Source organism: Pongo abelii, chromosome 20 (assembly GCF_028885655.2).
Source record: "Pongo abelii isolate AG06213 chromosome 20, NHGRI_mPonAbe1-v2.0_pri, whole genome shotgun sequence".
NCBI classification, from domain to species: domain Eukaryota; kingdom Metazoa; phylum Chordata; class Mammalia; order Primates; family Hominidae; genus Pongo; species Pongo abelii.
This window is the reverse complement of record NC_072005.2, coordinates 3,697,367-3,837,665: the sequence shown is the minus strand read 5'-3', so window position 1 is coordinate 3,837,665 and position 140,299 is coordinate 3,697,367. Positions and strand designations below refer to the sequence as shown.

General features: G+C 52.7%; 3 protein-coding genes and 1 pseudogene across 10 annotated transcripts in view; 1 reads left to right on the top strand and 3 right to left on the bottom strand.

The window, feature by feature from the left end:
• NMRK2 (nicotinamide riboside kinase 2) overlaps positions 1-4,156 on the bottom strand; it is a 10,035-nt gene extending 5,879 nt beyond the window's left edge. For 2 of the 4 annotated variants that reach the window (XM_054539356.2, XM_054539355.2), the window contains exon 1: positions 3,908-4,156. In XM_054539356.2, the coding sequence (XP_054395331.1) occupies positions 3,908-3,933 (26 nt within the window). In that variant the 5' untranslated portion in view covers positions 3,934-4,156. The remainder of the gene's footprint in view (positions 1-3,907) is intronic. The other 2 variants (XM_024237377.3, XM_054539357.2) reach the window with 2 other exon arrangements.
• A 5,978-nt stretch (positions 4,157-10,134) lies between these two features.
• ATCAY (ATCAY kinesin light chain interacting caytaxin) lies at positions 10,135-58,902 on the bottom strand. 2 transcript variants are annotated; one of them, NM_001131570.1, is given in 13 exon segments: positions 10,135-11,859; positions 15,911-15,943; positions 17,834-17,905; positions 18,964-18,999; positions 22,896-22,994; positions 27,778-27,864; positions 29,041-29,172; positions 30,588-30,690; positions 31,039-31,224; positions 33,279-33,500; positions 37,268-37,326; positions 53,748-53,865; positions 58,537-58,902. In NM_001131570.1, coding segments are annotated over 12 exon segments (1,116 nt in total). In that variant the 5' UTR covers positions 53,825-53,865; positions 58,537-58,902; the 3' UTR covers positions 10,135-11,849.
• An 8,860-nt stretch (positions 58,903-67,762) lies between these two features.
• Positions 67,763-68,478, bottom strand: LOC100438446 (ferritin light chain-like; annotated as a pseudogene).
• A 1,511-nt stretch (positions 68,479-69,989) lies between these two features.
• On the top strand, positions 69,990-139,151 carry ZFR2 (zinc finger RNA binding protein 2). 4 transcript variants are annotated; one of them, XM_054539351.2, is made up of 19 exons: positions 69,992-70,074; positions 108,107-108,317; positions 109,292-109,406; positions 111,182-111,400; positions 111,504-111,757; positions 115,590-115,772; positions 117,835-118,012; positions 119,816-119,973; positions 121,116-121,235; positions 121,838-121,977; positions 123,430-123,538; positions 124,493-124,683; positions 126,980-127,151; positions 129,535-129,673; positions 132,135-132,232; positions 132,657-132,752; positions 134,516-134,627; positions 135,941-136,038; positions 137,086-139,151. In XM_054539351.2, exons 1-19 carry the CDS (start codon positions 70,022-70,024, stop codon positions 137,260-137,262), a joined length of 2,823 nt encoding a protein of 940 aa, XP_054395326.2. In that variant the 5' UTR covers positions 69,992-70,021; the 3' UTR covers positions 137,263-139,151. The 4 variants fall into 4 exon arrangements, with proteins under 4 accessions (XP_054395328.1, XP_054395326.2, XP_054395324.2 ...); XM_054539349.2 differs by lacking the exon at positions 137,086-139,151 and having other exon boundaries at positions 126,983-127,151; positions 134,516-137,047; XM_054539347.2 differs by lacking the exon at positions 137,086-139,151 and having other exon boundaries at positions 134,516-137,047.
• The last annotated feature ends 1,148 nt before the right edge of the window (positions 139,152-140,299 follow it).

The window sequence follows — 140,299 nt, the reverse complement described above, 5'->3', positions numbered from 1 at the left end:
TGGGACTACAGGCGCACGCCACCACGCCTGGTTATTTTTTGTATTTTTAGTAGAGACAGGGTTTCTTTCTTTCTTTTTTTTTTTTTTTTTTCTGAGACAGAGTTTCACTCTGTTGCCCAGGCTGGAGTACAATGGCGTGATCTTGGCTCACTGCAATCTCTGCCTCCCAGGTTCAAGCAATTCTTTTGCCTCAGCCTCCCAAGTAGCTGGGATTACAGGCGTGCGCCACCACACCCAGCTAATTTTTGTGTTTTTAGTAGAGACGGGGTTTTGCCATGTCGGCCAGGCTGGTCTCGAACTCCTAACCTCAGGTGATCCGCCTGCCTTGGCCTCCCAAAGTGCTGGGATTACAGGTGTGAGTCACTGCACCCAGCAAGATGGGGTTTCACTGTGTCGGCCAGGCTGGTCTCCAACTCCTGACCTCAGGAGAGCCACCATCCTCAGCCTCCCAAAGTGCTAGTATTACAGGCGTAAGCCACTGCGCCCGGCTTTTTTTTTTTTTTTTTTTGAGAGAGAGTCTCGCTCTGTCACCCAGGCTGGAGTGCAGTGGCGCGATCTCGGCTCACTGCAAGCTCCACCTCCTGGGTTCACGCCATTCTCCTGCCTCAGCCTCCCAAGTAGCTGGGACTACAGGGGCCCGCCACCACGTCCGGCTAATTTTTTTGTATTTTTAGTAGAGACGGGGTTTCACCCTGTTAGCCAGGATGGTCTTGATCTCCTGACCTCGTGATCCATTGCTTTGGCCTCCCAAAGTGCTGGGATTACAGGCTTGAGCCACCGTGCCCGGCCTTTTTTGTATTTTCAGTAGAGACGAGGTTTCACCGTGTTAGCCAGGATGGTCTCGATCTCCCGACCTTGTGATCCGCCTGTCTTGGCCTCCCAAAGTGCTGGGATTATAGGCGTAAGCCACTGCGCCCGGCCCTTTTTTTTTTTTTTTTTTTTTTAAAGAGACAGAGTTTCACTCTGTTGCCCAGGCTGGAGGGCAGTGGCACCATCATAGCTCACTGCAGCCTCGAACTCCTGGGCTCAGGCGATCCTCCCACCTCGGCCTCCCAAAGTGCTGGGATTATAGGTGTGAGCCACCGCACCCAGTCCTAGGATTAGACTTGAATATAAAACACAAAACTGTAAAACTGTAGTGAAGACAGGACATTTGCATTCACGGAGGCTTTCTGGGCAAAGAAAAGAGGCAGAAAGCACAAACACACAAAAGCTAATAACGTACACAGATATAGCGTGCACCCAGAATATTCTATGTCCTCGTCTGATGTGTGGGCTTATGTCATCCTTACTAAAATTCAGGAGGTGGGACCATTCACCTATCTTTTTTTTTTTTTTTTTGAGAAAGAGTTTCGCTCTTCTCGCCCAGGCTGGAGTGCAATGATGAGATCTCGGCTCACTGCAACTTCCGCCTCCTGGGTTCAAGAGATTCTCCTGCCTCAGCCTCCCAAGTAGCCGGGATTGCAGGCATGCACCACCACACCCAGCTAATTTTTGTGTTTTTAGTAGAGACAGGGTTTTGCCATGTCGGCCAGGCTGGTCTCGAACTCCTAACCTCAGGTGATCCGCCTGCCTTGGCCTTCCAAAGTGCTGGGATTACAGGTGTGAGCCTGGCCCACCTATCTTTACAGATAAGGAAACTGATTTAGTCTCAGCAGGACTTAAAAAAAAAATAAAACAGCACCGGCCACGCACGGTGGCTCATGCCTGTAATCCCAGCACTTTGGGAGGCCGAGGTGGGTGGATTGCTTGAGCTCAGGACTAGCCTGGGCAACATAGTAAGACCCCATCTTAACAAAAAATTAAAAACTAGCCAGGTGTGGTGGTGCATGCCTGTAGTCCTAGCTACTTGGGAGGCTGAGATGGGAGGATCGCCTGAGCCTGGGAGTTCGAGGCTGCAGTGAGCTGTGATCACCCCACTGCAGCCCAGTCTGGGTGAGAGGGAAAACCTGCCTTTAAATAAATAAATAGATAATATAAACAATTTTATCTGGTCGCGGTGGGTCATGCCTGTAATCTCAGCACTGTGGGAGGCAGAGGCAAGCAGATCACCTGAGGTCAAGAGTTTGTTATCAGACTGGCCAACCTGGTGAAACCCTGTCTCTAATAAAAATACAAAAATTAGCCGGGTGTGGTGCTGGGTTCCTGTAATCCAAGCTACTGGGGAGGCTGAGGCAAAATAATTGCTTGAACTCAGGAGTCAGAGGTTCCAGTGAGCTGAGATTGTGCCACTCCACTCCAGCCTTGGTGACAGAACGAGATTTTGTCTCAAAAAAAAAAAAAAAAAAAAAAAAAAAGACTGATGGAAAAAGACGACCCCTATATCATATCCAGAAGAGGCAGGTTAGAAAAATGCCTAATGTTGGTCAGGTGTGGTGGCTCCCATCTGTAATTCCAGCACTTCGAGAGGCTGAGGCAGGAGGATTACTTGATCCTGGGAGTTTCACACCAGCCTGGGCAACATATGAGACTCCCATCTGTATTATAAAATTTAAAACCCAATTTTTAAAATGTAAGCCCCCAGGTATTAATAATTTTTTAAATAAAAATTAATAAAAAGAAAGTGCCTGGCATGAATCCAAGTTATTTTGTGCCCTGGGTAGGCTGTGACATTTGCAGCACTGAGTGCAAAATGAAAATTCGAAGCTTCTTATTCGAAAAATATTAGGGGCCGGGCATGGTGGCTCACGCCTGTAATCCCAGCACTTTGGGAGGCCGAGACGGTTGGATCACTTGAGGTCGGGAGTTCGAGACCAGCCTGACCAACATGGTGAAACCCCCATCTCTACTAAAAACACTAAAGTTTAGACAGGCATGTGGTGCACGCCTGTAATCCCAGCTACTTGGGAGGCTGAGGCAGGAGAATTGCTTGAACCCGGGAGGTGGAGGTTGCAGTGAGCCAAGATCATGCCACTGCACTCCAGCCCAGGCGACAGAGCAAGACTCCATCTCAAACAACAATGGCAACAACACCGCCCCCCACAAAAAAAAAAAACCCCAAAAAACAAAAAATACGAAATTAAAGAGGGAGGCCGGCTAGCATTAGACCAAGCTCCCGTCCCTTCTGAGGTGGGGGTGTGAGCCCCACAAAGCCAGACCTGCTAGTCTGTCCCTTCTGAGGCAGGGGTGTGAGCACCACAAAGCCAGCCCTGCTGGTTACAGAGAGTTTGAATCTCCTCTAGCCTGAGGTCACCTGAGAGAGGCTCCAAAGGCACAGTCATGTGGAGTGACATTTTGGGGACCCCGCCCCACCTGCCCATGTGTCAGTCCCCGATTTAGCCAGGACAGCCACGAGGCAGGAAGAGGGTTCACTGGAGCTTTAGTTAATTTTCTATCTCTACCGATTTTTTTTTTGAGACGCAGTCTCACTCTGTCGCCCAGGCTGGAGTGAAGTGGCATTATCTTGGCTCACTGCAACCTCCATCTCCCGAATTCAAGCGATTCTCCCACCTCAGCCTACCCAGTAGCTGGGATTACAGGCATGCACCACCGTGCCCGGCTAATTTTTGTATTTTTAGTAGAGACGGGGTTTCACCATGTTGGCCAGGCTGGTCTCAAATTCCTGACCTCAGGTGATCCACCCTCCTCGGCCTCCCAAAGTGCCAGGATTCCAGGCCTGAGCCACCGTGTCTGGTCTATTTTTTTTTTATGCTGAGTATAATTGGAAGGTGGCGGGAATCATTTCCATTTAAAAAATGAAATACTGGGCTCAGTGTCCAGCCCTCCTCCCCACTGGGGACACCGAGACCCCCAGGGCAGAAAATCATCCCTGCACTCAGACCTCGGGTGGCGTGTCGGCGACCTCAGGCGCCGGGCATCCCTCCTCCATTCATTCCCGGGCCTCCCCCTCTGCGCGCACAGGGGGCTTTGCCCCGCAGGGCCGCCCACCAGGTCCCCTGGCGCTCACCCTCCGATGCCCACGATGAGCTTCATGCCGGCGCGGAGGGGCGGCGGGGACGACTTCCAAGGCAGCCCGGTTAGGGCGCGACCACGCAGTGCGCTCCGAAGCGCGTCCCGGTTTCATTGAGAAAACCTGGCGCCTTTATAGATCTCGGCAGCCTGGAGGCCGCCCCGGGGGAGGCGGCCCGTGGGGGTGGGGCGGAGGCGCCGGCACCTGTTCCCGCCGCCGAATGGAAATAGCTCTAGGCTGCCTTTTGCCTAAATTAGTCACGAGCTGGCCGGGCAGGGGGCTGCCTCTTCCCTCCTCCCACCTCCCCGCCGTCTCTCCACTCCCTCCTCCCCTCTCCTCCCCTTCTTACCCCCTCCTCCCTCCACTCCACCCCCACCCCCTTCCCTCCTCCTGGCCAGAGAGTTCAGATCAGCAGCCCCACACTTTTCTCTCCCTAAAAATATCCCACTCTCTGTGTCCTGTGGCCTGACCCTGACATTAAGACTGGTTCTCGTGGCGTCAAGGAAGCGAACTCACCCACCCCCGCCCGCACAGCAGCCCTAGAGGCCGGGGCCCTGCGCGGAGCTTCCTTTTCCAACGAGGTCAAAGCCTAGGTGGGCTTAAGATCCTTAGCAGTGAATCACAAGATAGCCTTGCCCTGGTGACCAGGGGCCCAGCCACAAGATCTCAGCGTGACACCAGGGACCATTCATCCAGTGCCTGCCTTGTGGCTGCAGTCATTTGACTGGGGGCAGGTGGGGCGGGGAGGGGGTGATGGGGAGGAATGACACTCTGCTGCTCCTCTCTTCTACTGGTAAAGGGAAAAACTATTCTCTTATTAAGTGTTTTATTTATTTATTTTTTTAATTATAAGATAAATTTTATTTTATAATTAAAATAATAATTATAAAATAAATTATTTTATAATTTATAATTATAATGGGGCCGGGTGCAGTGGCTCACGCCTGTAATCCCAGCACTTTGGGAGGTCGAAGCGGGCGGATCACGAGGTCAGGAGTTCGAGACCAGCCTGGCCAGCATGGTGAAACCCTGTCTCTACTAAAAATACAAAAAAAATTAGCCGGGCATGGTAGCACACGCCTGTAGTCCCAGCTACTTGGGAGGCTGAGGCAGGAGAATTGTTTGAACCTGGCAGGTAGAGGTTGCAGTGAGCTGAGATTGCGCCACTGCACTCCAGCCTGGGCGACAGAGTGAGACTCCGTCTCAAAAAAATAAAATAAAATAAAAAATAAAAAAATAAATTTGAGATAGAGTTTTGCCCTGTCACCTAGGCTGGAGTGCAGTGGTACCATCTCGGCTCACTGTAACCTCTGCCTTCCAGGTTCAAGCAATTCTCCTGCCTCAACCTCCCCAATAGCTGGGATTATAGGCGAGCACCACCACTCCCAGATAATTTTTGTATTTTTAGTAGAGACGGGGTTTCACCATGTTGGCCAGGCTGGTCTTGAACTCCTGACCTCAGGTGATCTGCCTGCCTCAGGCCTCCCAAAGTGCTGGGATTACAGGCGTGAGCCACCACGCCCGGCCTACATTTTTAAATTTTTTGAGACAGGGTCTCGCTCTGTGGCCCAGGCTGGAGTGTGGTGATGTGATCACAGCCCTCTGAAGCCTCAGCCTCTCAGACTGGAGCGACCTTTCTGCTTCAGCCTCCCGAGCAGCTGAGACTACAGGTTCGCACCACCACACCTAACTTTTTAATTTTTTATAGAGATGGGGTCTTGCTATGTTGCCCAGGTTGGTCTTGAACTCCTGGCCTCAAGTGATGATTCCTCCGCCTCGGCCTCCCAAAGTACTGGGATTACAGGCATGTGACGCCTGTCCCAGCCAGAAAATAATTTTTCTGATGCTTCTAAAAACAGTAAGGCTGACTTTGTTGAGGGGGATGGAGGGACTACTACCATGGGGTTTTGTAGTATGAGAGGGAGATTGGATTCAATCTTCTCCCTTTCCACCAATACAAGGAAAAGTGGGGAATTATAGCCCAGGAGCAGGGGGGTGATGAGAGGATGGGAAGTGACTAGGAAGGTGGGGTGATAGGACGGCCAAGTTTTATGTCTGTATGCAGTAAGAGATCAACACATCAAAGAGAGAGAAGTTTTGAGAGATGAGGTCTTGTTACAATGCCTAGGCCGGTCTCGAACTCCTGGCCTCGAGTGATCCTCCTCGGCTTCCCAAAGTGCTGGGATTACAGGCTTAAGCCACCAGGCCCAACCAATGATGTACTTTATGAGTCCTGTTAACAGAATTGTCACTCTGGACTTCAAGAGCTTTTGCAAAATGGACTGGAAATCTTGTAGTATTCATGAGGAAAGCTCAGATAAGCAGTCAGCCACAGCATCTGTGACAGTGTGGCGGGGAGGCTGTACCTGTGGCCAGAGCTCCTCCAGGTGCTCAAACAGGCACCCAGGAAAGCCCGGCTTCTGGGCTTCACCTCTGGCCCAATTTCGGTGGTAAGAATTTCCTGGCAGCCTCTTGGTGGGGCACGTGGCCCGGGGCCTCAGGTGACAGTGACATGCCCAGATAAAGGCCCTGGCAGGGTGCCTCTGGGAGGCCTCCCTCTGCCAGCCCACCCCGGTGGGAAGGAGAGGGAGAAGCCACAGGGGCTACAAATGCCTGCCAGTCCCCAAGCAGTTCCAGGTCCCAGGGTATTGATTAGCGACCTCACTGCCACATGGTGCAGTGATCCCGTTTACATGAAATGCCCAGGACACGTCAATTCACAGGGACAGGAAGGGGAGGCGTGGGTGCCAGGGGCTGGGGGAGGTGGGTGGGGATGACTAAGGCTGCTGGGGATGGGTTTACTTTTGGGGTAATGGAATGTTCTGGAATTTGATAGAGGTGGTATTTGCAAAACATTGTGAAGGTACTGAGTACTGCAGAATGTACTCTTAAAAATGGTTAATTTTATGTTAAGTGACTGTCATCTTGATTTACTAAAAAAGTGTCTGTTTGGCCGGGCGCAGTGGCTCACGCCTGTAATCCCAGCACTTTGGGGAGCCAAAGCAGGAGAACCACTTGAGGTCAGGAGTTCGAGACCAGCCTGGCCAACATGGCAAAACCCCATCTCTACTTAACACAAAAATTAACCGGGCGTGGTGGTGTGCACCTGTAATCCCAGCTACTCGGGAGGCTGAGGCAGGAGAATTGCTCGAACCTGGGAGGCAGAGGTTGCAGTGAGTTGAGATTGTGCCACTGCACTCCAGTAATAATGATAATAAAGAGAAAGTGACCAAATGATGAAGCCTTTAATTTAGTCCTGGGTTTTTCTGAAACACTGGTGGCAGCTGATCCAGCCCTTGGGCCCCTCTCTGGCCGCCCCAGCTCTGCCTGCCCCAGACCTTGGTCCCCACAGGTCACTCTGCCTGCCCCAGACCTTGGTCCCCACAGGTCACTCTGCCGGGGACACCCCTCCTCCTGCTGGCTTGGCTGACAGCTGCTTGTGTATTGGTTCTCTGATCAGAAAGGTCCCTTCCTCCTGGTCCCCAGGAACGCTTCAGGTCCCTGGGTTGAGCCCACCCCTTGGGCTGGGAGTGGTGTGAGGGACTGGACCCCCTGTGCCCCGAAATGAATGAAAGAGTGAGTGAGGTTTTCTTTACTGTTTTTTTTTTTTTTTTTTTGAGACGGAATCTTGCTCTGTCACCCAGGCTGGAGTGCAGTGGCGCGATCTTGGCTCACTGCAAGCTCCGCCTCCTGGGTTCACGCCATCCTCCTGCCTCAGCCTCCTGAGTAGCTGGGATTACAGGCGCCCGCCACCACGCTGGGCTAATTTTTGTGTTTTTAGTAGAGATGGGGTTTCACTGTGTTAGCCAGGATGGTCTCAATCTCCTGACCTCGTGATCCACCCGCCTTGGCCTCCCAAAGTGCTGGGATTACAGGCGTGAGCCACCACGCCCAGCCTTCTTTTCTTTTTTTTTTTTGGTGGGGGGTTTGGAGTCTCTTTTGCTCAGGCTGGAGTGAAGTGGCGCGATCTCGGCTCATTGCAACCTCTGCCCCACCGGGTTCAAGTGATTCTCCTGGCTCAGCCTCCCGAGTAGCTGGGATTACAGGCGTGCACCACCATGCCTGGCTAATTTTAGTATTTTTAGTAGAGACGGGGTTTCGCCACATTGGCCAGGCTGGCCTCAAACTCCTGACCTCAAGTGATTCACCTGCCTCGGCCTTCCAAAGTGTTGGGATTACACGTGTGAGCCACCGTGACTGGCCGTGAATGAGGTTTTCAAGAAACCTCTCAGGGTAATCAGAGACTCTGTGCAGTGGGATAAAGGAGGGGGCTGTCACCTCCAAACTGGGAGTGGCTCCCCAGGATCCCAGCACCAGCTCCACCCTCTTTATCCCCTCCATCCACCCACGAAGACCCCACCTTTTCCCCTAAAGGGCACCTGCTGGCATAAACACCACTGGAGTGCAGTGGCATGACTTTGGGACCTGCTGGTGACAGAGACATCAAGGTGGGTATGACATGGCCACTGCACAGTCTCCCCAGTGGGTGGACGGAGAGAACTGGCAGGCGTGATCTTGGCTCACTGCAGCCTCCGCCTCCCGGGTTCAAGTGATTCTCCCGCCTCAGCCTTCCGAGTAGCTTGGACTACAGGCGCACACCACCACGCCCGGCTAATTTTTGTATTTTTAGTAGAGAAAGTGTTTCACCATGTTGGCCAGGCTGGTCTGGAACTCCTGACCTCAGGTGATCCTCCCACCTCCGCCTCCCAAAGTGCTGGGATGACAGGCGTGAGACACTGGGCCCTGCCTGTTACTAGTATTGAAAAGGAACAAACCTCCCTTCTCAGTGATAGTTTCTTTATTCCACATAAAAGTCCCCCCAAAGCTCATGGAGACGATGTCTTAACATCATGACCGTCATAACCATAATGATGATTTCTGTTCTGAAGAACCGCAAAACTCATCGTTGGAAGGACGGGCGTGCTGACCAGGACTTTGGGGGAGGGTTTATGACGCATCCCATGTGTCACCAGAGGGAAACCCAACATCCTTTTACGAGGAGGGGTCGGGGTCCATTGCATTTTGGCCAAAACCACACCCCCCACCCTGATACAAATCCATCTCAAAGCCTATCTGTGGACGGTGCAGGTCGCGGCCCAGCTGGGAACGGTGGCCCCGGCTGTTTGACCTCGGCATGCCTGCCGACAGGTGGCCTCACCGGGGGCCTCTTTTGCTCTGGAGGGTCTGCTGGGGCTGAGTCGGGGTCTTCAGTTTCGCCTGCCTGTTGTCTGTGACTGCTGGTGATCCAAAGGGGCGTGGGTGGGCCACGGCATAACGGGCGGACCCCCTGGAGTTTCTGGTGGGGGCAGAATGTTTAGCCGGCAGGCACCTTCTGGGTCAGGTAGGGCCCCACTTGTCACTTGGTTGCTGCTGTAGACACTCAATTATTAGGTGTCCGATTGGGTGGAATGAGTTCTTTCCTGTCCCCGTCTCCTGTCTGTGACTTGGAAGCGGCCCCAGTCTTCCATGAAGGTTAAGGCCCAGGAGTTCTTGTCACTGTTGGGTTAGAACGATTCATGCTGGAGCCACGTGCCTTTGGTCATCTCGGACAAATCATGGCAGCTGGGCCTGGCTGGCATCTATCTGCTGGAGCCTCTCTCCTCTGGGCAGTCTGATAATCAGGCTTCTGTCATTTTTTTTTTTTTTTTTTGAGTCGGCGTCTTGCTCTGTCTCCCAGGCTGGAGTGCAGCGGCGCGATCTCGGCTCACTGCAATCTCTGCCTCCTGTGTTCCCGGCCTCCCCAGGGCAATGCTGAGACCCAGAGGTGTCGAGTCACAGCCGGTGGCTCCACGGGAACCTGCAGGCATAAGCCCGCTCAGAAACCCCGCCTTCCTCGTGGCAGGAGCTGCTGGCTTTTGGGGATGGGACTCGCGCAGGACCCTGTCCCCACAGGGCAAATCTTTCTGTATCACTGCCCCTCAGCATTAAATACCACCAGTTCCCTGCCATCATTGTTGGAATAACCCCAAATGCAATTCTTTGCTGTCTCAGGTCAAGATGCACTGGACGCTTTCACTGAGGCTCAGTTAATTGTGGGTCTGGTTGGCCCAGTCTGGATAGCACTTGCTGAGAGGCCAACCACAGAGCTAGGAAGAAGGGCCTGGAGAATGTGCCCGCCCTACTCGCCGTCTGCTCAGACTGATAGACACGAAGACATTTAGGATTAGAGGGAACCTCGTGAGCAACTCTCTGCCAACATTGTCCATTCTTTTCTTTTCTTTTTATTTTGAGATGGAGTTTTGCTCTTGTTGCCCAGGCTGGAGTGCAGTGGCGTGATCTTGGATCACTGCAACCTCTGCCTCCTGGGTTCAAGCAATTCTCCTGCCTCAGCGTCCCGAGTAGCTGAGATTACAGGCGTGCGCCACCATGCCCGGCTAATTTTTGTATTTTTATTAGAGACGGGGTTTCGCCATGTTCACCAGGCTGGTCTTGAACTCCTGACCTCAGGTGATCCATCCACCTCAGCCTCCCAGAGTGCCGGGATTACAGGCATGAGCCACTGTGCTCTGACTATTTTTTATTTTTTTTGAGACAGAGTCTTGCTCTGTCGCCCAGGCTGGAGTGCAGTGGCACCATCTTGGCTCACTGCAACCTCTGTCTCTCAGGTTTAAGTGATTCTCATGCCTCAGCCTCCCAAGTAGCTGGGATTACAGGCACCTGCCACCACGCCTGGCTAATTTTTGTATTTTTAGTAGAGATGAGGTTTCACCATGTTGGCCAGGCTGTTCTCAAACTCCTCACCTCAGGTGATCCGCCTGCCTCGGCCTCCCAAAGTCTGGGATTATAGGCGGGAGCCATCGTGCCTGGCCCAGTCTTTTCTTAAATGCTTCCAGAGACAGGGAGCTCAGTCCTTCTACAGTCCGTCTGACCAGTGACCGGCATTTGGACCGCATTAGAAAAGTCTGTCTTCTTTTTCCTAGGGAAATTTGCCTCCTGAACAAGAACCCGCTGGTCCAAGCTTTGAATGCAGGTGGCTGTGCCCAGCGCACTGGATTTATCTTCCCGAGTGACTTCTGAAACACTCAAACGCCCGATACCCTGTATCTTCCTTTTGCTAGGTCTGCCTCTTTCAGAGCCAGCTTCTGAGCCTCTGCTGTTCCAACCCAGAACAGCGTTGGCGTGTCCCAGCCTGACGCCGGGTTGGGGGAGCAGGGAGGTCCACATATCTCATTCCTTGGTGGGAGGTATTGACTGGGTTTGTCCAGTGGCTTGGCAACTGAGTGAAAGGGGCTTGAGAATGTTCTAGATTACTGGGGTGTCATTTTGCAATCGGAGGACAAGGATGGTTGGCAGCGGCTCTTCTTGTGCAATGGGCTCTGATCCTCTCAAAGGAGCTGGGTGTCATTACAAGCGAGAAGGGGGCGGGTCAAATGAAAAACCATGGGTGTGAATTTTGGACGTAAGGTCGGAGGCCAGGAGCTACCCCAGGACGTGGCCCTCATAGGGAGGTTGAGCTTCTAGGTCTGGGGCCGCGTTCTGGGGGGAAAGGCACAGGAAAGGACGCAGACCCAGCCGGGGTGGCGGTGGGCGTCTGTGGCTCCAACCTGGAGCGGGTGACAAGCAAGAGAAGGGTCTTGAATCTTGTATCCAGCTCTGACCACAGGGGCTGCGAGCAGGAGCGGAGGCCACCGACGCCACGCGGGCCACCCCCTGCACTTCTTGCCTTCCTCGGCTGAGAGTTCGTGAGTGTGGAAGGGTGAGGGGCTCAGAGCTGGGCCCTTTTCTGGAACGCACAAATACTGCATCATTAAAAAAAAATACAATGTTTTCAAGCAGCTGAAAAGGATGCTGGGTTTCAGAGATGAACGGAGGGGCTGGCACCCTTGGAAGATTGGGACTCAGGATGAGGCAGGATGAGATCTGGGGCCAGTGGGCGTCTGATAGAGGTTTTCTGGCATCTGGAATCTTCTTCCATGTCCTTTGTTATGCTCACGTCGCCTCAGGACATGCTAGGGAGGGAAAGACACAGGCCGAGTTATTGCTGTTAATGTTAAAAGTGCAAAATGCTGGCCGGGCGCGGTGGCTCACGCCTGTAATCCCAGCACTTTGGGAGGCCGAGGCGGGCGGATGACAAGGTCAAGAGATCGAGACCATCCTGGCCAACATGGTGAAACCCCGTCTCTATTAAAAGTATAAAAATTAGCCGGGCGTGGTGGTGGGCGCCTGTAGTCCCAGCTACTTGGGAGGCTGAGGCAGGAGAATCTCTTGAACCTGAGAAGCGGAGGTTGCAGTGAGCCGAGATCACGCCATTGCACTCCAGCCTGGGTGACACAGCGAGACTCCGTCTCAAAAAAAAAAAATAAATAAAAGTGCAAAACGCGCTTCTACATGTATGTAATCCAAAAGAATGATCCCAATCAGCGTGGGTGAGCTCCCAGCAGCAAAAGTGGCACATGCTCTTCAGGGCCCTGCTCCCGCCACCCACTTTCTAAGTGTGGCTCTGAGGGCCTCCTTCCTGGTGCCTCAGCAGAACAGGCCCTGGAGACTGGCACCCTCAATCAGCCTGGAGGGAGGCTTCAACCCACCCACCCACTAACCAACCATACAACCACCCACACATCTATCCATCCACCCATCCATCCCTCCCTCCATCCATCCATCCACACACTCACCCATCCATTCATCCCTCTGCCCACCCATCCAGCCACTCACTCATCCATCCATCCACCCATCCACCCACCCACACATCCATCCATTCATTCATCCATCCCTCCACTCATCCATCTATTCAACCATCCATCCATCCATCTACCCACCTATCCATTGATCCATCTGCCCACCCATCCATCCACCCACTCATCCATCTGTCCATCCATCCATCCATCCATCCATCCACCCACCCACTCATCCATCCATCCATCCATCCATCCATCCAACCAACCATCCAACCACCCATACATCTATCCATCCACCCATCCATCCACCCATCCATCCATCTATCCATCCATCCATCCATCCATCCATCCATCCATCCATCCATCCATCCATTTATCCACCCACCCACCCACCCATCCGTTCATCCATCTGCCCACCCATCCAGTCACTCACTCATCCACCCACCCACCCACTCACCCATCCATCTACCCATCCATCCATCCACCCACCCGTTCATCTACCCAACCATTCATCCAACCAACCATTCACCTACCCATTTACCCATCCATATGCCTACCCATCCATCTATCCATCAGTCCATCTTTCCATCCCTCCACCCATCCATTCATCCACCCATCCATCCAGTCAACCTCCACCCATCCATCCATCCATTTATCCATCCATCCATCCACCTATCATCCATCTATCCTCCCATCCCTCCACTCATTCATTCATCTATCCATCCACCCATCATTCAACCATCCTTCCATCCATCCACTCATCCATCCATCCATCCATTTATCCACCTATCCATTCATCCATTCATCTATTGCTTCTTACAATTCCTTCTTTTGTGTTTTTAATCTTTTAAAACATGCTAATTATATCTTCTCCACCTAAGGATCTCCAGGCAGGATCTAATTCTGCTGTTTGTTGTCTCTGCTGTCTTTTGCTCATGGTGGATGATTTCGTTGTGTTTCCTGTCTGTATATGTGAACTCATCTCCAGAGAGCTTGGGTTGAGGTGGTCTTTTCAGAAATACATTGAGAACTTGCTTTTACTCAGTGCCCCTGAAGCAGCACTGGTCTAAGGCTATTTTTAATGTTTATTCCATAGCTTGGAGCTTCCTGGGTCACACGGATAGTAAGGCATGTGGCCAGGCCATCTTATAGATTTGTATAAAACTGTGTGGTCAGCTGGGCACGGTGGCTCACGCCTGTAATCCCAGCACTTTGGGAGGCCGAAGCGGGTGGATCACGAGGTCAGGAGATCGAGACCATCCCGGCTAACATGGTGAAACCCTGTCTCTACTAAAAAATACAAAAAATTAGCTGGGTGTGGTGGTGGACGCCTGTAGTCCCAGCTACTTGGGAGGCTGAGGCAAGAGACTGGAGTGACCCTGGGAGGCGGAGCTTGCAGTGAGCCAAGATCACGCCACTGCACTCCAGCCTGGGCGACAGAGCGAGACTCCGTCTCAAAAACAACAACAACAACAACAAAACAAAACAAAACAAAAAAACTGTGGTCAATTCAAGGATAAATCCCACACATTCTAAAGAAAAGTTTGGTCCTTCCCTGGCTCCTCGGAGTAACTTCTAAACTCTTGGAACATCCTGGCTGGAGTGTCTATGTGGGTCATGCCAGATAGTCTATGCTAACTGATATGGTTGGGCTGTGTTCCCACCCAAATCTCATCTTGAATTGTAGTTCCCATAACCCCACTTGTCGTGGGAGGTACTCAGTGGGAGGTAACTGAACCATGGGGGTGGCTACCTCCATGCTGTTCTCGTGGTAGTGAGTTCTCATGAGATCTGATGGTTTTATAAGGGGCTTTCCCCCCTTTGCTCAGCACTTCTCGCTCCTGCTGCCCGGTGAAGAGGTGGCTTCCACCAGGATTGTAACTTTCCTGGGGCCTCCCCAGCCACGCAGAACTGTGAGTCAATTAAACCTCTTTTCTTTGTAATTTACCCAGTCTCGGGTATTTCTTCATAGCAGCATGAGAATGGACTAATAACACTCACAACGTGACTTAGGGTTGGAACTTGGGCCACGTGGCATCAGCTTGATCTGTGCAGGGGCTGGAGGCTAAGAACAGTCATGCAGACAGTCAGCCAGGTGTATGTAGTTGACTCTCAATGAACACCCTGGCCACAAAGGCTTGGGTCAGCTTCTCTAATTGGCAGCACTTTGTGTGTTTTGCCACACATCCCTAGTGGGAGAAATAAAGGCTGTCCACACAACCCCACTGGAAGAGGACACTTGCAGGCTTCCACCCGATCTCTCCTGGATCCTGCCCTATGCACCTCTTCCTTTTGTTGAGTTTTTTTTTTTTTTTTTTTTTAAACAGAGTCTTGCTCTGTTGCCCAGGCTGGAATGCAATGGTGCAATCTTCTCAGCTCACTGCAACCTCTGCCTCCCAGGTTCAAGCAATTCTTTTGCCTCAGCCTCCTGAGTAGCTGGGAATACAGGTGTGTGCCACCACACCCAGCTAATTTTATATTTTTAGTAGAGATGGGGTTTCACCATGTTGGCCAGGCTGGTCTTGAACTCATGATTTCAAGTGGTCCACCTGCCTCAGCCTCCCAAAGTGCTGGGATTACAGGCATGAGCCACCACACCCAGCTTTTTGCTGATTTTTAACTGTACCCTTCTATTGTAATAAACCATGCCACTGTGATAAACCATAACTGTGAGTATGACAGCTTTGCTGAGCTCTGTGAGTCCTTCTGGCAAACCATTGCACCTGAGGATACTCTTGGACATCAACACACAGGGAGGCTTTTCTTTTCTTTCCTTTTTTTTTTCTTTTTTTGAGACAAAGTCTAGCCCTATTGCCCAGGCTGTGGAGTGCAGTGGTACAATCTTGGCTCACCTGGCTAATTTTTGTATTTTTTTTAGGGACGGGGTCGGCTAATTTTTGTATTTTTTTTAGGGACGGGGTCTTGCCATGTTGCCCAGGCTGGTCTTGAACTCCTGACCTCAAATGATCCGCCTGCCTTGGCCTCCCAAAGTGCTGGGATTACAGGCGTGAGACACTGTGCCCGGCCACAGGGAGGCTTTTCTTGGCATCTAGAACCAAGTGGAGAATCGGAGGCAGAGCGTGGACAGTCTACCCTTTTGAGGCATCATATCCTGGGCTTCAGGGAGCTTGGCTCTGTGTGGGTTTTTCCCTGAGGGCCGGACGGCCTGACTGGTTAAGGGAACCACTACCTCCCTGCCTTCCCGGTGCCGTATCCCCCACTCCCAATAAGTCATGGGGCAGTTTTCCTAGGATTAGGGTCCCTGCCTGCTTTATATTTGCTGGCAGCTGATTCGATTTTCTGTCCCTCTAGAGAACCCTGACTAATACAGGTCCATGTAGGATATTTTGAAAACAGCACGAAGACCACTCTGCATCACACCCACCTTATTTCCTGATCTTCTGAGACCAGAGCAGACCTGTGGAGGAGAGACGGAGACTGGGCGTTATTTGCTTATTTTTGGGAACCTGGGCATTTTCCTTTTTTTTTCTTTATTTTATTTTTATTTATTTATTAGTATTATTTTTAAGATACAGGGTCTTGGCTGGGTGCAGTGGCTCATGCCTGTAATCCCAGCACTTTGGGAGGCTGAGGTGGGTGGATCACTTGAGGTCAGGAGTTCGAGTCCAGCCTGGCCAACATGGTAAAACCCTGTCTCTACTAAAAATATAAAAATTAGCCAGGTGTGGTGGTGGGTGCCTGTAATCCCAGCTACTCGGGAGGCTGAGGCAGGAGAATCTCTTGAACCCGGGAGGCGGAGGTTGCAGTGAGCCGAGATCGCACCATTGCACTCCAGCCCCTGGGCAACAAGAGTGAAAAATCTGTCTTAAAAAAAAAAAAAAGATACAGGGTCTTGTTATGTTGCCCAGGCTGGAGGGCAGTGGTGCAATTACGGCTCACTGCAGCTTCCAGCTCCAGGTTCAAGTGATCCTCCCACCTCAGCCTCCCAAGTAGCTGGGACTACAAGGTATACACCATCATGCCTGGCTAATTTTGAAACTTTTTGTAGATATGGAGTCTCAATATGTTGCCCAAGCTGGTCTCGAACTCCTGGCCTCAAATGGTCCTCCTGCTTTGGCCTCCCAAAGTGCTGGGATTATAGGCATGAGCCACAGTGCCCATTCTTGGGCATTTTCTACCTGTTCATGGAGGCTGTAAGCCCTATGAGGACCGACACTGCTGCATCTGGTACAAAACAGATGTCAGTATGCATCTGCTGCGTAACAAATGAGCCCAAACAGGCAGTTTTGAGGAAATTGGCCAAGGCCCTTCAGTAACACAAAATGAAGCCAATGATGTTGCTCAGGGTCTGCTGGATTTGGGGAGTCTGAATCTACCTGCTGGGACCTGGACAAAGGTCACCTTTCATCATTATGATAACATTGAGATTGCGATAATATGAGAACATCATGATAACTTTTTTTTTTTTTTTTTGAGACAGGGTCTTGCTCTGTTGCCCAGGCTGGAGTGCAGTCATAGCTTGCTGTAGCCTTGACCTCCTGGGCTCCAGCCATCTGCCTGCCTCACCCTTCTGAGTAGCTGGACTAGAGGTGTACATCACCACACCTGGATGATATTTATTTATTTATTTATTTTTGAGACGGAATCTCATTCTGTCGGCAGGCTGGAGTGCAGTGGTGTGATCTCGGCTCACTGCAACCTCTGCCTCCCGGGTTCAAGTGATTCTCCTGCCTCAGCCTCCCAAGCAGCTGGGACTACAGGCACGAGCCACCACGCCCAGCTAATTTTTATATTTTTAGAAGACATGGTGTTTCACCACATTGGCCAGGCTGGTCTCGATCTCTTGGCCTTGTGATCCGCCCAACTCGGCCTCCCAAAGTACTGGGATTACAGGCGTGAGCCACCACGCCAGGCTGATAATTTTTATTTTTATTTTTATTTTATTTATTTATTTATTTTTTTGAGATGGAGTCTCACTTTGTCGCCGAGTACTATCTCGGCTCACTGCAACTTCTGCCTCCTGGGTTCAAGCGAATCTCCTGCCTTAGCCTCCCAAGTAGCTGGGATTACAGATGTGCGCCACCATGTCCGGCTAATTTTTGTATTTTTAGTAGAGATGAGGTTTCACCATGCTGGCCAGGCTGGTCTCGAACTCCTGACCTCATGTGATCTGCCCACCTCGGCCTCCCAAAGTGCTGGGATTACAGGTGTGAGCCACCACGGCCGGCCACTTAGTTCCATTTTCTGTCCCTGAACAAGGACCCATCTTCCGCTCTAGCCTCCCCCAAGGGACTAGGCAGCCTCCCGTGACTGTCAGCTCTCTGCCCATGGTCCCCTGCACATCTACCTGTTTTCCACTGGTGCCACCTCTGGCTTCTCTTCAGACCTGGGCAGCACAAACTCTGGCTGGGGCCTCGTGCTGTGGACAGAGAGAACGAGGTGACAAGGGTGACTAGCCCGGCCAGGCCAAGGGGCGGGCTCTTGGCTAGTACTGGCCTCTCTGGTTTTCCTGTCCCTGGGACCTGTTTTCCAAACCAGTGAGACGTTCCCTCCCTTTGCTATTTGAGAAAACTTCTGGGACCAAGACTCTGTCTTATTTGCCTCTGTTTCCCTCAAAGCTGGCATTGGACCTGGCATGATAAAGGCTGTTTTTTTTGTTTTGTTTTGTTTTTTGAGACAGGGTCTTGCTCTGTTGCCCAGGCTGGAGTGCAATGGTACAATCATGGCTCACTGCAGCCTCAACTTCCTGGGCTCAAGCAGTCGTCCCGATTCAGTCTCCCCGCAAGTAGCTGAACTACAGGCGCATGCCACCACACCTGGCTAATTTTTTTTTTTTTTTTTTTTTTTTGAGACAGAGTCTTGCTCTGTCACCCACACTGGAGTGCAGTGGCATGATCTCGGCTCACTGCAACCTCCGCCTCCCAGGTTCAAGTGATTCTCCTGGCTCAGCCTCCCAAGTAGCTGGGATTACAGTCATGCGCCACCATGCCTGGCTAATTTTTGTATTTTTGGTAGAGACGGAGTTACGCCATGTTGCCCAGGCTGTTCTCCAACTCCTGACCTCACACAATCCTCCTGCCTCAGCCTCCCAAAGTGCTGGGATTACAGTCTCCCAAAGTGCTGGGATTACAGCCTCCCAAAGTGCTGGGTGAGCCACCGCGCCCATCTTGATTTTTATGCTTTATGGAGCGTGAAGTCTGCGCTCAACCTTTTTTGCCAAGGGTGTCTCATCTTGCACAATAACCTCCAAGGTGGATGTTAGCTTTTTATTTGCTTAATGTTACCTTGCTCCAATGCAGGAGCCAGTATTTGAACCCAGGTCTGAGTTTAAACTCCTTGCCAGAAGGGCAGCGTCTTGCGCCCTGCACAGCACAATGGTCCCTGCTGCCCAGAAGTCACCGGGTTGCCCTAACTGAGAGTTCAGCTCAGCCCCCCGCTGCCCCGACCCAGCCCCAGCAGAGACCACTCTGCACACACCTCTCCCTCCTGGCCTTCAGCCTTTCCTCTTCGTATCTGAAAGAAAGAAAAAGATGTCAGACACGACCTTCCCTTCCCCTGAGATATACTTTTTGGGGAAATCCCTTTCCTTTTCAAGCAGAGAAACAAGCTCTCTTTTCTTCTTCTTCTTCTTTTTTTTTTTTTTTTTGAGATGGAGTCTTACACTGTCGCCCAAGCTGGAGTGCAGTGGTGCGATCTTGGCTCACTGCAACCTCCACTTCCCCAGTTCGAGTGATTCTGCTGCCTCAGCCTCTGGAGTAGCTGGGACTTACAGGCGCCTGCTACCACCCCCAGCTAATTTTTTGTATTTTTAGTAGAGACGGGGTTTCACTATGTTGGCCTGCCTGGTCTCAAACTCCTGACCTCATGATCCACCCACCTCGGCCTCCCAAAGTGCTGGGATTACAGGCATGAGCCACCACACCTGGCCCATAGATGCATTTTTTGATTATAAATGTTTATGTGTTGGCTGAGCACGGTGGCTCACGCCTATAATCCCAGAACTTTGGGAGGCCAAGGCAGGCAGATCACCTGAGCTCAGGAGATTGAGACCATCCTGGCCAACATGGTGAAACCCTATCTCTACTAAAAATACAAAAATTAGCTGGGCATGGTGGCAGGTGCCTGTAATCCCAGCTATTCGGGAGGCTGAGGCACAAGAATCGCTTGAACCTAGAAGCTGGAGGATATGGTGAGCCGAGATTGTGCCATTGCATTCCAGCCTAGGCAACAGAGTGAGACTCTGAAAAAAAAAAAAAAAAAAAAAAACCCCAACAAAACAACCAAAAAAAACAGGCCGGGTGCGGTGGCTCACGCCTGTAATCCCAGCACTTTGGGAGGCTGAGGTGGGCGGATTACCTGAGGTCGGGAGTTTGAGATCAGCCAGGCTAACATGGTGAAATCCCATCTCTACTAAAAATACAAAAAAATTATCTGGGCATGGTGGCGGGCGCCTGTAATCCCAGCTACTCGGGAGGCTGAGGCAGGAGAATTGCTTGAACCCAGGAGGCGGAGCGTGCAGTGAGCCAAGATAGTGCCACTGCACTCCAGCCTGGGTGACAAAGTGAGACTCCATCTCAAAAAAGCAAAACAAAACAAAACAGTATGGTGGTTCCTCAAAAAAACAGAATTATCAGCAATTTCACTTGTGGGTATATACTCATTGGAATTGAAAGTAAGATCTTACAGAGATATTTGTACATCTACGGTCATAGGTGAGTAGCATATAAATAACATGACTATTCACAACAGCCAAAAGGTAGAAACAACCCAATTGTCCATTGATGGACAAATGGATCAACAAAATGTGGTCCACTCACACAATGGAATATTACTCAGCCGTGAAAAGGAAGGACATTCTGACACAGGCTACAACGTGGATGCACCTTGAGGACGTCACGCTCAGTGAGAGAAATCAGACACAAAAGGACAAATCCTGTGTGGATCCATTCCTAGGAGGTCCCTAGAGTCGTCAGACTCCCAGAGACAGAAAGTAGGATGGAGGCTGCCAGGGGTTGGGGAGTGGAATGGGGAGTGAGTGTTTCATGGAGACAGAGTTTCAGTTTGGGAAGATGAGAAAGTTCTGGAGAGGGCCGGGTGCGGTGGCTCATGCCTGTAATCCCAGCCCTTTGCGAGGCCAAGCCGGGCAGATCAACTGAGGTCAGGAGTTCAAGACCAGCCTGGCCAACATGGCAAAACCCTGTCTCTACTAAAAATACAAAAATTGGCCAGGTGTGGTGGCTCACGCCTGTAATCCCAGCACTTTGGGAGGCTGAGGCGGGCGGATCACCTGAGGTCGGGAGTTCGAGACCAGCCTGGCCAACGTGGAGAAACCCTGTCTCTACTAAAACTACAAAATTAGCCAGGCGTGGTGGCTCATGCGTATAATCCCAGCTACTAGTGAGGCTGAGGCAGGAGAATCGCTTGAACCTGGGAGGCGGAGGTTGTGGTGAGCTGAGATCGCGCTATTGCACTCCAGCCTGGGCAACAAGAGTGAAACTCCGTCCCCCCCAAAAAAAAATTAGCTGGGCATGGTGGCGGGTGCCTTAATCCCAGCTACTGGGGAGGCTGAGGCAGGAGAATCACTTGAACCCAGGAGGTGAAGGTTGCAGTGACCCGAGATTGTGCCGCTGCACTCCAGCCTGGAGCCTGGGCAACAGAGCAAGACTCCATCTCAAAAAAAAAAAAAAAAAAAAGTCTGGAGAGGATGGTGGTGATGTCTGCACAAATATGCGAATGCGCTTTTAGAAATGGCTAAGATAGGCCGGGCACAGTGGCTCACGCCTGTAATCCAGCACTTTGGGAGGCCGAGGCCAGTAGATCATCTGAGGTCAGGGGTTTGAGACCAGCCTGACGAACATGGAGAAACCCTGTCTCTACTAAAAATACAAAAAAAAAAAAAAAAAAAAAAAAAAAAATTAGCCGGGCATGGTGGCTCATGCCTGTAATCCCAGCTACTTGGGAGGCTGAGGCAGGAGAATCGCTTGAACCCAGGAGGCGGAGGTTGTGGTGAGCCAAGATGGCGCCATTGCACTCCAGCCTGGGCAACGAGAGTGAAACTCCTTCTCAAAATAAATAAATAAATAAATAAATAAAATAAAATAAAAAAAGGAATGGCTAAGATGGCAAGTTCTATGTTACGTGTATTTCACCACAATAAAAAAATGTATGTTTAAGGAGATTTTTGCAGCATGAACCTAGGGGAGGCATTGATGATGTGACATTCAGTGAAAAAACAACAGGACTAGATGGTGCCCATCCCTTCCCCAAGCTCCGGGTGGTCCCTGAGGGGCTCCAGGAAATAAAATGGGTGGGTTCTAGTTCCTCCCTTCCAAGTCTGCGTTTCCACTCATTGCTGGCTCCTGGCAGCCAGGGGGAGGCGGTGGGGGGCTGTTGGGGGTGACAGGGTTTGACTGTATCTCCACCCAAATCTTTTTTTTTTTGAGACGGAGTTTCACTCTTGTTGCCCAGGCTGGAGTGCAGTGGTGCGATCTCGGCTCACCACAACCTCTGCCTCCTGGGTTCACGAGATTCTCCTGCCTCTGCCCCCTCAGTATCTGGGATTACAGGCATGCGCCACCACACCTGGCTAATTTTTGTATTTTTAGGAGAGACAGGGTTTCACCATCTTGGCCAGGCTAGTCTCGAACTCCTGACCTCAGGTGATCTGGGTGTCTCAGCCTCTCAAAATGCTGAGATTACAGTTCTGGGATTATAGGCGTGAGCCACCTTGCCTGGTCTCTTCACCCAAATCTCATCTTGAATTGTAGCTCCCATAATTCCCTCGTGTTGTGGGAGTGACCTGGTGGGAGGTCACTGAATCATGGGGGCAGGTCTTTCTTGTGCTATTCTCGCGACAGTGAGTAAGTCTCACGAGATCTGATGGTTTTATAAAGGAGAATTTCCCTGCACAAATTTCCTTCTCTTGTCTGCCGCCCCCGGGAGGTGTGCGTTTTGCCTTCCACAATGATTGGGAGGTGTCCCCACCCACATGGAATTGTGAGTCCGTTAGCCTCTTTTTTTTTTTTTTTTTTGAGACGGAGTCTCTCTCTGTCACCCAGGCTGGAGTGTGGTGGCGCGATCTCGGCTCACTGCAAGCTCCGCCTCCCGGGTTCACGCCGTTCTCCTGCCTCAGCCTCCTGAGTAGCTGGGACTACAGGCGCCGCCACCACGCCCAGCTAATTTTTTGTATTTTTAGTAGAGACGGGGTTTCACCGTGTTAGCCAGGATGGTCTCCATCCCCTGACCTCGTGATCCGCCCGCCTCGGCCTCCCAAAGTGCTGGGATTACAGGCGTGAGCCACCGCGCCCGGCCCCTTAAACCTCTTTTGTAAATTGCCGTGTCTCAGGTATGTCTTTATCAGCAGCACGAAAACAGACTAATACGGCGGGGTGGACTGTGGGGCCACTCACTGCAGGACGCAGTCTGGGATCTGGACGTGTTCCATAGGGATGAGTTGCTCCAGGTCTTCCAAGCTGTGCACATACTGGATCTTGTTGATGAACTTGACGCTGGCAGGGGGAGAAGGAGGGAGAGGTCTGAAATGCAACCCGTGGGGTGGGGGTTACCTAGGTCCAGACAGAGCCATGGCGACAGGGATGCCCACAGGACCCCACTCCAGGATGCCCCAGTGCAGACGACGACACCTCCCTCCCGCCCGATGACAGCCTTAATTCTCCTGCACCCCATGCATGGAGTGGAGACCCCGGGTCTGCGCCGAGGCCCTTGCAAGCAGGGCCATGCACCTGACATGGGTCCCTGCAATGAGGATCTTGTTGGAAGAAGTCAGGAGGCGGGGAGATTGTCTCAGGCTCTACAGGCTGTTTTCCCATCATCTCTAAAAGTTGCTCGTCTGTGTTAATTTTTCCCAAGAATGTTTCTCTCCATGTCACCGCACAGGATGGCACAGCCAACACTCAGTTGGGCACAAGAAGGGGGCACACAGGGCTGCCGATTGATTGTCTGTTATTGTTATTATTATTGTTTTTTGAGACAGAGTCTCCCTCTGTCGCCCAGGCTGGAGTGCAGTGGTGCGATCTCGGCTCACTGCAAGCTCCGCCTCCCTGGTTAAAGCGATTTTCCCTGCCTCAGCCTCCCGAGTAGCTGGGACTGCAGGCATGCACTACCACTCTCGGCTAATTTTGTATTTTTAGTGGAGATGGGGTTTCATCATGTTGGCCAGGCTGGTCTCCAACTCCTGACCTCACGTGATCTGCCTGCCTCTACCTCCCAAAGTGCTGGGATTACAGTCATGAGCCACCCCGCCTGGCGCGATTCTCTGTTCCTTAGGAATGAATGTTTAGGGATGAATGGTTCTTTCCTGTCCAACCCTGAATTCTGGCCATCTGGTACCATGTGGTGTTACATCACCAGCACATCGTGGTATTTTTTTTAGAGACAGAGTCTCACTCTGTCACCCAGGCTGGAGTGCAGTGGTGTAATCATGGCTCACTGCAGCCTCGACCTCCTGGGCTCAAGTGATCCTCCTCCCTCAGCCTCTGAGTAGCTGGGATCACAGGTGTGCGCCACCAGGCCTGGCTAATTAAAAAAAAATTTTTTTTTTGTAGAGATGGAGGTCTCACTATGTTCCCCAGACTGTTGTTCTTCAACTCCTGGCCTCAAGCAATCCTCCTGCCTCAGCCTCTCAAAGTGCTGGGATTAGAAGTGTGAGCCACCATGCCCGGTGTTTCATGTATATTTTTAGAGGTTAAACATTCGGCTTGAGCTTTCTGGCATCCAATGTCAAGAGACACTTATGATGAATGATATAGTTTAGTGTATCCATCAGGGGAAAAAAAAATAGTTGCTTAGCAGAGGGTCAGTGGTAACTGACTAGGAAACTGTAGAGATATTTTCCCCCGGCTAGTCATGAAGTGGCCACTGTGTATGGAATGAGTAACATCTCCAGCCGCTTTTGTGCAGTCTGAATTCATTTTCATCATTTAAAGAAACCAATTATATATATATATATACACACACACATATATATTTATATATATTCACATATATATTTTTATATATTCACATATATATTCATATATATTCACATATATATTTTTATATATATTCATATATGTATTTATATATATTCATATATATATTTATATATATTCATATATATTTATATGTATTCATATATATATTTATATATATTCATATATATTTATATGTATTCATATATATTTATATATATTCATATATATATATTTATATATATATTTTTTGAGACAGAGTTTCGCTCTGTCGCCCAGGCTGGAGTGCAGTGGCGTGATCTCGGCTCACTGCAACCTCCGCCGCCCGGGTTCAAGCGATTCTCCCTGCTTCAGCCTCCCAAGTAGCTGGGATTACAGGTACCCACCACCACGCCTAGTTAATTTTTGTATTTTTAGTAGAGACGGGGTTTCGCCATGTTGGCCAGGCTGGTCTTGAACTCCTTTTAAGACTGGAAGGTCTTAAAAATTGTGTACAGAGCACAACATCTGTGGCTCCGGAGGCTGGTCTGTAAATACAGCCGTGTGTCACATAATGACAACGTGGTGATACCCCCACACCCATCATTGGAAACCCATATGTGTGTCTCAGCCGGGACAATGTCCTATTCTATGTGTGAACTGAGATTCTGTCCCAAGGCTCTCAAGAGGGAGAATCTCAGTCACATGCTGAATATTTATTTATTTATTTATTTATTTATTTTTGAGACAGAGTCTCATCCTGTCGCCCAGGCTGGAGGGCAATGGTGCAGTCTCAGCTCACTACAGCCTCCGCCTGCAGGGTTCAAGCGATTCTCCTGCTTCAGCCTCCCGAGTAGTTGGGATTACAGGTGTGCGCCACCATGCCTGGCTGATTTTTGTATTTTTAGTAGAGACGGGGTTTCACCATATTGGCCAGGCTGGTCTCGAACTCCTGACCTCAGGTGATCCGCCCACCTCTGCCTCCCAAAGTGCTGGGATTACAGGCGTGAGCCACCGTGCCCGGCCACATGCCAAAAGTTTAGATCATCGTGGCACAAATAGAAATTTCCTTTTCATTTATATAATCATGAAACCTCAGGGTTGTGTAGGAGCCCACAATCAGCCTCCAGTCTCCTTGGCTTTTAAATGGGGAAAGCTTATAGCTCCTTCCCCCTTTGTAGAGTCAAAAATTACATCTTCAACATTCTCCATGGGAAAACAAACCAAAACTGATAGAATTTTATTCTTTTATTGTATTATTTATTTATTTATTTTGGAGATAGAGTCTTGCTCTGTTACCCAGGCTGGAGTGCAATGGCACGATCTCGGCTTACTGCAACTTCCATCTCCCAGGCTCAAGCAATTCTTGTGCCTCAGCCTCCCGGGTAGCTAGGACTACAGGTGCGCACCACCACGCCCGGTTAATTTTTGTTATTTTTAGTAGAGATGGGGTTTTGCCGTTTTGGCCAGGCTGGTTTTGAATTCCTGACCTCAAATGATCCACCTGCCTCGGCCTCCCAAAGTGCTGGGATTACAGGCCTGAGTCACCACACCCGGCTGTATTTAAAAAAAATTTTTTTTTCACTTTAGGAGGCCAAGGTGGGCGGATCACGAGGTCAGGAGATTGAGACCATCCTGGCTAACACGATGAAACCCCGTCTCTAATAAAAATACAAAAAGTTAGCTGGGCATGGTGGCAGGCGCCTGTAGTCCCAGCTGCTCGGGAGGCTGAGGCAGGAGAATGGCGTGAACCTGGGAGGCGGAGCTTGCAGTGAGCCGAGATCGCGCCACTGCACTCCAGCCTGGGTGACAGAGTAAGACTCCGTCTCAAAAAAAAAAAAAAATTTTTTTTTTGTAGAGACAAGGTCTTGCTATGTCACCCAGGCTGGTCTCGAACTTCCGGGCTCAAGCGATCCTCTCATCTCCACCTTCCAAAGTGTTGGGATTACAGGCGTGAGCCATGGCGCCCGGTGAAGAGTGACAGAATTATTGGGTTCGTGCAAGAGTGATTGCAGTTTTTGTAATGAAAAGATGGCAAGAACCGCAATTATTTTTGCACCATCCTAATATCTACATTAAAGGCAAAGGTAATCTATGTTACTGAATTCTGGAATATAGAGGAGCAAATGCAATTCTCTTAGACTGAAATGCGTGTTTACCATTTTGCCTGGTTGATTCATTATTAGCTAAAATGATCCATAATTAGTGTATTCCTCATCTCATTTCGCTAATATGTAAATAAGCCCCTTCAGGGTACTTAGCAGTCCTTGAAAACAGCATGTTTAAAGAGTCTTCCTTGAAAATCGTGCCTGCTGTGAATGTGTCCTGTTGTTCAAGGGAAAGTGAAGCCCTCATCTCTTTTCACTCATCCCAGATTTGTAACTGGGAATGTGAACATTAGGAATCTTTATTCAATTCAGTGTTTTGCATTAGATTAAATTAAATTTGCATGACATTTTATTGGATTTGAATAGGGCATTTAACATGCCTAATTTTATTTCACTTTATCTGTTTTACTCTATGCTTAACATAGTAACTATATATGATATACATTATAGAATATATGTAGTTTTAAATTTTAAATTTGTTATTAATCATATTATTTATGTGTATATATATATATATTTTATTTTTAGAGACAGGGTTTTGATCTGTCTCCCAAGCTGGAGTGCAGCAGAGTGATCGTAGCTCACTGCAGCCTCTAACTCCTGGGCTCAAGTGATCCTCCTGCCTCAGCCTCCTGAGTAGCTGGGACTACAGGCATGTGATGCCATGCATGGCTGATTTTGTTTTGAGACAGGGTCTCACTGTGTCACCCAGGCTGGAGTACAGTGGCTCGATCACGGCTCATTGCAGCCTTGACCTCCTGGGCTCAAGCCATTCTCCCACGTGAGCCTCCCAAGTAGCTGAAACTACAGGTGTGCACCACCACGTCCTGCTAATTTTTGTATTTTTTGTAGAGATGGGGGTTTTGCTATGTTGCTCAGGCTGGCCTCAAACGATCCTCCCACCTCAGCCTTCTGAGTAGCTGGGATTACAGGTGTGAGCCACTGTGCCTGGCTGTGTGCAATTTAAAACTGTTTAAAGCAATATTATGTATTCATCATAGAGAAGCTGGAACATGCACATCAAACACACACATGGATGCACACACACACGGATGCACACACGCACACACGTGCACACACAGATGCACACACAAATGCATGCACACGCACACACACACACACACACACACACACACACACACACACACACACACACACACACACACACACACACACACACACACACACACACACACTCGGGCCACCAGACTCGAGTTGCAGCCTCCCCGTCTCACCTGATGAAAGGGCGAGAGATGGCCAGCACAGTCCGAATGAACCACGAGGGGTGGACGATAATCAAGGACTTCAGGTTTTTCCGCAACCTGTGTGGGGCCGCAAAGGAAGCAAGATGGGCTCCTGGTGCGAGCCCTGGGGAGGGAGGAGCTGAGTGGGACGGGAGAGCCACAAGCAAGCATTCGTCACTCTGCTCATTCCACCTGTGGTCTCCAGGTACCTGTCAAATCCCTGCCCCCATCCAAGACATGGGGGTTCCATAGCAGGATAAAGACACACCCTTTGAGTCCGTGAGACCCTCAGGTGGATGAGGTAGGTAGAGACCCCATGGTGCAGAGCAGGTGAACCAGGTTGGTAGTTATTTGAGCAGCCAAGATTGTATTTTCACCACCTAATGCCCTAGGAGGGACCAGCCTGTCCTTGGAGCCTCCTTCCACTAAACTGGGTGCAAGGATGGATTGGCTGGCTCAATTTTAATGTCACTCTGAGGCTATTTACAATAACTCAGGGGTGGAAGCAACCCATGTCCATCAAGAGATGAATGGAATGGACAAACCAAATGTGGTATGTCCATACGGTGGAATATTATGCAGCCATGAAAAGGAATGAGGCTCCGACACAGGCTACAGTGTGGATGCACCCTGAGGACATCACACTCAGTGAGGAAAGCCAGACACAAAAGGACAAATCCTGTGTGATTCCTAGAGTCCCTAGAGTCATCAGATTCACAAAGACAGAAAGGATGGGGGGTGCCGGAGCCTGGGGAGAAGGAATAGGGAGTGAGTGTTTCATGGGGACAGAGTCTTGCTCTGTTGCCCAGGCTGGAGTACAGTGGCATGATCTCAGCTCACTGCAACCTCCACCTCCTGGGTTCAAGCGATTCTCCTGCCTCAGCTTCCCAAGTAGCTGGGACTACAGGCATGTGCCACCATGCCCAGCTAATTTTTGAATTTTTTTTAGGAGAGATGGGGTTTCACTATATGTTGGCCGGGCTGGTCTTGAACTCCTGACCTCAGGTGATCCACCCACCCTGGCCTCCCAAAGTGCTGGGATTAGAGGTGTGAGCCCCCTTGCCCGGCCTAAAAGTTTTTCTGTAGAGACAGGGTCTTGTTGTGTTGCCCAGGCTGGTCTCAAACTCCTGGGCTCAAGGGACCTTCCCACCTCAGCCTCCCAAAGTGCTGGGATTCCAGGTGTGAGCCACCACGTCTGGCCCCCTGTGTGATTTTCATGCCCCCGCTGTGCTTCCTGAGGCATCCCAACCTCACCTCCGGTCGATCATCTGGTAGCACTTCTTCAGCCAGCCGATTCCAGGCATCCTCCGCCGGGGCGTGGCACCGTTCAGGTACACGATCATGTAGTCCTCAGCCACCAGGAGCTCTAAGCTGCTGATGACGTACCTGCTCACGGGGCACAGAAGGCAGGGACCCAACATGGAGGGGTCCAGGGTCAGGACACCTGCGGTGCCGACCCTGCCTGCCTCCACTCCTGCCCCTGGCTGGGTCAGCCTCACCGGTTCAGGTGTTGTCTGCCGTCCTGGCAGACTGCAGGCTGGGAGCGGACGTGGATGATCCCAGCACACTCCACATGAGTGTCAGCGGGCATCCTCATAGGGCAGTTACCCTTTAATTGAGTTTTTTTTGTTTTTTTTTTTTGAGATGGAGTCTCGATCTGTCGCCCAGGCTGGAGTGCAGTGGCGCGATCTCGGCTCACTGCAAGCTCCGCCTCCCGGGTTCACACCATTCTCCTGCCTCAGCCTCCCGAGTAGCTGGGACTACAGGCACCCGCCACCACACCTGGCTAATTTTTTGTATTTTTAGTACAGACGGGGTTTCACCGTGTTAACCAGGATGGTCTCGATCTCCTGACCTCGTGATCCGCCCGCCTTGGCCTCCCAAAGTGCTGGGATTACAGGCGTGAGCCACCGCGCCCGGCTAGTCTTGTTTTTTTTTTTTTGAGATGGAGTTTCGTTCTTGTCGCCCAGGCTGGAGTGCAGTGGAGCGATCCTGGCTTACTGCAACCTCCGCCTCCTGGGTTCAAGCGATTCTCCTGCCACAGCCTCCCTAGTAGCTGGGATTACAGGCGCCTGCCACCGAGCACAGCTAAGTTGTTGTAGTTTTAGTAGAGGCAGGATTTCACTATGTTGGCCAGGCTGGTCTCTAGGCCTTGCTTTTTTTTTTTTTTTTGAGACAGGGTCTCACTCTGTCACCCAGGCTGGAGTGCAGTGGTGCCATCTCAGAGGGGGAAGAGGAGGAGGAAGGGGAAGAGGATGGGGAGGAGGAGGATGGGGAGGGGGAGGAGAGGGAAGCAGAGGAAGAGGAGGGAAGGAGGAGAAGGAGGAGGAAGGGAGGAGAAAGGGGAGGAAGAGAAAGAGGATGAGATGGAGAAAGGGGAGGAAGAGGAGGAGAAGGAAGAGGAGGGGGGAGGAGGAGGAGAAGGGGGAGGAGGAGGGGGAAGGAGGTGGGGGAGGAGGAAGGGGAGGAGAAGGAGGAGAAGAAAGGGGAGGGGGGAGGAAGAAGGGGAGGAGGAAGAGGAAAGGGAGGAGGAGGAGGACAGTGAGGAGGAGGGGAAGGAGGAGGAAGAGGAGGAGGAGGACGGAGAGGAGGAGGGGGAGGAGAACAGGGTGGCCCAGAAGGAAGGTCACTGTGAGCCTCAGGGCCAGCAGGGACTCAGATCAAGGTCTGTGGCTGCCACGCCCTTCCCTGGTGCCAGGCAGGCTTCGTAGGGCCACAATGCAGTCCTTGCAGCCTGGTGCCCCTGAGGCCAGGGAGGCATCAGAGCTGGCCCGAGGCGGCTCGCCACGGCGGGGACTCACAGGAAGAGGTTCTCCATGATGTAGTGGTAGTCGGGGAGGCTGCTGTCTGGAAGGAAGCAGGCTGCGAAGACGATGATGGCATTGAGGCCTTCGCCATAGTATCCTGAGGAGAGGCAGCCGATTGGCAATGTCAGAGTCCTCTCCCAGCCCTGAGCTGCCTCCCGCGCACCACCCACCACGTCCAGGTGCCCACACGCTCGGGAGGGCATGGCTCTGAGCCACAGCAGCCAGTGACCCCTTAGCCAGTCTCTGCCTTCGATGGGGAGTGACAGCGACCATCAGGGGCCCCCACTGCGCCTGCCTGGCCATACACGCCTTGCCCACAGTCCGTCCACCCCGAGCGAGTTGACGGCTTAACATCCCCGTGCGTCAGAGAGGGGCACTGACGAACCCCCCGTTGCCCAGCTGGCCGGGCTGGAGCCCCAAGGGGGCGCCGAGTGGCGGGTCTCACCTCCGTGGGTGACCACTTTCATGTAAGGCCGGATCATGTGCAGGTCGATACGGTGCTCTTGCTCCCCGATGATCACCGTCCGCCACAGGCGCCCGTTGGCGGCACTGCCGTCCTCCGTCGTGCCGTCCCCAAATAGATCCGCGCTGTCCCCGGGCATGTTCTTGGCAGTGGCCACGGGGGTGTCATCTAGAAGCAGGTGGGGGAGAGTCGCATGGACGCCAGAGTCCACATATCTCCCGCCCTCCCGCTCAGCCGTCCTTCCCCTCTCCCGCCTCCCTTGCTGCCGGGACCCACAAGTCCTTCGCTTCTCCCCACCTAGCTGCCCTGCTAACCCATTTTCCTTTCCTACTCCCCTTTCAAGGCCTGGCTCAAATGCCACCTCCTCCAGGAAGCCTTTCTGGACATTCCCTTTGCTGGCCTCCCAGGGCGCTCTGTTGGTTAAGGACCTGTGTCCTGGAGCTTCTCAGAGCTGGTGAATGCATCTGCTTCATCAAACCACGGGGCACTCGGGACATGCATGCCTGGTTTTTACTCTCCCAGGAGCCTGGCACACAGCAGTCCTCCTGCCTCAGCCTCCCAGATACGTGGGACTAGAGTGGTGCACCACCACACCCAGCTAATTTTTGTATTTTTGTAGAGATGGGGTTTCAATATGTTGCCCAGACTGGTCTCAAACTCCTGGCCTTAAGCGATCCTCCTGCCCTGGCCTCCCGAAGCTCTGGGATTACAAGAATGAGCCACTACATTCTCCTTAAAAAAATTTTTTTTTTTTTGAGAGAGTATTTTTTCGTCGCCCAGGCTGGAGCGGAGCGGTGCGATCTCGGCTCACTGCAACCTCTGCCTTCAGAGTTCAAGCGATTCTCCTGCCTCAGCCTCCCGAGTAGCTGGGACTACACACGCCACCAAGTCCGGCTAATTTGTGTATTTTTAGTAGAGATGGAGCTTCACCATGTTGGCCAGGCTGGTCTCAAACTCCTGACCTCAGGTGATCTGCCCACCTCAGCCTCCCAAAGTGCTGGGATTACAGGCATGAGCCACCACGCCTGGCCTTTCATGGTCTGTCTTTCTGATGATCTATGTGTGCAGGTAGGGACCAGGAACATCTCTTCTTATCATAGCCCTGCCATATACCCCACGCCTGAATCAGGACTTGCCCTGGAGTAAATGCTCAAAAAGTATTTGTTGCCTACATCGAAGGCAGTTTGTTGGGATCTTGGTTGCCTTTGAGATTCTGATGAAAGCCACATTCTGCAGAAAAATTCACAAGCCCACAAGAAGAATATGCATCAAATTGCAGGGGCAGGCTGGGCGCCGTGGCTCACACCTGTGATCCCAGCACTTTGGGAGGCCGAGGTGGGTGTATCACTTGAAGTCAGGAGTTTGAGACCAGCCTGGGCAACATGGCAAAACCCCATCTCTACTAAAAATATAAACATTAGCCAGGCGTGGTAGTGCACGCCTGTAATCCCAGCTACTTGGGAGGCTGAGGCAAAAGAATCGCTTGAACCCGGGAGGTGGAGGATGCAGTGAGCTGAGATCACACCACTGCACTCCAGCCTGGGTGACAGAGTGAGACTCTGTCTCAAAAAAAAAAAAAAAACAGTTGCAGGAGTGGATGGACCCTCCTCCTGGCACCCCTCCTATTCTGCTGTCGAACAATAGAATTTATTTCTTCTGTCTAACTGTATGTTGGTACCCATTCACCAACGTCTCTCTTTTTTTTTTTTTGAGACGGAGTCTCGCTCTGCCGCCTAGGCTGGAGTGCAGTGGCGCTATCTCGGCTCACTGCAAGCTCGGCCTCCTGGGTTCACACCATTCTCCTGCCTCAGCCTCCTGAGTAGCTGGGACTTCAGGTGCCTGCCACCATGCCTGGCTAATTTTTTGTATTTTTAGTAGAGACGGGGTTTCACTGTGTTAGCCAGAATGGTCTCGATCTCTTGACCTCGTGATCTGCCCGCCTCAGCCTCCCAAAGTGCTAGGATTACAGGCATGAGCCACTGCGCCCGGCCACCTCTCTCTTATTTAAAAATTTTATTTTTGATACAGGGCCTCACTCTGTTGTCCAGGCTGGAGTGCAGTGGCAGGATCACGTCTCACTGCAGCCTTGATCTCCTGGGTTTAAGGCTAGACAGCTTAGAGCCCCTGCCCCACTTGTGACTCTCTGAGCCTATAGGAATCCAGAGATGGAAAGGTCGGGGGGGTGGTGCTCCAGCAGGCCCCAGAGAGATCCCGAACTTTACCTTCCCACTCCAGTTCGTTGCCATTTCCCAGGAACTCCAGCGAGTCAGTCTCATCGGGGGTCTCGATGTCATCCACGTTAATATCCAGGTCATCAGGGGTATCCAAGAAGTCGTCGGACAGCAGGGACCCCTCACTCTGATCCAGAGAAATGTTGATCTCTGGGGCCACCAGCGTCTTCCTCTTACGATGCGCTCCGTTGAAGTTTAGTGTGTTGGGAGGAGCTGCAGGGAAATGAGAAAAATGGAAAAAATCTTTGCTTTCTCTCTTTTACCTTCTCCCTATTTTCCTACCTGGTGGAAGCTGTTTCATCATATAGGAATGGGGAAGAGAGGGTAGGCTCCCTTCTGTATCCATGCCATTGTCGGGGGTGGGCAGAATTAAGCAGACACCATCCTGACAGGGGTGAATGTTGTAACCGCTGTCCTGTGGGGAAGCCTCAGAGATTAAGGATGGATGCTTGGACATTGGGCAGACATGAGTTCAAAGCCTGATTTTGGGCTGGGTGCGGTGGCTTACGCTTGTAATCCCAGCACTTTGGGAGGCCGAGGCGGGCAGATCACCTGAGGTCAGGAGCTCGAGACCAGCCTGGCCAACATGGCAAAACCCCATCTCTACTAAAAATATAAAAATTAGCTGGGCGTGGTGGTGGGCGCCTGTAATCCCAGCTGCTTGGGAGGCTGAGGCAGGAGAATCACTTGAGCCCAGGAGGCAGAGGTTACAGTGAGCCAAGATCGTACCGTTGTACTCCAGCCTGGGTGACAGAGTGAAACTCTATCTCAACAATAAATAAATAAATAAATAAAGGGGCCGGGCGCGGTGGCTCACGCCTGTAATCCCAGCACTTTGGGAGGCCGAGGCGGGCGGATCACGAAGTCAGGAGATCGAGACCATCCTGGCTAACACAGTGAAACCCTGTCTCTACTAAAAATACAAAAAATTAGCCGGGCGTGGTGGCAGGCGCCTGTAGTCCCAGCTATTCGGGAGGCTGAGGCAGGAAATGGCGTGGACCTGGGAGGCGGAGCTGGCAGTGAGCAGACATGGCGCCACTGCACTCCAGCCTGGGGGACAGAGCGAGACTCCGTCTCAAAAAAAAATAAATAAATAAAAAAAATAAATAAATAAATAAAGGAGAAGAGACACGTCTCTTGTGCAGACAAATTGTGAAAGCAGCACATCCTCTTCTAGGCTTTCTCTGACTGTCACCCTCCTGTCTCCACTCATGAGGACCCTATAAGGATGCCAGGCCACCTGGATAATATAGGATCCAGGATAGTCTCCTATTTTAATCAGAGTGCTCCAGGGAAACAAATCCAATAGGATGTGTGGGTGTGTGTGTGTATATACATATTTTTTTCCTATATATATGGAAAAAAAAAAGAGAAAGGGAGAAATTTATTTTAAGGAATTAGCTCATGTGATCACAGAGACTGACAAGTCCTCAATCGGCAGGGCAGGCCAGCAGGTCGAATGCCTAGGGAAGAGTTGATGTTGCAAAAGCGTCCGCAGGCAGAATTGTCTCTGCCTGGGGGAACCTCAGTCTTTTTCTCCTAAAACCTTCAACTGATTAGATGAGGCCCACCCACATCACAGACAGCTGCCTGCTTTAATCTAAAGTCCACTAATTTATTTTGTTTTATTTATTTGTTTATTTATGTATTTATTTTTTTGAGGTGGAGTCTCACTCTGTTACCCAGGGTGGAGTACAGTGGCATGATCTCAGCTCACCGCAACCTCCGCCTCCCAGGTTCAAGTGATTCTCCTGCCTCAGCCTCCCAAGTAGCTGGGATTACAGGCATGTGCCACCATGCCTGGCTAATTTTGTTTCTGTTTTTTTTTTTTTTTTTTAGACGGAGTCTCTCCTTGTCACCCAGGCTGGAGTGCAATGGCACAATCTCAGCTCACTGCAACCTCTGTCTCCTGGGTTCAAGAGATCCTCATGCCTCAGCCTCCCTAGTGGCTGGGATTACAGGCACGTGCCACCATGCCCAGCTAATTTTTTTTTTTTTTTGTATATTTAGTAGAGACAGGGCTTCACCATGTTGGCCAGGTTGGTCTCAAACTCCTGATCTCGTGATCTGCCCACCTCGGCCTCCCAAAGTGCTGAGATTACAGGCGTGAGCAACTGCGCCGGCCTATTTTTATTTTTTTTTGAGACAGAGTCTCGCTATGTCACCCAGGCTGGAATATAGCAGCACTATCTCGGCTCACTGCAACCTCCACCTCCCAGGTTCAAGTGATTCTGTTGCCTCAGCCTCCTGAGTAGCTGGGATTACAAGTACCTGTCACCACACCCAGCTAATTTTGGAATTTTTTTTTTTTTTTTTTTTTTTTTTTAGTAGAGACGGGGTTTTGCCATGTTGGCCAGGCTGGTCTCGAACTTCTGACCTCCGGTGATCCACCCGCCTCAGCCTCCCACAGTGCTGGGATTACAGGCACGAGCCACCACATCCAGCCCAAAGTCCTCATTTAAATCTTAAGCTCATCTCAAAAAATACCTTCACAGCTGCATTCTAGAGTAGCATTTGACCAAATACTCAGGTAACCACAGCCTGGCCACATGGACACATACGATTAACCACAACATTGACCTATTTTGAGGTCCTTAATTTAATCCTGTCTGCAAAATCCCTTCTGCAGGGGAAGGGAACATTGACAGGTTCCAGGGTTTCCGATCTGAGTGGGCTAGGGGGCTGGCATCCAGCCAACCACACCTAGGAAGTGGGGTGCTGTTAACACCTCCCTTCCTTGGAAGCAGGGCCCAGATGGGTGGAGAGACTTGCCTTAGGTTACCCTGTGGAGCTCGACAGCACCGAGCAGGCCCCACATGCAGAGGGCCCCAGATGGCCTGGCCTTCTCTGTGGGACTCTGCACTCTGTGGTCTGGCTCTGGGGTGACCCACCACCCTGAATGTCCCTGGAAAATGGAGAGGAGCTGTTCCCTCTAACCTAGCTCTATGGCACAGTGTGGTACAGGGGGAGGTGTTGGGTTGGGCAGGGCTCTTGTTGCTGTGTGACCTCAGAGATATGGATGTCCCTCTCTGGTCAGTGTCTCTCCCCTGGAGGGAGGGCACTGTGATGAGTTGCATGGCAGAGATGCAGGCATAGCAGGGGCCCCAGGAGGGCTCAGCGAGGAGACGCCAGTGAGAACACAGGGTTCAGGGCAGCTCCTCTGGCCGCCCAGGACTCCCCTCCCATCCCCGGGATCTGGGGCTTTAGAGCCTGATACGTTATGATTTTTTTCTTCTGCTAAAGAAAAAACATGCCAGGCGTGGTGGCTCACGCCCGTAATCCCAGCACTTTGGGAGGCTGAGGCAGGAAGATGGCTTGAGCCCAGGAGTTCAAGAGCAGCCTGGGCAACATAGCTAGATCCCGTTTCTACAAAAACTACCAAAATTAGCCAGCCATGGTGGTGTGCACCTGTAGTCCCAGGTACTCAGAAGGCTGAGGCAGGAGGATCTCTTGAGCCCTGGAGGTTGAGGCTGCAGTGAGCCATGATCACGCCACTGCACTCCAGCCTGGATGACAGAGTGTGACCCGGTCTCCCAAAAAGTGTATATATTTGGGTCCAATATAATGTATTATACATTAAAATGTATATGTTTAGAGCTCTGGATAGCAGGGCCTCCCAGGGCGCCCTTGGCTGTGCTGACTTCATGCCTCCAGGGCACTTGGCATCACCTCATTTAATCCTTATATGCCCGCTCTGCGAGAAGCTCACTACCTACATTTAGTAGATGAGGCATTGGAGGCACAGAGAGGCTGAGTGACTAGCAAAGGGACACACAGCAACACAGCATGCTGGCTTCATGACAGCGCCATCATCCACTGTGTCTCTCACCCACCACGGCCACTTCCACTGTAGACCCCAGGACAGAACATTCTACCCACGGTGTGTGTCCTCTGACATTTCTACAGTTACAGCCCCAGGCAGGGCTGAAACCCGGAAACACTCAGCCTGTTTCCGCCCTTCTGTGGACGTGGAAACTTACAGGATGTGTCTTCCACCGGGCTGCCAAGCAATTCCACCCCCGTCTCTTCTGGGAGCGGCCTGCGGACCCATCCAGGAACGGGCATCAGTCACCAGGCACCAGAGATTCAGGCAGAGGACAATGGAGTGGCCCAGACAGGTCCAGCCAAGCGAGTCAGACAAGAACAAAAGCAAAACACATTTAGTTCTGGAGAATCACTGGACCTAAATATATACATTTTTTTGGAGACAGAGCCTCACTCTATCGCCCAGGCTGGAGCGCAGTGGTGTGATCATGGCTCACTGCAGCCTCAACCTCCTGGGCTCAAGAGATCCTCCTGCCTCAGCCTCCTGAGTAGCTGGGACTACAGTTGCACACCACCACGGCTGGTTAATTTTTGTAGTTTTTTGTAGAGATGGGGTCTCGCTATGTTGCACGGGCTGCTCTTGAACTCCTGGGCTCGAGCCATCTTCCCAACTTGGCCTCCCAAGGTGTTGGGATTACGGGCGTGAGCCACCAGAAGCACACGTTTTTTCTTTTTCTTTTCTTTTTTCTTTTGAGACAGAGTCTCGCTCTGTCGCCCAGGCTGGGGTGCAATGGCGCGATCTCGGCTCACTGCAACCTCCGCCTCCCGGGTTCAAGCAATTCTTCTGCCTCAGCCTCCCAAGTAGCTGGGACTACAGGTGCCCGCTACCATGCCCGGCTAATTTTTGTATTTTTAGTAGAGACGGGGTTTCACCATATTGGCCAGGCTGGTCTGGAACTCCTGACCTTGTGATCTGCCCACCTCGGCCTCTCAATGTGCTGGGATTACAGGCATGAGCCACCGTGCCCGGCCAGCATGTTTTTTCTTTAGCAGAGGAAGAAAATTATAATGCATCAGGGCTGAAGGGGCTTCTTTTAGATCATCGAATTAATATTAAGCCTTTTGGAGATTTTTGGATGGCTTGAGGGGAATGAAGGTTTTTGCCCAGCATCATATGACTTCAAAAACTTTGAAATATGTTAATAAGCTGAATTCTCTCTAGGGCGACCCTGCGGGATTTGGTCTCTGATGAGTTGTTGACTCTCAAATGCAGCAAAAGTATTAAAAATAAATAAATAAATAAAAAACCCCCCAAAACCTGAGTCAGCCAGAAGAGATATCTATGTCAACGCTGGAAAAGTTTGTGCAACCAAATAAATAATGAAATATTGAATTATAACCCAGGATATAAAATAAATGTCTGTGAGTCCATACGGATATAAATAAGTCACTGAACAAATAAACAGGAGAGAAGAGACACATTTCTTGTGCAGAAGAATTGGAAATAGTTTATGTACAGGTCTGCCCTCAAGAAGATGAAGGATAGGCCGGGTGCGGTGGCTCATGCCTGTAATCCCAGCACTTTGGGAGGCCGAGGCGGGCGGATCACGAAGTCAGGAGATCGAGACCATCCTGGCTAACATGGTGAAACCCCGTCTCTACTAAAAATACAAAAAAATTAGCGGGGTGTGGTGGCGGGCGCCTGTAGTCCCAGCTACTCGGGAGGCTGAGGCAGGAGAATGGCGTGAACCTGGGAGGCGGAGCTTGCAGTGAGCCGAGATAGTGCCACTGCAGTCTGGCCTGGGCGAAAGAGCGAGACTCTGTCTCAAAAAAAAAAAAAAAAAAAAAAAAAGAAGATGAAGGATAACTCTCTGTAGGCTGTGCGTAGTGATGTCATTCCAAAAAATACAGGATGGGCTGGGCGCAGTGGCTCACACATGTAATCCCAGCACTTTGGGAGGCTGAGGCAGGAGGATCACTTGAGCTCAGGAGTTCAAGACCAGCCTGGACAACATGGTGAAACCCCGTCTCTACTAAAAATACAAAAATTAGCCAGGGGTGGTGGAGGACACCTGTAATCCCAGCTACTCAGGAGGCTGAGGCAGGAGAATCGCTTGAACCCGGGAGGCAGAGGTTGCAGTGAGCCGAGATCGTGCCACTGCACTCCAGCCTGGGTGACAGAGCAAGACTCCGTCTCAAAACAAACAAACAAACAAAACTATCAAGGGCATCAAAACAAGAAAGACAGGGAGACTGCCACAGTCCAGAGGAGTGTCAGGAGATGTGATAACTAAATGTCATCTGGGATCCTGGATGGGGTTGTGGGGCAGAAGGAAAAGGACATTAGGCCAGCCTGGGCAACATGACGTAACTCTGTCTCTACAAAAAATACAAAGATTAGCTGGATGTGGTGGTGCCTGTAGTCCCACCTACTCTGGAGGCTGAGGTGGGAGGACTCCTTGAACCTAGGAGGTGGAGGCTGCAGTGAGGTATGATTGCACCACTGCACTCCAGCCTGGATGACAGAGTGAGACCCCATCTCTTAAAAAAAAAAAGAGAGAAAAGAAAAAAAAAAGATGACGTTAGGAAAAACTTTGAAAATCTAAAAAAGCGTGGACTTTGGTAACTAATAACCAACATTGTTATTGATCAATGTTGGTTATCAATAACCAATAGTATCAATATTGATTCATCAATTGTGACAAATATAAAATATACACAGCTAATATAAGATGTTAATTATGGGAGAAACTAGGTGCCTAATGTACAGGAATTCTCTGTACTAACTTTGCAACTTTTTCTTTTTTTTTGAGATGGAAATGCTGGGATTACAGCATGAGCCACCGCACCCAGCCCCAGATCACTTCTTGAAGCCACAGACTGTGCTGCCTGAGTTTGACCCAGGAGCTCTGGTTCCTTGGCTACCCTGGGAAATATTCCATTCCGGGCAGAACATTTTGCACGGGGCTGCCAGAGGTCCTAGCAGCAGGGCGTGCTGACTCAGAAAAGCCAGGCTACAGCTTAATTCATCTCTGTAACTCAGCATGCCTGGCTCAGCTGCAAGGCAAGCTGTTTAGACAGGAAGGGCGGTGGAATGCATGTTCCTTTCCTTTAAAAAAACGACTTATTGGCCGGGCGTGGTGGCTCATGCCTGTAATCCTGGCACTTGGGGAGGCCGAGGTGGGCAGATCACCTGAGGTCAGGAGTTCAAGACTAGCCTGGCCAAAATGGTGAAACCCAGTCTCTACTAAAAAATACAAAAATTATCTGGGCGTAGTGGTGTGTGCTTGCAGTCTCAGCTACTGGGGAGGCTGAGGCAAGAGAATCACTTGAACCCTGGAGGCAGAGGTTGCGGTGAGCCAAGATCACGCCATTGCACTCCAGCCTGGGCAACAAAGTGAGACTCTGTCTCAAAAAAAAAAAAAAAAAAAAGATTTATTCCCTCATTTCTGTTCCACTTAGGGCATGAGCTGTTAACCTTTTTGGGGCGGAATCTATTTATGCTTTTTCCCTCTCCCTTTCCCTCCCTCTCTCTTTTCTCCATTCATCAAATGTTTTTGCGTAACCACTGCGTCTCCAGTGCATCTATGGGGCTTGGAGGTAAAGGAGGAATCAGATGTCACCCTCCTCTTATTCATGGCAAAGATCAAAATGGAGCAGATTCCCAAAGGAAATGAAAGCATCTGTTCACACGAAAACTCATACTTGAATGTTCATAGCAGCATAGTTCATAAAAACCAAAAAGTGGAAACAATTTAAGAGTCCATTGACGGCCGGGTGCGGTGGCTCACGCCTGTCATCCTGGCACTTTGGGAGGCCGAGGAGGGTGGATCATGAGGTCAAGAGATCGAGACCATCCTGGCCAACATGATGAAACCCTGTCTGTACTAAAAATACAAAAATTAGGTGGATATGGTGGCGCATGCCTATAATCCCAGCTACTTGAGAGGCTGAGGCAAGAGGATCAGTTGAACCTGGGAGGCAGAAGTTGCAGTGAGCCGAAATTACGCCACTACACTCCAGCCTGGGGACAGAGTGAGACTCTGTCTCAAAAACAAACAAACAAACAAACACCAGGCCATTAACAGCTGACTGGATCAACAAATGTGGTATATCCATTCAATGGAATACTATTTAGCCCTGAAAAGGAACAAGGCTCTGACACAGACCACAGCATGGATGCACCTTGAGGACGTCATGCTCAGTGAGAGATGCCGGACACAAAAGGCCACACAGTGTGTGATTCCAATTACATGAAATGTTGGCAGAGTGTGGTGGCTTATGCCTGTAATCCCAGCACTTTGAAAGGCTGAGGCAGGCGGGTTCATTGAGCTCAGGAGTTCAAGACCAGTCTGGGCAACATGGCGAAAGCCCGTCTCTACTAAAAATACAAAACCATTAGCTGGGTGTGGTGGTACATGTCTAGTTCCAAGTACTCAGGAGGCTGAGGCAGGAGGTTTGCTCTAACTTGGGAGGTCGAGGCTGCAGTGAGCTATGATTGCACCACTGCACTCCAGCCTAGGTGAAAGAGTGACACCCTGCTCAAAAAAGAAAGAAAAGAAAAGAAAAAAAAGAGATGTTTAGAACATGTAAATTCTCACAGGAAGTAGACATGTGGTCACCAGGGGTTGGGGGAGAGGGATGAAAATGGGGCTGACTTAATGGAATAGGATTTCCTCTCACGGTGATGAAAATGTCTTCAAATTAGATAGATGTGGGGTTGCAGAACGTTATGAATGGGCTCTGCCACTGAATCATGAACTTTAAAACAATGAATTCATGTTATGAGAATTCCACCTCAGTTTTTAAATTTTTTAAATTTTATTTTACTTATTTAATTTTTGAGACAGAGTTTCACTCTTTTGCCCAGGCTGGAGTGCAGTGGCGCAATCTCGGCTCACTGCAACCTCTATCTCCCGGGTTCAGGCGATTCTTGTGCCTCAGCCTCCAGAGTAGCTGTGATTATAGGCGCCCACCACCATGCTCAGCTGATTTTTGTATTTTTAGTAGAGATGGGATTTCACCACGTTGGCCAGGCTGGTCTCGAACTCCTGACCTCAGGAGATCCACCTGCCTTGGCCTCCCAAAGTGCTGGGATTACATGCGTGAGCCACCGTACTTGGCCTCACCTCAATTTTTTAAAAAGCAAGCTTTGGCTGGGCATGAGGCAGCACACGCCTGCACTTTGGGAGGCTGAGGTGGGAGGATCCTTGAGCCCAGGAGTTTGAGATCAGCCTGGGCAACACAGTGAGACTCCATCTCTACAAAATATAAAAAGCCAGGCGTGGTGGCGTGTCCCTGTAGTCCCAGCTATTTGGGAAGCCAAGGTGGGAAGATCAGTTGAGCCCAGGAGGTCAGGGCTGCAGTGAGTCATGATAGAGCCACTGCACTCCAGCCTGGACGACAGAGCGAGGTGATATAGATATAGATAGATATAGATATAGATATAGATAGATATAGATATAGATATAGATTTTGCTATATATATATATATATATATATATAGCAAACTTCAAAGAAAGGACTGAAGAATGAACTGACATGCTCATTCAGAAGGTTAACCCAAACCAGTGCTGCAAAATTGCAGGCTGATGGCTGATGCACCAAGCCCAGTTATGTCCCGCCCATACAGCATTTAAAAACATTTTCCATTTGCTGTCAAAGAAGAGATGCAAAAAGTCTAGATTTCTGGCTGGGCGTGGTGGCTCATGCCTCAGTAATCCCAGCACTTTGGGAGGCTGAGGAGGGTGGATCATCTGAGGTCGGGAGTTCGAGACCAGCCTGGTCAGCATGGCAAAACCCTGTCTCTAATAAAAACACAAAAATTAGCTGGGCATGGTGGCGGGTGCCTGTAATCCCAGCTATTCGGGAGGCTGAGGCAGGAGAATCGCTTGAACCTGGGAGGTGTAGGTTGCAGTGAGCCGAGATCGTGACACTGCACTCCAGCCTGGGCAACAGAGCGAGACTCCGTCTCAAAACAAACAAACAAACAACCACTTGCCCAGCCAGGGTCCCTGTCCAGCCACCACCTCCTCCCGCTAGAAGAAAGCCCCATCGCTTTGCAGCCGGCACTGCCTTGGATTCTCAAGATGTGATTCAGCCTCACAACCTTGGATGGTCCACACAGATTCTACATAGGCTGTGAACCGAGTGGACCATTGCTGGGCTGCAGCTGAAATATGAAGCTGTAGAAAGCATCTCACGCCGGGCGCAGGGGCTCATGCCTGTAATCCCAACACTTTGGGAGGCCGAGGCAGATGGATCATCTGAGGCCAAGAGTTCAAGACCAGCCTGGCCAACATGGTGAAACCCCGTCTCTAGTAAAAACACAAAATCAGCTGGGTGTGGTGGCGCATGCCTGTAATCCCAGCTACTCGGGAGGCTGAGGCAAGAGAATCGCTTGAACCCGGGAGGTGGAGGTTGCAGTGAGCTGAGACCGTGCCACTGCACTCCAGCCTGCGTGACAGAGTGAGACTCTGTCTCAAGAAAAAAAAAAGGATGTGATTCAGCCTCACAACCTTGGATGGTCCACACAGATTCTACATTGGCTGTGAACTGGGTGGACCACTGCTGGGCTGCAGCTGAAATGTGAAGCTGTAGAAAGCATCTCAGACAGGGTGCAGAGGCTCATGCCTGTAATCACAGCACTTTGGGAGGTTGAGGAGGAGGATCACTTAAGCCCAAGAGTTGAAGACAAGCCTGGGCCACACAGCAAGACCCCGTCACTACTAAAAATGTAAAAATTGCTGCAGCATGATGGCTCATGCCTGTGATCCCAGCTACTCAGCAGGCTGAGGTGGGAGGATCTCTTGAGCCTAGGAGTTAGAGACTAGCCTGGGCAACATAGTGAGACCCCATCTCTACAAAAAATACAACGTATTAGCCAGGCATGGTGGTATGCACTTGTAATCCCAGCTACTAAGGAGGCTGAGGCAGGAGGATCGCTTGAGTCTGGGAGTTTGAGGCTGCAGTGAGCTGTGATTGGCACCACTGCACTCCAGCCTGAGCAACAGAGCAAGAGTCTATCTAAAAAAAAAAAAAAAAAAAAAAAGAAAGAAATAAAGAAAAAAAGAAAGTATTTCAGCTGCACATAATACTGGGAAAGCGAGGAAAGCAGGAGAAAGGGTCGGAATGCCTAAAAGAGTCTCAGAGAGTCTGAGCGCAACCCCCAGCCCTGCCACTCCATCCAGCGCTAGGAGTTTGGGTGGTTCCTTCTCCTCCCTAAGCCTCTGTTTTCCTCATTACTAAAATGGGGGCCGGGTGCGGTGGCTCACGCCTGTAATTCCAGCACTTTGGGAGGCTGAGGCGGGCGGATCACCTGAGGTCAGGAGTTCGAGACCAGCCTGGCCAACATGGTGAAACCCCATCTCTACTAAAAATATAAAAATTAGCTGGGTATGGTGGTGCATGCCTGTAAACCCAGCTACTCAGGAGGCTGAGGCAAGAGAATCACTTGAACCCAGGAAGCGGAGGTTGCAGTGAGCTGAGATCGCACCATTGCACTCCAGCCTGGCGACAGAGTGAGACTCCGTCTCAAAAACAAAAACAGAAACTGCAGCATTAGCTCTTACCTGACAGTTTCCAACCTGCCCTGTGGATTTTGGACTTCGTGGTTCCCAGGATTGTGCAAGGCAATTCCTGGCATGAAACCATGTATATAAAGGAAGACAATAAGCAAATAAGTAAACAAGGCAGATAGTGATGCTTGCGGCAAAGAAAATGAATGAAATAAAGGAGAGGAGAGCGAGAGAGAAAAATCACTGGAGTGGTCAGGGAAGGCCTCATTGAGGAGGCAGCTTTTTTTTTTTTTTTTGAGACAGGGTCTTGCTCTGTTGCCCAGCCTGGAGCACAGTGGTGCAATCATAGCTCACTGCAGCCTCAAATTCCTGGGCTCAAGGGATCCTCCTGTCTCAGTCTTCTGAGTAGCTGGGACTCTAGGTGTGCACCACCACACCCAGCTAATTATAAAATTTTTTGTAGAGACAGGGTCTCACTGTGGTGCCTAGGCTGGTCTTGAACTTCATGCTTCAAGCAATTCTCCTGCCTCAGCTTCCTAAAGTGCTGGGATTACAGGAGTGAGCTGCCATACCTGGTTAATTTTTCAGGTTTTTTTTTTTTTTTTTTTTTTGCAGACACAGCATCTCACCATGTTGCCCAGGCTGGTCTCGAACTCTTGGGCTTAAGCGATCCTCCTACCTCAGCCTCTCAAGTAGCTGGGACTACCAGCACACACTACTATGTCCAGCTAATTTTTTTTTTTTTTTTTTTTGAGACAGAGTCTCACTCTGTTGCCCAGGCTGGAGTGTAGTGGCGCGATCTCGGCTCACTGCAAGCTCCGCCTCCTGGGTTCACGCCATTCTCCTGCCTCAGCCTCCGGAGTAGCTGGGACTACAGGCGCACGCCGCCACGCCTGGCTATTTTTTTGTATTTTTAGTAGAGATGGGGTTTCACCATGTTAGCCAGGATGGTCTCGATCTCCTGACCTCGTGATCTGCCCGCTTCGGCCTCCCAAAGTGCTAGGATTACAGGCGTGAACCACCGCGCCCAGCCGCCCAGATAATTTTTATATTTTTCTGCAGATGGGGTCTTGCAGGCTAGTCTTGAACTCCTGGGCTCAAGTGATCCTCCTGCCTGGGCCTCCCAAAGCGCTGGGATTACAGGAGTGAGCCACTGTGCCTGGCTGGAAGTGACTTTTAAGTGTAGACTTTTAAGCATGATGTTGGCGTCCTGCAGAGACCAGGCAAGAGCACTCCAGATGGAAGGCACTGCAGAGGCCCAGGCTCTGGGACTGGAATAAGCTTGCCAATTTCAAGGGCAGATCAGAAAGCAGACTCAGGGTGCCTGGCGCAGAGAGAGCAGTGGGGGAGGAGGGAGTGGTTGGAGGATGGAGGGTAGGGAGGGAGGGAGGGCCAGGGAGAGGCAGTGCCGCGGGGATGGGATGAGGTCCTGAGGCTGAGCTGCCAATTGCAGTGGATGTTCAGGAAAGGTTTAAGATCATGCGGAACTGGAGAAGCCGACCTGGCAGGGCTCCAGGCTCCCTGAAGGAGGACCCACTGCTCCGGAACATGGGTGGAGCGAGCTCTCCCCACCTGTTCATGGAGCTGCAGTTTCCAAGGTCAGGTGAGATCCTGTTACTTCTGCAAGCTCCAGGAGAACCGCAGACTCTCTAGACCTGGAGATCCCCTCCGTGGCCCCGGGGTATAATACATCCACTTAGCCCTCTGCAGAGCCGGCTCTCAAAGTCCACGATGGGCAACCCGGGTAAAAAGTGGAAGTCCTAGCCGGGCATGGTGGCTCACACCTGTAATCCCAGCACTTTGGGAGGCCGAGGCAAGCGGATCATAGGGTCAAGCGATCAAGACCAGCCTGGCCAACATGGTGAAACCCCGTCTCTACTAAAAATACTAAAATTAGCCTGGCATGGTGGCACGTGCCTGTGGTCCCAGCTACTTGGGAGGCTGAGGCAGAAGAATTGCTTGAACCCAGGAGGAGGAGGTTGCAGTGAGCTGAGATCGTGCCACTGCACTCCAGCCTGGGCGACAGAGCAAGTCTCCGTCTCAAAAAAAAAAAAAGTGGGGATCCCCCCACATGCAAGATGCATAGTGTGGCTTCGTCCTACTGAGGTGGGTTGGATCGTGTTCCCCCAAAAGAGATAAGTTTAAGTCCCAGTGCCTTGTGAGGTGCACGCCCCAGTAGACACACAACCCAGTATACTCAACCTGATGCAATGAGTGGTCCCAGATTGGGTCTTGGACCTGGGGTTTGGGGCAGGGGCATTAGCTAAATAGGGACATGGGACATTATTGGTACAATTGAGGGTAAATTTTTTTTTTTTTGAGACAGAGTCTTGCTGTGTTGCCCAGGCTAGAGTGCAGCGGCACAATCTCGGCTCACTGCAACTTCTGCCTCCTGGGTTGAAGCGATTCTCCTGCCTTAGCCTCCCCAGTAGCTGGGGTTACAGGTGCCCGCCACCACACCCAGTTGACTTTTGTATTTTTAGTAGAGACGGGGTTTCACCATGTTGGCCCAGGCCGGTCTCGAACTCCCGACCTCAGGTGATCCACCTGCCTTGGCCTCCCAAAGTGCTGGGATTACAGATGTGAGTCACTGCACCCAGCCCTGAGAGCTGACTTTGATATAAAAGGAGCAAAATGTTAACAATTGTATAATCCTACTAAAGGTATGCAGATATTCTTTATATCATTCTTGTAATTTTTTTCCAAGTTTGGAAGTATATCAAAATAGGCCAGGCGCAGTGGCTCATGCCTGTAATCCCAGCATTTTGGGAGGCTGAGGTGGGAGGATCATTTGAACCCAGGAGTTTGAGACCAACCTGGGCAACACAGTGAGACCCCGTCTCTATAGAAAATAAAACATAGCTGGGTGTGGTGGCAGGTATGCAGGAGGCTGCAGTGGGAGGATCACCTCAGCCTGGGACGTGGAGGCTGTAGGGAGCTATGATCACACCACTGCACTCCAGCCTGGGTGACAGAGCAAGACCCCGTCTGGAAAAAAAAATTGAAAAGTTACAAGCAGCCGGGCATGGTGGCTCACACCTGTAATCCCAGCACTTTGGGAAGTTGAGGCGGGTGGATCACTTGAGGTCAGGAGTTCGAGACCAGCCTGACGAATATGGTGAAACCCCATCTCTGCTAAAAATACAAAAATTAGCTGGGCGTGGTGGTGGGCGCCTGTAAACTCAGCTACTTGGGGGGCTGAGACAGGAGAATCACTCGAACCTGGGAAGCGGAGGTTGCAGCGAGCCAAGGTCATGTCATTGCACTCCAGCCTGGGCGTTGCAGTGAGACTCTGTCTCAAATAAATAAATAAATAAAACCCCCCCCAAAACCCAAAACAAACAGAAAAAGTTACAAGCAAGCAAACAAAACTGGCAGCCACTCAGCTGTGAGGGGAAGAGAGTAGAGGGAGCCATGGGGCAGCTCATCCTGCACCTGACCCTCCTCAGCTATGATGCCCTGGGTAAGCTCCTCCCCCAAGTCCTCAGTTTCCCCACACAGACTTCCTCAGTCCCTCAACCTGAGCCCAGGGCCTTTGCACATGCTGTTCTCTCTGCTTGGAATGTGGGGCCCCTGCCCCCTACTTCCTTCCCTGGCTCATCCCTCCTTACCCTTCACAGCCAGGAATCACAGTTCCCCTTCCCTCCCTGGCCTGGTCAGAAGTGCCATGAACCCAGCTGCCACCTTGCATTGGGTTGTGAGGCTATAAGGGACTGGTATACAGTTGGCGCATAGCATCAGAATGAGTGAATGGAGAAATTGAGGCAGCAAGCAATCTCCGGGCTGCCTTAAGCTGTAGCTCCGTTAGCAGGCTGCAGAAGGGTTAGAGTGAAGGAAAATGCTAGAAGGAGGCTGGGCGCGGTGACTCACACCTGTAATCCCAGCACTTTGGGAGTCTGAGGCAGGCGAATCACTTGAGGTTAGGAGTTCGACACCAGCCTGGCCAACATGGTGAAACACTGTCTCTAACGAAAATACAAAAATGAGCCAGGCATGGTGGTGCGTACCTGTAATCCCAGCTACTTGGGAGGCTGAGGCAAGAGAATTGCTTGAAACCAGGAAGTGAAGGTTGCAGTGAGCTGAGATTGCACCGCTGCACTCCAGCCTGGGTGACAGAGTAAGATTCTGTCTCCAAAAAAAAAAAAAAAAAAAGTGCTAGAAGGGCAGAGGCCATGCAGGGCTCTGTCTGACATCCTTAGGGGAAGTACAAAGACCACTTCTGCAGTCCCCAAGGGAGGGGACGGCTGGGCTGGAAGAAATTGAATTGTGAGCTGTTTTGCACCAGACAGAGGTGGTTATGTGTGGCTGCAGCTGGACCTGCACCGAGGAGCTGACTCAGTTCTTCCGGAGACGAGGAAGACAGAGGCCTCGTGGAGGAAGTGTCCTGTTGGCAAAGGGGTAGCTCGTGGGGCCCAGGCTGGCACAGCGAGGCCACTGTCCTGCAAACACAAAGCTGCTGCAGCGGATGGGCAAGCAACCTTGCAGCTGTAAGAAATCCACCAGAAACACACCCTCCTCCCGCTCCCGCTGGCCTCGCCCCTTCCAGAACCGGCTTCCAGCTCGCATTTGCGGGTGTGCTCGGCCTTGGTTTTTGTCTCAAGAAGGCTTGGATGAGACGAGAGCTTTTAAAATTATCGGTGGAGGCCAGGTGTGGTGGCTCACGCCTGTAATCCCAGCACTTTGGGAGACCGAGGCAGGCGGATCACTTGAAGTTGGGAGTTCGAGACCAGCGTGGCCAACATGGTGAAACCCCGTCTCTACCAAAAATACAAAAATTAGCTGGGCCTGGTGGTGTGTGCCTGTAATCTCAGCTACTCGGGAGGCTGAGATGGGAGAATTACTTGAACCCGGGAGGTGGAGGTTGCAGTGAGCCGAGCTCACACCACCACTGCACTCCAGGTTAGGTGACAGAGTGAGACTTTGTCTCCAAAAAAAAAAAAAAAAAAAAAAAAATTATCGGTGGAGCTGGGCCCAATGGCTCACACCTGTAATCCCAGCACTTTGGGAGGTTGAGGTGGGCAGATCACCTGAGGTTGAGAGTTCGAGACCAGCCTGGCCAACATGGTGAAACCTCATCTCTACTAAAAATACAAAGATGAGCTGGGCGTGGTGGCAGATGCCTGTAATCCAGCTACTTGGGAGGCTGAAGCAGGAGAATCACTTGAACCCGGGAGGCGGAGGTTGCAGTGAGCTGAGATCGCGCCACTGCACTCCAGCCTGGGTGACAGAGCGAGACTCTGTCTCAAAAAAAAAAAAAAAAAAAAGAAAAGAAATAAAAAAAAAATCAGTAGGGGGAAAGGGAGCTAAGCTAATAGTAATAATAACACTGGAGATGATTATTTATTTGTGCTGCCTTCACCATTTGCACAGCCCATCTGCCTATCTCGGCTGTTTCATCGAAATTTCACGACCACCTGGTGTGCAAGAGATTATTGTCCTATTTTACAGATCAGAAAACAGAGGCACTGAGATGCCCAAAGAGATAGCCCAGGTGGCAGAGCAAACCTGCTGGAGAATTGGGATTTGAACCATGGGCGTCCGATTCCAAAGCTTATGCGCCTTTGTTTATGCTGTGCTGCTTGAAATGACATTATTTTAAAATTATTATTATTTTTCTTAGCTATGCAGTCTTGCTCTGTTGTCCAGGCTGGAGTGCAGTGGTGTGATCATAGCTCACTGCTGCGATGTCCCAGGTCCAAACAATCCTCCTGCCTCAGCCTCCTGAGTAGCTGGAACTACAGGCGCACACCAGCATACCTGACTAATTTTTTTTTTTTTTATTTTTATTTATTTATTTTGAGACGGAGTCTCACTCTGTCGCCCAGGCTGGAGTTCAGTGGTGCGATCTTGGCTCACTGCAACCTCCGCCTCCCGCGTTCAAGCGATTCCCCTGCCTCAGCTTCCCGAGTAGCTGGTATTTACAGGCATGGGCCACCACGCTCGGCTAATTTTGTATTTTTAGTAGAGACAGGGTTTTTCCATGTTGGTCAGGCTGGTCTCAAACTCCTGACCTCAGGTTGTCTGCCCGCCTTGGCTTCCCAAAGTGCTAGGATTATAGGTGTGAGCCACCAGGCCCAGCCAGTTTTTGTTTGTTTTTTGTTTTTTTAAGAGACGAGGTCTTGCTATGTTGCCCAGGCTAATCTCAAACTCCTGGGCTCAAGCGATCCTCCCGCCTTGGCGTCCCAAAGAGCTGGGATTACAGACATCAGCCTCTGCTCCCAGCCGTGATTCTCTGATTCTCGGCTATTCTGAGGACAGGGACACAGACAGGTGCATGGGCCTTAGAGGCCTGGCAATGACTGGATTCAGGAGAGGGCTGAAGTTCTTGAATATCAAGATGCCGTCTTCAACAGTCCTCCTTCTGCCCGGACATGAATGGGAAGGAAGCTCTCGGCCTCCCACACTAGCCTGACTCATTTTGAAGGAGACCGATTGCTTCAAGGCATTCTTCTGTATCTCCTTCAAACCCCATTCTCTTTTAAGTTCGTTCTTTTGGCCTCGTTCTGCCCTCCGGAACCCTCTCAGATTGAGATTTCTCTGGAACTGGAGATTCTGCTTTTTTGAGACAGTCTCACTCACTCCACTGCCCAGGCTGGAGTACAGTGGCACGATCTTGGCTCACTGCAACCTCCGCCTCCCGAGTTCAAGCAGTTCTCCTGCCTCAGCCTGCTGGGTAGCTGGGATTACAGGTGCCCACCACCACGCCCGACTAATTTTTGTATTTTTAGTAGAGATGAGGTTTCACCATGTTGTCCAGGCTGGCCTCGAACTCCTGACCTCAAGTGATTTGCCTGCCTCGGCCTCCCAAACTGTTGGGACTGCAGACGTGAGCCACTGTGCGTGGCCTGGAGATTCTTTTCAAATTCTCTTTTTCAGTCAGAACGCACCTGGTCTTTTTGACTGAACCTCACCCAATAGTTTCTATAACTGACCCTTGGGCATTGTGTCCGGGGGATGGATGAATTCCTGGCTCCGAAAGGGAAGAGGGATGAGCAGCTATCTTTAGCCAGCAAATCAGAGTCACACGTCTCAACAGCAAATTCGCACAGCTTCCTTTCCATGTAGTATTTTTTTTTTTTTTTGAGACGGAGTCTCGCACTGTCACCCGGGCTGGAGTGCAGTGGTGCATCTCAGCTCACTGCAACCTCTGCCTCCCGGGTTCAAATGATTCTCCTGCCTCAGCCTCCCGAGTACTTGGAATTACAGGCGTGCACCACCATGCCCAGCTAATTTTTTTTTTATTTTTATTTTTAGTAGAGACAAGGTTTCACTATGTTGGCCAGGCTGGTCTCAAATTCCTGACCTTGTGATCTGCCCACCTTGGCCTCCCAAAGTGCTGGGATTACACGCCTGAGCCACTGCGACCGGTCTTTTTTTTTTCTCTCTTTTTAAATAGAGACAGGCAGCTGGGCGCGATGGCTCACGCCTGTAATCCCAGCACTTTGGGAGGCCGAGGTGGGCGGATCACGAGGTCAGACGATTGAGACCATCCTGGCTAACACGGTGAAACCCCATCTCTACTAAAAATACAAAAAATGATCTGGGCGTGGTGGCGGGCGCCTATAGTCCCAGCTACTCGGGAGGCTGAGGCAGGAGAATGGCGTGAACCTGGAAGGCGGAGCTTGCAGCAAGCAGAGATTGTGCCACTGCACTCCAGCCTGGGCAACAAAGCGAGACTCCGTCTCAAAAAAATAAATAAATAAGTAAAATAAAATAAATAAATAGAGACAGGGTCTCGCTCTGTCACCCAGACTGGAGTGCAGTGCTGCAATCATGGCTCGCTGCAACCTCCGCCTTCTGGGCTCAAGCAATCCTCCTGCCTCAGCCTGCCAAGTAGCTGAGACTGCAGGTGCACACCACCATGCCCAGCTAATTTTTTTTTTTTTAGTAGAAATGGGGTCTCACTAGCTTGCCCAGGCTAGTTTCGAACTCTTGAGCTCAATCAATCCCCCCAGCCTGAGCCTCTGTAAGTGCTGGGATCATAGACGTGAGCCACCGTGCCCAGCCCCTGTGATTTCTTATTCTGACCAGTGATCAGCACCTGTCACCCAATATTTGTTAAGCGCCAACTGTATGCCAGGCACTATCCTTAGGTTGCGATACAGCAATCAGCTAAACAAAGACCCCTGCTCTTGTGGGGCTCCATGTGGTGGGGAGACACAGTGTAGACAAGATGTCCCTGCAAAACGTTCAGCGTAGGGGCCGGGCGTGGTGGCTCTCGCCTGTAATCCCAGCACTTTGGGAGTTCGAGACCGGCCTGGCCAACATGGTGAAATCTGGTCTCTACTGAAAATACAAAAATCAGCCAGACGTGGTGGCAGGTGCCTGTAATCCTAGCTACTAGGGGGCATGAGGAAGGACAATCACTTGAACCCAGGAGGTGGAGGTTGCAGTGACCCAAGATCGTGCCACTGCACTCCAGCCTGTGGGACACAGTGAGACTCAAAAAAAAAAAATGTTCAGCATGTTAAGGGAGGTAAGTGTCTCCTAAAGGCTGCTAATAAATCACCATGGTGCCTCAGCCTCCCGAGTAGCTGGAATTATAGGCACGTGCCACCATGCCCAGCTAATTTTTTTTTCTTTTGAGACGGAGTCTCGCCTGTTGCCCAGGCTGGAGTGCAGTGGTGCGATCTCGGCTCACTGCAAGCTCCGCCTCCTGGGTTCACGCCATTCTCCTGCCTCAGCCTCCTGAGTAGCGGGGACTACAGGTGCCCACCACCACACCCGGCTAATTTTTGTATTTTTAGTAGAGATGGGGTTTCACCATGTTAGCCAGGATGGTCTCGATCTCCTGACCTCATGATCCACCCGCCTCGGCCTCCCAAAGTGCTGGGATTACAGGCGTGAACCACCATGCCCAGTCAGAATGTTAAGAACTCTTAAAATGGTGTAGGGGTGGGGGATCCTTTGGAGCTTTGGGGCAGGGAGGACAGAAATGAACCTTAAATCATTGAGCAAATATCCATTATGTGCCTGGCCAGGACTACCCCACTGTGAGGCCACAGAGAAGACACACACAGGGCCTCAGGCCTCCCAGAGTGTGCGGGAGATGAGGACGCGGAGATGGAACCAGGCCAGCCCCAGGCCATTCCCACTTAGAGACGGCCTCGCTCCTGTGTCCCACCTGGGAGAGACATCTGCTCCCCCGACAGCTGACTCAGGGATGTGGAAGTCCTACCTGGGAAGATCTTCGTCCTGCCATTCCTCCTTCACGTCCACGTTTTCCATCCGGAGCGTGGCTTCAGTGGTCCCCATGGGAGCTGGGAAGAGGCACTGGCTTGAAGCAGGGATGACCCCTGAAAGGAAGCCGCAGAGGAATGGGTTTTACTGGACAATAATCCTAATGACAATCCCCTACCCCATGCAGCTCTTCCCCCTCCCACTCCCCCTCCGTCTCCCCCTCCCCTTCCCCTCCCCCTCTGTCCTCTAGCCTCTCTCCTCTCTCCTTCTCCTTCTTCTTCTTTTTTGAGATGGAGTCTTGCTCTGTTGCCCAGGCTGGAGTGCAATGGTGCCATCTCAGCTCACTGCAACCTCCACCTTCCGGGCTCAAGCAATTCTCCTGCCTCAGCCTCCCAAGTAGCTGGGATTGCAGGCACCCGTCACCACACCCGGTTAATTCTTGTATTTTTAGTAGAGACAGGGTTTCACCATGTTGGCCAGGCTGGTCTCGAACTCCTGACCTCAGGTGATCCTCCTGCCTTGGCCTCCCAAAGTGCTGGGATTACAGGCATGAGCCATCATGCCCGGCTAAATTTTGTATTTTTAATAGAGACAGGGTTTCACTATGTTGGCTAGGCTGGTCTCAAACTCCTGAGCTCAAGCGGTCTACCTGCCTCAGCCTCCCAAAGTGCTGGGATTACAGGGGTGAGCCACTGAGCCTGGCTCTTTTTAAAAAAACAAAAACAAAAACAAAACAAAAAAAACACATGATCTTGCTCTGTTGCCTGGGCTGGAGTATAGCTCATTGCAGCCTTGAACTCCTGGGCTTAAGCAATCCTCCTGCCTCAGCCCCCTGCCAGTAGCTGTGACCACAGGTGTGCACCACCATGCCTGGGTAATTTTTTAAAATCTTTTTTTAAGAGATTGGGTCTTGCTATGTTGCCCAGGCTGGTCTCAAACTCTTGGGCTCAAGCAGTCCTCCTGCCTCGGCCTCCCTAAGCGCTGAGATTACAGGGGTGAACCACTGTGCCCAGCCAGCACTTCTTATGGAACCATCACCCAGCCCCATGAGGTTCCCCTGTTTTACAGATGAGAACACGGAGGCACAGAGCGCTTAGGATGCACAGTGGGGTTCAGAGTTTGAATGTGGGCGAGAGGCTGAGCCTTCAGATACAAGCCCCGCTCCCTTGGAAACTTTGAAATCTACCTTCTCCAGGGTGAGCCATGACCCAGATAGACTTACCCTCCCTCTTGTGCCTTGGACCTCAACTAGAAAGCAAGAAATCCAAATCATCATTCATACTAAAGTGTGAATGGCTGATATACTTCAGCTTCCGTGCTGGGAATGCCAAGTTCAAAGAGAATCCAGAAGGCTCTAACCCATTGCTATCTGTCATATCTACCAGGCCACCTGTGCTGCCCCTCTGTCCTCCCTCAAGCAAATCCTGGTGACCTTCTGACCCCGGGGGTCACAAAGGAAGTGTGGAAAGAGACTGGGGTTAGAAAGGAGACCCTCATCTTTACTACCACAAAATGCCACTTTATTTATTTATTTATTTAGAGACGGGGTCTTGCTTTGTCGCCCAGGCTGGAGTGCAGTGGTGCAATCCCAGCTCACTACAGCCTCCAACTCCTGGGCTCAAGCGATCCTCCTGCCTCAGCCTCCCAAGTAGCTGGGACCACGAGTGTGTGCCATCATGCCTGGCTAATTTTTCCGATCTTGCTATGTCACCCAGGCTGGTCTTGAACTTTCGGGCTCAGGTGATCCTCCTGCCTCAGCCTCCCAAAGTGCTGGGATTACAGGCGTGAGCCACTGTGCCACCCCAACCCCCACAACAGTTTTGTTTTTCTTGTTCTGAGGAGCTCACTGGGGGCAGGGGCAGGGCAGGGGGAAGCAGTCTGGGTGGGGGCCGGGATCAGAGCTACCAGGTGAGACCGAGTTCTGGTCTGCTCTGGGGCATCTCCCTCTCTGGGTCTCAGTTTCCCCTTCTGTAAACAAAAGAGTTCAATTAGAGATGACCTCTAAGATACCTTTTGGACATAACATACCAGCATCTTATGACTCAACCAACCCCATCTGTTTTGTGCTTTGAAACCAGTGCTTTGCACCTGTGGACAACTCTGCCTCCCCTGCTGCAAAGGGACACTTGGCATTGTCTAGAGGCACTTTTGTCACAACTGAGGGGAAGGAGTGCTTCCTGGGGCAGGCCAGGGGTGCTGCTCAGCACCCTACAGTGCCCAGGATGGCCGCCCATGACCAAGAATGACTGGCCCCAAATATCCATAGATCCAAGGTGGAGAAACCTTGTCTTAAAGGCAATAGTCATTTCTGTGTGCATTCCCGTGTTTGCGAAAGGATTTCAGGCCCGTGTCCGGCAGTCATTACAGAGCATTGTACACTCTGTCCTTCCATTACTTCCGTTTGTCCTCTCAACAGCTCCCGAGTAGCTAGATCCACTTTTTTTTGTTATTTTTTTTTGAGACAGAGTCTTGCTCTGTCGCCCAGGCTAGAGTGCAGTGGTGCGATCTCGGCTCACTGCAACCTCCACCTCCTGAGTAGCTGGGACTACAGGCACGTGCCACCACGCTCAGCTAATTTTTGTATTTTCAGTAGAGATGGTGTTTCACTATATTGGCCAGGCTGGTCTCGAACTCCTGACCTCGTGATCCACCTGCCTCCCAAAGTGCTGGGATTATAGGTGTGAGCCACCGCGCTGGGCCACTAGATCCACTTTTTAAAGCATCTAGGGGCTGGATGCAGTGGTGCATGCCTGGAACCCCAGCACTTTGGGCAGATTGCTTGAGACCAGGGGTTCGAGACCAGCCTGGGCAACACAGCAAGACCCCATCTCTCCAAAAAAATACAAAAACTAACCAAGCATAATGGTGGGTGCCTGAGGTCTTAGCTATTCAGGAGGCTGAGGTGGGAGGATTGAGCCCAGAAGGTCAAGACCAGCCTGGGCAACATAGCAAGACCCCATCTCTACAAAAAGCAAAAACAAAAAGAAAAATTAATCAAATTTGGTGGGTGCCTGAAGTCATAGCTGTTCAGGAGGCTGAGGTGGGAGGATTGCCTGAGCCCAGGAGGTTGAGGCTGCAGTGAGGTATGATTGTGCTACCACATTCCAGCCTGAGCAACACAGTGAGGTTCTATTTCAAAAAATAAAATAAAATAAGGCATCTGGCTGGTGCAGTGGCTCACACCTGTAATCCCCAGCACTTTGGGAGGCTGAGATAGGAGGATCGCTTGAGCCTGGAAGGTCAAGACCAGCCTGGGCAACATAGCAAGACCCCATCCCTAAAAAAAAAAAAAATACAAAAATTAACCAAACATGGTGATGGGTGCCTGGTGCCTGAGGTCCTAGCTATTCAGGAGGCTGAGGTTGGAGGATCGCTTGAGCCCAGGAGGTCGAGGCTGCCGTGAGCTATGATCGTGCCACTGCTTTCCAGCCTGAGCAACAGAGACCCTATTTCAAAAAATAAAATAAAAAATAAAGCATCTGGCTGGGGGCAGTGGCTCACATGTGTAATCCCAGCACTTTGGGAGGATCGCCTGAGTACAGGAGGTCAAGACCAGCGGGGCAAGATAGCAAGACCCTGTCTCAAAAAAACCAAATACATAAAGCATGTAAGGCCCCCAACTCTCATGGCATCCAGGCTGCCTCTCTGTGGAGTAGGTTACCTGCAGCCCTCCAGCGTAGATATCGGGTTTGCATCGGGGACAGGGGACTGTGGCTTAGCAACGAAGGACCCAGAGGCAGCCTCAGCCAGATGAGGAAGTAGGGGGAGGGGACGGCTAAAACTAGACCCTCCCCCGTACAGGGTGAGCGTTTCTCACTCGATTCTCTGTCCTCAATGTCGTCATTCATGCTTGGAGGAGGGACAGTAACACGCAGCATGGAAAAAAAAAATCCCTCCTGGATGCTATGGGGTGGGGGGTGGGGGTGGCAGCAGCCAGGCAGGCCCTTCCCGCGAGGGTAAGTTCTACTCGGCAGTAGAAACGCATTTGCTCTCCGGAGGAAGGGGTCTTAGCCTCTGCCTTCCTTATACTGAGCTGGGTGTGACCTCAGCCCCCAGGAACACTCCCACCAGCCCCGCCCGCGACCCCCACCCCCTGCCAGCTGCAGCCACAGGCGTTGACTCCACAGTCTTCTAACGATGGGGTGTGGTGGGTCCTCAATGGGCCCCGGACACTCCTGCACTCAGATCCTGGCTTCGCATTTGCGGACGGCCAAAAGAAGACAGTGACATCAAGGAACAGGAGTGAAGCGCTCATTTGAGCCCTGATGTCTGATTATTAGCAAATCACATACGAGTTCCAATAAGGAGGAGGCATCTGTGTCTTAAACCATAAACCACCCCCTTCCTCCCCACCCCACAGGACAGCCTTTGTCGACACACTTAGAGATTTTTTTTTTTTTTTCCGAAATCGGCGGTTGGTGGCCTTCCCAGCGTTATAAATAGGAAATACACAGGGCTAGGATGGGTCTATTTCAGCGTCCCAGAGAGAAGCTGAGGTTTTCATCCGCCCGAGCTCTCAGCGTTGTCCTGAAAATGGTGCACTTATCTGCCTTCCAGGGGAACGGTGCGCGCGGAAGGTAAACTGTGTTGCTGGGCGCAGCTCAGGGAACGGTTTTTCCTGGTACCGGGAACAGGGATGTGAGGGCCTTCACGGAGTCACAAGACCGTGGCTCTCTGCTCCCACCCGCCCCATCTGCTGGAAAGGGATTTAGAGGCAGCAAAGGCTGCCGGATAAACCTTCCAGGGAGACGGTTTATCCCGGGAGAAGGGGAGATGCGCGCACTCACCTCTGCAGCTGAGACAGCCTCTCCTCCTTACTGGCAAACAAAGGCGAGCCCTGCCTGGGTGCAGCTGGGCATCGCTCACGCTCCCCAGGCCTTCAGAGCCTGGGAGGAAGAGGATGCTCGCAGGGGCGGATTCTGCATGCGAGGAAGGTCACCCAGGGCGACGTGGCCAGCGCCCGCCAGCTCTTTTGTGCAGGGGTGGGTGGGGTGCAGGGTTAGCGGTGGGCTCCCCAGCTCGGGGCTGCGGCTGCGCCCCCTCTCATCGCCGCCCGCCTGCGCGCCCTGCCTCCGAGGTAGCTGCTTCTTCCCAGCTCAGGGCTGGCAGAGGCTCGGCTTCCCGAAGACAGTTAATTTATGCTGCTTTTGTGTGCAGGCAGGAGGGGGTGGGGGGTGGCGGCCTGACGGAAAAGCACAGCCCCCTGCCAGAATCCGGTCCTCTCCATTGGCTGACAGACAAGCATCTCCGAAAGCCACGCCAGGGGCAGAGGCAGAAATGATTTTCTGATGGCGCATCACAGATTTAAAAACAAAACAACGGACAAATAAATAAATAAATGGCAAGATGGCCTCATTCCTTAGAGAATGGGGGGTGGGGGGTTGGGGAAGGTCTTCTTGGCACTTCTCCTTGCAAAGGGAGCAGGGGTGAGGGGTGGCATCCCCCAAAAAGTCTGTTCAGGCAAAGAAATGACTGTCCCCAGGCCGGATGCCATGGCTCACACCTGTAATCCCAGCACTTTGGGAGGCCGAGGCGGGAGGATCACCTGAGGTCAGGAGTTCGATACCAGCCTGGCCAACAAGGTGAAACCCCGTCTCTACTGAAAATACAAAAATTAGCCAGGTGTGGTGGTGGGCGCCTGTAGTCCCAGCCACTCGGGAGGCTGAGACAGGAGAATCGCTTGAAACTGGGAGGCAGAGGTTGCAGTGAGCCGAGATGGTGCCACTGCACTCCAGCCTGGGCAGTAGAGGGAGATTCTATCTCAAAGAAAAAAAAAAGAAATGACTGTCCCCAGGTCACCGTGGTGTGGGTCGTCCATTAGATGGTCACTTACCATTGATGCAGTCTCGTGCCCTAAACAGGGCTGGGTGCAGGGGAGGCAGAAGTTTCTCAGGCACACGCCCTTTGCAGGGCTGCTGTGGGAACGGTGCCCTCTGCAGTTGTGCACTGGCGTGGCCTCGCCCTGGAGGAATTCAAGGAGACTGTGGAAGGTGGTAGGGTGGAGAGTGCAGGCCATGCAGTCGGACTGGAAGTGGGTTTGAACTCTAGCCCAGCCACTCCCCAGCTGGCGGACCAGTGGGCATGGGTGATCTCACCTGCGGGCCTCAGTTTTTCTCATCTGTGAAATGGAGCCTCTATGGCTTTTCCACATTATGAGATAATGCATAGACAGCACTAAACACAGTGCTGGGGCACAAGAAAAGCTCTCTATGTGTTTCTTTCTTTATTTTTTCTTTTTTTTTTTTTTTGAGGTGGAGTCTCGCTCTGTTTTCTAGGTTGGAGTACAGTGGTGCGATCTCTGGCTCACTGCAACCTCCAACTCCCAGGTTCAAGTGATTCTCCTGCCTCAGCCTCCCAAGTAGCTGGGATTACAGGCATGTGCCACCACGCCTGGGTAATTTTTGTATTTTTAGTAGAGACGGGGTTTCACCATGTTGGCCAGGCTGGTCTCGAACTCCTGACTTCAGGTGATCCCCCCCCTTGGCCTCCCAAAGTGCTGGGATTAGAGGTGTGAATCACTGTGCCCGGCCTATATGTATTTCTTGCTATTGCTGTTTTTAATGTTTATTTTATTTACTTATTTTGAAGAAACAGGGGTTTTCCCTGTCATCCAGGCTGGAGTGCAATGGCAAAATCACAGCTCGCTGCAGTCTTGAACTCCCGGGCTCAAGTGATCCTTACACCTGTTTCTCCCCAGTGGCTGAGACTACAGGCTCCTACCACCACGCCCTGCTAATCTGTGTAATTTTTGTAGAAATAGGGTCTCTCTCTATTGCCCAGGCTGGTCTTGAATTCTTGGGCTCAAGTGAGCCTCTCATCTCAGCCTCGAAAAATGTTGGGATTATAGGTGTGAGCCACCGTGCCCAGCCCACAGCACTTACTATTAATTGAAATTATTTACACTTTTTTTTTGTTGTTGTTGATTCTCTGCTCCTCCTTATTAGAATATACTGGTTTTTTTGTTTGTTTGTTTTTGTTTTGTTTTTTTTTTGAGACAGAGTCTTGCTCTGTCTCCCAGGCTGGAGTTCAGTGGTATGATCTCAGCTCACTGCAACCTCCACCTCCTCTCGGGTTCAAGCGATTCTCATGCCTCAGCCTCCCAAGTAGCTGGGACTACAGACATGCACCACCACACCCGGCTATTTTTTTCTATTTTTGGTAGAAACGGGGTTTCACCATGTTGGCCAGGCTGGTCTTAAACTCCTGACCTCAGGCAACCTGCCTGCCTCGGCCCCCCAAAGTGTTGGGATTACAGGCGTGAGCCACCGCACCTGGCCAGAATATACATTTTCGAAGAGCAGAGGTTCAGTTGGTCTTATGCACCACACATTCTCCGCACAAGGTAGCAACTCCTGGTGCAAAGCTGTTCAGGAAATGCAGGCAGAGTGCATGAAGGCTGGCTCCCTTCATGACATTCAGCGACACCCCACTTAGGCTGGCAGCCTCACCCACTGCATGGAGGTCTGCACTCTTCCGAGGCATAAAGGTAACCTGCCCACAGCAGAGGCTGAAAGCCCCGATGGGGAAGCAGAGACCCCAGAGACTTCAGCACAAGGCTGGGGCTTCCCATCTCCTGGCTGGAGAAAGTGGAGGTCTTGTAAGAGACACTTGTGTTAACTGAGGGGTGGATTCGGTGAGTCCCTGTGCTGGGCACTGGGCACAAGATATGAGTAATTCCCATTACTGGCAAACAAAGGCAAGCCCTGCCTGGGTGCAGCGGGCATCTCTCAGGCTCCCCAGGCCTTCAGAGCATCGGAGGAAGAGGATGCCTAAAGGGGTGGATTCTGCATCCGAGGAAGGTTGCAAGGCGATATGGCTAGTGCCCACCAGCTCTTTTGTGCAGGGGTGGGGATGAAGGGTTAATGGTGGGCTCCCCTGCGTGGGGCTGTGGCTGTGGCCCCTCTCATCATCACCCGCCTGCGCGCCCTGCCTCTGAAGTATCTGCTTCTTCCCAGCTCAAGGCTGGCAGAGGCACAGCTTCCATAAGACAGTTAATTCATGCTGTTTTTGTGTGCAGGACTGGGAATTCTCTTAGAATGCCCATTCAGTTGAGGCCAGGCATGTAATCCCAGCACTTTGGGAGGCCGCTCACACCCGTAATCCCAGCACTTTGGGAGGCTGAGGCGGGTAGATAACTTGAGGTTGGGAGTTTGAGACCAGCCTGGACAACATGCTGAAACCCCATCTCTACTAAAAATACAAAAATTGGCCGGATGTGGCGGTGGGCGCCTGTAATTCCAGCTACTCAGGAGACTGAGGCAGGAGAATTGCTTGAACCCAGGAGGTGGACTCTGCAGTGAGCCCAGATTAAGCCACTGCATTCCAGGTGGGGTGACAGAGTGAGACTCCGTCTCAAAAAAAAAAAAAAAAAAAAGATTTCCCATTCAGTTGAGAGAAACAGGTGGACAACAGAGTCTGGGCCAATCTAGAGACATCTTTGGAGTGGTGCAGGCTGGGAGACCCTTGGGGAAGTTTCTTGGTGGGGCACAGGGGTGGCGACTGTATGAGTGAGACCCCTGAGGAGTGAGTGGAGTTAGATGAATAAAAAAGAGGGAGGAAGGCGTATTCTGGACAGACAGGCCCGCCCAGACTGGCATTTAAAGAGCCACAGCTTCTCCCCAGTCCACCAAGGCCCTGGGAGCTGTCCATGGTGCTACAGCCACCACCGAGGAGCCACAGCGTGTGACCTGAGCTCGGTTCCCTGTTTTTTTGTATTTTTGTATTTTTTTTTTTTTCCTTTGAGACAGAGTCTCGCTCTGTCACCCAGGCTGGAGTACAGTGGTGCGATCTCGGCTCACTGCAACCTCCGCCTCCCGGGTTCAAGCGATTCTTCCGCCTCAGCCTCCCAAGTAGCTGGGATTACAGGCACCCACCACCACACCAGGCTAATTTTTGTATTTTTAGTAGAGATGGGGTTTCACCATGTTGGCCAGGCTGGTCTCGAACTCCTGACCTCAGGTGATCCGCTCATCTTGGCCTCCCAAAGTGCTGGGATTACAGGTGTGAGCCACTGCACCTGGCCTCTGTCTGTTTTCATTTCATTTTATTTTAATTTTAAAATGGAAAAATTTTAATTTAGTTTAACTTTTTTGAGACAGGTTCTTGCTCTGTAGCCCAGGCTGGAGTGTGGGCATGTGATCATGGGTCACTGCAGCCTCAACCTCCTGGGCTCAAGCGATCCTTCTATCTCAGCCTCCCTGGTAGCTGGGACTAGAGGTGTATGCCATCACACCTGGTTAACTTTAAAATTTTTTGTAGAGATGGGGTCTTGCTATTTTTCCCAGGCATACATACCACACCCAGTGGGTGTGGATATCTTTAGGGGCCAGTATTCTGCCGGCCATCCCAGAGGAATTCATTTGGAAAGGCACAAAAGGGCTAGGTTTTGTAGGATCTTGAAACTTTTCTGAAGGTGATCTTGTAGAAAATTTTCTTGTGGGCTGGGTGCAGTGGCTCACACCTGTAATCCCAGCACTTTGGGAGGCTGAGGCAGGTGGATCACTTGAGGCCAGGAGTGCTGGGCTCAGTGCTGGGATTACAGGTGTAATCCCGGCCTGTCACTCTGTATCTTTAACCCCTACACCAGTGGCTCTCACCTGGGGGGGTGGTGATCCTGCCCGCAGCGGACACTGGACGATTTCTGGGGACATTTGTGGTTGTTGCGACTGGGGGATACTCCTGTTATGGAGTGGGTGGAGGCCAGGGACGCTGCTCAGTACCCTGCAGTGCCCAGGATGACTCCACCCCAGAGAACAATCTGGTCCCAATGTCCATGGTACTGAGCAAGAAAAATTCTGCCCTAAAAGAATGCTTGATACAGGCCAGGCAGGGTGGCTCACGCCTATAATCCCAGCACTTTCGGAGGCCAAAGTGGGTGGTCAGGAGGTCAGAAGTTCAAGACCAGCCTGGCCAACATGGTGTAACCCCGTCTGTACTAAAAATACAAAAATTAGCCAAGTGTGGTGGCACGCACCTGCAATTCCAGCTATTCAGGAGGCTGAGGCAGGAGAATCGCTTGAACCCGGGAGGCGGAGGTTGCAGTGAGCTGAGATCACGCCACTGCACTCCAGCCTGGGTGAAAGAGCGAGACTCCATCTCAAAAACAAATAAACAAATCCATAAAATAAAATTACTGCCAAGCTTCGTGCTGAAGCACTGTCTAGTGTTCCTAAGTGCAAGAAAGCTCCAAGGAGATGCCGGGTGTGGTGGCTCATGCCTGTAATCCCAGCACTTTGGGAGGCCGAGGCGGGCGGATCACAAGGTCAGGAGATCGAGACCAGCCTGGCTAACACGGCAATACCCTGTCTCTGCTAAAAATACAAAAAATTAGCCGGGCGTGGTGGTGGGCGCCTGTGGTCCCAGCTACTCGGGAGGCTGAGGCAGGAGAATGGCGTGAACCCGGGAGGCGGAGCTTGCAGTGAGCCGAGATCGCGCCACTGCAGTCTGGCCTGGGTAACAGAGTGAGACTGCATCTCAAAAAAAAAAAAAAAGAAAGCTCCAAGGAGAAAAACTGTGTGTTAGAGAACTTCAGATATGAGTAAAAGTGCTATGAGTTCAATGTGAATGAATCAACCATGTCTATTTGTTGGGAATAATGCTCAAAATCCTAAGGAGATTGAATACTCAAACAAAGGGATTTTAGCAAAGCAATTTTACTTCTGCGCAGAGAGGTGTTTTTCTTTGGCCAGTCGTCATGAGAGTGCACCTGAACAAAAGGCACAAGAGCCTTTATTCCTGAGGCAAGTCCTGCCCCTGTGCCCTTTCGCCACTGGCCGGGGTCGGATCACACAATCTGAACTAATCCCGGTTGGCTAGACATTTGAACTTTCTTTTTTTTTTTTTTTTTGAGATGGAGTTTCACTCTTATTGCCCAGGTTGGAGTGCAATGACACAATCTCGGCTCACTGCAACCTCCACCTCCTGGGTTCAAGTGATTCTCCTGCCTCAGCCTCCCGAGTAGCTGGGATTACAGGCATGTGCCACCACTCCTGACTAATTTTGTATTTTTAGTAGAGATGTTGCTCAGGCGGGTCTCAAACTCCTGACCTCAGTTGATCCGCCCTCCTCATCCTCTCAAAGTGCTGGGATTACAGGTGTGAGCCACTGCACCCGGCCGAGGTCATGTATTGACGGTTGATGCAAACATTGTGACTAGAGGCTCACAGGAACCCAACCTTGTGTTTCTCTTAGGAGCGATGGTCAGTATTAGTGAACTTGGTATTGACTTTAGAGAACAGAATTAATGAGAATCGACTGTGTCTACTTTTTTTTTTTTTTTTTTTTTGAGACGGGGTCTTGCTCTGTCGCCCAGGCTGGAGTGGAGTGCAGTGGCGTGATCTTGGCTCACTGCAAGCTCCATCTCCCGGGTTCACGCCAGCCCTCCCGGGTTCTGCCTCAGCTTCCCGAGCAGCTGGGACTACAGGTGCCCACCACGCCCAGCTAATTTTTTTGTATTTTTAGTAGAGATGGGGTTTCACTGTGTTAGCCAGGATGGTCTCGATCTCCTGACCTTGTGACCCACCCGCCTCGGCCTCCCAAAGTCCTGGGATTATAGGCGTGAGCCACCGCGCCCGGACTCTTTTTTCTTTTTTTTCTTTTTTTTTTTTGTTAGACTGGGTCTTGCTCTGTCACCCAGACTGGAATGCAGTGGTACACTTACGGCTCACTGCAACCTCCACCTCCTGGGCTCAAGCGATCCTCCCACCTCAGCCTCCTAAGTGGCTGGGACTACAGGCACACACAACCACACCCAGCTAATTTTTGTATTTTGTAGAGATGGGGTCTCCCTATGTTGCCCAGACTGGTCTCAAACTCCTGGGCTCAAGTAATCCTCCTGCCTTGGCCTCTGAAGTAGCTGGGGTTACTGGTGTGAGCCACTATGCCTGGCCTGTTTCTACTTCTGAAGGCTGTTTTTTTTTTTTTTTTTTTTGAGACAGAGTTTCACTCTTTCACCCAGGCTGGAGTTCAGTGGTGTGATCTCAACTCACTGCAACCTCTGCCCTCCAGGTTCAAGCAGTTCTCCTGCCTCAGCCTCCTGAGTAGCTGGGATTATAGGCACCTGCCACCATGCCCAGCTAATTTATTTGTATTTTTAATAGAGACAGGGTTTCGCTATGTTAGCCAGGCTGGTCTTGAACTCCCGACCTCGGCCTCCCACAGTGCTGGGATTACAGGTGTAAGCCACCGTGCCCAGCCTTCTGAAGGCTGTTGTGGGAACTAGATCACATTTTGCATGTAAAGCATTTAGCACAATCCTTGTAGTAAATAATAGAAAACATGCAACCCAGAGAAAACACTACAACAGATCCTTTGTAAAGAGATGCAGCCGTCGTTACCTAATTAGAATGGCAGGGACTTGGACAGAGGCCGTGTGCAATTAATTACCTTGTTGGACTTCAGCCAGGGCATGGCAGGGGGAGCTGCATTGGCCAGACCCACCAGACCATTCCTGGTGGCCACACATGGTCATGGAGATACAGATGGAAGAGTGCCATCCGCTAAATCACCAAATGTGGCTCCCCTCAGCACCCTGGGCTCTCCATGGAGCCTGTCCAAGAATTAGTAGCCCTGTATCTGCTGAATGCACTTCTTACTTTAATGCTCTCATAATACTCCATTGTCAAAAAGCCAACTGATTTGAAAGACTTCAGCAAAGCAAAAGTTCATAGATGCCCAAGACCCAAGACTTCCTTTTTTGTTTGTTTTGTTTTGTTTTGAGACTGAGTCTCACTCTGTCACCTGGGCTGGAGTGCAGTGGCGCGATCTCGGCTCACTGCAACATCTGCCTCCCAGGTTCAAGCAATTCTTCTGCCTTGGCCTCCCGAGTAGCTGGGACTACAGTCACCCGCCACCTCACCTGGCTAATTTTTGTATTTTTTAGTAGAGACAGGGTTTCACCATGTTGACCAGGCTCGTCTTGAACTCGTGACCTCAGGTGATCCGCCCACCTCAGCCTCCCAAAGTGCTGGGATTACAGGCATGAGCCACTGCGCCTGGCCCCTTTTATGTTTTTTTTTTTTTTGAGACACGGAGTCTGGCTCTGTCACCCAGACTGGAGTGCAGTGGTGCGATCTTGGCTCACTGCAACCTCTGCCTCCTGGGCTCAAGTGATCCTCCTGCCTCAGCCTCTTGAGTAGCTGGGACCACAGGCACCCGCCACCATGCCCATCTAACAGAAGCCCAAGACTTCTATGATGCTTTTCAGAGTCTAGTGTTCAAAGTGGGCGTCTTAGTCTGTTCAGGGTGCTATAACAAAGCCGGGCACGGTGGCTCAGGCCTGTAATCCCAGCACTTTGGGAGACTGAGGCGGGTGGATCACCTGAGCTCAGGCCAACATGGTGAAACCCCGTCTCTACTAAAAGTACAAAAATTAGCCAGGTGTGGTGGCGCATGCCAGTAATCCCAGCTACTCGGGAGGCTGAGGTCAGAGGATCGCCAAAGCCTGTGAGGCGGAGGTTGCAGTGAGTTGAAATTGTGCTATTGCACTCCAGCGACAGAGTGAGATTCTGTCTCAAAACAAAACAAAACAAACAAACAAACAAATAAACAAAAAAGCTGCCTAGTGACTGGAGGGACAGGCTTAGGCAGAAGCCCCGTTACTTTACGTGGGGTCCTTCAGAAGTTGCTGGGCTCAGTAGGTTCCTAGCCGTGTTTGAGAGTCGGCTTTTCGAAGAGTTACTCATGCAGCCCAGCCTCTGGGCCGCCCAGCTTCCGGGCCGGCCAGCCTGTGGAGGTTGGTCAAGTGGTCACCCATCTTCTTCTTCTTCTTTTTTTTTTTGGAGAGCCTCACTCTATTCCCCAGGCTGGAGTGCAGTAGCATGATCTCAGCTTACTGCATCCCCTGCCTCTTGGGTTCAAGCGATTCTCATGCCTCAGCCTCTTGAGTAGCTGGGATTACAGGCGTGTGCCACCACTCCCGGCTAATTTTTGTATTTTTAGTAGAGCTGGGGTTTCGCCATGTTGGCCAGGCTGGTCTCAAACTCCTGACCTCAGGTGATCCGCCTGCCTCGGCCTCCCAAAGTGCGGGGATTACGGGTGTGAGCCACCGCGTGCAGCCCACTTCCTCATCTACAGGGTGACTCTCCAGGAGTCACAGAGATGGGGCTCTGTAGGGGTGGAACCCAGGGCATGAAGATCCAAAAGACCCTGGTTGAGATTTTTCCCCAGGGCCATGGCAGCTTCCATGGCTTCCAGGGTTTTACCCCACTCATCTTGCCCTGGCTTCTGGACGTCCTGGAAGACAGCAGGGCCACCACGCTGGTTTTGCATCTTCAGGAGACGCTCAACACCCTTGCGCTTCTCCTTGGCCAATTCGTGGAAGAAGTAGCCCCCGCCTTCCGGAGCCACATCATGGTAATCAAAATAGAAGCGCAGAGAGAGGAGGTGTAGGAGGCCCGCAGGTGCAAACTGACCAGGCGGTTGACGGCTGCCTCCACCGCGGTGGAATAATTCTGTCGAATCTGGGAGCTCATGGTTGGTCGGCAAGAAGGAGCTAACCACAGAAATGGCGTTGGTTGGTCCGAGAAGCAGAAGATGGTTGAGACGATGCTCCAGGAGGTTGCAAGAAGAGAGGAAATCAGAGGGTGGTCGGAGGCTGGAAGTGAGTTCCGGGATCTGTTCGTCCAAACACTGTTGAAGCAAGAGACAGATCCGCGGGACCACCAAACATGCTGCTGCTTGTCAGGTTTCAATACTGTCAAGTGACTCTCCCTCCCCCTCCTTCCAGGCTGCAGTCTTGGGAAGGAAGTCACTATTCACACCCCACACTCAAGAGGTGTAGAGTTACTCTCCATCTCCTTAAGGGCAGTGTAGCTACACAAGTTAGGAATTCTTCTACATAAGAGATTTGTCTGTTTGCCTCCATTTATTTGTTTATTCATTCAATTCTTTCTCTCTCTCTCTCTCTTCTTTCCTTCCCTTCCCTCGCTCCCTGCTCCTCTCCCTCTCCTCTTTTTTTTTTTTTGAGATGGTGTATTGCTCTGTTGCCCAGGCTGGAGTACAGTGGTGTGATCTCGGCTCACTGCATCCTCCACCTCCTGGGTTAGGTGATTCTCCTGCCTCAGCCTCCCGAGTAGCTGGGATTACAGGTGTGCACCACCACGCCTGGCTAATTTTTTTTTTTGTAGTTTTAGTAGAGACAGGGTTTCACCATGTTGGCTAGGCTGGTCTTGAACTCCCGACCTCGGGTGAGCTGCCCACCTCGCCTTCCCAAAGTGCTGGGATTACAGATGTGAGCCACCACGCCCAGCCCTTTCTTTCTTTTCTCTTTTTTGAGATAGGGTCTCACTCTGGAGTGCAGTGGTACAATCACAGCTCACTGCAGCCTTGACAGCCCAGGCTCAAGTGATCCTCCCACCTTAGCCTCCTGAGTAGCTGGGACCACAGGCATGTACCACCATGACCAGCTAATTAAAAAAAAATTGTAGAAACAGGGTCTTGCTATGTTGCCCAGGCTACTCTCAAAGTCCTAGGGCTCAAGATCCTCCTGCCTCCACCTCTCAAAATGTTGGAATTACAGACGTGAGCCACTGTGCCCGGCCTATCATTTATTTATATCAGGTTGTGAACACAGGAGGCAGAGACCATGGGTGCCACCTGAAGAGTCATTCTGAGGCTAGACGCAGTGGCTCACGTCTGTAATGCCAGCACTTTGGGAGGCCAAGGCAAGAAGATCATTTGAGGCCAGGAGTTCAACATCAGCCTGGGCAACATAGCAAGACCCTGTCTCTACAAAAAATTAAAAAATTAGCTGGCTGTGGTGGTGGGGCTTGTGGCATGGGTGGGGCTTGAGCAGAGACCTCCACACCTGAATGGTTAAACGAAGGTGCGGTTCCAAGAAAAAGGCGGGGCTTGTGGCATGGGTGGGGGTTGAGCAGAGATCACATCTGAGTGGGTAAAGGGAAGACAGGGCTCTGAGTAAGAGGCGGGGCTTGTAGCATGGGCGGGACTTGATCAGATACCGCCACATCTGAGTGGTTAAAGGGAATGTGGGGCTCCGAGAAAGAGGCGGGGCTTCTAGCATGGGCGAGGCTTGAGCAGAGACCTCCACATTTGAGTGGTTAATAGGAGGGCGGGGCTCTGCGTAGGAGGCGGGGCCTCGGGGCAGGTCTGGTCGCGGGGCGGTGTCTCCCCAGCCTAAGAGAAGGAAGCGAGAAGGTGCGGGCTTCGCGCAGGGGGCGGGGCTTGGGGCGCGTGGCCAGGCGCGAGCGGCACGCGGCTCGGGGGCGGGGCGGGTGACGTCGCGGGCCCGCCAGGCTCGGGGAAGACGCTAAGATGGCGACGAGTCAGTATTTCGACTTCGCGCAGGGCGGCGGCCCGCAGTACAGGTAACTGCCCAGCCGCGCCAGCCCCCGCCAGTCCCGGCCCCTGCAGCCTGGCCGGGACCCCGCCTACCCCTTCTCCCGCCCCGCGCTCCCGGCCCGGCCCCAGTCCCAGCCCCAACCTGGACCCCCGGCCTGAGGGAAGCCGCGGCGCCGGGAGAAGCAGGCGGGGCGGCCTCAGGTTTGGCACCGGGCGGGATGCGGGCTCCGGGGCTCCGGATGAGACGTCTCTGCAGCCGACGGTGTCTGTCGGCGGGAGCGGGAGGGGGCTCCTGAAGTGGGAGGGGGCCTGGGTCTGGGCCTGGGCCTGTGCGGGGTCGGGGGGAGTCAGCCCCTGATGGGGACGCCCAGAGGAGGGCAGCGAGAGGGGACAGACCCGGGGGAGGGGTGTCTGGCCGGGGAGGAGGAGGGACAGAGGAGGGGAGGGGACGAACTGACCCAATGCAGGGAGGAGACCTGGGAGGTGCCTGGCCGGGGAGTGGGTGGGGATGGGCAGAGGGGAGCTGACCCCTGATCGCTGGTAGGGGAAGAGAAGACACAGACCTAGGAGGGTGTCTGGCTGGGCAGGAGGAGGGGAAGGGCAGGGGGGCATTGACCCCCGATTGCGGGGGGAGGAGAAGACACAGACCTGGGAGGGTGCCTGGCGGGCAGGGGGATGGACAGAGGGGAGCTGACCCCCGATTGCTGGTAGGGGAAGAGAAGACACAGACCTAGGAGGGTGTCTGGCTGGGCAGGAGGAGGGGAAGGGCAGGGGGGCATTGACCTCCGATTGCGGGGGGAGGAGAAGACACAGACCTGGGAGGGTGCCTGGCGGGCAGGGGGATGGACAGAGGGGAGCTGACCCCCGATTGCTGGTAGGGGAGGAGAAAACAGAGATCAGCGAGGGTTCCTGGCTGGGCAGGAGGAAGCTACAGTTGAAGGGTGAGGAATTGGCCCCTGATGGGGGTAAGAGAGAAGACAGAAACCTGGGAGGGTGTCTGGCTGGACAGAGGGAGGGCTAGAGCGGAGCTGACCCCGATTGCTGGTAGGGGGAGATAATTCAGACCTGGGAGGGTGTGTGGCTGGGCAGGAGGAGGGGAAGGGCAGAGGGGCGTTAATCCCCGATTGCTGGAGGAGGAGAAGGCAGAGACCTGGGAGGTTTCCCGACTGGGCAGGGGGCAGCCGCATTCGAGTGTGGAGAGCACTGACCCCTGATGGTGGAGATAGGAGAGAAGGCAGAGACCTGGGAGGGTGCCTAGCAGGCAGGGGCAGAGACCTGGGGTGGGGTGTGGAGTAGGGATGGGAACCTGACCCCTGATTTGGGGTGGAGGGAGAGAAGACAGAGACCTGGGAGGTTACCCCAGGGAGGGGCGGAAACCGAGGTTGGTGGGGAACTGAGGCCTGACTGGGGAAGGGGGACAGAGACTTGGCGGGAAGCCAATATGATGTGGGAGGAGGTCCTGAGGTCAATTAAGAGGGTGGGCACCTGGGTTTCCAGGGAACTGGGACCCTGCTGGGACAGTGAGGAGGGAGAAAGGGCCCTGAGTGTTTTGATATTTAAGATCCTTTTCTAGGTCTTAAATATCTAGTCGTTTGGGAGGGGAGGGAGAGAAAGGATCCTGGAGGAGAGGTGGCAGGGGATGGGGACACACTGGGAACAGGCCAGGGGCAGAAGGGCTCAGTGGGTAGGGACACACACGGGGTAAGTTTGTGCCCCAAATGTACAAACACACACTCTACACCATTCTCCCAGGCCTGCTCTTTGGAGCATCTCTGCTATCTTCAGCCCGTCCATGTGCCCCCAAGACTGGAGTCCCAGTCCGGGAGCCAGGGCTGGCATCTCTGGGGGGAACAGATCCCCACCAAACAGTTGATCATTTCCACGTGTCACCCTTGTGTCAGTTTCTAGCTGGTAGCTTGCTATAACCTTGTTTCTCACAGTCCCTGCTGAGCCCCCACAGATACAAACCACCCCTTGGGCACCTCATAGAGGGGCCTCTGCTGAGCTCGGGGGTCTTTGCCCCCCGCGGTGTTCCTACTGCAGTTCAGCGCATGGAAGAGAGATCCAGGCTGGTGTTTCAGCTTCCCGCCGTGGAGCGGCAGTGCCGACCCTTCCACCAGTGGCTGTGATATTGCTATGCCCTTTCTAATGGAATCACAAAGAGAAACCACCTAGGGCTTGGAAACCAGGGCTGTGGGAATGAGGAGTGCATCTGTTTCCTGCACTCCGAGTGGTTTCTCCGGTGGAGTATTTGACTAGTAATGGATTTCCTATTAGAGAAAGAATCTATGACCTGCTGATTTCCCAGAACGGAGCGTTTAATTTTTATTTGATATTTTCTTTTGCTTCCTTCATCCTCAGTGGTGTTTTGATTGCCAGTGCTCAGTTAAAGCGGCTGGACTTGGCTAGCGATCCAGGCTAGTAGAAACTTCTGGACACACTCCACCCCTCTGCCTGCTTCCTTCTTTTCTCTTTCTCTTCTTTCGTTCTCCATTGCATTCTTCCATCAGACATGGAAAATCACTTGAATATTATGCTTGCTATTAAAATTACCTTCCAGAGGAGAAATTGAATGTTTATATTGTTCAAATAGGTGATTGCTAAGCTTCAGTAGAGGCTTCTGTCGTTGATTTGAATTAATGTGCTTATACATTTTAGCACAGCTACCTTCTGTGTTCTGATGGCTTAGGTGATACAGTATACATGTAACCCGGTGTTGAGTTGTTGAGTTAGTCCGTCCTTAGAATTGCCACAGGGAGAATGTGTTCTTCCTTAAGAAAATAGTAAGCTATTAACTAAAAACTCAAAATAACACGGGGATCCTTGCAAAATACATTTCAGTCTCACAAAACCTTGAAACAAGATGATAGGCATTATTTGAATGACTTTAGGTTAACTAGACATTCTTTCTTGCGGGAAATGACTTTTGTTTGGAAACTTTGGCTGCTTTTAAAGTACGTATGTTTTGGCCGGGTGCGGTGACTCACACCTGTAAACCCAGCACTTTGGGAGGCCGAGGCAAGCGGATCACTTGAGGTCAGGAGTTTGAGACCAGCCTGGCCAACATGGTGAAACCCTGTCTCTCCTAAAAATACAAAAATTAGCCGGGCGTGGTGTCGCATGCCTGTAATCCCAGTTACCTGGGAGGCTGAGGCAGGAGAATCGCTTGAACCCGGGAGGTGGAGGTTGCTGTGAGCTGAGATCATCGCATCACTGCACTCCAGCCTGGGCGACATGGTGAGACTGTCTCAAACAAACAAAAAAGTACCTATGTTTTATATAACCTGCCATGAGAAAAGTGATCAGATAACAGATTTTGTGTACCAATTTTATGGCAGCATTTGGACAGCAGTATTTACAACGCCTGTTTCAAGAATTGCTGAAACAAAGACAGCAATTCATTTTTTAGGAGTTTTGGGTAGGTTTTCTTAGCTTATAAAATTGATAACCAGGCCAGGCATGGTGGCTCATGCCTGTCGCTCCAGCACTTTCGAAGGCCAAGACAGGAGGATCACTTGAGCCCAGGAGTTTGAGATTAGCCTGGGCAAAATGATGAGACTTTTCCTCCCATCTCTATAAAAAAATTGACAATTAGCTAGATGTGGTGGTGTGCACCTATAGTCCCCAGCTGCTTGGGAGGCTGAGGTAGGAGGATCACCTGAGCCCAGGAGTTTGAGGCTGTAGTGAGTTGGGATTGGGACACTGGACTTCAGCCTGGGCAACAGAGCAAGACACTGTCTCTAAAACAAATGAACAAAAAAATGATAACCATAGCCCTGGGTAGGAATTTCCTTAACATTTTCATCCATAAATAGGGTTGGTATCTGAACTGCTTAATTGTTGGTCAGTAAGAATTGGACGCACATTCACTCTTTTTTTTTTTTTTTGAGACAGAGTCTCACTGTGTCATCCAGGCTGGAGTGCAGTGGCACGATCTCGGCTCACTGCAAACTCTGCCTCCAGGGTTCACGCCATTCTCCTGCCTCAGCCTCCCGAGTAGCTGGGACTACAGGCGCCTGCCACCACGCCTGGCTATTTTTTTGTGTTTTTAGTAGAGATGGGGTTTCACCGTGTTATCCAGGATGGTCTCGATCTCCTGACCTCGTGATCTGCCCGCCTCGGCCTCTCAAAGTGCTGGGATTACAGGCGTGAGCTACCGCGCCCGGCCAGCATTCACTCTTGAAGGCGTAAGAAAAGTTTACAGTTACCTGTTGATAATGTTGATTATCTTTATTTTATTTTATATGGTCTTATGAATCTCATAATTTTTTTTAGAAGTTGAATTAGTGCTGCAAGTCTTCAGAATGAAACATTAATCCCATGTGGAAAACTGAATGCAGCAGTGCTTTTAATTAGCACTGAGCGCAGGCTGGGCGCGGTGGCTCACGCCTGTAATCCTAGCACTTTGGGAGGCCAAGGCGGGTGGATCACCTGAGGTCAGGAGTTCGAGACCAGCCTGGCCAACATGGTGAAACCCCGTCTCTACTAAAAATACAAAAAAATAGCCAGATGTGGTGGCACACGTCTATAATCCTAGCTACTCAGGAGGCTGAGGCAGGAGAATTGCTTGAACCCGGGAGGCGGAGGTGGCAGTGAGCTGAGATCGCACCACTGCACTTCAGCCTGGGTGACAGAGCGGGAGTCTGTCTCAAGAAAAAGAAAGAAAGAAAAGAGAAGAGAGAAAAGAAAAGAAAGATTAGCATTGTGCACAGTTTTTTAGCTGAGAATAGCTGAGGAGCTCCAACAGGGTCTGCCCATGTGAAGTCACACTGGTCATGAAAGCATGGAGAGCTCAAAGTGGTGTGTTGGGAGTGCAGAGTGGTGGGAAGTGACAGGCCGGAGGCCTCTGCCGTTACCTTTCTCTTTGTTTAGTGGTTTTGTCACAGTTCCCCCAGTATTACGCAGTCGGCTAGCCGTGCCTTTGCATTCTTGTTAAATCTAAGTTAGAAGACTACTGGATTTTGGTGTAATACTTGATGTCCTGTCCAGAGAACCTCTGTTTGTTTGTTTGTTTGTTTGGAGACAGGATCTCACTCTGTTGCCCAGGCTGGAGTGCCGTAGCACAGTCTTGGCTCACCGCAGCCTCTAACTTCTGGGCTCAGGCAGTCTTCCCCCCTCAGCTTCCTGGAGTCGCTGGGATGACAGGTGCACACCACCATGCCCGGCGATATTTATTTTCGTAGAGATAGGGTCTTACTATTTTGCCCAGGGTGGTCTTGAACCGACCTCAAGGGACCTCCCGCCTTTCCCTTCTAAAGTGCTGGGATTACAGGCACTTCCTCCCTGCAATTAAACTCTGACACTATTAGCATACTGACACTATTAGCATACATTATAAGCTGAGCTCCTTCCCCTGGAGAGTTTCAGGAAGTGGGAGGCGGGGTTGGAACACCATCACACTCTGTTAGTGATGGGCAGGATGCTCGTTGCTGGTTATTGATTCTCTGTGTGAGGTGAGTCCCGGGCACCTGATACTGACTGAGCCCTCACGTGATCCTTGGGGTAGGTGTTGTGAAGCCCATTTTGCTGATGAGGAAAGTGAGGCTTGGGGGCAGTCACTGGACTGACGTGGGGGCCCGGTGGTCGGCCCGGCTAGGAATGGGCCCAGGCCAGTGCCTCACTCACAGTCAGGGCTGCTGGAGCCTAGAGAGGCAGCAGTGGTGTCGAACCCAGCCCTGACCACGTCAGCTTAGAGGTTGCACCTGTGGTAGAGACTGTGTTATTGCCATCCTTTACGCTGTCACCTGCACCCTGCCCTGCTAGTTCAGGGCCCGGTCAGATAGTGGTTTAGGACTACATCCTTCAGACATTAAAAAACACACGGCCAGGCATGGCAGTGCACACCTGTAGTCCCAGCACTTTGGGAGGCCGAGGAGGGAGGATTGCTTGAGGCCAGGAAGTTGAAGCTACATTGAGCTATGATCGCACCACTGCACTCCAGCCTGGGCGACAGGGCGAGACCCTGTCTCAAAAAACAATAAAAAAACAAGAGCCCCTCCCCGGAGTGGGGACATTGAGACAGCACATGGCCCCGTGTCACTGGGAAAGTAACGGTGACCCAACCCATATCTCTCAAAAATGTCTCCCAGGCAACAGGTAGCTTGAAAAAGGCCCGGAGCCCATGCTGACCATGAGAACAGGCTCGGCAGCCCCAGGGCCAGCGACAGAACCTGTTAACACCCCTGATGGGAGCCCCTGCCTGCCAGGTGTGGCTTCAACCGGCTTCAGAACCGACCTGGTCATACCCAGCCCAGAAGCCACACTTGCCCTCCCGCAGGCCTCCAGGTCCTTCCGGTGGAAACCCCACCCACCAAGGCCAACCCCGTCCCTTTGAGCTTAGGTCCAAGGAGCACAGGCTGCCCTGGAGAGTCCGATGTCGCCACCTTGGGGGCCGGGGCGCATACCTGTAAATGGACTCCTACCACCAGGTCCAAAAAGCCCCAGGAAAGTGAGACCGTGGGCCCCTCGAGCTGTTTGCCCATCCTAATAAGTAACTGCGCCTCCGCTGCACCCATTCTTTCCAGGGAGCACGACCCTGGAGGAGCAAGGAGGGAACTTGCCCCTCCCGTGTTGCTGTGGTCTTTTTCACGTCCTTCTCAGCAAGGCTGAAATACATGTTAAGGGCTGAACTCCTTAGAAGAGAATCCGAGAGGCAGCTGCTGGCTGCATGTGAAAACTTGGGTTGAAGTATACTTTCACGAAACCTTTTCAAATGACAAGACTTGCGGTCTGAGCTCCTATACAAGGAATTAGGTAGATTGAATATTTTTGAAGTGTGGATTTTGATTTTTCATCTTACTTGTTTTAGAACCAAAAGTTAGGCCAGGCGCGGTGGCTCACACTTGTAATCCCAGCATTTGGGGAGGCTGAGGCAGGCAGATCACCTGAGGTCAAGAGTTCCAGACCAGCCTGGCCAACATGGTGAAACCCCATCTCAATTGAAAATCCAAAAATTATCTGGGTGTGGTGGCACGTGCCTATGGTCCCAGCTACTCGGGAGGCTGAGGCAGGAGAATCGTGTGAATCTGGGAGGTGGAGGTTGCAGTGAGCTGAGATTGCGTCGTTGCACTCCAGCCTGGGCAACCGAGTGAGACTCCATCTCAAAAAAAAGAACCAAAAGTTAGTTCATACATACTGGGGCAGAAGTAAATTCCTAGGAGACTTTTTTCTCTCCTAAACATATTCTCTGTTTCTGGATTTTTAATAGTTTTATTTTGTATTTGTCTCTTGTGTGGGTCTACCAACGTGTGTATTTAGAATGATCAGAACAAATACATCAGATTTAAAAGTATTTTCGAACGGCCCTGGAAAACAGTCTTTTCACCTGAGGGTAATGAATATTGATGTTCTTTCCTGGGGTTCTGGGGGTCATGGGACAAAGGCCCTGATCAGGATAAATAACTAGGCAGCCCTAGAAAAACAAGGAAAACACGTAGAAAGGGACTTGTAAACCCTGTGTTCATTGTCTTTGTATTTTATTATTATTTTTGAGACGGGGTCTCACTCTGTTGCCCAGGCTGGAGTGCAATGGCACGATCTCGGCTCACTGCAAAGTCTGGCTCACGAGTTTAAGCAATCCTCCTGCCTCAGCCTCCCTAGTAGCTGGGACTATAGGTGTGCGCCACCACGCCCAGCTAATTTTTGTATTTTTAATAGAGACGAGGTTTCACCATGTTGGCCAGGCTGGTCTCAAACTCCTGATCTCAGGTGATCCACCTGCCTCGGCCTCCCAAAGTGCTGGGATTACAGGCGTGAGCCACCGTGCCCAGCCCTATTTCAATTATTTTTTGAGATAGGGTCTTGCTCTGTCACCCAGGCTGGAGCACAGTGGTGTGATCATAACTTAATGCAGCCTCAACCTTCTGGCCTCAAGCAGTCCTCCCTCCTCAGCCTCCTAAGTAGTTGGGATTTCAGGTGCACACCACTACACCAGGCTAAATGTTGTATTTTTTGCAGAGACGGGGTTTTGCCATTGGCCAGGCTGGTCTCAAACTCCTGAGCTTAAGTAATCCACCCTCCTCGGCCTCCCAAAGTGCTGGGATTACAGATGTGAGCCACTGCGCTCTGCTCAACTTTAATTTTAAAGTTGCCAGATTTCTTTTAGCTAGAAAGTTAATTTGTAAATATTTTGGGGGAGTGACACTTCTTTTTTTGGTGGATATGTTGCTTTTGCTTTGGGCAGGTTTTTTTCCCCTAAGGTAAGTTCCATTTGCCTTTTTAAACGGACCTATTGCGAGTCGTTTACTTGTCGTGGTTGGTGGAGAGTGGAGAGGCGGCATGGCTCTGACTCCGCGGCACTGTGGATCTGGGAAGGCCAGTCCTGCAGCAGGAGGTGAAGTCTGTGGTGAGCTCTGCCCCTTGGGAGCAGAGTGACCTGTAACGTCCCCAGGCCCTTGCCATGGATGTAACAAGAGCCGGTGTTGTCTCTGTTGTTTTGAGTGTCGTCGGTTGAGTCCAGGTTGGTGGTTCGAGGCCGGTTGTAGTTGCTCATGAGAACCTGGGGTTTGCCATCTTGTCCTGCCCTTGACACGAGTGGCTCATGAGCCAGCACAGACGGGGCTCTGCAGGCCGTTCTGTTTCTTAAAGCAGCAGGAGAGGGCTGGAACAGGAGATGACCCTTCCTTGTTCCTGAGATGTCGGCCAGTTTGGTGCACAAGAGTAAAAAGGTGTTGCTATAGTGAGCCGATGCTGGTTGGAAATTCTGTCGCTTGTCCTGCGTCTGGGCGGGCACGTAGCTAATGCTTTCTCTAGCGTGATTGGCATGGTATCGTCAAGATGGTGTCCTCAAGCACCTGCCCGGTGGGGCTCACCGTGCAGCCGCCTCCACGTGGGACCATGTGCCTTCTCAGCAGGGCAGAGGACAAGCCCATCAGTCCCACTGCCGCACAGCCTGGCTCGCCCCCGAGGCTCGGGAAACACGACGCCCAGGCTCTGGAATCCAATTCCCACCTCAAGAACCTGCCGCCCTATGGTGGCTCCGTCCTGAGGAACCAGGCGGGTCCTGGCTTGGAGCTGGCCTCTTGACTCCATTCAAAAGAAGAGGGTTTGAAAGTGAGCCTGGGGTAATAAAATCCTTTCGGGCCGGGTGCAGTGGCTCACGCCTGTTATCCCAGCACTTTGGGAGGCCGAGGCAGGACGATCGCTTGAGCCCAGGAGTTCGAGACCAGCCTGAGCAACATAGTGAGACCCCCATCTCTTAAAAAAAAAATTTAGCCAGGCATGGTGGTGCACACCTGTAGTTCCAGCTACTTGGGAGGATGAGGCGGGAGGGTCATTTGAACCCAGGGGTTTGAGGCCACAGTGAACTATGATTGTGCTACTGCACTCCAGCCTGGGCGACAGGGCAAGACCCTGACTCAAAAAGCAAAAAAGTCCTTTTGGTATCTTCCTGAGGATTGAGTTAACAGAACTCCTTTCCAATACGTTGGGACATTTTGGGGGTTTCTGGATCTGAAATGGGCATTTCACATGGAGACTGCACCTAAGGGTTTCATGGTCAGAAAAAAAGAAAAAGAAAAAAACTGGTTACAAAATCAGGACTGTTATGGGTGTGAATGTGTAAGATACATTTTGAATATAAAACCCCTGTGAACAGAAGGGCCAAAAAATGAAATTCTGGGTGTGTGTGTGTGTGTTGTGTGTACACACAGCGATTGAAATGTCATCTTACTGCCGGTAAAACAGACTTGAAAACACTCTCCCTGATGAAGGACTTGACTGGGCGCATCAGCATCTGGTGTGGCAGGGCACGTGTCTCTCTGGCCCCTGAGGCACTGCGCCCTCCTCCTGGGTGTGGCTCACGCCGTGTGCAGTCGCAGACCCGCCACGCCAAGGTCAGAACGCAGGAGTGCAGGTGTTCTCCAGGGGTTCCCGGGGCACGAAAGTCGGTGGCTGGATGAGCCAGGGTCTCTAGAGGGACAGGACTCACAGGATAGAGGTCTCCGTGAAAGGGACCTTATCCAGGAGAAGTGACTCACAGGGTCACAAGGTAAAGTCCCATGATAGGCCGTCTGCAAGCTGAGGAGCAAGGAATCCAGGGTTGGATCAGTCCAAGTCCCCAAACCTCAAAAGTCGGGAAGCCGACAGCCCAGCCGTCAGTCTGTGGCTGAAGGCCCGAGAGCCCCTGGCCAACTGCTGGTGTAAGCCCAAGAGTCCAAAAGCTGAAGAACTTGGAGTCTGATGTTCGAGGGCAGGAGGCACCCAGCACGGGAGAAAGACGAAGGCCCGAAGACTCAGCCAGTCCAGTCCTTCCACGTTCCTCTGCCTGTTTTTATCCTGGCCACGCTGGCAGCTCACCCAGAGTGAGGGTGGGTCTGCCTCTCCCTGTCCACCAGCTCACATGGGACTCTCCTTTGGCAATACCCTCACAGACACACCCAGGACAATACTTTGCATCCTTCAATCCAGTCAAGTTGACACTCAGTATTAACCATCACAGGGCCCTGTGACATTTCCATTTCCGGCTGGGTGGCCTCAGCCTTCATCTCTGTCTGCCGAGGGGGTGATAGGGAAGTAGGTGATGAGCTGTGTTCAGGAAGAAAGAGTCCTTGTTTTTAATTATGTTTTTTTTTTCTTTTTTGAGACAGAGTCTCACTCTGTCACCCAGGCTGGAGTACAGTGGCGCAATCTCAGCTCACTGCAATCTCTGCCTCCCGAGTTCAAGTGATTCTCCTGCCTCAGCCTCCCAAGTAGCTGGGATTGCAGGCATGCACCACCATGCCCGACTGATGTTTGTATTTTTAGTAGAGACGGGGTTTCACCATGTTGGCCAGGCTGGTCTTGAACTGCTGACCTCACGTGATCCGCCTGCCTTGGCCTCCCAAAGCACTGGGATTATAGGCGTGAGCCACTGCACCTGGCTGAGTCCTTGTTTTTAGAAAGAAAGAACGATGACATTTCTCAGCCTGTGATTCCAGGAAAATCTTTATTTCCACTTGAGTTTTTCCTTGGACTGTAAATATTTTGGGGGGTTTTGTGTGTGTGTGTTCCCATTGAGTTATTCAATGCAGTGTTCAGTAGAAATTATCATTATATGCAAATAGAGAATGACCCATCTTCCTGGCTGTCCCTAAGACATTTCGCCACCTGCCTCTATCTGCAGATCCCACCCGTGTCCCTCTGAAGTGTGGACCACACCTAAGCCTGCTCCATCTCTTCGGAGCAAGCGAGAGCACGGCCCTACAGAAAGAGCTCTGGGCCAGGAGACGTGGGCAGCTCAGACGGGCCCATTCCATCCCCTAGGCTTTGACGTCCCCTTGAGTTTGGTGGCTGCATGAATAAAATGAGATCAGTGGGGCTCGCCAGCTTTGCATCCCAAAATTCAGTTTAGAAGGATGCACCTGAAAAAGCTTGACTTCCCACAACAAACTCTCCGACCAAAAAGCCATCAAAAGACATTCGCCTGGGGCCTGAAGGTGGGAGTGCCGGGCAGGACTTGTAGACGTGTGTCACCACTGTTTGTAAGCCCATGTTAGCCCGGGCTCCCCGTTTCCCACCTGCGCTCTTCTCCTCTCCCAGACAGGCAGCACCAGCGCGTGCTTGTTGTCATGGAGACGGCGGCCGTCTCTGGCGTAGTACAGTGGCACACTTCCTTCCAGCAACGGGTGACTCCGAACAGTAGCAGCAAACAGCCTGGGCTCATTGGTTATGGGCAGGCTTTACTGAGACTAAATTCATGACTTTTTTTTTTTTTTTTTTTTTGAGACAGGGTCTCGCTCCGTTGCCCAGGCTGGAGGGCAGTGGCGCAATCTCGGCTCACAGCAACCTCTGCCTCCCGGGTTCAAGTGATTCTCATACCTCAGCCTCCCAAGTAGCTGGGATTATAGGCATGCACCACCACGCCCGGCTTTTTTTTTTTTTTTGGTATACCCCATGTTGGCCAGGCTGGTCTTGAACTGCTGGCCTCAAGTGATCCGCCCACCTCGACCTCCCAAAGTGCTGGGATCACAGGTGTGAGCCACCACACTCGGCCAGTTTGTGACTTTTTCTACCTGTTTCTCAGCTATCACTCTCACCTCCTCAGTGTGGGTCAGACTGAAAATTGACAGCCTGCAGGCCGTGTTTGGTTCTCATGCCTGTGCAGTGAGCTTTTTGCTTGCTTTATTTGAATTAGTTGCCAGCATTTAAAAGTGGGAGATTCGGCTGGGTGTGGTGGGGTGCGCCTGTAGTCCCAGGTACTCAGGAGGCTGAGGCAGGAGAATCACTTGAGCCTGGGAGGCAGAGGATGCAGTGAGTGGAGATCATGCCACTGCACTCCAGCCTGGGTGATAGAGTGAGACTCCGTCTCAAAAACAAAAACAAAAAAGGAAGATTTCACAAAACCTCTGGTTCCTAGCATCGCTTAAAATTGGAAACTCTGGGGCCAGGTGCAGTGACTCCTGCCTGTAATCCCAGCACTTTGGAAGGCCGAGGTGGACGGATCACTTGAGGTGAGGAGTTTGACCCAGCCTGGCCAACATGGTGAAACCCTGTCTCCACTAAAAATACAAAATTAGCCGGATGTGGTGGCAGGTGCCTATATTCCCGGCTACTGGGGAGGCTGAGGCAGGATAATTGCTTGAACCAGGGAGTGGAGGTTGCAGTGAGCTGAGATGGCGCCATTGCACTCCAGCCTGGGTGACAGAGCAAGACTCCGTCTCCAAAAATACGGGAAACTCTGGCCACCCTGGGCTACATCCTAAGCTCCTGCCACATGCTGGGCCCTGTAGCCTGTGAGTCCTTGTTTAATCATCACACCAGCCCCATACCAAATTAGGTGTTCCCATTTTACAGGTGAGTAAACTGAGTCTAAGAAAGAATAAGGGACTCAGAGCCCCATAGTGGGCAGAGCCAGGTCTGGAAGCTAGTTGGTTGGCCCCAGGTCCTATGGGTGTCCTCCCAGTCCCCGCCCATGATCCCTCACACTCTCAACCTCTCTCCTTCACCTTCTTGCTCTGGGAAAATGGCTCATTTAGTACCCATGGGGTTGTCATTTATGGAGTGACTAAGTGGTGACACAGGAGGCCCGTGCTCTTGAAAGAGGAATTTATCACAGATGCTTACTGAGGGAGAAAGGGCTCGCCACACCACGCAGTGGGAACACAGGTTAGGCAGGAGCAGGAGCAAGGGCAGGCTGAGGCCACGGCCTTTATCAGAGTTTCCAAGCAAGGTGGGGCAGGGCACACCTGGGGATTGGCTAGCTCATTCCAGGGGGGCTTCAGGCTACAGGGGTGGTCTCTGGTCACCTGGTACCTGTGGTTTGTGTCCCCTCCAAAATTCAGGTGTTACCCACGTGATAGTATTAAGAGATGTGGCCACTAAGAGGCGTGCTTGGGGCTGGATCAGTGGCTCACACCTGTAATCCCAGTGCTTTGGGAGGCCAAGGAAGGAGGATCGCTTGAGCCCAGGAGGTCAAGGCTGCAGTGAGCTATGATCATGCCACTGCACTCCAGCCTGGGAGACAGAGCAAAACGCTACCTGAAAAAAGATGTGGTTAGGCCATGAGGGCTGTTTGTGAATGGGATCTGGGCCCTCGTAAAGGGGCATCACGCAGGGCAAGGGGAGGCTGGGTGGTTCACTTGCTCTTTTGCCATGTGAGGATGCAGGAGGAAGGCCCTCACCAGACACCAGGTGCCAGCGCCTTGATCTTGGACTTCCCAGCCTCCAGAACTATGAGAAAATGAACTACTGCTCTCTGTACATCACCCAGGCTGGGGTCTTCTGTTGCAGCCGCACAGACGGCCTGAGATGCGGGCTGCCATCCCCCCATTGCACGGAAAGCGTGGTCAGTAGCATGCCTGCTGGTCATTTCCCAACTGTCAGGGCTGGCTGGCAGCACCAGACACAGCAATCCCTGGCTTCAGCTCCTCCAGCCTCTTGGACCCCCATTGCAGTGGATGCTATGAGTTCCCCCTATGTTGGCCGTCCCTTCCCAGTTCTTTCTACAGGTTTTCTCCTCCCGAGTGGTTACGACGCAAGGCCCCAGCTCCGTCCTTGAACCTTGTTTCCTCACTGTCTACCCTCCCTTGGTGATCTCATGTAGCCTCAGGGCTTTAGAATGACATCTGTAGGCCAGACACAAGACCACATAGGGCGACGTGCGATGGCTTACACGTGTAATCCCAGCACTTTGGGAGGCTGAGGTGGGAGGATTGCGTGAGGCCAGGAGTCTGTGACCAGCCTGGGCAACATAGCAAGACCCCATTTCTACAAAAAATTAAAAATTAGCCAGGCCTGGAGTCCATGCTATGGTGGAGGCTGAGGCAGGAGGATTGCCTAAGCCCAGGAGTTCAAGACCAGCCTGGGCAACGTAGAGAGACCTCATCTCTACAAAAAAAAAAAAAAAAAAATTTAAATTATCTGGGCATGGTGGTACATCCCCATAGTCCCAGCTACTCAGGAGGCTGAGGAGAGAGGATTGCTTGAGCTCAGGAGCTTAAGGCTGCAGTGAGCTGAGATTGTGCCACTACAGCCTGAGTGACAGAGCAAGACCGTGCCTCTAAAATATAAATAATAAAACAAAAGGCCGTATAGTGCATTATTCATTCTTAGGAAATTTCCGGAACAGGCAAATCCATAGAGACACGAAATGGATTAGTGGTTCTGGGGGCTGGGGAGGGATGGAGAGAATGTTGATGGGGACAGGTTTCTTTTTGGGGTGGTGGAAACGTTCTGAAATTAGGTAGAGGTGATGTTTGCACAGCCTTGTAAATGTACTAGATGCCACCGAACGGTGCACTTTAAAGGGGGGATGTTACAGTGTGGACTGTATCTCAATCTTAAAAAAATATTATCTATTGATGACACCCAGTTTCTGACTCCAGCTCAGGCCTCTCCCTGGAGCTCTAGTCTCGGCCCATGCATACAGCGGCCCATGCAGCACGCTCTGTGGATGTCTGACTGGCATCTCAGACTGATCATATCCAAGTCCAAGCGCCTGCACGCTTCTCCAAAACCCCTTCATCCTGCTGGCTTCCCCGCGGCAGGCAGGGCCGCCTGCAGTCCTTCGTGCGGATCCCAAACTGGGGAGCCAGCCTGGCCTCCTCTCCTTCTGACCTTGAGCGCACGCCGCTGCACTCGCACCGCCTCCACCGCGCGCCAGCCTGCCTCGTCTGTATTTTGGACCTGCACGCTTCCTTCTGCTGTCGCCCCCATTTCCATCCGCGCACAGCGCCAAAGAGGCCCCATCACAACGTAGCCCATGTCCGTCCTCCGCTGGAAACCCCCGTGGGGTCTCAGGGGACAAGCCGGAGCCCCTACAATGGCCTGTGACATCCATCATGGTGTCCTCTGCCCCCTGTTCCACCCCCTTTATTCTCTGACCCCATCTCCCCTCATTCCTTCCGCTCTAGTCACGCTGCCTTCTGGACCAATCCAGGTTCCGGGCACTTCATCCTCAGGCCCTTCCCATGCAGTTCCCTCTGCTCAAATGCGCTTCCCTGTTTCCCCAACTTTGTGTCTTCACCCTCCTCACCCATCAGGCCCGCCATGACCAGCCCGTGAGAAAGTGCAACCCCCTGCTCACACCCCCTGCCGCGTCCTTCCCTGTCCCTGCGGCATGAGAACCATCACATCGCGTTGAATTATTTTGCTGACCCCGTGTCTCCCTGGACTATCACGCAGCACCCTCCTGGAGGACAGGACTTTGGTCTGGTTATTCCCTGCTGCTGTGACAGCGCACATGACAGCAGCTGGTCTCCACCAGCACCCAGGAAGTATTTATCCAATGACTTAATGAATCTGCCCCCGGATCGCCCAGGGCTTTCACTTTCTGTTCAGGTATTTTGTACACACAGAATTTCTCATAGTGCAACCCGCAAAAGCAACATCATCTTTAAAACCGTGCCTCAGAAGGCCTATGATGAATTTTTTTTCCAGCTTAGCCGGAAGATGGCCTCCTTTGTTCTGAAAATGCAAGTGATTTTCCATGCTATGTTGGGATTTAAAGCAGAAGTAAAAAATTCACATTAAAAAAAAGAAAAACTTGGCTGGGCACGTTGGCTTATGCCAGTAATCCCAGCACTTTGGGAGACCAAGGCTGGAGGATTGCTTGAGCCCAGGAGTTTGAGACCAGCCTGGGCAACATAGACCCTATCTCTACCAAAAATTTAAAAAATTAGCCGGGCGCAGTGGCTCTCACCTGTAATCCCAGCACTTTGGGAGGCTGAGGCAGGAAGATTGCTTGAGGCCAGCAGTTCAAGACCAGCCTGGGCAACAAAACAAGGCCCTGACTTTACAAAAAATTTAAAAATTATCTGGGTGTGGTGGTGCACGCCTGTAGTCCCAGCTACTTGGGATGCTGAGGTGGATCACTTGAGCCCAGGGGTTGGAGGCTGCAGTGAGCTATGATTGCATCACTGCACTCCAGCCAGGGTGACAGAGCAAGACCCTGTCTCTTAAAACAAAAAACCTCTTAATGATGTAGTTTAGAAGAACTCTTGTTTTCTGCCCAACTCTTTTTCTTTGCAAGAATTTAAAAGGGCTGCTTCCTGTCCTGTGAGTTTATTACAGAGTTTACGGGCACTTGCTCTACATCAAGACCCCTGCCCTGTCTAGTGTCATCTGTGTCAGCCCCTGAGTGGTTTCTCTCTGGGATGTAGGAATCTGAGCTCTGACCATTTTTGGAATAATCAACTTTCGGTTTTGGTCCGGAGGTGGTGTGTTCACATGATCGCTGGTCTCAGCTACCACAGGTGTCTCTGAATCAGACTCTGCAGATGGCTGTGAAGCACCTGTTGTGTGGTAGTTGCTAGAAAAGCCTAGAAAGAACAAGACTTTTTTTTTTTTTTTAGACAGTCTCGCTCTGTCACCCAGCCTGGAGTGCAGTGGTGCGATCTCAGCTCACTGCAGCCTCCGCCTCCTAAGTTCAAGCAATTCTACCTCAGCCTTCGGAGTAGCTGGGGATTACACAAGCCTGCTACCACGCCTGGCTAATTTTTTTTGTATTTTTGTAGAGATGGGGTTTCACCATGTTGGCCAGGCTGGTCTTGAAGCCTGACCTCAAGTGATCTGCCCACCTCTGCTTCCCAAAGTGCTGGGATTACAGGCGTGGGCCACTGTGCCCTGCCTGTGCCTCGGCACAGTGGTTTTTTTGAGACAGGGTCTCGCTCTGTTGCCCAGGCTGGAGTGCAGTGGCGCAATCAAAGCTCACTGCAGCCTCAAACTCCAGGGCTTAAGCAATCCTCCCAATTCTGCCTCCCAAGTAGCTGGGACCACAGATGCACACTGCCATACCTGGCCAATTTTTGTAGTTTCTAGAGACTTTGTAGAGGCGGGGGTCTCACTGTGTTGCCCAGGCTGGTCTTGAACTGTGCTCCTGGGCTCAAGCTATCCTCCTGCCTCGGCCTCCCAAAGTGCTGGGATTAACAGGCGTGAGCCACTGCACCCGGCCTGGTTTTTAGTATATTAACAGAATTATGTGACCATTACCTCAAATTCCAGAACAAAATTCCAGAACAAAATTCTCGTCAGCCCAAAAGGAAACTCCATCTCCATTAACCATTACTTTCATCCCCTCCTTCAGAGGCTGGCACCCACAAATCCCCTTCCTGCCTCTGTGGATTGGCCTCTCCTGGACATTCTATAGAAATGGGATCACATATTGTATGGCCTTTTGTGTCTGGCTTCTCTCACGGGGTGTGATGTCCTCAAGGTTCATCCATGCAGCATGTGCTGGAATGTAATTTTTTTTTGGTGGCAAAATATATATAATATAAAATTTTCCATTTAACCTCAACAAATGCTTTTTGATCCACCTGTGACAGCAGGGATTCTCAACCCGGGGTCTGGGAAACCTAAGGTAACTGCAGGCACATCTGTCTTTGTCATTTTCAGGGGATCAGGGCAGGGCGGGAGGCCACAGCTTTCATCTGACTCTAAATTGTGAGAAGGCAAGGGGGAGTCAGCGTGACCACCCACTCTGGGAACCCTGGGAGGGCTGTGGGCCTCTCCTTGTCACACCTGAGACCTGGCAGAAGCAGCAATGTCGGCTGCCGACCATCTGCAGAGCTAGGCTCTAATCCCTAGTCCCCAGCCCCAGGGACCCCAGCCTGTCCTTCCCAGATCTGAGTTTCTCAACAGCAGCAGTTTTTAAGAGACGGGGTCTCATTGTATTGCCCAGGCTGGTCTTCAACTCCTGGGCTCAAGTGATCCTCTCGAAGTGCTGGGATTACAGGTGTGAGCCACTGCACCTGGCCAACAGCAGTGCTTTTGACATTTGAGGCTGGATTATTCTCTGCAGTGAAGGCATTCTGGGCACTGCAGGGTGCTGAGCAGCATCCCTGGCCTCCACCCACTCCATGCCAGGAGCTCCCCCAAGTGGTGACAACCACAGATATCCTCAGACATCACCAGTGTCTCCTGGGGGCAAAATCTGCCCTCTTTGAGAACCACTGCCCTGGGCTACCTGGGTTTTGGTGTCTGTATGAGTCATGCTGTGGGGCGTTCTTCCCAAGAGCTGTGTTTTTGCTGGTCAGCTCCTGAAACCACGATGTGGCAGATTGTTGCCAAAATGCCTTCATCCTTCATCCGCCCTTATATCCATGCCCTTCCCACCATGTCCTTGCTACTCTTCCAGTCCGGAAGTGGAGACCACTCCCCCGGCCCTTGCATCTGGGCTTCCTTGTGCCCTGCCTTGGACAGTTGGCTGCAGTGGAAGTGACGTTGTGACTGCCCTGAGCCCAAGCTTAAGAGGCCTTGCCTGCATCTGCTCCATCTTGTGGGACCCTGCCTGGTGAAGGACCCAAGGCTGGCCTGCCGGAGGAGGAGATACAAGGAGAAGAGCCACAGTGCCCCATCCAACAGGTAGCTGCCCTCCAAGGACAGAGAAGCCCAGCCATGGTCAGGAGAGCCACCCAGCTGAGTCCCACCTCCACCAGGATTGCCACCCAGCTGAACCCCGCCTCAGCCAGGAAAGCCACCCAGCTGAGCCCCGCCTCAGCCAGGAGAGGCACCCAGCTGAGCCCCACCTGGCCAGGAGAGCCACTCAGCTGAGCCCCACTTCTGCCAGGATTGCCGCCCAGCTGAACCCCGTCTTGGCCAGGAGAGCCACCCAGCTGAGCCCCACCTTGGCCAGAAGAGCCACCCAGCTGAGCCCCACTTCTGCCAGGATTGCCGCCCAGCTGAACCCCGCCTTGGCCAGGAGAGCCACCCAGCTGAGCCCCACCTTGGCCAGAAGAGCCACCCAGCTGAGCCCTGCCTGGCCAGGAGAGCTGCCCAGCTGATCCCCGCCTGCAGAATCACAAGTGAAATAAATGATTGTTGCTTTGAGTCAGGGGTCAGCGGACCTTTTCTGTAAACAGCCACATAGTAAATATCTTTGGCTTTGTGAGCCACACCATGTCTGTCACATTAGTGAACCCTGCCATTGTATTGCAAGATGAGCCATGGACAATGCGTCATCCAGTGGGCTTGGCTGTGTGCTAATAAAACTTTATTTTTTGGACACTGAAATGTGAATTTCATGTGAATTTTTCACATGCCATGAAGTATTATTACCCTTTTAACTTTTTCCAGTCACTTAAAAGTATAAAAACCATTCTTAGCTTGGGACTGTACAAAAACAGGCAGGCCGGATTTGGCCATACATGGCTGACTCCATCTTAAAAACCCTTCTGTCCCTCCCTTCCTCCCTTAAATTCTGGGCTCTGCCAGGCCATGGTCTCCCCTGAGAGTGGGTGTGAGACCCATGAAGATGCGGGCTGCCCCATTGGAGACAAAGCCCATGCCCCACTTCCTTGTGTAAGCCTGCTTAGTGCAGTGGAACAGCAGTGTGTGCATGCCCATGTGTGTGCATGCATCTGCATGTGTTGGTGGCTTCTGGGGTCACAAGCAATGACTTGAGGCAGGCCAAGTGTTCCCTTCCTGAGTCATGGTCACTGTGTTGGTCACAGTCACCAAACACGTATTACTCTTGGCTGTTCCCAGGCCCTGTTTTAGGTGTTTGTAAAGCCCTACACTGCTGAGAGCTGGCTTTGACTGTGCTTTCCTGCAGGTGACATGATGGCGCATGTGTTCTGTCCCCCTGTCCATCACCCCCTATAGTTCTGGCCCCTGTGTGTCTCGTGTCCTTAATGGGCCTTCCCTCTAACTGCTCCCCTCTCTAACCATCTCCACCTGTCTTGGTCGGCTGGGCTGCCCTAACAATACCACAGACTGGGGCTTAACAAAATTTATTTTCTCCCTGTTCTGGAGGCCAGAAGTGTGAGATCAAGGTGCCAGCAGCGGGTGGTTTCTGGTGAGGGCTCTCTCCTTGGGTTGCAGATGGCCACCTCCTCACAGTGTCCTCCTGTGGCTTTTTCTCTGTCCATGTGTACTCCCGGTGACTCTTTCTTTTTTTTTTTTTTTTTTTGGTTTGTGTTTTTAAAGAGACTGCCCTGTCACCCAGGTTGGAGTGCAGTGGTGAGATCACAGCTCACTGCAGCCTCAATCTCCTGAGCTTAATTGAGCCTCCCACCTCAGACTCCCAAGTATCCACAGGCACCCAGTGTGGGTTTTTTTTTTTTTTAATATGTTTGTTTTTTGTTGTTATTGTTGTTGTTTTTCTGTAGAGATGGGATCTCAGTATGTTGCCCAGGCTGATGTCGAACTCCTGGGCTCAAGTGATCTTCCTGCGTCAGCCTCCCAAAGTGCTGGGATTAGAGGTGTGAGCCGCTGTGCCCGGCCTCTTCCTTTTCTTATAAGGACCCCAGTTCTGTTCAGATCAGTCCCCACCTGATGACGTCATATAACCTTCATTCCCTCCCTGAAGGCCTCATCTCCAAATAGTCATGTGGGGGTTAGGGCTTCAACATAAGAATTGGGGATGGGTGGATGTAATTCAGGCCAAAGCTTGTCATGAGATGCCCAGGTGGCTCCTCGTGGCTGAGGATAAAACCCAGGTTCTGCCTGGCACTGGAGAGCCCTGAGCTACCTCCCACCACCCCTCACCCTGATAACCTCTGTCCCTCAGCACCCAGGACAGTCGCCCCACCAGCCCTCCTCATTTCTCCCATACTCCTCTCAGCGAGCCCCTCCTCTTTGAAATCCCAGGCACCCTTCCCCGGGCCTTTTCCAGCCTCTGGGGGAGGCTCCTGGGTCTTCAGAGCAGTTGGCATGCCCCTCCTTCTCCCAGACGGTGCCTGGGTTTCCCTGCCTCTCCCCCCGCCTCTCTGCTATCTGTGTAGGAGAGGCACTCCATTCCTGCCATCAGACAACAGAGTGGAGGGACAGGGTGGTGACCTCCAGCGAGGTCAAGGGTATCTCGGCTGATGTCACCCTGACCCTGTAGCCCTCACAGGTCCTCAGTCTGCTCACAGCTGTGATGTTCACAGGGTGTAACACTGAAACCAGTGGGAGTTGCCCTGCAGGCCAGCAGGGATGCTGAGACTCGCCCTCAGCCAGCAGATGTCTAGCCATCTGCAAGTTGGTCGCGCATCCATCTCCCTGCTCCCCGGCTCAGTGGATTCCAAACTGTAGCGTGCCTGAGCATTGCTGTTCAGGGTTGTCTACTAGAAGAGCGTGTTCTGTTTCATTCACTGTCTTATGGTGCCAACTGAAGCCTGACTCCAAGTCAGAGGCCAGCACACAACGTCCTGGGGATCCTTCCAGAGTATGGGCTGGACCAGGCAGGAAGGCCTCTGGCTCTGTCCACCTGCACAAGGCTACGCCCTGGCATCGAGCTTGTCTTAGACCACCGATTCTTAACTGGGCAGGGTCTGGGAACATTTGTCATTGTCACAACTTGGGGGAGCTCCTGGCATGGAGTGGGTGGAGGCTGGGGACGCTGCTCAGCACCCTGCAGGGCCCAGAACGGCCCCACCCCAGAGAGCAATGTTGTCCCAAATGTCAGCAGTGCCTGAGTTGGAAAGCTCTGCCCTCTGCTGCATGGGCTGTCTGATCTCCGCTATGGAGCCAGTCACTAACCAGCCGCCTCCGCTGTCCTCTTAGGTGGGGTGTCCACCAGGTGGAGACAAAGCTGTGTGCGGAGGCACAGCAGGAGCAGATAGAGAAAGCTCCACAGGTTCCTGCTCTTTCCTTGGGGTCCTGGGCTGAAGGACTCCACTCAGCCTTCCATCTGAGGTTCACTTGCTCCCACAGCCCTCTGCTGGTGCTGCTCAGCACGCCTGGGCCTCCAGGTTGGAGGGACAAAGGTCTCAGGACCCAGGGAAGCCAGAGAAGAATGGAGCTTCCTCCCTAGAAAGCTACTCACGATTTACTATCTAGTACTGAATGCTTTGTGTTTTTGTTTGTTTGGTTTTTGTTTTGTTTTGAGACGGAGTCTCGCTCTGTCACCCAGGCTGGAGTGCAGTGGTGCGATCTCGGCTCACTGCAAGCTCTGCCTCCCGGGTTCACGCCATTCTACTGCCTCAGCCTCCTGAGTAGCTGGGACTACAGGTACCCACCACCATGCCCGGCTAATTTTTTTTTGTATTTTTAGTAGAGACGGGGTTTCACCGTGTTAGCCAGGATGGTCTTGATCTCCTGACCTTGTAATCCGCCCGCCTCAGCCTCCCAAAGTGCTGGGATTACAGGCGTGAGCCACCGCACCCGGCCTAACGCTTTGTGTTTTTAAGAGATGGGGTCTTGCTCTGTGGCCCAGGCTGGAGTGCAGTGGTGTGATCTCAACCTACTGGGCTCAAGAAATCCTCCTGCCTCAGCCTCCTGAGGAGCTGGGACTGCAGGCATGCGCCACCATGCCTGGCTAATTTTTCTATTTTGTAGAGATGGGGTCTTGCTATGTTGCCCAGGCTGGTCTCAAACTCTTGGGCTCAAGTTATCCTCCCATCTTGGCCTCCTGAAGTGCTGGGATTACAGGTGTGAGACACCACACCTGGCCATGAAAGCTTTTTTCTGAGATGGAGTTTCGCTCTTATTGCCCAGGCTGGAGTGCAATGGCACGGTCTTGGGACACTGCAACCTCCACCTCCCCCATTCAAGCGATCCTCCTGCCTCAGCCTCCCAAGTAGCTGGGATTACAGGCGCCCGCCACCATGCCTGGCTAATTTTTGCATTTTTAGCAGAGACGGGGTTTCACCATGTTGGCCAGGCTGGTCTCGAACTCCTGACATCAGGTGATCCACCTGCCTCGGCCTCCCAAAGTGCTGGGATTACAGGCGTGAGCCACTGTGCCCAGCCATGAAAGCTTTTTATACAAAAGAGGCAGCAGGTCTCAGTCCAAAGGGCTCTAGAGCTGCGATTGTACTTGGATTTCCCCGCCCCTGCACTGTAGCTTGGGCTGATCATACCCTCTTGTTGAGCTTTGTAGATTGTACAAAACCAAAGAGAGGGCCTGTAGGTGTCCTCCCAGTCTCCATCCCATCCTATCTCCTGGCCAGCTTGGTTTGGACTCCACCCCTCTCCTGTATGTCTCAGGAGAGGGTGGTCCCGGCTCCAGGAGTAGATCCTGATGATTCCAAATCGGCTCTCCTGGCCTCTTTGCCGTTGACTCTTAGTGGCTTGAGGGTGGTGTCAGGCTCAGGCAGGACAAGAGGCCACTCTAGAATAAACCCTGGAGCATTGCTTTAATGGCGAAAGATTGGAAACAATGTGAGGTGGTCTAGAAATACGTCTGCAAATTGTTCCCTACGCCTTCCTTCAAAAGGTGAGGCCTGAGCCTCCCGCCATGTGTGCAGGTCAGATTCAGTGATTCGCTTCTAATTAATGGAATGTGGCAGAAGTTATGCTATATGATTCCTTTTTACAAATATTCTTATTTTCAAAAAATACTTTTTTTTTTTTTTTTGAGAAGGAGTCTTGCTCTGTTGCCCAGGCTGGAGTGCAGTAGTGCAATCTCAGCTCACTGCAACCTCTGCCTCCCGGGTTCAAGTGATTCTCCTGCTTCAGCCTCCCGAGTAGCTGGGATTACAGGCACGTGCCACCACACCTGGCTAATTTTTGTGTTTTTAGTAGAGATGGGCTTTCACCATATTGGCCAGGATGGTCTAGAACCCTTGGGCTTAAGCGATCCTCCCGCCTCCACCTCCTAAGCAGTTGGGATTACAGGTGTGAGCCACCTCCCTGCCCCCGGCTCTATGAAATGATTCCTGAAGCTGCATCATAACAAGGACAACTTTCACCTGCTGAGTGTGTCTCCCTCTCCCCTGCTCTCCCTCATATCCCTGGCTCTGGAGGAAGCGGCCGCTGTGTTGTGAGGACACTCAAGCTGTGCAGGGAAAGGCCCGCATGGGAGGAACAAGGACTGCCACCAACAATCGGCACCAACTTGCCAACCCTGGCAGGAAGGCATCTTGGAAGCAGATCCTGCTGCCCGCCGCTGACCTCTTATTGGCAACCTCATAAAAGACCCCAAGCCAGAACCCACTGAAGCCCGTCCCAAATTCCTGATCCACAGACACAGTGTTTAAAGCCTCGTTGTTCTTCTGTGGGGTAATCTATTACTCAGCAGGAGATAACTAATACATAGTATAAATGTCCACCAATAGGATAATAGGTGAATGAATCATGATATTTTCAAAGTAAACAGTCTTTTCGGTAGAAGCATATTCTGCTTATGTAATTAAGGAAAACAGGTGAATGAACTGTGATATTTTCAAACAAGTAAACAATTATTCTTCTTTTAGAAGCACATTCCACTTATGTAGTAAGGAAAATGGGAAAAAGGTGAATGAATCGGGACAGTTTCAAATAAGTAAACAGTTTTTTTTTTTAAGATGCGTGTTCTGCTTATGTAACTAATCAGTCTTTACATTTGGGAGGCCCAGGGCAGAAGTACAGATGGAAGCCTGCCTACCATATGTCTACATATTTTAACATTATCAACTAAGCTCGCTAAAGTTAAATACAGTATGTTCTGTCCCGCTCACCAGGACAAACATAACTTTCTAACAACATACACAAAAACTGTGTGGTGCTGTGGTTTTTTGAGTCGACAAAACATCAAAGATGGCTGGATTTAATTAGCCGACCCTCCCTATCCATGGGTTCCGCATCTGTGGATTCAACCAACTGCCGATCAAAAATATTTGGAAAAATGGGCCAGGCGCAGTGGCTCACGCTTGTAATCCCAGCACTGTGGGAGGCTGAGGCGGGTGGATCACCTAAGGTCAGGCGTTCAAGAACAGCCTGGCCAGCATGGTGAAACCCTGTCTCTACTAAAAATACAAAAATTAGCCTGGGCATGGTGGCAGGCACCTGTAATTGCAGCTACTCGAGAGGCTGAGGAAGGAAAATCACTTGAACCTGGGAGGCGGAGGTTGCAGTGAGCCAAGATCATGCCATTGCACTCCAGCCTGGGCGACAGAGGGAGACTCTGTCTCATATATATATATATATACACACACACATATATATACACATATATATGTACATATATACGTATATATATGTACTATATATATATTTGGAAAAATGGTCAGGTGTGGGTGCACACCTGTAGTCGCAGCTACTGGAGAGGCTGAGGCGGGAGGATCACCTGAGCCCAAGAGTTTGAGACCAACCTAGGCAAAAGAGCAAGACCTCATCTCTACTAAAAATTAAAAAAAATTAGCTGGACATGGTCGCATGTGCCTATAGCCTCAACTACTCAGGAGGCTCAGATGGGAGGATTGCTTGAGCCCAGAAATTTGAGGCTGCAGCGAGCTATGATCATGCTGCTGCCCTCCAGCTGGGAGTCTGGGGTGAGAACCTGTCTCTAGAAATATAAAATAAAATAAAATACTTGGAAAAATTCCACAAAGTTTCAAAAAGCAAAGCTTGAATTTGCCACACGCCAAGTACCGTGTTGAATCCACACAAATGAAGTAATGTGCAGCATTGCGTTAGGTGTCAGGTAATCTAGGGATGATTTAATGTATGCAGGAAGCTATGTGCACATTCTACAGCTTTTTGTATCTTGTATTTATCCATTTTAGTAGAGGCGGGGTTTCACCATGTTGGTCAGGCTGGTCTCGAACTCCTGACCTCAGATGATCCACTGGCCTCGGCCTCCCAAAGTGCTGCGATTACAGGTGTGAGCCACCATGCCCGGCCACTACAGCCTTCTATATCAGGGTCTTGAGCATCCGAAGATTTTGGCATCCACTGGGGGTTCCTGGAACTCATCTCCCATGGACATCCAGGGGCGACAGTGTTTTTGTGCATGTCTGGGCATTCTGTCGATGGGCTGATGATGTTTGGATGTCTTAAATAAAATGAAAACATACTCATCCATAAATGATTATATGCTCCATAGCATTTATTTTCTGTGCCTTAATTTCAGCATTAATGATGTTTGTGTAATTAAGGTTTCCATATAGGCCGGGTGCGGTGGCTCACACCTGTAATCCCAGCACTTTGGGAGGCTGAGGTGAGGTGGGCAGATCACCTGAGATCAGGAGTTCGAGACCAGGCCGGCCAATATGGCGAAACCGTCTTTATTAAAAATATAAAAATTAGCCAGGCATGGTGGCACACACTTTTAGTCCCAGCTACTTGGGAGGCTGAAGCTGGAGAATCACTTGAACCTGGGGGGCAGAGGTTGCAGTGAGCCAAGATTGTGCCACTGCACTCCAGCCTCGGCGACAGAGCAAGACTCTGTCTCAGAAAAAAAAGAAAAGAAAAAGAAAAAGAAAAAGATTTCCATATCATTTGAGTATGTTATGGACATGACCTGAAGCAGCCATCGGGGCTGAATCCACGCCCTTCTCCCACACATTCCTGTGTTGAAGTCCTAACCCTCAGTACCTCTGAATATGCCTGGATTGGGAGACAGGGTCTTGACTTATTTTTAGTTTTTTTCTTTTCTTTTCTTTTTTTGAGACAGGATCTCGCTCTGTTTCCCAGGCTGGAGTGCAGTGGTATGATCATGACTCACTGCAGCCTTGACCTCCTGGGCTCAAGTGATCCTCCTTCCTCAGCCTCCTGAGTAGCTGGAAGTACAGGTGCACGCCACCACGCCTGGCTAATTTTTTTTTTTTTTTGTAAAGATGGGGTTTTGTCATATTGCCCAGGCTGGTCTCAAACTCCTGGGCTCAAGCAGTCCTCCTGCCTTAGCCTCCCAAAGTGCTGGGATTACAAAGGTGTGACCTTGTAGGGACCATGTTGCAGTTTTACCTTTTTTTTTTCTTTTTTCTTTTTTTAAAGTTTTCTTCTTTAATAGAGATAGGGTAGCACTATGTTGCCCAGGCTGGCCTCAAACTCCTGGGGTCAAGCCATCTTCCTGCCTCGGCCTCCCAAAGTGCTGGGATTACAGGTGTGAGGCACCATGACTGGCCCCCCTTTATACTTCTGTATTAAAAAAAAAAATTCTCTTGTAGAGACAGGGTCTCACTATGTTGCCCAGTCTAGGGTGCAGTTGGAGAGCCAGGGTCTTTGAAGAGAGAATTAAGTTGAAATGAATTCAACTTAATCAATTTAGCTCAATGCAGAATGGGCCCTAATCCAATCTGACTGGGATCCCTACAAGAAAAGGAGATTAGAACACAGACACGCACAGAGGGACAACCACATGAGGACACAGGGCAAAGACCGCCGTCTGCAAGCCACAGAGGGACCGGCCCTGCCGACACCTTGATCTAGGACATCCAGGCTCCAGAATTGTGAGAGAATAAAGAAGTCTCTGTTGCTGAAGCCACCCAGCCTGTGGTACTTGACCATGGCCACCTGGGGCAACCCTGCAGCCCCCTTTCCCAATCAGGGTTCTGCCTGGAAACTGCAGAGCACAGACTCAGACTGCAGAGACTGAGTCTCCCGGGGGTGGGCCACAGGGAGCTCCATTCCAGACTCCAGGGAGGGAGAGGAATTCCTTCCCCACGTGGAGGCCTCTGGGTACCAGGCCTCGTTCTCTGCTGGAACCCCAATTGAGAAAGACTCATCTAAAGGATTCAACCACAAGACGCCATTAAACCACAAATGTGCAAAAATTAAATATGTCTTCATCATAAATGCAATTTAAATATAAAACATTGGGCCAGGCGCAGTGGCTCACACATGTAATCCCAGCACTTTTGGAGGCCGAGACGGGTGGATCACTTGAGGTCAGGAGTTCGAGATCAGCCTGGCCAACATGGTGGAAACCCCGTCTCTACCAAAAATACAAAAATTAGCCAGGTGTGGTGGCAGGTGCCTGTAATCCCAGATACTCCAGAGGCCGAGACAGGAGAATCACTTGAACCCGGGAGGTGGAGGTTGCAGTGAGCCGAGATCGCACCACTGCACTCCAGTGTGGGTGACAGAGCGAGACTCCGTCTCAAAAAAAAGGAAGTAAAACATCGAAAAGTTAACTTCATTTGTATGTTTTTTTAAAAGTTACTTTCCTATAATATTCAGAAATTTCTATTAACGTTAAAAGGCAAGATAGATGGGTGGAGAGGGGAAGTGATTGGTAGTGGATATGAAGTTTCTTTGCTTTTTATTATGATAAAATCTGGATAACATAAAATTAACCAGTTTTACCATTTTATTAACAAGTGCACTGTTCAGTGGCATTAAGCACATTCACGTGGTTGGGCAGCCGTCACCACCATCCATCTCCAGAACTTTTTCATCTTCCCAAACTGAAGCTCTGTCCCCGTGAAACACTCACTCCCCTTCCCCTCCCCAGCTCCTGGCATCCCTCCATCCTACTTTCTGTCTCTGTGAATCTGACACCTCTAGGGACCTCCTAGGAGTGGAACCACACAGGATTTGTCCTTCTGTGCTTGGCTTCTCTCACTGAGCGTGACGGCCTCACAGTTCATCCACCTTGTAGCCTATGTCAGGACTTGTTTTCTTTTTCTTTTTTCTTTTTTTTTTTTTTTGAGACGGAGTCTCGCTCTGTCACCCAGGCTGGAGTGCAGTGGCGCGATCTCGGCTCACTGCAAGCTCCGCCTCCCGGGTTCACGCCATTCTCCTGCCTCAGCCTCCTGAGTAGCTGGGACTACAGGTGCCTGCTCCACGCCCGACTAATTTCTTTTTGTATTTTTAGTAGAGACAGGGTTTCACCGTGTTAGCCAGGATGGTCTCGATCTCCTGACCTCGTGATCCACCCGACTCGGCCTCCCAAAGTGCTGGGATTACAGGCGTGAGCCACCGTGCCCGGCCAGGACTTGCTTTCTTTTTAAGGCCAAGTCATATTTCATTGTGTGGATGGACCACGTTATGTTCATTCATCCAATTTTTTTGAGACAGTCTTGCTCTGTCTCCCAGGCTGGAGTGCAGTGGCGCGATCTCAGCTCACTGCAACTTCCGCCTCCTGGGTTCAAGTGATCCTCCCAACTTGGCCTCCTGAGTAGCTGGGATTACAGGCGCGCCCCACCAGGCCCACTTATTTTTTGTATTTTTAGTAGAGATGGGGTTTCACCATGTCGGCCAGGCTGGTCTCGAACTCTTGACCTCAAGTGATCCGCCCACCTCGGCCTCCCGAAGTGCTGGGATCACAGGCATGAGCCACCGCGCCTGGCCCATTTATCCACTGATGGACGGTTGGGTTGCTCCTACCTTTTAGCCACTGTGAACAGTGCTGCTGTGAACATTGGTGTAAAATACTTTCTTGAGCCTCTGCTTTCTTTTCCTTTGAGTAGGAACCTAGGAGTGAAATTGCTGGGTCATGAGATAATTCTAGCTTTCGAGCAGCTGCCAGACTGTTTCCACAATGGCTGCACCATTACATTTTCCCTTCTGCTGGGGTTTCATTGTGGGGTCACGAAATGTTCTGAAATGGGCCAGGGCACGGTGGCTCACACCTGTAATCCCAGCACTTTGGGAGGCCAAGGCAGGTGGATCACCTGCGGTCAGGAGTTCGAGACCAGCGTGACCAACATGGTGAAACCCCGTCTCTACTAAAAATACAAAAAATTAGCTGGGCTTGCTGGCGTGCACCTGCAATCCCAGCTACTCGAGAGGCTGAGGCAGGAGAATCACTTGGACCCTGGGGGCAGAGGTTGCAGTGAGCTGAGATCGTGCCCCTGCACTCCAGCCAGGAACACAAGAGCAAAACTCTGTCTCAAAAAAAAAGAAAAAAAAAAAAAGAAAAAAAAAAGTTCTGAAATGCATTGAACTGACAATTGTACAACTCTGTGAATATACTAAAAACCACTACATTTTATACTTTAAATGGTTGAATTCTACGGGAAATGAATTATATCTCAATAAAGCTGTTATTTTTTCAGGCAAAATGGAAAAGATAATGTAATGACTCAAGTTTTTAGATCAAAATTATATACAGCTACAGGGTTTCTTTGCTTTAAAAATTGAATTGCATGCTGTCTAACATTTTCCAAACATCAATTTGCAATTCGAATGCTCAGGGTCTCTCTAGTTGCTGTGGTAGAGTCACTCTGGCCGGGCACAGTGACTCACGCCTGTAATTCCTATGCTTTGGGAAGCCGAGGCGGGCGGATCACTTGAACTCATGAGTTCAAGACCAGCCTGGCCAACACAGCAAGACCCCCATCTCTACACAAAATAAAAAAATTAGCTAGGCATGGTGGTGCACGCCTGTAGTCCCAGCTACTCAGGAGGTTGAGGTGGAAGGATCTCTTGAGCCCAGGAGTTGGAGGCTGCAGTGAGGTATGATCATGCCACTGCACTCCAGCCTGGGTGGCAGAGCCAGACCCTATCTCAAAAAAAGAAAAAAAAAGTCACTCTGCTTTACCTGTGACACATCAGACCTACAAGTTTAAGAGTATTATGGATTTTGGCCAGGTACAGTGGCTCACGCTTGTAATCCTTGGGAGGCTGAGGCACGAGAATTGCTTGAAAGTGGGAGGTGGAGGTTGCAGTGAGCCAAGATTGTGACACTGCACTCCAGCCTGGGCAACAGAGTGAGATTCTGTCTCGATACAGTGTCCAGCTCTGTGGCCCAGGCTGGAGTACACTGGTGCAATCATGGCTCACTGCAGCCTCAAACTCCTGGGCTCAAGTGATCCTCCCGCCTCACCTCCTGAGTAGCTGGGACTACAGGTGCCCCACCACACCCAGCTAATTTTTTTTATTTTTTGTGGTGACAGGGTCCGGCTATGTCTCAAACTCCTGGGCTCAAGTGATCCTCCCACCTCAACCTCCCGAGTAGCTGGGACTACAGGCGCTCCACCACACCCGGCTAATTTATTTTTATTTTTTTGTAGGGACAGGGTCTGGCTATGTTGCCCAGGCTGGTCTTGAACTCCTGGGCTCCAGCAGTCCTCTTGCCTTGGCCTACCAAGGTGCTGGGATTACAGCAGTGAGCCACCACACCTGACCTGTGGGTTATTTCATATTACAAAATGCTCCTCAGCTGCCCAGAACCATGCTTTGAACACACGGATCCATGGGTGCATCTGAGACCACAAATCAGACCCACAGAAGAGGAAGGCCACGGCCCCATGGCCCTGCCGAGGAGTGAGGCCCGTTGCCGGCCGTGTTCCCAACAGGAGGGTTTGCGAAGGGGGTGGTCTTTCCTTGACCCTCCTTGCCCTCTGAAGCCACGTTGGAGCTCTCCCTGCAGTTGGGAGGCAGAATCCTCAAACTTTGCAAGCATTCTGGCGTGGTCACCTTTTGCCTTCATGGTGTAGAGCCAGAGATGGGGCCTGGGTCTCCCGGGGCCTGAACCGTGGCCAACCTAGAGCAAACAAGGCACCGAGTCACCATGTGCTTCTTGACTCATGCACACGTGTGTGTGTTTGTGATCTGTGCAGTGACCAGCGTGACCTAGATCTATGCTGGCCCCCGGTCACCTCTAGCCATGCATGGCCATTAAAATCTAAATTAACTAAAATGAAACAAATTTTAAAATTTAACATTCTGTTCCTCAGCTGCACGAGCCGTATTTTAAGTGCTCAGCCTGGCTCAGGCCTGTAATCCCAGCACTTTGGGAGGCTGAAGCAGGAGGATCGCATAAGGCCAGGAGTTGGAGGTCGTTCCTGGGCAACATAGCAAGACCCCATCTCTATCCCCAAAAAAGAAAATTAGCCTTGTGTGGTGATGGTGCATGCCTGTGGTCCCAGCTTCTTGGGAAGCTGAGGCAGGAGGATCACTTGAGCCTGGGAGTTTCGAGGCTACAGTGAGCTATGATCACATCACTGCACTCCAGCCTGAGCGACAGAGCAAGACCTCATATCTAAAACAATCAGGCCAGGCGCAGTGGCTCATGCCTGTAATCCCAACACTTTGGGAGGCTGAGACGGGTAGATCACCTGAGGTTGGGAGTTCAAGACCAGCCTGGCCAACATGGTGAAACCTCGTCTCTACAAAAATACAAAAATTAGCTGGGCTTGATGGTAGGTGCCTATTATCCCAGCTACTTGGGAGGCTGAGGTGGGAGAATTGCTTGAACCCAAGGGGCAGAGGTTGCTGTGAGCCGAGATCACACCATTTCACTCCAGCCTGGGCGACAGAGCAAGACTGTCTCAAAAAAAAAAAAAAAAAGTAAAATAAAACAAGCAAACAAAAAAGAGCTCAGCCACATGTGGCTGGTGCTTCTGTACTGGGCAATGAAACTCTAAGATGCAGGGCCTGGGCAGAGGACCCTTTGTCCAGGTAGGAGGACAGCGTAGGGAAGAAGGAGTTAAAATCAGTGAACTGCGTGGACTTGTATCAGTACATTTCAGACAAGGTTTGCCGGGCATTGGAGAAGCAAGTTGCAGGGTGAGATGCACAACAAGAACATCATTTTGCACACGTGTAACTGAAAAACACAACACCATGTTGTATACAGATTCATATGGAGCCCAGGAGCGAGAGGCTGCAGTGAACTGTGATGGTGACATCGCATTCCATCCAGCCTGGGCAACAAAGCCAGCCCTGTCTCTGAAACAAACAAACAAAACCTTCATACATATGTAGTAAAAGAATTATGATTAGACAAGACAGCTACCAACCCTAGGGAGGAAGAAAAAGGAATAGGATCCAGGTGGGGCTTCAATTCTCTCTATGTATTTAAACAATAAGCTCTGACACAAATACAGCCAAACATTAGCACTTACCCATCTCAGTGATGTGTGTTTGTTAGGTGGTTCTATGTTTGAAATATTTTGTCATAAAAAAGAAGTGTCATCCCCAAGGAGATTAAGAGAGCTACTGATCATGTTTTGGTTTTTTGTTTTTTGTTTTTGTTTTTGTTTTTTTTTGAGACAGAATCCCGCTCTGTCACCCAGGCTGGAGTGGAATGGAGCGATCTCAGCTCACTGCAGCCTCCGCCTCCTGGGTTCCAGCGATTCTCATGCCTCAGCCTCCTGAGTAGCTGGGACTACAGGCACACACCACCACGCTGGGCTAATTTTTGTATTTTTAGTAGAGACGGGGTTTCACCATGTTGGCCAGGCTGGTCTCGAACTCCTGACCTCGGGCAATCTGCCTGCCTTGGCCTCCCAAGGTACTGGATGACAGGCGTGAGCCACGTGCCCGGCCTGGACCACTTTCCTAATCGACTTTTTGGCCAATAAAGTCTCTGAGACTTCCAGAAGAGAAACACAAATCCCACAATTTGGCCGATCTGTGGAATCTGAATGTTTCTTCTTTATGGATAGGGCCCTTCTGCTTTTCCTGGGAGAGATGAAAACATCCCACGATGGTGCAGATCAGAGCGTGTGTGGTCCCAGGGGACATGTCCATCCTTCTGTAGAGCTGCCGATTTCTGGTACTTCAGAAGAATCTGGAGAAACAGGCTGAGGTGGTTAACAGAGCCCTCCCCAACACAAGCGCCGTTCAGCACATGTGCCTGACCTCCCTGGATGTGCACGGAGCCGCTGCTGCGTGCCACGTGCCGCAGCCCGGGGAGACAGCTGGGCAACTGCAGCTGGTCCTGCATCTCAGGGCATTGGGACCAGGGAGGAGATGGCCTGTGAACAGACGTGCAGTGTATACTGGGTGGTGCCAGGAAGAAGAAAAAGCAGGACCAGGGGACAGAGGCTGATCAGCGTCAGGCCACAGGGGCTCCAGGAGGGCTCATCCCAGGGTGTCACTGAGCAGCCACCTGCAGGCAGCGGGGAGGGGAGCCATAGACACCGGGGGATGGGATCGGTGGGATGTGGCTGTGGCAGGGCCTTGGGAGGGCTTTGAGCAGGAGATGGCATGGTTAGGGCTGTACTTTGAAAAGACCCCTCTCTGGCTGCCAGGAGGACAAAGAGATGCTGCTAAGGAGGGAGGAGGGTGAGGGGCTGGGGTGGTCTCCAGCAAGGGCTGTACAGCTGAGGCCAGCTCTGCTCTGCCCCAGCTCCCGCATGGAACCCTCCACCTTCGTCTGGCTCATCCGTCGGTGCTCAGTGCAGCCTGGATAGCACTCGCTCTGTAGTTCTGTTTTTTTCATAGCCACCTATGGGAGGGAGTGTGGGAACAGGAGTACTGCCACTGTCGTAGTGTTCATCAGGTGTCTGTAGTCATGCTGTTCATTGAGTGTCCATAGTCACGGTGTTCATCAAAAGTCAGTAGTCACGGTGTTCATCGAATGTATTGTCAGGATGTTCATCGCGTGTCACAGTCATGGTGTCCATCGCATGTCACAGTCACGGTGTTCATCAAGTGTCACAGTCACATTCATCGTGTGTTACAGTCATGGTGTCCATTGATTGTCGCAGTCATAGTGTTCGTCAAGTGTCATAGTCATGTTCATTGTGTGTCACAGTCATGGTGTTCACCAGATGTCTGTAGTCATGGTGTTTGAATGTCACAATCATGGTGTTCATTGAGTGTCACAGTCACGGTGTTCATCGAGTGTCCCATAGTCATGGCGTTCATCAAGTTCCACAGTCACGGTGTTCATCGAGTGTCACAGTCGTGTGCATTGAGTGTCACAGTCATGGTGTTCATTGCGTGTCACGGTCATGGTGTTCATCGCGTGTCACGGTCATGGTGTTCGAGTGTCCCACAGTCACGGTGTTCATCGAGTGTCACAGTCGTGTTCATCGCGTGTCACAGTCACGGTGTTCATCGAGTGTCCCAGTCACGGTGTTCATCGAGTGTCCCATAGTCATGGTGTTCATCGAGTGTCACAGTCATGGTGTTCATCGAGTGTCACAGTCATGGTGTTCATCGAGTGTCCATAGTCACGGTGTTCATCGCGTGTCACAGTCGTGTTCATCGAGTGTCACGGTCATTGTGTTCATCGAGTGTCACGGTCACGGTATTCATCGAGTGTCCCATAGTCACGGTGTTCATCAAGTTCCACAGTCATGGTGTTCATCGAGTGTCACGGTCACGGTGTTCATCGAGTGTCCCATAGTCACGGTGTTCATCAAGTTCCACAGTCATGGTGTTCATCGAGTGTCACGGTCACGGTGTTCATCGAGTGTCCCATAGTCACGGTGTTCATCAAGTTCCACAGTCATGGTGTTCATCGAGTGTCACGGTCATTGTGTTCATCGAGTGTCACGGTCACGGTGTTCATCGAGTGTCCCATAGTCACGGTGTTCATCAAGTTCCACAGTCACGGTGTTCATCGAGTGTCACGGTCACGGTGTTCATCGAGTGTCCCATAGTCACGGTGTTCATCAAGTTCCACAGTCACGGTGTTCATCGAGTGTCACGGTCACGGTGTTCATCGAGTGTCCCATAGTCACGGTGTTCATCAAGTTCCACAGTCATGGTGTTCATCGAGTGTCACGGTCACGGTGTTCATCGAGTGTCCCATAGTCACGGTGTTCATCAAGTTCCACAGTCACGGTGTTCATCGAGTGTCACGGTCACGGTGTTCATCGAGTGTCCCATAGTCACGGTGTTCATCAAGTTCCACAGTCACGGTGTTCATCGAGTGTCACGGTCACGGTGTTCATCGAGTGTCCCATAGTCACGGTGTTCATCAAGTTCCACAGTCACGGTGTTCATCGAGTGCCACAGTCATGGTGTTCATCGGGTATCTGTGTCATGGTGTTCATCAGGTGTCATAGTCATGGTGTTCATGAGTGTCCAGCATGTGGACACTCAGGACGAGTGTGTGAAAATGCTAGAGGAATAAATGCTTGAACCCGGGAGGCAAAGGTTGCAGTGAGCCGAGATTGCGCCACTGCACTCCAACCTGGGTGACCGAGTGAGACTCTGTCTCAAAAAATAAAAAAAGCTGTAACTTTCATGAGGTTTTCCTGTGCCGCAGAGAATGTCTCCTTGTCCCCGGCCCTGACACTGCGGATGACTCACCTGGCTGGCAGGAGTCTGCAGCAGGGACCGGTTGGGGGCCAGGTGGTGTAGAGCCTCTTTGCCTTCTAATCCATTTTCCCCAAAATGACCCTCATACCTTGCTCCTTCCCCTATGGGGTTGGAGTTTCACTTTTTAATATATATCCACAGTGGTATTGGGCTAAAATCTTTACTGATACTTTTCCCTGGCAAATGGGCTTTTAGACTCCCAAACTGTCTACTGAGTGGCTGATATTTAGCCGAGCAAGGGGCACTGGGGTCAGAAAGATCTGGGTCTGAACCCGCCCCTGCACTTGACGTGAGCCCCTGGTCCTCCTTGGAGGTTTTCTCGTCTAGACCGTGGGGAGCGATGGTGCTGCACGTCCTCTGAAGAGTCAGTAAGGCCATGTGGACAAAGGCCTCGGCACCATGCAAACCCTACAGAGACTCATTCTTTTTAGTGAAGAGTTATTAGTTTACTGCTAACTAAAGTAATTATTTTAATACTCAGGTGGACTGACTTGTTCTGTTAAAAAAATACAGTCAGAGCCTGGGCAACATAGTGAGACCCCACCTCTACCAAAATTTTTTGAAGAATTAGCTGGGCATGGTTGCACACTTGTGTTTTCAGCTACTCAGAGGCTGAGGCAGGGTTGCTTGAGCTTGGGAAGTTGAGGCTGCAGTGGGCTGTGATCGTAGCACTGAACTTCAACCTGTGTGACAGAGCGAGACCCTTTCTCAAAAAAAAAATTTTGTTTTAAAGAGAAAATACAGTTGGCCCTCCGCATTCATGGGCACTGCATCCATGGATTCAACCAGCCACGGATGGAAAATATTTGGAAAAATAATGCGTCTGTACTGAACACATATGGGGTTTTTCCTTCTCATTGTTCCCTAAACAATGCAATGTAACAGCCATTGGTATAGTGCTTACATTGTATTAGGTATTGTAAGTAATCCAGAGATGATTTACAGTATATGGGATGATATGTTTAGGTTATATGCAAACACCATATCGTTTTATGTCAGGAACTCAAGCATCCATGGATTTTGGCATCTGAGGGGGTCCTGGAACTCAACCCTTGCAGATACTGAGGGACAGCTGTACTGTTTTTTGTTTTGTTTGTTTTGAGACAGAGTCTTACTCTGTTGCTCAGGCTGGAGTGCAGTGGTGAGATCATAGCTCACTGCAGCCTCTACTTCCTGGGCTCAAGCCATCCTCCCACCTCAGCCTCCTGAGTAGCTGGCACTGCAGGCATGTACTATCACACTCGCTAATTGTTTGTTTGTTTTTTTAATTTTAGTGGAGACGAGGTCTCACTATGTTGTCCAGGCTGGTCTCAAACTCCTGAGCTCAAGCAATCCTCCCACCTCGGCCTCCCAAGGTGCTGGGATTACAGGCATGAGCCACCACACCCAGCCAGACACTGTACTGTTAAAGTTCAATTTTCTGGCCAGGCATGGTGGCTCACACCTGTAATCTCAGCACCTTGGGAGGCCGAGGCAGGCAGATCATGAGGTCAGGAGATTGAGACCATCCTGGTTAACACAGTGAAACCCCATATCTACTAAAAATACAAAAAAAAAAAAAAATAGCTGGGTGTGGTGGTGGGCACCTGTAGTCACAGCTACTCGGGAGGCTGAGGCAGGAGAATTGCTTGAACCCGGGAGGCGGAGGTTGCAGTGAGCTAAGATCGCGCCACTGCACTCCATCCTGGGCAACAGAGCGAGACTCTGTCTCAAAAAAAAAAAGTTCAATTTTCTTTGGAGAATCTTGACGTGGAGAAAAAGCCCTGCTACACAAGTAGATCATCTGCAAAGCAGAACTCAGATGGGTTCGAGTCCCACCTCTGCCACTGACAGTGCCTCAGTTTCTTCATCTGTAAATTGGGTGCAATGATAATCCCAGCATTACAGCGTTGTTGTGAGATGGTGTTAATTTGTGGAAAGTGCTTCCGGCTGTGCCTGGGCTCCTAGGAGGGTCTCCACCAAGCAGGGCAGCTTAGGTCCGGTGGTGGCTGGAATTGACACCATCAACTCAGTGCACCTGAGAACTCACTCTAACCCCTGTGGGGCTTTGGTGTGTGTTTGTGGTTCTAGCGCCCAGCCTCCGACCCTTCCCCTGCCCACTGTGGGGGCCAGCTATACTGCACAGCCCACTCCTGGGATGGACCCTGCCACGAACCCAGCCTTTCCCCCAGCTGCCCCGGCAGGGTACGGTGGATACCAGCCCCACTCCGGCCAGGACTTCGCCTATGGCAGCCGACCCCAGGAGCCCATCCCCACGGCCACCACTATGGCTACTTACCAGGTATCCAGTCCTTTCTTTGACCAGCGTTGCCGGGAAACGTGGGTTGCCTTGCCTGGGTGAGAGCGGTGGGCTCCCCGCAGCTACTCCTTCTCCCAGGCCTCTTAACCGTGATCCTTCCTTCGGGACCCTTCTGCTGGCATTGCGTACCTGCGGTGGGGAGAAATCAGGGCAGAGTCGCTTCCGAAAGAATCCACGGCTCTCGAGGACAGGCCGCATCCGTACCTCCATGTCGGGGCAGTGGGGACAGTGATGGCGCACAGAGCTTTGTCCCAGCCTCAGCAGTGACTATGAAGGAGAAGGAGGGTCACCTGGGTTGGAGGACCCCTCCCTGGCCAGGGCAGATGGCCTCAGCCACCCGGGCCCAGAGAGACCAGGACTCACCCCATCTTCCCCACGCTCTGGGTTCCTACCTTCTAAGAGGGAGTCTGTGGTGTGTGGGGCACACCTGGGTGCTGACGACCCCACCTTCCCAACTGAGGCACTCAGGCTGCAGATCCAGCCACTGTGTTCCCACTTGGTGTCACAAAGATGTCACCCGTGACCATGCTCCAATTCCCCAGCCCTGCCACCCGCATCTCGTCCCCAGATTGTGTCGGTCAACGGCATCAGAGGCCACCCTGTCACCCAAGCTCAGCACCCACCTGACCCCACTCTCTTCCTCCCCTCTCCATTTCCTTGCCAAGGCCTTGGGGGCTTCTCTCTGCAAACCCACCCTCTCCTGCCACACCGAGCGTCCTCTTGTAAATTGCAGTCAAACTCTTGGAAATTAGTGTCGGCTCCATGACAGCTGCTGTGTCAACCACGCCCCCTGCCCCCTGCCCCCAGGCCAGGGCCTGGTCCTGGGCAGATGCTTAGGAGCCAGCGCTGTAGGAAGGACTAAGTGCAGAGTGTAGTGTGGCCAGGGCACGTCGCACCCACCGCCTGAGCTGCTCTCCTCCGTTCTCTGTCTCTCTCCTGCCGAAACCCCCACATAGGACAGTTACAGCTACGGACAGTCAGCAGCTGCCAGGAGCTATGAGGACAGGCCCTACTTCCAGCCTCCTGCCCTCCAGCCTGGGCACATGACAGCCACAGACTCCTGCCAGCCAGGTGAGCCATCTGCAGGGTCAGGGCTGGGAACGAGGAGACACTCCCTGCAGCACAGGAAAACCTTGGGAAAGTTCCTTTTTTTTTTTTTTTTTTTTTTTAGACAGAGTCTCGCTCTGTCGCCTAGGCTGGAGTGCAGTGGTGCGATCTGGCTCACTGTAAGCTCCGCCTCCTGGGTTCATGCCATTCTCCTGCCTCAGCCTCCCAAGTAGCTGGGACTACAGGTGCCTGCAACCACGCCCAGCTACTTTTTTGTATTTTTAGTAGAGATGGGGCTTCACAGTATTAGCCAGGATGGTCTCGATCTCCTGACCTCGTGATCCGCCCGCCTTGGCCTCCCAAAGTGCTGGGATTACAGGCGTGAGCCACCATGCCCGGCCTGAAAGTTACATCTTTTCTTTTCTTTCTTTTTTTTGAGATGCAGTCTCGCTCTGTTGCCCAGGCTGGAGTGCAGTGGCGCGATCTCAGCTCACTGCACCCTCCGCCTCCCGGGTTCAAATGATCCTCCTGCCTCAGCCTCCCAAGTAGCTGGGACTATAGGCACGCGCCACCATGCCTGGCTAATTTTTTGTATTTTTAGTAAAAACGGGGTTTCACCATGTTAGCCAGGCTGGTCTCGAACTCCTAACATCAGGTGATCCGCCTGCCTCGGCCTCCAAAGTGCTGGATTACAGGCGTGAGCCACTGCACCCCGTGAAAGTTACATGTTAACCATCCTAGAGGCCGGGCATGGTGGCTCACGCCTGTAATCCCAACACTTTGGGAGGCCCGAGGTGGGAGAACTGCTTGAACCTAGGAGTTCGAGACCAGCCTGGGCAACATAGTAAGACCCCGTCTCTACAAAAAATGCAAAAAAATTAGCCAGGCATGGTGGTGTGCACTTATAGTCCCATCTACCCAGGAGGCTGAGGTAGGAGGTTCGCCTGAGCCCAGGAACTGAGCTGCGGTAAGCTGTGATCGCACCACTGCACTCCAGCCTGGGCAGCAGAGCAAGACCCTGTCTCTAAAAAAATAAATAAATAAATAAATAAATAAAGGCCGGGTGCGGTGGCTCATGCCTGTAATCCCAGCACTTTGGGAGGCAGAGGTGGGTGGATCACAAGGTCAAGCGATCGAGACCATCCTGGCCAACATAGTGAAACCCCATCTCTACTAATAATAGAAAAATTAGCCGGGCGTGGTGGCGCATGCTTGTAATCCCAGCTATTCGGGAGGCTGAGGCAGGAGAATCACTTGAACCTGGGAGGCGGAGTTTGCAGTGAGCCCAGATCGCGCCACTGCACTCCAACCTGGTGACAAAGTGAGAATCCGACTCAACAAAAATAATAATAATAATAATGATAATAAAAACATCCTAGATTTGCAGGTGAGCCTCAGGGCTGGCTGCTCAGACGGGCCCTGGGATCTCTGCCAGGTGTGGGCCCATGAATGAGGGAAAGCGAGGACCGAAAATGCAGCTAACGTTTTTTCCAAGGAAGCTTTCCCGGGGTGGCAGGAGGTGAGCTCTGTGGGTAATGGAGCCGGAGACGCAGAGGAGCTCCTCTAGGGCACCCACAGCCCTCCTCCCCCATGGCAGGAGAGAGAAGCTGGGCTCTGGAAAGGAGAGGTGGGCACAAGGTCATCTGCGAGTCGCTGCCAGCACCTGGCCTAAGGCTCTGGCCTCTGGTCCTGGCTTAAACATCTAGCGTGTTCCAGCCAGTTAAGTCCGGGGCCAATCCGCAGGTGAAGGACAGTGGGGTGGGGGTTGGCTCTGCAGAGGGCCTGTGCCTGTCCCCTAGGGACCCAAGAGGCCTGCGGGCAGCCCAGCCCCCATGGCGGTCACAGCCACGCTCAGCCCCCACAGCAGGCGCCCATAGCGGAGTCCGGACAGCCAGCGAGCGCCTTGTCCTCGGGATACACCTACCCCACGGCGACAGGCGTCCAGCCCGAGTCCTCGGCTTCCATCGTGACCTCCTACCCCCCGCCCACCTACAGTCCCACCTGCGCCGCCTACACGGGTAAGACCAGCGTTCCTTGCCCAGGCGGTCTGCCCGTCGGTCCCCACTTCAACTCAGTGGAATCAGCATCTCCCTCCGACTCATTGTTTTCTCTGCTCCTTAGCACCAAGCTACCAGAGCTATGACGCATCGGTGTACTCCGCCGCCAGCCCTTTCTATCCTCCAGCGCAGCCCCCGCCTCCCGTGGGACCCCCGCAGCAGCTGCCCCCGCCGCCCACGCCTGCGGGCTCTGGAAGCAGCCCCAGAGCCGACTCGAAGCCACCGCTTCCCAGCAAGCTGCCGAGACCCAAGGCCGGGCCCAGGCAGCTCCAGCTTCACTACTGCGACATCTGCAAGATCAGCTGCGCTGGCCCCCAGGTCAGTCGCCCTCCTGCCATGGGCAGGCCCCAGGGACCTCTCTGTCCCCAACGTCTGAACCCGAATGTGGGCGCCGGTGGGGTGGTCAGGGTCGCTGCCTGCTGAAAGAAGGTCTGGTGTTAAACTTGCATGGTGTATGCATGTGCCTGTGTGTGCAAGCTCTTGTGTGTCTGTGTGTGTGCAAGTGTGAGTGTGTATGTGTGCGTGTGTTTATGCATGTGTATATGTGTGCATATGTGTGTGCAAATGCGAGTGTGCATGGATGTGTGCGTGCGTGTACGTGTGCGCATGTATGCCTGCATGTGTATGTGTGTGTATGCGCTTGTGTGTGTGCAAGTGTGAGTGTGTGTATGCGTGTATATGTGTGCATGTGTGCAAACGTGAGTGTGCATGTATGTGTGCGTGCATGTGTGCGCATGTATGCCTGCATGTGTATGTGTGTGCATGCGCTTGTGTGTGTGCAAGTGTGTGTATGCGTGTATATGTGTGCATATGTGTGTGCAAACGTGAGTGTGCATGTATGTGTGCGTGCGTGTCTGTATGTGTGCGCATGTATGCCTGCATGTGTATGTGTGTGCATGCGGCCGTGTGTGTGTGCATGTGTGCTTGCAGGTGGCAATGCTTGTTTGGGACATACGTGAAAGACTATCAAACACACGAGCTTGAGATTTTAAAGCTTGCAAATCACCCAGCTGAGATCGTGTGCTCATTTCCTGGAAAGATAATTAGACCCTAGAGCTCTATCTTTGCAAAATACACACCCTGATCTTCTTTTGTTTTTAATACTCTGAAAGAAAGCTCTGGACCGCGGAGAGACACGGAGTCTGCAATCACAGACTCTGGAGAGGTGTGGGAAGGCTCAGGACACTGTTATCAGGACCCCTGACCCAGCTGGGGATCGGGGGCCGGTCCCTGCTCAGGACCCCTCCCGCCCCAGATCACCCTTTCCCTGTCTCAGACTCTTTCCCCCAGCAGCTCTCCACTGCGTCTCATGCTGGGAGAGACCCTGGCCTTCTTTGCAGAGTGCTCAGATAGAAGTTTGAGTTTTTTCTGGAGACAAGGTCTCGCTCTGTTGCTCAGGCTAGAGTGCAGTGCTGCAATCACAGCTCACTACAGCCTCCACCTCCTGGGTTCAAGTGATCCTCCCCTCAGCCTTCCAAGTAGCTGAGACAGGTATGAACCACCATGCCCAGCTAATTTTTTTTATTTTCAATAGAGATGGGGTCTCACTATGTTGCCCAGGCCCGTCTCGAACTTCTGGGCCCAAACGATCCTCCCACCTCAGCCTCCTGAGTAGCTGGGATTACAGGTGCACACCACCATGCCTGGCTATTTTTTTAAAAAATGTTTTTGTAGATACAGGGCTTCACTATGTTGCCCAGGCTGGTCTCGAACTCCTAAGCTCAAGGAATCCTCCTGCCTCAGCCTCCCATAGTGCCAGGATGACAAGCTGAGTCCCTGCGCCAGGCCCGTGTGGGTTCTTTAATCCTTATATCTGCCTTGTGGCTAGCATCTCTGTGTGGCAGATAAAATCCCAGAGGCTCAGAAAGGGTCAGTACTTTGAGGAACTCAGGGTCAGTTTTAGTGACCCAGGCAGAAATCAAACCAAGATGTGTTGAAGCTCACGTGGCTAATTACTACAGTATACGCCAAAAATGCACAAAGACAGCCTATTGGCCGGACGTGGTGGCTCATGCCTGTAATCCCAGCACCTTGGGAGGCTGAAGCCGGTAGATCACTTGAGCCCAGGAGTTCGAGACCAGCCTGGGCAACACGGGTGAAACCCTGTCTCTAAAAAAATTTAAAAATTAGCTGGGCATGGTGGTATGCACCTATAGTCCTGGCCACTTTGAAGGCTGAGGTGGGAGGATCATTTGAGCCCAGGAGTCCGAGGCTGCAGTGAGCTATGATCACACTACTGCACTCCAGCCTGGGCGACAGGGTGAGACCCTTTGTCTCACAAACAAACAAACAAAACCCCCCAAAAAACAACAAAACACACACACACACACACACACACACACACACACACACACACACAAAAACCTACCTATAATCCCCCATAATCCCTCCACCCTGAAATGATTTAGCGGTAGCATCTTGGTGTGTATCCTTCCAGAGTCTTCTCTATTCCACAGGCAGTCTCTCTTTCTAAGTTAGTATGTGTGCACAGGGATGCGTATTTATTCTATTGCTTAGGTAATATATTTATGAGGTTCAAGATTGCTAAATTCCAGGCCGGGCATGGTAGCTCATGCCTGTAATCCCAGCACTTTGGGAGGCTGAGGCGGGAGGATCACCTGAGGTCAGGAGTTCAACACCAGCCTGGCCAACATGGTGAAACCCCATCTCTACTAAAAATACAAAAATTAGCCAGGCGTGGTGGCGGGCGCCTGTAGTCCCAGCTACTTGGGAGGCTGAGGCAGGAGAATGGCGTGAACCTGGGCGGCGGAGGCTGCAGTGAGCTGAGATCACACCACTGCACTCCAGCCTGGGCGACAGAGCGAGACTCTGTCTTAAAAAAAAAAAAAAAAAAAAAGATTCCTAAGTTCCAGAGAACATGCATACAGTAAAATGTATGCCTCTCCCAGGTCCTATTTTTCTTCCCTAAAACCAGACAATGTCACTGAGTTCCTGTGCGCTAAGCCGGTGGCCTGCAGGTGAGGGGGCAGTGCCCAGTGTGCCCCAGTATTTTCAGGGGCATTTTTCAGTCTGCAGAACATTCATTCTTGGCATTGTCAGGTCGTGTTGGTTTCGTGGCCCACCTGCCATGTCTTGTCTGTGACTGGCTTCATTTCGGGATTTTAAGCAGCACACCCAGGATTATGCCTAAGGGCTTGGCTGTCGCTTCCCCAGACGCAATCAGATATTTTGGGCCCAGTAGTACCGGATGCGTAGGCCTGTGACTCACGGTGGCTTCCTCCGGGTGGAGCCCCTGTGTCTATTAGCAGTTTCCTAAGACGGAAGTGTACGTGACTATCCTTTGGGCAGCAGGTGCCCTTACTTGGTTTCCGAGGTTGAATTCTGAAGTCAGAATTTTCTGTATACAGCAGCCCCCAAAAGGAACGTGTGATGCATGGAGCATGCTTTCCTAAGAAACTCCTTGAATTCCAGAAGAAGGAAGAAGCCTTATGTCTAGCAGTCTGAGCCTGTGGGTTTGTTACGTGGGCTTCATAAAGGGATACTTGAATTAGCTATGCGTGGTGGCGTGCACCTGTAGTCCCATCTACTTGGGAGGCTGAGGCGGGAGAATCACTTGAACCCAGGAGGTAGAGGTTGCAGTGAGCTGAGATCGCGCCACTGCATTCCAGCCTGGGCGACAGAGTGAGACCCTGTCTCAAAAAAAAAAAAATTGAGAAGTCTATAGTAAGAAGATAGGCTGGGCGCGGTGGTGCACTCCTGTCATCCCAGCACTTTGGGAGGCCAAAGCAGGTAGATACTTGAGGTCAGGAGTTCGAGACCAGCTTGGCCAACATAGTGAAACCCCGTCTCCACTAAAAATACAAAAATTAGCTGGGTGTGGCAGCACCCGCCTGTAGTCCCAGCTACTTGGGAGGCTGAGGCCGGAGAATCGCTTGAACCCAGGAGGCGGAGGTTGCAGTGAGCTAAGATCGCGCCACTGCACTCCAGCCTGGGCAACAGAGCGAGACTCTGTCTCAAAAAATAAAAATAAGAAAAATAAAGGGACACTTGAACCTCCATGGCACCAGGGGATGGAGGGTTGGGGACAGCAGGCCTCTGTTACCACTGAGTTCCCGTGCACTAAGCCGGGGAGGGGGCAGTGGCCAGTGTGCAAACCCCCGCCCAGGCTGCCTCTCACCCCTTGCCGCAGACCTACCGGGAACATCTAGGAGGGCAGAAGCACAGAAAGAAGGAGGCGGCCCAGAAGACAGGCGTGCAGCCCAACGGGAGCCCACGCGGGGTGCAGGCACAGCTGCATTGCGACCTGTGCGCCGTGTCCTGCACCGGGGCGGACGCCTACGCGGCCCACATCCGGGGAGCCAAGCACCAGAAGGTACGGCCCCGCCCGGCCCAGGCTCTGCCACCCCTGGGGAGGAGGCCCCCAGGTCAGCACTTGGGACCCACAGAGGTACCTGGGGAGATCAGAGGGAGCCGGGAGAAGCCTCCCAAGTGGAGCGTGCCCAAGGGCCAGCCCCCCCGGCCCATGCGTCCTCATCTTCAAGGATCCAAACTCCTTTCCGGTTATTTTATTTTAGTTTTCATTTTATTATTATTTTTTAATTGAGACAAAGTCTTGTCCTGTCCCCCAGGCTGGAATGCAGTGGCGCGATCTCGGCTCACTGCAACCTCTGCCTCCTGGGTTCAAGCAATTCTCATGCCTCAGCCTCCTGAGTAGTTGGGATTACAGGCACCCGCCACCGCACCTGGCTAATTTTTGTGTTTTCAGTATAGACGGGGTTTCACCATGTTGGCCAGGCTGGTCTCGAACTCCTGACCTCAAGTGATCTGCCCGCCTCAGCCTCCCAAAGTGCCGGGATTACAGGAGTGAGCCACTGCGCCCGGACTCCTTTCCATTTATAAAGGGTTCCTGCTCATTGCACAAAAACATGAAGTGGCCGAGACACTCACACCCGGACTTCCAAGAAAGCTTGGTATTCAGGCGTGGTGACAGACAGGGCTTGCCCTGTGATGAGATCCAATGCTGTGTTCCCTTTGAGTCTTGCTCTTCACACTCCCTGCTGTAATATCACTGTTCTCCTGTGGCCTTGAAAAGGCCTGGGTTAGGCCGGGCATGGTGGCTCACGCCTATAATCCCAGCACTTTGGGAGGCCGAGGCGAGTGGATCACGTGACGTTGGGAGTTTGAGACCAGCCTGGCCAACGTGGTGAAACCCCGTCTCTACTATACAAAAATTAGCTGGGCGTGGGGGGTGTGTGCCTGTAATCTCAGCTACTCAGGAGGCTGAGGCAGAATTGCTTGAACCCGGTAGGTGGAGGTTGCAGTGAGCTGAGATCTCACCACCGCACTCCAGCCTGGGCAATGGAGCAAGGCTCCGTCGCAAAAAAAAAAAAAAAAAAAAAAGAAAAAAGAGGCCTGGGTTTCATCATGTTCGGCGGGGAGGGGATGGAGTCCCCACCCGAGAGCAGGGAGGGGACAGCCGGCTTGTGCTGTAGCCTGGGCTGTCAGGCTGAGCCACCCTGGGAGGGCTGGCTGAGGACCTGGCTTCTCTCCCCCAGCTGCCTGGAGGCTCATCCAGGGCCTCATTCCCTGGCTCGGCTCAGGACAGCTTGCTGAGGGCCTGTGTGAACCCTCGGGGGAAAGAGAAATGAGCCGGGAGGCATGGAGGAGGGAAGGAGCGGGGCAGAGAAACGGGGGAAGGAGACTCACCGGCCTGGGGACCGGAGAGCTAGGGGCCGGTGGGGCAGAGCTGCAGGTGTCACCCCCACAGGCTGGGGCTTGGTCTGGGGGTCAGGCAGGCCCTGCTGCCCATTGTGGGGTTTGGGGGTACAGGGCAGATCTCGTGCAGCGCGTGTCAGAGACGGAGCTGGCAAGTGTGTCTGAGACGGTCCCCAGCACACACACAGCGGCCCTGTGCACATGGAACCTTTGCCAGAAGCGCCTTGCACCTGGAGGTGCTGAGAATGGGGCACGGCCAGAATACGGATGTGACCACGTGCACACGTGCGTGCAGAACATGGGTGTCCGTCCAGGGACACGTGCATACCCACCATCCATCCACACATGCTGAGTCCCGGGCAGTCAGGGGGCACTAGGCTGGGGCTTGGGAGGCTGAGAAACGGCCCCACCTGGCAGCCCACGTGGTGGAGGAGGAGGAAGAGCGTCCGTGTGAGCTGGTGAGCCACATGCTCACACACTAGAGGAGTATCACAGTGCTAGGGAAGTCACAAGCACATGTGCAAGGCAGGAGGCCCCTGGGAAGGGCCTTCTGGAGTGGGTGATATCCAGAGAGCAGGAGGAGAGAAGAGAGGGGGGGTCCCTGGGACTGGCCCACCCACACTCCCGCTGCACGCCCGTGGAGGCCCTTCCTGCCTCTTGAAAAAGGCCATCAGGCTGGGAGCGGCCCTCACACAAGAGCCCGGCTCTGTCTGTTGCAGGTCTTCAAGCTGCACGCCAAACTGGGGAAGCCCATTCCCACCCTCGAGCCTGCACCGGCCACGGAGAGCCCCCCCGGGGCAGAGGCCAAGCCCACGTCCCCCACTGGCCCCAGCGTGTGTGCCTCGAGCAGGCCAGCACTGGCCAGGAAACCCGTGGTCTCGAAGGCCTCATGCGAGGGTACGTGTGTCTGCGTGCGTGTTCGCGTACCCACCGGAGCCCTGGCCGCCTAGTCAAAGTTTCGTGAGAAAATCTACCATCCAGTCGATTTTCATCATGTCTTCCCCGGGGGTGGTGAGGGGCTGGCTGGTGCCGTCTCTCCCTTACTCCAGCAGAGCAAGGTGGCCTCCCACTGGCCCACACTGCCCTGAACCTTGGAGACCCTTTGAGACCATTTCCAGAGAGTGCTGACAGAACCAATAAAATGGTACTGCCATTTCTTCCTGTAGAATTTTTTTGTTTTGGTTTGAGATGGAGCCTCGCTCTGTCGTCCGGGCTGGAGTGCAGTGGCGCGATCTCGGCTCACTGCAACCTCCACCTCCCAGGTTCAAGCAGTTGTCCTGCCTCAGCCTCCCGAGTAGCTGGGACTACAGGTGCCCGCCACCACGCCCGGCTAATTTTTGTATTTTTCGTAAAGACAGGGTTTCACCATGTTGGCCAGGCTGGTCTCAAACTCCTGACCTCAAGTGATCCACCAGCCTTGGCATTCCAAAGTGCTGGGATCACAGGCGTGAGCCACCGCGCCTGGCCTCTTCTGGTAGAATCTGGCCTGGTGCCGGGTGCTGGGGTTCTCTGGAAGCCCTCACCCTGCACCTACACGGTTCCCTGGGCTGCCACCTCCACTGTGCTCCCCTGTACGCCCTGGTGCTCACAGTGAACAAATTGGGCTCAGAATCAGAGTTACGTGGGTAGCAGGAAACGAAGGTGGAATCCTCACGCCCCTCCACCTGTGACGCTACCTTCCCTGCGTGCAAAGCCCCAGCTGTCAGAGCTGACCCGCGTTAACTAGGATTCAATGCCAGGCATCTGCTCACTGCTTTGTGCGCATTGCTTCACTTTACCTCCACGACAACTCTTTTTTCATGGTTTGTTTTGTTTTGTTTTTGAGACAGTCTCACTGTGTCACTCGAGCTGGAGTGCAGAGGTGCGATCATAGCTCACTGCAGCCTCCACCTCCTGAGCTCAAGCAATCCTCCCAGCTCAGCCTCCTGAGTAGCTGGGACTACAGGTGTGCACCACCACGTCCCACTACTTTTTGTATTTTTTTTGTAGAGCTGGGGTTCTGCTGTGTTGCTCAGGCTGGTCAGAAACTCCTAGGCTTAAGCGATCCTCCCACCTCGGCCTCCCACAGCACTGGATTTACAGGCATGAGCCACTGTGTCCAGCCCACAACTCATTTAAGTTAATGTTGTCACCAGTCCCAATGTGTAGATGGAAAAGCCGTAAATGGTGGAGGTGGAATTGGAACCCGGGTCTGTCTAAGAGTCTCTGCCCTGGACCACCGTGCTGTGCGTGGGCAGGGGCTGAGGGAGCCACATTTTAGTTTTAGCCTCAGCAGCCTTGATTCTTGAATAGCAACATGATTTTGAAGATCAAACCATCAAGTCATTCTGATAACAAAGATATTTGTCTCCCCCAAGGCTCCATAATTTTGCCTAATGGGGGTAGGTTAAGTGTGAGCCTTGGTCCACCTGATACTTAACTGTGGATTTTGTGCTGTCGGGTTCCTCAAGCGAGGACCTGAAACCAGGGCTTCTCCCCGGACGGACTGAAATTGGCCTCGGTTTCTTCACTGGGTCACACGCAGGCATGAAAGGGAGAGTGAGGTCGCTGCCCGGGGCCATTCCCCCTGACGTCACAGGAGGGAGGGAGATGGCACAGCCTGGGGTCTGGGTGGCTCTCCACCCCATGCCGCCTGGCGGGTCTGCAGCCGCAGTGCTTTCTCCTGTAACAGGGTATAAGTGACGTGGTTTTTCCCCTCAGGGCCTCCTGAGCTGCAGGCAGCAGGCTGCAGACCCCAGTGGGGGAAACCAGCCCGACCCAAATTAGAGGGTCCCGGAGCACCTACCCAAGGAGGCTCAGAGGAAGCTCCCGTGGGCTGCTCTGATGCGCAGCCGGTGGGCCCAGAATATGTGGAGGAGGTAAGTCGAGGCTGTCAAGCCCTGGTGCTCTGGTCAGGGAAGGACCTTCCCGTGGGTCAGGCTTCGAGACCTCACCCGGCTTCTCCCAGCGAGATTTACAGACCCATCCCCGTTCCTGAGCTGCACCGGCCAGACCTCCATGGACCAAAACCCCATGCAGACCCGCTTGACACTTTGGGTGCCGGATTTTGGTATCAACAGGAAATGAATACGGCCCGTGAGGGCTAGAGACAGGCCCAGGCATTCCCAACAGGGGGCCCTGCGGAACCGTCTGTCTGGAAGGTGGAAGAGCTCTGGGCAGTAGAAAGCTCCCCGGGAGATTGGAGGCCCTTCCGTCCAGCCCCTTTCCTGGGCCTGGGGGACCCTGGGACCTGCCAAGGTCAGGCTGGTGAGCAGTGGAGCCGAGCTCCTGGGCCAGGTCTGCCAGCTCCCAGGCCAGCGGCAGTTCAGACCCCGGTTGGCCTTGCATGTGCCAAACAGGCAGGGCTGGGTTTCCTCTGCCTTGCCTGTAGGCCTGGGATTCTTTTAAGAGACAGGGTCTTGCTGTGTCACCGAGGCTGGAGTGCAGTGGTGCCATCATGGCTCACTGCAACCTCAAACTTCTGGGCTCAATCAATCCTCCCAACTCAGTCTCCCGAGTAGCTGGGACTACAGGCATGAGCCACCACTCCCAGCTAAATTTTATTTTTTATTTTTTTTTGTAGAGATGGGGGTCTCGCTATGTTGACCAGGCTGGTCTTAAACTCTTGGGCTCAAGCAATCCTCCAGCCTCCCACGGTGGTGCGTGCCTGTGGTCCCAGCTACTCGGGAGGCTGAGGTGGGAGGATCGCTTGAGCCCAGGAGTTTGAGGCTGCAGTGAGCCAAGATCGAGCCACTGTACTCCACTCCAGCCTGGGTGACACAGCAAGACCCTGTTTCTAAAAAGACATACATAAATAAAATGACCAGCAAGGAGGAAGGCTCCGCCGCGACCTGGCAGCGGTAGCATCTCAAATCCCACCCCGCCTCGTGCCTGGTGCGCGTGCGGCTGTTCTGTGTCTCAGGTGTGCAGCGAGGGCGGCTGTTCTGTGTCTCAGGTGTGCAGCGAGGGCGGCTGTTCTGTGTCTCAGGTGTGCAGCAAGGGCGGCTGTTTTGTGTCTCAGGTGTGCAGCGAGGAAGGGCGAGTGCTTCGCTTCCACTGCAAGCTGTGTGAGTGCAGTTTCAACGACCTTAACGCCAAGGACCTGCACGTGAGGGGGCGGCGGCACCGGCTGCAGTACCGGGTGCGTCCAGCAGGGGGAGCCCCGACACCCGTCCGGGGTGTGCTCGGCCCCGGCGGGCGCTGGGAGGCCTCTGGTCGGGCGTCTTGCGCGCGCGTGTGATCCGACGAACTTAAGAGGATGGGGTGATTTTCTGTGTTTTCAACGTCTTGGTCCACGTCTCAAAAGTGTATCTTCGGCTGGGCGCAGTGGCTCACATCTGTCGTCCCAACACTTTGGGAGGCCAAGGTGGGCGGATCATTTGAGGTCAAGAGTTCGAGACCAGCCTGGCCAACATAGTGAAATCTTTACTAAAAATACAAAAGTTAGCCATGTGTGGTGGTGCGCACCTGTAATCCCAGCTACTGGGGAGGCTGAGGCAGGAGAATCGCTTGAACCCGGGAGGCGGAGGTTGCGGTGAGCCAAGGTCACACCATTGCACTCCAGCCTGGAAGACAAGAGCAAGACTCCGTCTCAAAAAAAAAAAAAAAAAAAAAAAAAGGCTTTGAGAGATTTTTCAGCCCAACAGTTCTAGTCTCTGGGCCTCTCCCTGCACCCCAAGATCCTCCTGGCATCCCTGTCTAAGGCAAAGTCCCTACTCTCAGAGCCTTGCCTCTCCTTTCCAGAAGAAAGTGAACCCGGACCTTCCCATTGCCACGGAGCCCAGCAGCCGGGCTCAGAAGGTCCTGGAGGAGCGGATGAGGAAGCAGCGGCACCTGGCAGAGGAGCGGCTGGAGCAGCTGCGGCGCTGGCACACGGAGAGGAGGTGCCCAGCTGCGGGTCTTGGCAAGGGGGCCTGGTGAGGGAGGGCAGGTCCAGCGTGGAACCTAGACGTCCACTGCTGCAGATTATGGAGCTCCTCCGTGTGAGCTCTCAAGCAGTGGGGGGAGACGGGTGCCCAGGCAGTGGGCACGTCCTGGTGTGGGAGTGTGAGAGGGTTCCAGAGCAGACGGGCAAGGGCACAGTGGCGTGCAGACCTGACACGTGGGCTCCAGGGCCTCCGTAGACGCAGGGACACTGCCTGCCAACTCACTGGACCACACGGCTGCAGAGGCGCCTTGTGACCTGTGTCCCCCTGACCTCTGGTGTCCCCTGTGTCCCCTGACCTCTAGTGTCCCTGTGTACCCTGATCGCTCGTGTCCTCTGTGACCCCTTACCCCTGGTGTCTCCTGTGTCCCCCAACCCCCAGTGTCCCCTGGGTCCCCCTGACCCCTGGTGTCCCTGTGTATCCTGACCCCTGGTGTCCTCTGTGACCCCTTACCCCCGGTGTCCCCTGGGTCCCCTTGACCCCTGGCATCCTCTGTGTCCCCTGACCTTTATGTCCCCTGTGTCCCTGACCTCTGGTGTCCCCTGTGTCCCCTGACCCCTAGTGTCCCTGTGTACCCTGACCCCTGGTGTCCTCTGTGTCCCCTGACCTTTATGTCCCCTGTGTCCCTGACCTCTGGTGTCCCCTGTGTCCCCTGACCCCTAGTGTCCCTGTGTACCCTGACCCCTGGTGTCCTCTGTGTCCCCTGACCTTTGTGTCCCCTGTGTCCCCTGACCTTTGTGTCCCCTGTGTCCCCGACCTCTAGTGTGCCTTGTGACCCCTGACCCCTGGTTCTCCTGACCCCTGGTGTCCCCTGATCCCTGGTGTCCCCTGTGTCCCCTGACCCCTGGTGTCCCTCTGTCCCCTGGAGTCTCTGTGTCTCCTGACCCCTGATGACCCTGTGTCCCCTTACCCTTGGTATCCCCTGAGTCCCCTTGACCCCTGGAGTCCCCTGTGTCCCCCGATCCCCTAGTGTCCCCTCATTCCCAGTGTCCCCTGTGTCCCCTTGACCCCTGGCGTCCCTGTGTCCCTGACCCCTGGAGTCCCCTGTGTCCCCCGACCCCAGTGTCCCCTGTGTCCATCCTAGAGCATTTTCTGATGTCACATTTGACTCTGGTGTGTCCAGCAGCAGCAGGTCTGCATTGGGAAGGGGACCAGGACCTCCTGAAGGCTGCGGCTGCCCAGGCTGGGCCTCATTTGCCTAAGGGGTGTCTTTGGCTGCCCCCCACACCAGCTGTCCCAGCCTCAGTCTTCTGTGCATACAGCAGGTGCCCATGCAGTGCAGTGGAGCCCCAGCAAGAGCTTTGGCCCTGCCTTCCTTGCCGGGAGCATGAGGCCCCAGTGTTTCTGACTTGCCCCCAGCTTAGGGCCACTGCTGGCCTGACCATGCTCTGTCTCGTCTCCGTCCCGCAGGCGGCTGGAGGAGGAGCCACCCCAGGACGTGCCGCCCCACGCACCGCCCGACTGGGCCCAGCCTCTGCTCAAGGGCAGGCCGGAGCCACCTGCCAGCGCCCCACTCCACGTAGGTACAGCTTCCTCTGTGTGCAAATGCGGGCGACCTCACACTCCCCGGAGCAGCAGACACCTCCTTAGGAGGACCCGGCCTCCCCCCAACTCCCACATAGTACTCAGAGGATGGGGCTCCACGGCCCAGGCCCCCTCACTCCACAGATGGGAGCCCCAGTACCCCCCAGCCCCTACCACTGGCCACAGAGATCCCTTCTGCTTCCTGGAGCCCCGGGTGGCCGCCTCCCTTGGGGAGCCTCATGGCTCTGTGGCTACTCCTGTCTCGTCTCAGAAACACCTGTCCCCACAGCCCGAGCCCCCAGCTTCAATGGGAACCTTTTTTTTTTTTTTTTGAGACAGAGTCTCGCTCTGTCGCCCAGGCTGGAGTGTAGTGGTGCAATCTTGGCTCACTGCAACCTCTGCCTCCCAGGTTTAAGCGATTCTCATGCCTCAGCCTCCTGAGTAGCCAGGACTATGGGAGCCCACCACCACGCCGGGCTCTCTTGTATTTTTAGTAGAGGCAGGGTTTCACCATGTTGCGCAGGCTGGCCTGGAACTCCTGACCTCAGGTGATCCGCCCGCCTCGGCCTCCCTAAGTGCTGGGATTACAGGCGTGAGCCACTGCGCCCGGCCTCAATGGGAACCTCGGATTTGCACATTGCTGTAAGAAAGGGGTTCCCAGGCTGACTCAAAAACCTCTGATCTGGAAATTTAAGAATATGGCCAAAGGTGGCGGAGTTTCCCCCATTCCTTCGCTCAGACCCGAGCTTCCTGCAGCCATCAGGGGCAGCCCGAGGTACCTCCCTGTTCCCCACCCCGGGGCTCTCTGTGTGCGTTGGATTCTCACCTGGCCACGCTGCTGCCTCGTAACCCGGCTGGCCACGGCCACCTGCCCCCACCTGCCCGCCTGCCCAGCACTCCCCAAGGGACCCCACAGACCACCCTTGACACGTGCGGCCTCTCCCCACAGCCCGGGCGGCGGCCGGCGTCCAGCGACGACCGCCACGTCATGTGCAAGCATGCCACCATCTACCCCACGGAGCAGGAGCTCCTGGCCGTGCAGAGGGCCGTGTCCCACGCAGAGCGGGCCCTCAAGCTGGTGTCCGACACACTGGCCGAGGAGGACCAGGGCCGCCGAGAGGAAGAGGGCGACAAGCGCAGGTCATTGGAGATCCCCTTCCCCAGGGCCCAGCTCTCAGCCAGGACAGAGGTCAGCTCCTCAGGACGAGACCCTGCAGGAACCCCCAGTTCTGATGGGCCTGGAGCCATCGGTGGCCCGCGGCAGCTTTCCAGCCCCAGGAGTGGGAAGTTCCCAGGTCTCAGAGCTGGAGCTTCTCGGCGCTGAACGAGGCTGGTTTGCAGCGGGTGATCCGTGCTGTTCTAATGCCTTAGCGTTCCCTTTTGCTATTGAAGGCGCATCTAAAAATAGTTCACAAGGGATTGACAGTCTCTGTAAACCTCAGTTTCCTCATTGGCAAAAGGAAAAGCTGAGCATGATTCTGACGGACTTCTCTGCCTCGGGGAGTAATTGAGTAATCAGAGTAGTTCATGTCACTGAGCGCCTGTGTGAATCAGCTCCAAACTCCTGTGATTCTTAGGAAGCGAGAAAGTCCCCACGTCGTCTAAATAATTGACGTGGAGTTAACTCATCTGAGCGGGAGTTACCTTTTTTCAAAGTCCTTCCTGCTCTGGCAGCTGCTGTTTTTTGTTGTTTTTTGTTTGTTTGTTTTGTTTTTTAAGAAACAGATCTCACTCTGTTACCCAGGCTGGAGTGCAATGGTGCGATCAGAGCTCACTGACCCTCAGAGCCCCGGGCTCAAGCTGTCCTCCCGCCTCAGCCTCCCGAGTAGCTGGGACCGCAGGTGCCCACCACCACACCCAGCTAATTGTTAACTTTTTGTAGCAATGAGGGGTCTCGCTATGTTGGCCAGGCTGGTCTTGAACTCCTGGGCTCAAGTGATCCTCCCGCCTCAGCCTCCGGAGTACCTGGGACCAGAGGCGCCACCACCACGCCTGACTAATTAAAAAAACTTTTTTGGAGGCAGAGTCTTGTTGTGTTGGCCAGGCTGGTCTTGAACTCCTGGGCTCAAGCGATCCTCCCACCTCGGCCTCCCAAAATGCCGGGATTATGGGTTCACTTTACTCTTTGAATGCTTCTCTATTGTGGTAAAATCCACATCACACAACACTGAGCATTTTAACCTAAGTGCACAGCTCAGGGGCATGAAGCACGTTCACACGTGCAAACTACACCCCTGTCCATCTCCAGTGCTGCCTCATCTTCCCAAATGGAAACTCTGTCCCAATTAAGCAAACTCCTCATTTTGTTTCATGCACCCACGTGTGCCTGCCGTGTCTCTGTGGATTGGCCTGCGCTGGACAGTTCATAGAAATGGGGTCGCACACCGTGTGGCCTTTTGGGTCTGGCTGATCCACTCGGCCTGAGGGCTTCCTTTTGCTGGAGCACAGAGTACTGGCTCCATATAGGAAATCTGAGCCTTGCACCTGTGGGTTGCAAAGTGTCCCAATACAAGGAGCACCCAGGAACCTGCCCTCTATCTTTTTTTTTTTTTTTTTTTTTTGAGACTGAGTCTCACTTTGTCGCCCAGGCTGGAATGCAGTGGTGCAATCTCGGCTCACAGCAACCTCTGCCTCCCAGGTTCAAGTGATTCTCCTGCCTCAGCCTTCTAAGTACTGGAACTACAGGAATGTACCACCACACCCAGCTAATTATTATTATTATTATTTTGAGATGGGAGTCTTGCTCTGTCTCCCAGGCTGGAGTTCAGTGACACAATCTCGGCTCACTGCAACCTCCATCTCCTGGGTTCAAGCGATTCTCCCGCCCCAGCCTCCCGAGTAGCTGAGATTACAGGCACCCGCCACCATGCCCGGCTAATTCTTAAATTTTTAGTAGAGATGGGTTTTCGCCATATTGGTCAGGCTGGTCTCAAACTCCTGACCTCAAGTGATCTGCCCACCTCGGCCTCCCAAAGTGCTGGGATTACAGGCATGAGCCACCATGCCCGGCCTAGGTGAAGCAAGGGCCCCTGTGAAGTAAGGGCAGAAAGCAGCCTTGCTTTCTGTCCTCTCTGGAACCCATGTGGAGCCGAAACAACAGGGTGACGGAGGCCGTGAACGCTGGAGCCGTCAGACCTTGCGGGGCGGGCCTGAGGCTTAGTGTTTGCTCACGAGGAAGGAAAACGTGGGTTTGGCCACTCGTCCCGGCTACGCCGAGGCATGCCCGGTGGCAGCACCTCCGAGATCAATCTCACGGTGTCTCATTTCATCCCGCAAGCGCCTCCGACAGAGCGGCCTGGTCCCATTTCATGGATGAGGATGCCGAGGCACAGAGAGACTCTGCAACTTACAGGGTCCCCGTAGCTCAGGAGCGAGGCAGCTGGGGTACCCCGCGTCTCTCTGCTGATGGCACATGTCTGTGGCTTTGTCCCCACAGCAGTGTTGCCCCCCAGACTCGGGTCCTGAAAGGCGTCATGCGGGTAGGCATCCTGGCGAAAGGCCTCCTCCTGCGTGGGGACAGGAACGTGCGCCTCGCTCTGCTCTGCTCCGAGAAGCCCACGCACAGCCTGCTGCGGAGGATTGCCCAGCAGCTGCCCCAGCAGCTCCAGGTAAGGTCAGGGCCCCGCTCATCGCTGCTTCTGGCGTCTGGCTGCCAGCCCTCTCCTGGCAGCCCCTTGAGCTCCTAGATGGCAGGGGACCTTTGTTACTACACAACTTTAAGATACAAGAAGCATTAAGCCAGGCGCAGTGGCTCACGTCCGTAATCCCAGCACTCAGGGAGGCTGAGGCAGGTGGATCGCTTGAGGTCAGGAGTTTGAAACCAGCCTGGCCAACATGGTGAAACACCGTCTCTACTAAAAATACAGAAATTAGCCAGGCCTGGTGACATGTGCCTGTAATCCCAGCTATGTGGGAGGCTGAAGTGGGAGAATCACTTGAACCCCGGAGGCAGAGGTTGCATTGAGCTGAGATTGCGCTGCTGCACTCTAGCCTGGGCAACAGAACGAGACTGGATCTCAAAAAAAAAAAAAAAGATACAAGAAGAAGCATTGCTGTTAGAAACCAACCAGTTTGTTAGCCAGGCATGGTGGCTCACTCCTGAAATCCCAGCACTTTGAGAGGCTGAGGCAGGAGGATCACTTGAGTCCAGGAGTTTGAGACCAGCCTGGGCAACATAGTGAGAACCTGTATCTGCAAAAAACTTAAAAATTAGCTGAGCATGGCGGCATGTGCCTGTGGTCCCAGCTACTCAGGGAGCTGAAGCGGGAGAATCCCTTGAGCCCAAGAGTTCGAGGCTGCAGTGAGCTGTGATTCACTACTACACTCCAGCCCGGGCAACAGAGCAAAACTCAGTCTCAAAAGACATTCAAAAGGAGTAAATGATGATGAAAGCTGCACAGAAAACATTCGCAGCGATGAAGACTAGGAATCCATAAGAAAAGCAAAAACCTAATTTCAATTTTAGGGCTGTGAGATGCCAACTGAATTTTTTTCCTGTAGAGAATTTTCATATACTCTTCTCACATTGAAGAATTTACATTGATCATCTTAGGTTTAAAAAGAAAAATCGGGCCGGGCGTGGTGGCTCACACCTGTAATCCCAACACTTTGGGAGGCCAAGGCAGGTGGATCACCTGAGGTCAGGAGTTCGAGACCAGCCTGGCCATCATAGTAAAACCCCGTCTCTACTAAAAATACAAAAATTAGCTGGGCATGGTGGTGGGCGCCTGTAATCCCAGCTACTCAGGAGGCTGAGGCAGGGGAACCATTTGAGCCCTGGAGGCAGAGGTTACAGTGAGCAGAGATAGCACCACTGCACTCCAGCCTGGGCCACAGAGTAAGACTGTCTTAAAAAAAAAAAAAAGAAAGAAAGAAAGAAAAATGAAAAATCAGTCCCTAGAGTTGTTCCTTCTTCCTGAGCGTCTGTCACCATCCCTGGGAAAACTCAGCCTTACTCCTTTGACTTTTCCAGTGGGCACTGGATGCCCAGCGGATGGGCAGTGCCTGGTCGGAGAGACCATGTTCCCCATAGAAGGACCAGCACCTGCAGAAGCCAAAAAGCAGGAGGCCCAGAGCAAGGGGTAGGGGGGCACGAGGGAATGAGGGGCACCTGGATCAAGCCAGGCCTGAAGGCCGTACCAGGAGGTAGGATTGCATTCTCAGGGAAGTGGGGAGGCTGGAGGGTTTTGAGCAGGGGAGTGACATGCTCTGACTTCAATGATTGCATCTCACATTTCCTGCACACCTACAACATGACAGATACAGCCCCTGCTTTCTGGAAAACTTGCAGCACGGTGGCAAAGACAATAACTGAGCCCCATGAGAATGGCTAAGGCTGTGGGGAAGCTGACAATGTCCACCCCAGTAATGTCAACGGAGCCCCCTGGGGGCTGCCTTGCAGCACGGAGGCCCTGAGAAGGGAAGGGATGGAGGATGGAGAGAGAGGTGCGTTTCAGGTGGGAGGCCAGGCTCAGGTGTGGGCACAGGCCGCATGGAGGGTGATGACCATGGACAGGAAGACCAGACTGCGACACAGACCTCTTGAGCTATGTCCTTCTCACAGGAGACGGTGGCATCTCATTATGGTTTTAATTTACTCCTCCCTGACTATGGGGTAATGTGTGTCATTGTGTAAAAAGGGCCATTTGTGTTTCTTTTTCTGCCAGGTATCGGTTATTTCACTCACCAATTTTTTTATTGGATTGCTGGTCTTCTTGTTATTGAATTACAGGTGTTCTTTACATATGGAGGCTCCTTACATCACAAGATCGGTTGTCTGTACATATCTCTACATGTGTGCACTCCTGGAGGGCTGCGGCTGTGTCTTGGTCACTTGGAGGTTCCAGACACGGGGCACAGGGCCCAGCACCCAGGCAGCAAGTGTGGGAGGCCTGACAGGATTAACTTACACACACCAACCACATCTTGGCTGATTTACACATGAATCTGGGCTGCAGTAAGGTGACCTTGTGTTGTATTTACCCCTCCCAGATGGTGACCGAGGATGAGTATGAGGTCTCCTCCGACCCTGAAGCCAACATTGTCATCTCCTCCTGTGAGGAGCCCAGGATGCAGGTCACCATATCTGTCACCTCACCTCTGATGCGGGAGGACCCCTCCACTGACCCAGGTGCCGCCCAGCCCTTCCTTCCAACCACTGTCCCCCGCACGCTTCCCCAGGGTGCTCCCCACACCCAGGCCTGGGGCAGCATCCGCCTCTACCCTGAGCAGGAAATGCCACAGCAGCCACGCTCCAGCACTGCTGTCCCCCATGGGTCACACAAGAGCTGGGTCTCCGGGCAGCAGAGGAGGCGAGTCGGTGACAGCATCAGATGGGCTCAGATCCTGGCTGCAGGGGCCGTGCTCGGGCAAGCGACGCTGTGTCACCTCCCTTGCCCTGACCCAGGGCTGGCACCTGCTTCTCAGGCCCTGGTGACACCAGCCCCGGTGGCAAAGGACAGGTCTGAGCCATTTCCCCTGGGTCATGGCAGAAGCTCAGTTTGACTCTGTCCATCAGTCACCGCGGTCCCAGTGCCACTGATTAGGAATGCAGGGGATCAGGGGGCTTAAAGCCAGACCTGCCAGGCCTGGGAGGGTGGGTGAGGGGCTGGGCCAGGCTAGGGGCAGCGAGGGTCTTGGCCAGCGGCCACAGCGGAGACAGGCATCAGTAACACACTGCACGTCTGTGCTCCCGAAGTCTCAGCCAGCTGTGGAATCTTCCAGAACAGTCTCTAGGGCAGTTTTCCAAACTCCTATCATCTTTCACCCCCTTCGTAATCGTTGTTGGTCATAACTGAGGGCCATGACCTACTGATGTTTCTCTTTCAATCGATTTGGTATTTTTTGTTTGTTTGTTTTTTGAGACAGAGTCTCGTTCTGTCGCCCAGGCTGGAGTGCAATGGCGCGATCTCGGCTCACTGCAACTTCCGCCGCCTGGGTTCAAGCGATTCTCTTGCCTCAGCCTCCGAGTAGCTGGGACTACAGGTGTGCGCCACTACACCCAGTTAATTTTTTTGTATTTTTAGTAGAGACAGGGTTTCACCAGGTTGGCCAGGTTGGTCTCCAACTCCTGACCTCAGGTGATCCGCCCACCTCGGCCTCCCAAAGTGCTGGGATTACAGGCATGAGCCACCATGCCTGGCCCAATTTGTTTTTTAAAGCTTAAGTTTTTTTTTTGTTTGTTTTGTTTTTGTTTTGTTTTTTGTTTTTTAATAAGAGCCTTTGAATCATTAAATGGAAAGTCACGATCGGTCCTCACAAATAGTCATCTAAAAACTAAGTACAGTGTAGGGAAGAGAGTGGCTTTCGGCGCTAGCTGAAGGCTCTGACACAAATGCAGAGGAGGCTGGGGAGTGGTGCGGTGGTGGGGGCGGGTTAAGGGTTGGCAGCCGCTAGACAGTGGCTCTTTCCTGGCTTGGGTGGGTGATTAAGTGAGCGGAAATCCTTCTGTGAGGACAGATCAGCGACAGAAGAGCCCCGTGAGCCGCCCCCCAGGAAACTGCACTTCCTGTCGGCCTTTTCCTGCCCCCGCTTCCCCTCCCCAGGCCCATCGTGGTGGGGAGGTGAGCTTCTAAAACTCCCTTTTTAGGTCAGGCACAGCGGCCCACCTCTCTAATCCCAGCACTTTTGGAGGTCCAACTGGGAGGATTGCTTGAGCCCAGAAATTCGAGACCAGCCTGGGCAATGTAGTGAGACCCCATTTAGAAAAAAAACAAAAGAATCTGGCCAGGCGCGGTGGCTCACGCCTGTAATCCTAGCACTTTGGGAGGCCAAGGCCGGCGGATCACCTGAGGTGAGGGGTTCGAGATCAGCCTGGCCAACACGGTGAAATGCTGTCTCTACTAAAAATATAAAAATTAGCTGGGCGTGGTGGCACGCGCCTGTAATCCCAGCTACTCAGGAGGTTGAGGCAGGAAAATCACTTGAACCCGAGAGGCGGAGGTTGCAGTGAGCCAAGATTGCGCCACTGCATTCCAGCTTGGGCGACAGAGTGAGACTCCATCTCAACACAAACAAATAAATAAATAAATATTAGCTGGGTGTGGTGGTGCACGCCTGCAGTCCCAGCTACTCAGGAGGCTGAGGCAGGAGGATCACGTGAGCCCAGGAGTTCGAGGTTACAGTGAGCTCCAGTCGCACCACTGCACTCCAGCCTGAGCCACAGAGTGAGACCCTGTCTCTAAATACATAAAAAATAAAATCCCTGCCGGGCACGGTGGCTCACGGCTGTAATCCCAGCATTTTGGAAGGCTGAGGTGGGAGGATCACCTGAGGTCAAGAGTTCAAGACCAGCCTGGCCAACATGGTGAAACCCCGTTTCTACTAAAAATACAAAAATTAGCCAGATGTGGTGGCGGGCACCTGTAATTCCAGCTACTTGGAAGGCTGAGGCAGGAGAATCACTTGAACCCGGGAGACGGAGGTTGCAGTGAGCTAAGATCATGCCACTGCACTCCAGCCTGGGTGACAGAGTGAAACTGCGTCTCAAAAAAAAAAAAAAGGGTTGAGGTGCCCAAACTGAGCCCCTCACCCCGTCGACAGCAGAGCGGGACGAGTCGCCTTCCCCGCACACCTCAAGGTTTTTCTTCTAGAAGGTGTCGAGGAGCCTCAGGCTGACGCAGGTGATGTCCTGAGCCCCAAGAAGTGCCTCGAGTCCCTGGCCGCCCTCCGTCATGCCAGGTGGTTTCAGGTCAGGGGGGCAGGGGTGGAGCAGGGGGAGAGGGGTGACTTTGAGGAACGTAGCTCAGAGGCACCAGCCCAACCTGGCGTGGCCGCCTCAGCCCCGTGGGCTCCCAGCGCAGACCGGGAAGCCTGCCATCAGCTTCCTGGCCGAGCACTGACTTGACAACCAACACTGGCTCCTGGCTGATGGGGTCGGGAAATGTGGAACGAGTAGGTGCTGCCCTGGGGGTGGGGACGCTGCCATCTCATGGCCACTCAACAGCCTGGTGGCACCGGGCTCATGTGGAAGTGGACTGTTTCCACCCGCCGCCTTTGAGGCCGGCCAGGCTCCCTATTATCCTCTGTGGGGTTCACGCTCACGACAGAGCCCGGCGCCATGCCATGTGGCCGCGTGAGCCCCTGAAAGTTAACTGTGTGCTTCTCCCCCGAAGGCTCGAGCCAGCGGCCTGCAGCCATGCGTGATTGTCATCAGGGTCCTGAGGGACCTCTGCCGGCGCGTGCCCACCTGGGGGGCCCTGCCAGCCTGGGTAAGGCAGTGCCTGGTGGCCCGGCCCTCCACCTCCCGGCCCGGCCCTCCCGGTCCTCCACCGGGACCCCCGAGGGCCTCCATGGCCCTGACAGGCCCAGGCTGAGAGACAGACCCTTTCCCGAGAAGGAGCCGGTGGGAGACCTAGTGCTTGAGAGAGAGCGTGGGAGTCCCTGAGGTCCCCTTGCGGGGGAGACGGCCCTCTCCACAGCCTCATTTGACTGCCATTATTCAAAACCCAGAACCTCACATGCAAATGTGGGACTGGCCAGGGAAATGTGAAGTGTCTGCCCGACTTCGTGGCACCGGGGCAGAGGGGCCCAGGCAGAGGGGCGGAAGCCGGACTCCCCGTCCTGGCTGCGCACTGGCCTCTGGGTGACCCAGCCCAGACCCACCTGCTCCGGAGGGGAGACCCCCTGTGGCTCTAACACCACACCCCAGCCCATCCCTGGTAGAGGGAAGAGAAGAAACAGAACCCCCGCACCACAAGGCTCACAGAGCAGGCCCCATGCCCGTGCTCCCCATAGAGACCCCGGGAACCCGCCCAGTCCCCACACCTTCTCCACCAGCCACAAGCCAGCCAGCCACACCCGGCCTCCCCCCGCCCTGCAGGCGTCCCCCATCCCTCGCTGGAGTGGTGTCTTGCCCGTGGTCCCTCCCGTCGGGCCTGTGTGCCTCATCCACACCCACCCACTGCCCAGTGTCCAGAATGCAGCATGGTACAGAGGCGTTTCTTAGTTTTGTTTTGTTTTGTTTGGTAGAGATTAAGTCTCTTTTTTACTTTTATTTTTTTAATCATTTTTTTGAGACGGAGTCTTGCTCTTGTTGCCCAGGCTGGAGTGCAGTGGCGCGATCTTAGCTCACTGCAACTTCTGCCTCCTGGGCTCAAGCGATGCTCCTGCCTCAGCCTCCCGAGTAGCTGGGATTACAGGCACGCACCACCACACCAGCTAATTTTTATATTTTTAGTGGAGATGGGGTTTCGCCATGTTGGCCAGGATGGTCTCGAACTCCTGACCTCAAGTGATCTGCCCGCCTCGGCCTCCCAAAGTGCTGGGATGACAGGCGTGAGCCACCGCACCAGGCCTTTCACACCCATTGTTTAGGGGAAACGTCCTCTCCACTCCTGGGAGGAGGTCACAGTAGCCTCTGTGCTGGGTGACCGGCGTGCGGCTGTCCTGACGTGGAGAAAGCCTGTGTTCCCTGAGACCTGTTTTCCTGCTGTGACTGTGGAGGCACCCACACAGTGCTGTGGGAGGCCAGCGTTGCCCCTGTCCCCTCATGTCCTCGGGAACTGGCCACACGGGGACGCGGTGGGATAGGGTGGCTCCTTCCCCTCAGCTGAGGCGGGCCCCATGTGGTGGACAGTGCACATGACACTGGCATGTGATGTTACTGTGGACCAGCCGGGGAAACTGAGGCTCAGAGGGGTGAAGAAACCAGCCAGTATGGGAGGCTGAGGCAGGAGAATCGCTTGAACCCAGGAAGCGGAGGTTGCAGTGAGCTGAGATCATGCCACTACATTCCAGCCTGGGCAATAGAGCAAGACTCCGCTCTCAGAAAAGAAAGAAACCAGCCCGTGGCCGTGCCAGGAAGTGGCAGAGCCCTGCCACGGGCCACCCTCCTCGGCGGAAGTTCAGTGGGTGGTGGGAGTTAGAGAAAGAGCTGAGGGGGGCCTCCTGTCCCAGGGACCCCAGGACCACCCGGGCAGGCAGGGGCTGCCACGCCCCCAAAACACAGCAACCGCTCTTCTGTCCCCACCAGGCCATGGAGCTGCTGGTGGAGAAGGCTGTGAGCAGTGCAGCTGGGCCCCTGGGCCCCGGGGACGCGGTCAGGCGAGTCCTGGAGTGCGTGGCCACAGGGACGCTCCTGACAGGTCAGTCGCTGGGCCAGAGGGCCCAGGAGGTGGGCAGCAAATCGCAGAGACCAGGGCCCATGGCCGTGGCACAGAAAGCTGCGGTCACAGACAGGAAGTGTCCAGCCCAGGCAGGAGAGCGGCCCACAACACACACATGCTCCCAGCAGGAAGGCAGACAGGGCTGCGGTCATGGAGGACACCACCCTGCACGCAGGGCACAGACACGCAGGTCCCCGAAGGGAGGGCTCAGCCCCCACCCAGGAGACAACAGTCATGTTCTCTGGTGGCCACGCCCACTGGCGGTGGCACAGAGCCACTCCGGCATAAATCCACCCCGGTGCCTGTCCTCCAAAGATTATCCAGAGGGAACAGCCAGGAGCTCAGATGACAGAGGGCGCAGAGCTGCCCAGCACAATGCGTTCTACACCAGCAGAGGGAACAGAACGCGCCAGGACACACATGTGAGAGGTGGCGGTCAGATACGGAAAAGGGTGTTTTCAAGTCATTTTTAGTGACATAGGATATCAAGTGAAAAGGGAGCATAAAGCTTTGGGCCCACTGCCTGAGTCATTATGTAAAGCACACGTGTAGGCACGCACACGCACACGCACACGCACACAAGGACATGAGCGCACATACAGGCACACACATGGATGTACTTGCACACACGGGCACACATGCACGCACATGCACAGGCACACAAGGACATGAGCGCACATACAGGCATACACATGGATGTACTTGCACACACGGGCACACAAGCATGCACACGCACGGGCACACACATGGACATGAGTGCACATACAGGCACACACACGGACATACTTGCACACACAGGCACACATGCACACACACAAGGGCACACACTGACAGTGCACACGGGCACACAGTGCACACATGGACACACAGACATGGGTACACATACGAGCACACACACAGACGAGTGCACACACAGGCACACATGCACATACACCCATGGGCACACACGCACACACAGACACGCACGTGCACATGGGCACACGGACACACACACAGCATACATGTGCCTATGCATGGGTGCACACAGGCATGCACACACACACGCACACACACACGAAGCCCAGGAGGTGCTGGCAGCCCAACAGGCTTTGAGGGGCCAGGAGGACTCCCCCATGAGCCCGGGTGAGACCCTGAACCTTCTGAGAGAGGCCTGAGGGTCAGAGGTGCCACGGCTGCAAGTATAGCCCCATGCACGGGCCCCTGAGGCCCCATGGTGTCGAGGGACGACCCTGTCACCGTCTTTCACGAGGGCATTCCCGCCTTCTTTGCTGTTCCCACTCCCCCTCACAAAGACGGGCCGGGGCTCCAGGATCCCTGCGAGAGAGACCAGACAGATGCCCTCGAGCCCATGACTCTCCAAGAGCGGGAAGACGTGACCGCCAGCGCCCAGGTAGGAGGGCCAAGTCCACGGCAGGGGTGACACCCAGGCTCCAGCTCCGGCTTACAGCTGTGCAGTGTTCCCCGAAATGGCCCGGGTTCCCCCTTCTCTCCCTCCCACTGAGATGTACAGGAACAGGAGGGCAGCCTGTGGGTGGCAGGACTGCGCACGGGGACAGGGCCAGCCTGGCGTGGTGGCGTGGGGCTGGCAGCTCAGAGCCAAGGCCACCACTGTAACGACGCCCAGACCTCAGGTCTCACTGGCAGGGACTGTCCTCCCCCACATCGCTGACCATGGTCCTAGAAGCCCAGCCATGGCCGACAGCTCGGCCTGCCCAGCCCTCACCTGTGGTTACCTTGTTTGCAAATTTGTTTATAAGAAAAATCTCCTAGCAGCACAAAAACCAAACCGCATCGGGTCTGACGTTTCTGAATTTTGCCTTGAATGGGATCAGTGGAATGGCTTGCAGTGCAGGATGTGGGGTCCCTCCAGTGAGGCGGAGAGAGCTGGTGGTCAGTGGAGTGGGGGGCCTCCTGGAACAGTCCTTGTGGTCAGCCGGCACCAAGCAAACATTCCTCAGGCCCTGCGGTGACCCAAGCTCCGCAGTCGTAAGAAGCGGTGTCAGCCTGGCGCAGTGGCTCACGCCTGTAATCCCAGCACTTTGGGAGGCCGAGGCAGGCAGATCACAAGGTCAGGAGTTCGAGACCAGCCTGGCCAACATGGTGAAACCCCGTCTCTACTAAAAATACAAAATTAGCTGGGCGTGGTGGCACACGCCTGTAATCCCAGCTACTTGGGAGGCTGAGGCAGGAGAATCACTTGAACCCGGGAGGCAGAGGTTGCAATGAGCTGAGATTGCGCCACTGCACTCCAGCCTGGGCAACACAGCGAGACTCTGTCTCAAAAAAGAAAGCGGTGCGGGCGGGGGGTGGGTATCTCGAGGGACACAGGATAGGCCTGGCCCATCTGCTGGTGGCCACAGACACCAGCCCCTCTGTGTCCCCAGCACTCAGGGAGCAGTGCGGGTGGGGGTCCTGACAGGCTCTGTGTGCCCCGCAGCACGCCCTGCGAATGCTGGCCTTCCGGCAGACCCACAAGGTCCTGGGCATGGATCTCCTGCCGCCCAGACGCCGGCTGGGGGCCCGCTTCCGGAAGAGGCAGCGGGGACCTGGCGAGGCAGAGGAGGGCGCAGGGGAGAAGAAGCGGGGCTGGCGGGGCGGAGAGGGGCTCGTGTGAGCCGCATGCCTCCCCTACCTGTGGGCCTTCGCATCCCTGCACTCCTGGACGTGTGCGCACCGACCAATGGCTGCTTCATCCCCGACGTTGGACAACGGTCATTTCCTTTTGAGTAACACTCTGTAGGTTTCTTTTAAAACATGTGCGCTTCAGGCCGGGCGCCGTGGCTCATGCCTTTAATCCCAGCACTTTGGGAGGCTGAGTTGCTTGAGCCTGAGAGTTCAAGGCCAGCCTAGACAACAGAGTGAGACCCCCATCTCTCCAAAATATTTTTTAAAATCAGCTTGGCGTGGTTGGTGGCCAGGCGCGGTGATTCACGCCTGTAATCCCAGCACTTTGAGAGGCCGAGGTGGGCAGATCACCTGAGGTCAGGAGTTCGAGACTGGCCTGGTCAACATGGTGAAACCCTGTCTCTAGTAAAAAACACAACATTTAGCCTGGCGTGGGGGTGTGCACCTGTAGTCCCAGCTACTTGGGAGGCTGAGTCCGGAGCCTTGAGGCCAGGAGGGCAGTGAGCTGTGACTGCACCATGGCACTCCAGCCTGGGCAACAGAAGAAGACTTTGTCACTTCAAAGAAATTTTTTTTAATATTTGTGCTTAAATTGTTAGAGAAATGACACCATCCAGCCCTGGGAGTGGCACCCCCTCCTCGAGGGCTCCATCCCCCACAGCCAGGGGGCCAGCAGTACAGCAAGCAGATTCTAAACTCGGGGCCGTCTTGCTGGCTCTAAACTCACCTTGTGGTGTAGGAAGGGGTTTTAAAATACTTCCTTTGGGCTGGGCGTGGTGGCTCACACCTATAATCCCAGCACTTTGGGAGGCCAAGCTTGGTGGCTCGCTTGAGCCGAGGGGTTTGAGATCAGTCTGGGCAATATGGTGACACCCCATCTCTACAAAAAATTAGCCAGATGTGGTGACCCAAGCCTGTAGTCCCAGCTACTCGGGAGGCTGAGGCCGTAGGATCCCTTGAGCCCAAGAGGTCGAGGTTGCAGCTAGCCGAGATTGCTCTACTGAACTCCAGCCTGGGTCACAGAGCGAGACCCTGTCTCAAACAAACAAACAAACAAAGAAAAACTTTCTTTGGATGCCTCTGTGGCATGGATTTGAAATCACATGGGCAGGCCCTGTTCTGGGGCCCTACCACGTGTGCAGGACAAGCCCAGGGGAGCTCCCAACCGGCATCCCCACACCCCCAGCCAGTCTGCTCCAAATAGACCCCCCACCCACCTCCACAGCCAGGATGTCAGCAGGGCCTGAGCCAGGCTCGTCCCCTGTGGGGAGGGCCACAGGGCCAGGTGGACACAGCCGACGGGCGGTGAGGATCCTGGCTGGGCCTCCCCCGGGAACAGCTGTGCCCGACAGTCAGACCCGGAGCCCAGAGGCACCCCCACCCACCCGGCCCCAAGCCCTGTACCACTGAGTGCCTTTCACAGAGAAAACCCACTCCGCCATGTGTCACTGAGGCCTGGATTTTAGCTTTCATCCTTCCTCCCTCCCTCCCTGATGTAGGCCTTGGCTGGCCCTGAGGTGGGGCATCCCCAAATCCCCCCCTTGTGGGAGCAGGGCCCGGGACCCATGCCTGGGGGACCCGGGGAGGGGCCGCCATCCTGTGGATGCTGGCCATGGTGGGCAGGTGCCTCCTGGCACTGATGGATGTGGGGGCACCCCCTTCTGAGCCCCCACCCCAACCTGTTCAAACCTTCCGCTTGGTCAGTTTTTTTCTTTGGCCAGCTGCCCAATGGCATTGAATGAGAAAAGTCCACCTTTGGGCAGATGTGATCTCCAGCCACTGGCTCAGTTTTGTTTCTCTGTGTTTGAAGGACAGCCTGCGTGTGGCTCTGTCTGAATGTCTTTGTAGAGCTACCTGGAAACTGGGAGGCGGGGGGAATAAAGGAAGTCATTTGTCTTTTATGTGAGCCGTGCCGTCCTTCCCGCGGGGTGCAGGTGACCCCAAATGCTCGGCTCTTCACCTCCTTCTCAGGGTCCCGGGTGGGGGTCTCCCAGAAACCCTGCAGCCCAAATGTGCACTGGGAGGGACCCAAGGGGCTGGCACTGCTCAGTGGCTGCTCCCCAAGGCGTGGGCATCCTCAGGCTGTCCCCTCACAAGGGTCCCCTGGGAACACAGACACACCGGCTGAGAATCACTCGTCTCAACGCCCCCCATAACCCAGCTCTCTGCCTCGGTCCTTGAGGGTTCCCCTGGCCCCATCCTAAAGACACACAGTGAGATGCTCCGGAGGCTCCCCGAGGGCTTCCTGGAGGAGGAGGCAACTATGCTGAGTTTGGGAGATGCCTCTGCCCACAGAGTGCTTCCCCCACCACATTCCCAAACCCTCAGAAGGCGGGCGGAGGGTGTTCAGATGCTGAGACCTGGTCACAGTGGAAGAGTTTCGTGACAGCTTCCAGCCCACCGGGCTTGCCTGGCAGTGTTTGGGGGGGACAGGCGGGGAGCAGAGTGGGGAGGAAGCAGATGCAGGGTGGTGGTGGCGGGACGGGAGTGGCAGGGGCTGGGTGTGGAGGGACCGCTTTTTCAGGCCCAGGCCAAAGGAGGGGGGTGGGGAGCCACCGAGGGGTCCCCTTCTAGCAGGGATTATCTGTCAGCAACAGGAATTGCTGGTTAAGCCTCCCCAGAGGGCAGGCGGCCTCTAGGCCACCGTCCTTCTCCACCTCACACCCTCTCTCCTGCTTTCCACTCTATTCCAAATTTCTTGGGAACTTCACCTCCCTTCCTACACACTCCGTCCACACACAGCCCCTCTCTCCGTCAGCATCGCAGCAGCAGCACCGCCATTCGCCCAGGGCCCAAGATGACAGCCACCACAACCAGGGAGCCCTCCTGGATTCCTCTGTGTTCCCGGCCAATCCATGAGGATATCTTGTCAACTCCAGTTCCACTTTTTTTTTTTTTTTTTTTTAGACAGGGTCTCACTCTGTCTCCCAGGCTGGAGTGCAGCAGCTCGATCTCAGCTCACTGCAACCTCGCCTCCTGGGTTCCAGCGATTCTCCCACCTCAGCCACCCGAGTAGCTGGGACTAC

Excerpts from the sequence above, each read along its gene's own strand:
- ZFR2 (XM_054539347.2), top strand. The coding sequence starts at position 70,022 with ATGGCGACGAGTCAGTATTTCGACTTCGCGCAGGGCGGCGGCCCGCAG. Across the intron at positions 111,401-111,503 it reads CACCTGCGCCGCCTACACGG|CACCAAGCTACCAGAGCTAT; the intron begins GTAAGACCAGCG and ends TCTGCTCCTTAG. Across the intron at positions 115,773-117,834 it reads GGGGAGCCAAGCACCAGAAG|GTCTTCAAGCTGCACGCCAA; the intron begins GTACGGCCCCGC and ends TGTCTGTTGCAG.
- ATCAY (XM_054538320.2), bottom strand. The coding sequence starts at position 53,824 with ATGGGGACCACTGAAGCCACGCTCCGGATGGAAAACGTGGACGTGAAG. Across the intron at positions 37,327-53,747 it reads CAGGACGAAGATCTTCCCAG|GCCGCTCCCAGAAGAGACGG; the intron begins GTAGGACTTCCA and ends ATGGGTCCGCAG. Across the intron at positions 31,225-33,278 it reads CAACGAACTGGAGTGGGAAG|ATGACACCCCCGTGGCCACT; the intron begins GTAAAGTTCGGG and ends ACCTGCTTCTAG.